Source organism: Lonchura striata, chromosome 2 (assembly GCF_050655825.1).
Source record: "Lonchura striata isolate lonStrDom1 chromosome 2, ASM5065582v1, whole genome shotgun sequence".
In the NCBI taxonomy this organism is placed as follows: domain Eukaryota; kingdom Metazoa; phylum Chordata; class Aves; order Passeriformes; family Estrildidae; genus Lonchura; species Lonchura striata.
In genome coordinates, this window is record NC_140704.1 from 119456705 (window position 1) to 119600883 (window position 144179).

General features: G+C 38.0%; 3 protein-coding genes across 8 annotated transcripts in view; 1 reads left to right on the plus strand and 2 right to left on the minus strand.

Moving 5' to 3' along the window:
• The first annotated feature begins 2881 nt into the window (after nucleotides 1–2881).
• Nucleotides 2882–17782, plus strand: SDCBP (syndecan binding protein). The gene is made up of 9 exons (XM_021555668.4): nucleotides 2882–3011; nucleotides 7342–7423; nucleotides 9740–9818; nucleotides 12377–12486; nucleotides 12809–12967; nucleotides 14011–14186; nucleotides 15389–15560; nucleotides 16111–16202; nucleotides 17065–17782. The coding sequence occupies exons 2-9, from the start codon at nucleotides 7373–7375 to the stop codon at nucleotides 17117–17119; spliced, it is 894 nt and encodes a 297-aa protein (XP_021411343.1). The 5' UTR covers nucleotides 2882–3011; nucleotides 7342–7372; the 3' UTR covers nucleotides 17120–17782.
• Nucleotides 17783–21631: 3849 nt separating this feature from the next.
• NSMAF (neutral sphingomyelinase activation associated factor) lies at nucleotides 21632–59518 on the minus strand. Its single transcript, XM_021555666.3, has 31 exons — nucleotides 59356–59518; nucleotides 49499–49588; nucleotides 49325–49403; nucleotides 49168–49235; nucleotides 49046–49082; nucleotides 46723–46773; nucleotides 44215–44286; nucleotides 43831–43878; nucleotides 43658–43710; nucleotides 43014–43143; nucleotides 41159–41230; nucleotides 40235–40343; nucleotides 38059–38235; nucleotides 36992–37071; nucleotides 35576–35666; nucleotides 35419–35482; nucleotides 35249–35300; nucleotides 34195–34315; nucleotides 33795–33926; nucleotides 32012–32054; nucleotides 31417–31580; nucleotides 29999–30107; nucleotides 28598–28656; nucleotides 28078–28145; nucleotides 26744–26811; nucleotides 26393–26516; nucleotides 25555–25638; nucleotides 24398–24548; nucleotides 23914–24016; nucleotides 22886–22995; nucleotides 21632–22006 (listed from the first exon to the last, which is right to left on the minus strand). The coding sequence occupies exons 1-31, from the start codon at nucleotides 59406–59408 to the stop codon at nucleotides 21912–21914; spliced, it is 2757 nt and encodes a 918-aa protein (XP_021411341.3). The 5' UTR covers nucleotides 59409–59518; the 3' UTR covers nucleotides 21632–21911.
• Nucleotides 59519–102904: 43386 nt separating this feature from the next.
• Nucleotides 102905–144179, minus strand: part of TOX (thymocyte selection associated high mobility group box) — a 218119-nt gene continuing 176844 nt past the window's right edge. For all 6 annotated transcript variants that reach the window (XM_085573843.1, XM_085573842.1, XM_021555662.3 and 3 more), the window contains 5 exons: nucleotides 140041–140271; nucleotides 128372–128452; nucleotides 116058–116444; nucleotides 107075–107226; nucleotides 102905–105178 (listed from right to left, as the gene is read on the minus strand). In XM_085573843.1, the coding sequence (XP_085429969.1) occupies nucleotides 105142–105178; nucleotides 107075–107226; nucleotides 116058–116444; nucleotides 128372–128452; nucleotides 140041–140271 (888 nt within the window). In that variant the 3' untranslated portion in view covers nucleotides 102905–105141. The remainder of the gene's footprint in view (nucleotides 105179–107074; nucleotides 107227–116057; nucleotides 116445–128371; nucleotides 128453–140040; nucleotides 140272–144179) is intronic.

The window sequence follows — 144179 nt, forward strand, 5'->3', positions numbered from 1 at the left end:
AAAATGAGCATCCATTACAGTCTCATGGGTAAGATCAGGGAGGGTGCACTGACAGTGCAAGTCAGATACCCACTGGAAAAAGCTCTGCCCTGGATTACAGCAGGCTATCTTGAAAGACCACAAAGAGATAAAGTAATGCAGAAAACAGCAAATAACAACCTAGCTTTCTAGAGAGAAGAAAGCTCTTTGCAATGAGAGGAGCATTCAACATCAAACTAAAAGAAAACACTATCCTTCAGTTGTCAGCACTGGCACCCAGCAGGATTGCACTGGAAAACTGTCAGTCACACACCTGCAATTTCCATGCTACATGAATACCACAGTGTCTTTGTTCTTCAGGGTGGGTCCAGGCCTTTACTACACTGACCTCATTTCAGGATGAAGAGTGGAACACTTTGAGCACAGTTTTAAAACTTTCACTGCACTTATGTTAAAATCTCCTTTGGCTACATAGAAAATTTAGCACTTCTAAAGACGTAATCATTGGTCATTATTAAACTAGAGGTAGATTCTCTCCCTTCCTCCTGGCCCAGAAGACTTGTAATACAGGATTTTTGTGAACTTATACCCTAAACCTAAGATTTCACTTCACATATATTTAATGACCCATAGCTGCATGACTCAGCAGCCAATGGTTCAGGTAGTGGCATTCAGGAAGGTTCCAGGTCTGGCTGAATATTGGATATAAAAACAGGAGCCTCCTGAGCAGCCAGAGAGTTGCTGTTCCTCTGTATTCAGCACTGCTGCAGTTACTACCCCAGCCCCTGTGGTGCTCACCAAAGATGCTGGCAGCTGGAGAGAATCAAGAACTGGAAAATACACTGCAACAACAACAGAAAAATATACATTGTAACAAAGTTTCTGTTTAGCTTAACTAAGGCTATTATTGTGCTCAAATGATGAAAAAGCCTGTTAGTGCCAGAGTGGATCAAAACAACCTTCCCTCTCATTCCCATTTCTCCTGCTTCCTCCTTTCTCCTGTTTCCAGCACACACTCCCTTGCTCTGGCTCATGCTTGTGCTTGAGAGAGCCTTTTATTGCCAGTATGGCTCACTAACCAGCAGAAAAGCATCCATGTTTTTTGGTGGAGAAATGAGTTAAGCTTTCTCTCAGAAGAGCTCAGCAACTGCTGGAACTGGCTGAGGGCAGGAGAAAGAAACCGTAGGTGGGAGCAGACCTCCTGCCTAGGTGCTGGAAGACTGCTCAATACCTCTACTGAATGCTCTTCCTAGGTGAAGAGAAGCTCTAGGGCACTCAGCACATTTAATTATCTGTGTGATGAACAATATTTGACAACAGGCAAAGAATTGTAATGAAGAAGGGAAGACCAAAAATTGATGCTAGATTAGTTCATACTCTAAATAAGGCAAAGGCAGGTAATTATGGTAATTGATTTATGAAAACCTCTTTCCGAGCTTGTTCTGGGATTTCTCTGTTGCTGGTACACTTTACATCATGGTTTCTGCAGGGAAGCCTCTCCAGGATAAAAGCTCTGCTTCTGATGCCTGCCCGTGGGAGAAGGCTCAGGCAGGTGCTGGACCGTGGGACAGGTGATGTGGTCCACTCTGGCTCTGATGTGTCACAGCTTGCCCATCCATGGCAGACATGCAGAACAAGGCAGACACGAGGCCGTTAGTGGAGTGTGCTTTATTACAGCAGAAAAAAAAAAAAGGAAAATGAACAGAAAATCATACTTTTTCTCCATGAGGACAGCAGCTATCAACTAATAAAGGCACACAAATGAGTCTAAGGCCCTACAAAAACAAAGAAATCTCAGGGGGAGATTGATCACTCTCTACAGTTCCATGATTGGAAGTAACGCTGAAGTGAAGGCCAATCTCTCCTGCTGTCCTTGCAGTGAGGGGACCAGAGCAAATGGCCTTAAACTAAAACAGGGAAGACTCAGACACTTATATATATATATTTTTTTTTTTTTCACTGTACAAGTGGTCAGGCACTGGAATGGGTTTGAGAGGAATAGTGGATTTGTCTTTACAAACAAGCTGTTGGTCTGCTAGTAGATAAAACTAGCACTGAGAGATAAAAAAAAAACAATGGGAAGGATTCCACTGACTGATGAATGGAAAAGGATATTTGCTTTTACCAATAAGCTCTAGGTTTGCTGATAAATGAAATTAGACATTGAAAAATGAAAGAAACAAAGGGGAAAACCCCTAAATCCCGTAAGAATTAAAAATTAAAAGGGAGGGTTATACATTAGAGGGAAATCTTTGGTATCAGGCGTATCGGGAACTCTGTACCTCTCAAGTACCTCAGCCAATGGGGAAAGAGAGAAGGGAAATGTGGCCGGGAAAACAGTATAAAAAAGGAGGCTGCATCCTCCAAAAATTTGAGGTACCCCTGGGGAATGTCCCATGACCTCTCCCTTTATTTGAATAACGTAAATGGACTCCTCTGTCTCCTTTTTGGACATAAAGCTCTGATGTTTGTGGATTAGTTTTCCTGACAAGTTGTTCAGGGAGGTGGTGGAATCAGCATCCCTGGAGGTGGTTAAGAGGCGTCTGGATCTGGCGCTGGGTGATGTGGTCGACTGGTTACAGCGGTAGTGCCAGGTAGACGGATGGTCTGGATGATGTTGAAGATCTCTTCCAACTTTGATGATTCCAAGATTCTTCGTGAAACAAGCGGCCAGAGGGGAGCGGGGCACCGCCGCCCCGCAGCCGCGGGCAGCCAAACCCGGCCCGGGCGGCCGCGACCCCTTCCAACTTTGATGATTCCAAGATTCTTCGTGAAACAAGCGGCCAGAGGGGAGCGGGGCACCGCCGCCCCACAGCCGCGGGCAGCCAAACCCGGCCCGGGCGGCCGCGACCCCTTCCCCGCCGCCGCCCGGGCATGCGCGGGGCCGGGCCAGTTCCGCGCCGCCCCGCTCCCTTCGCAGCGGCGCTGCCGGCATCCGGGGGAGCCGCTGCGGCATCCAGGGGAGCCGCCCCCGCGCCCCTCTCCGTGCTGCGAGCCCCGGCGGACGGCAGCCAGCACCCGCTGGGCCGGAGGTGAGCGAGGGGCCGGGCGGGTCCGCTCCCCGCCGCCCTTTGTGCGCTCCGCGGGCGGGCATGGCGGGGCGGGGAGGGGGCGCCGGCGGCCCGGCCGTGCCGCTGCGAGGGCGGGGTGGGCGCCGCTCCAGCCGCGGGGCCGCCGCTCCCCGCAGCCGGCCGGGGCAAGGCTTCAGCCGGGCGCGGGGCGCTGCCGGCCCCGGACGGGGAGAGCAGGGGGATGAGGCCGCCCTGTGCGACCGTCCGTGCGCGGCCCTCGCCTTTGGAGCGCCTTCTGGGCCCTCGCTGGGGCTCCGCAGCGCCCGCGGGCTCGGGCGTTTGTCTCAATTCTCTTTGACGGGCCGAGAGGTGCTGCGGCGGTGCAGTGACACCACGGGCCTTCTCAGGCAGGCCAGCCCTGCTTCAGGGCTGAAATGGAGGCAGCAGGTTTCGGAGCTGAGCGCATAATGAGGGCACTTGCTCCCAGGCTAATTAGATATGTATCAGAAGGCGAATGCTGAGTTATTAATGGAGAACGTGTCTTACGAAACCGCTCCTCGGTTCGTGATGTCTCAGCCTGACTGACCTTCGGGAAGTGTTGTCCTCGGTCTGCTTTAAACATGAATTTCGGGGCTCATAAGCTTCTAATTTCTGGAAGTGGGAACCAATGTTCCATTATAGTTGCCAACATTGTTACCTGCTGTACTTTTTCCACGGGCTACAGGAGGAAAACATACGGGGAGGGGGGGTGGCGGGGTTTTGTTTTGGTTTGTTTGCCCCCTCCCACAGTTTTGGCTGCTGGTATTTTAAAAAACAGCAGTCACTACATGCTGGCCAGATTGGGGTTTAGCAGGGCCATCCTGTCTTGGCGTTCATACTTTCCGACCTGAAGAATGAGTCGGGAAGCCGTCTCCTCCCAGGAAGGCCACCGAAAGCAGTTCGGGATCACTCCCACCTTCGAGACTTCCTGCTGGCAGGCTCAGGGTGTCACGAGTGACGCCTTTCATGCTTCTCCGATCCGTGCCCCGGTACTTCCCTCTGGCAAACAGGATCTCCTTAGTGGGACGTGCTGGCAGGAGGGCCCGACTTTCCAGCCAAGTGTACTGGAGAGGGGGGCGAGGTCTTTACTGCCAGGTTTTGTGGGTCGCCAGCTGAGTTACAGCCCATGCCCATCCTTTTGTTTTCATTTCTACGTCCCTAAACGCTTGGTCTCCTCACAGTATGTGCAAGTGTGGAAATGACTGGGGAAAGTGATTCTGATGTTGGTGTAGATTTTTAAGAGAGAAGAGGAGGTTGTAGTGACTCATGATTTGTGGTATCCACTCCCTAATGCTTAAAGCCGTTACAGCACCAGCTGAAATTCATGTTTATACTATGAAGAACACTGGACAGAAGTCGTGGACAAGTTCTTCCTGCAATTAATGGTGGTCCCTGATGGTGTCAATTTTTACTTAGAAATCTTTTTTAAACTAAATATAATATTTTTGTGGCTCTCACACTATCTAACATAGGGTATTTGTGTTACCATATGCAAAGTTATGAGCTCACTGAATGCAATTACAGTGGTGACTGCTACTCTAGCTAATTTAGTTGGAAAACCAAAACCAGGAACTGGTGAGTTTATGATGGGGGAGCCACCCCAGCGGAACCTTGGTGACAGACACTTAGGTTTGTTAACCCTTTGCTGGGGAGGGGAGGCTGAGGGGGTTGTCAAGGGGCAGGATAAACTTCTGGAGTGTTCTCTAATGTAATCTGAACAGTAGTATAAGTTTAGCTTTGCTAATGCTTTTCTACAGAAAGCACTGTGCTCCTCTTTATAAACTGGTGGAAGGTTGACTGACGCTGTCTGTGACAAGTTACTGTTTGCAGAGACTGATCTGTGGAGGAGAAATAAAGCTGGCCAGGGTGCTCTATGGAAGTTGGTCACTGGGGCAGGGGACCTGGCAGTCTCTGTGCTGATCTCTGGAGCTCTGTGGATACTAGGATCACCACCTGCAAAGTGCTGCTGTTGCATCCCTCGTCGCCCTGCCATGGGGTGACTCCTTGGGAACACACTGTCCTTGGCCTGCCCTCTTTTGCTGCCCGCTGCCAAGGTTGTGCTGACTTTGAACATGTGCCAGTGCTGGGACCAGCACCTGAATCTACCAGGGCTGCTATAGCACAGAAGGAGATGCCGAGTTTGATGCTGTGTGTACCTTGACTTGTGTGAGTGGCAGAATGGAGCATCCAGGAACCACTTACCTGACCAAGAGCTTTGGCTTATGTTTGCTATTAGCCACTCTGGATGAGCAAAAGCATTTCATAGTTTCAGGTCGATGCTGGATTAAAACAGAACTTCAAACTGACCTTAAATGCATGTGTTTAATTGATAGCTTTCAAGCTTTAACTATGCTTGGTAGACTTGCAACAATTAATCAAAAAAGTTAAGGCAATTAATTATTGTAATATAACAGACAATGTGTTTACAGTTTAGATCTCTGGCACATTTAGAGCATGCTTTTTTTAAGTTTTAATTGCAGTTTGACATGATGCTGGAGCTATTGGGCACTGCTGAACAAACATAAAAGCTGTTAATGAATTTAGTGTAATATGAAGAGATATCTATTGTGTTACTGCAGTATCACATTATGCATCTCTGTGTGTGGTGTTCATTTAGAAATGGACTTTGTATCTGCACTTAAAGAAGCAATAGCTCAGGGATTTATGTGATGGTCACTTTCAGTCTCAAATTTTTGCTAAATTGCTACTTTAAGAAGAACCTCTTTTCTTTCAATGAGAAAATGAATCCCCAAACCAAAAACTTTAATAAAACTTATGTATTAACAATGTTCTCAATACCTTCTGTGACTTGAAAAACTGTATCACATTTTATTGTCTTCTGGTTATGTCCCTCTCCATCCCTCTCACTAAATGTTCCCATATACTGATGTGGAATGTTTTTTTGTGGGTTTCAAAAGTTCAGCTGATCTCAGTGAGAGTGTGAGTTAAGGAGCTCTGGAAAAATGGGATTTCCAGAAGTCTCAGGTGACTGGTTCTAGGAGAGCTGGATGTTGGCATGGTGCCTTAGAATATCATGTGAAGAGGTTTTTTTTTTTTTTGTTTTGTTTTGTTTTTTTTTTTTTTTTTTTTGCTTAGGGTTTGGGGGTTTTTTTTTCCCCTTTTTTTTTTTTTTTTTTTTTTTTATTACTTCCTGATAAACTGTCACAGGGGCTCTCTGAACATCACATGACAGCCAGCCTGGAATCTCTGTGTTTTGAAACTCACCACTGACTGAATCATCTTAGTTTATACAGGTCTCTTGCTGCAATTAATGTGTTGCAAATGGAGATGGGAAGCCAGGTCTCTCTAGTGGCTTCTTGTCAGATGTCATTACTTAGTTCCAGCTGAAAACTGAGCACCACAAAATTGCTTGCTGATTCCCCCTGCCCTAGCAGGATGGGAGGAGAGAATCAGAAGAGTAAAGTGAGAAGTCATGGGTTGATGTAATTAGATGGTTTAATGTGACAGAAAAGGAAGAAAAGAATTTAAATATTTGGTACATATAAAATGAGTGATGCACATTGCCACTGTTCACCACATGCTGACCAATGCCCGTGCCTTTGGCCAGGTTTCCCCCCAGTTTATATACTGAGCATGATGCCACATGGTATCCCTTTGGCCAGTTTGGGTCAGCTCTCCTGGCTGTGTCCCATCTCAGCTCTTTGTGCCTCTCCAGCCTTCTCACTGGCAGGGCATGAGAAACTGAAAAGCCCTTGACTTAATTGTTGCTAAAAGGAGTTTATACTAAAACAATTAGTGTGTTATTAATATTCTCATTCTAAATCCAAAACATGGCATTGGGAAGAACATTAGCTCTATCCCAGCCAAAAGCAGGTCAGTGGAATATTAGGAGTATTGAAAGTGTTTAAATATTTTAGACAATAGAGTGGAAGCTTCCACAGTTGAATGTAAAATACAATCCCTGTTGGGACAAGAGTGATTAGGTTTTCCCTTTTAACCCTTATCCTAATTGCATCTTGGCCTCCTAAAGTCTTTCTTTACTTCCTGTGAAGTGTTTTTCTCTGTGTAAGTTTTCTCTTCATTGAGACCTAAACTTTGACAGTGCTAAGTATGTTAAATAAAGCCTATTAGCCAAAGGCTGCTATTGATAACAGATTAAATGGGTAGTCTTAATGGAATTCATCTGTAGTGCCAGATATCTTTACTGCTGACTGGCAGGTCACAGAATACTTGTTTAACACTTAGTCTGGTTAATTGATTTAAAAGAAAAAAATTGAAGGGGTTAAACTCAGTAACTATCTGAAAGCTAATCCTGTTGTTTGTTTGCTCTTCCTTTTGATTTTTTTTCTAGTCTGCCCTCTGCCCAGTAGGACTTCATCAAAATGTCTCTCTATCCTTCCCTAGAAGATCTGAAGGTGGACAAAGTTATTCAGGTATGGTGGACTTAAAAAAAGATGAGTTTTGATGACAATAATGTATCTGATATTTAATCCAGGAAAGGGGAGACGTATTGTAGTTGAGAACTTGTTTTACCATCTCACTCTGAAAGGGAAAAGACAACCTGTTTACTTTGTAGCTTGATCTAATATGATTAATGCTTATTTTACCACCTGGATATATTTATTTTGCTTTATCTATTCATCGTGTTAATTTGTCTTTAATGTGTTTGGGTTTTTTGAAGTATAGATACATGGTCTTAAGTAGACAAATATAGTCAGTCTTTTCACATACTTCAGCTCTGACTTGATGACTAAATTAATAATTCTGCTGCATCTCATTCTCAGTATCCAAATCTGTGGCAGAAAGATTTGTGGTCAATTGAGCACAAAAAAAAAAAAAAAAAAGGCAAAGCACTGGCTGTGTCAATGCCATTTGGAATCAGATTTGTCCTCTGGCTATTTCATGGTAGTGACCAGTTCTCACAGTACATCCATGATTATCACCTTTGTGATAATTTTATGTGTGAGAATATTGGTAGTTTTATTATGTGTGAGAATATTGGTAGTTTTATTAGCTGTGGTGGGGACTAAAAGATGTCTGTGAAACAAAATAATGAAAACCACTTTAATGGATTAAAAAGTCTATGAGAAGTTTGACGTGGATGTATTTCACAAGGAGTTTCCTTATTTTCTTCAACATTTTACCTTTTCCTGAACTTAACCTGCATTCCTTCCTGGTTTAAACAACAGCAAGACGTTATAGTGTGTTTTAAGGTGTCTGATACTTCTGTCCTTGCTGTTTTCATTGGGAAACAATCAAGCAAACTACAAGAACAGCTTTTTAACTCCCCTGTGATATCCCAAAAAGCAGTACCCTGTCTCATCTGTGTTTATATGTGTGGGGTGGGGCTTTTGAAGTTGTGGGTGCTATGCTTCTTTTTATGTGGGTGCTATGGGATTTCTCCTTGTTGTGTCCTCCCACTCCATTCTTCTTATGTAACCACAGTCCTTTATCTACAGTCTGGTAGTGCTCAACTAAAAATTGAGTAGCCTGGAGCCATGAACATGCTCCTTTGGCTTTTTATTGACCAACTGCTAGAGTTTATATATTACAGTTGAAAATTGTCATAACTGTAATGCATTATAAAAATGCTGTCTCTTTAAATAAGTCTGAGAGCATTCTTAGGACAAGAGGGGGCCGAGTGCTGAAAGACGTCTGTATCTGCAGTGAGTGACTAAGATTCAAATGACTGCTGGCTAAAACAAACAGACTTGTTACATTAAATATTATTCTAACCTGCTCTTTTTGTCCATAGTTTGAGTTGGAGCCTGTGCTTCTAAATACACGTGATATTGCTAAATAATGACTCATTCTTGCTGTGAAACCTTTTTTTTAAAGACAGCTTCCTGGAGTGAACAGGATTGAGAAGTTTTCTATTTTTAAGCGTTTCCTTGACATCATGAAGTAATTTGACTGTCATGTTGTGTTAGAAAATGTATGTGTCCTGTTCAGCATAATGTTTCAGTATGCATTGAGTACTCCCTCCCCCTGCGCCCCCCACACCCTTTGACATTCAACCTCAGCAAAGTTACTGGAATAGCTATTTCCCTCATGCTTTAGAGGCCTCTCTAAAGGCTGTATTTTTCACTGGTCCTGAGCACATAAGGCCAAAAAACAGAGCTAAGGTATTGGGAAGGAAGGAAACTGACTCATGAATATAAAAGAGAACTTAATAAAGTAAGGCAGTCAGCAATACAGAAATAAAGCTTAAAAGAGTTCACTGTAGTGGCTGTAGGAAAATCATCTTGGAAGATCTGATTCTTTCAGAAGATATACTAGTAGCACTGGATTGTGTAGAACTTGACACCTGAAAACAACTAGGGATCTCACTAGCAATTTCTGTAAATGGTGTGAAGAAATGAAACTGCTGCTATCTATCTGAAAAAAGTAATTGTGAAACACTCCACTGAAGGTCACATCTTATAACTTAGAAATAATCTTTTTTGGACAGAGGTAATGTTTCCTTGATGACATAAATAGAACAGGTTGACAGGAAAGCCTTTCTGCATTATCATTGTAGCTTTGTCTCTGAGGAAGATACGAGTTAATCTGCCAAAGTAGTTTTGATACTATTACAGCATGTTGTATTAAAGCTATTTATTTCACATAAAAAGTTTGACTTCATTACTTCAAGATGAATAGCAATTTAGCATGTACAAGAAAAAAGAAAATACTGAGTCTCCTGCCTGCATAATTAAGATATATTTTTTCTTATACAAGATAACATAAGGGAGTTTCTTTGTTTTTAGGCTCAGACTGCCTTTTCTTCAAATCCAGCTAATCCAGCAATCTTGTCTGAAGCTTCTGCTCCAATTCCTTGTGATGGAGGTAAGTTTATGTACGGCATAGTATCCTATGGATAATGTTGTGGAGAGCAGTTATTAAATCCTAAATTATTTAGTAACACTACAGTCAAAAATAGCTATAAATACGTTACCCTATTTACAAAGGGTAACAGATGTTATCCTGTTTACATTTCCATTTTGGAAATACTAACACCCACCTTGCTAAGGTGCTATAGGAGTCAAAAAACAGAGTTTGCTTATAAAAGGAAGTTGTGGCAAGCAGTCACCCTTCTCATTTTGCAACCTTTTCCAAGTAAGCCTAGCACAACAAGATTTGATGTTGGTACCTTTGGGCTCTGTTAGCTTTTACCTCAGACACTTACTTACTTTATCACATATGTATTTGCAAGCTTTAGAGGACAATGTGAGTAGCTTTAGAGGACAATGTGAGTCAGGGTCTTGCCTCTACACGTGAGTTTGCTTTGGGATACAGTCAGATCTCTGTCAACAAGTGCCCAGGAAACTGGCACTTAGTCTTGTGCAATCAACATAAAGCTTGCAGGAGATTTTGGAATCAGATGTGTGGTGGGAAATCCATCAGATCTAAAGCTGAGTGATTTGTACTTGTACTTTCTCCTTCTTTTCTCCCATGGACATGTACATCCACAAAGGTGCACAGGTATGTTTGAGTTTAGAGTTTTGCTTTAGTAAATTACTCCTAAAAGGAGATCTAAAAGGCATAAAGCCTCATAACCAGCAAAACCAGCAGCAGTGCTGGAGCACTGGTGACCAGCAGTGCTGGTCAGGAATGCTGGTTGATCAGATTTTAAAGGTTGGTAGATGGAACTTTGTCTCCAGTTCTCCTCTGGGTGCTTCTGTGTCTAAGATGACTGTAAGGCAGATGTCTGCACAGCTCGCCAGAGTTGCCTCTGGTAGATGCTATCTGGATTAGGTGCTTATCTGACCTAACCTCACCAGACCAGATTTCAGTTTGCTTCAGCAGTCTTGGTAGCATTTTTACTGCTGTCCATAGTTTGAATTCTCTTGCATGTATTTGGCAAGCAGGAACCAAAACATAATTCTGACATGAGTTTGTGTGTGAATTTGTGGCTGAAGAGTGATTAATCATTGAATATATCCCAAACGAAAGAAGGCCATCACCCATAGGATGTGCCACACCTACTGGAAATGCTTTTGTCCTGACAAAAACAGGAGACTATTCAACATCAAGAGTTTTGTGTTTTGCTATGTGTTCCATTATTTGGAGCACTTTCTGTTTTAAATGCAAATTTAATTCAGCCAGCAAAGATGCATCTGGTGTAGTAAAGAACAAAACAGAAGAATTGGGTAGCTGCAGAAATCTTCTGTTGTGTATAATTCTAGGGGCTTGGAAAAGCAAGCAAAAATAGAAAATTTATTCATCAAAAGCTTTTTAAACAATATTGATGAAGCTACAAGCTTCTGGATTAGTCCAGAAATATGATCAGACTGTTCTCATTCAAAGCAGCATATTAAAGACCAAAAAAATCTCTTGTTTATACTGGCATTCGCCTTGCATTGACCTTTGCTTCTTCCCAGAAAAGGGAATATTCTGTTGCTGTTAAGACATGGTTTCTTATAATAGCTGTTTTTATGCATTTATACCCATAAATGAGCACTAGAAACCTAAGCCTTGTGTACTGGGGAGTCTGGTTTCTTCTGAAGCCCTTCTTTCTACTGCCTCTCTCTCCAAGCACCTTTTCCTGCCCTCACTCGTTTAGTGAGAATGTCAGGGGGACTCTTAAGAGTGCTCATAACTGGCACTTGTTAGATGGCACCAGTTAATGATCTGTGGAATGTCAAGAGCGGTATCAAGTTTATTTCCAGAGTTGTTCAGCTCAAGGTCTGACAAGTCTGTCAGTTCCACTTAATTTCCTCCCACTCCTTGTGCCTCCCTCTGCTTGAGTATAGAGGGATGTTTTAAAGGCTGTGTATGTTTTGTCTTTTTGAGAGGCATGTATAAAGCCCCTTCAGTTTGAAGCTGTGACAAAATGACAGCTACTTTCTCATGAAGACTCACAGCAGACTGTAGTGTGAACCTTAGAATCAAGAGGCTTCTGCAGAAACCTTCCCATGCCTCGTAATTGGAATATCCTTGGCATGAATGCTTCTTGCTGTTTTGAACTTGGTAGAAGGTCTCTGTGTGTGTTCTTCAGCACACCTGGTTTGGGGGTGGGGAAGAGAGCAGTTCTCCACTAATTACCCAGAAGTTCTAGAGTTTAAGGGCATGTCCTTATGCAATGCAGCACAGTGTTGGTTTTGGAACATGTCCCCACTACCATGTGTCTATTGTTGTTTGTATTGTAAAGGGTGAACAGAGTAACTGAAACTGAAAGTTATCCTGTAAGTTCTTTATCTCAGAAGTGCTGCTTGTCTGGTTACTCTTCTGAACCAGGCCAGAATAACAATTCTGATTCAAGTGCGTCTTCTGCCATAATTTTCCAATTAAATAATTGCAAAAGCACAAGAATTATTGAAGTAATCGTGCATGTGAAAGCAGTTAACTGCTCCTTCTTTTAAACCAACTGTTGTATTGATTTTTGTTTTGTTTTTCTCCTGTAGGCTTGTACCCCAGATTGTATCCAGAACTTTCTCAGTATATGGGCCTGAGCCTCAATGAGGAAGAGGTGCAGAGAAACTTAGCAGTGGCAGCAGCTGCTGAGCCACAGGGTGTAGGTACCACTTAAGCATATTCTAGAGAACAAAAGTGTTAAGACTAAATGTGTATCTAGCATTCTAGAGAGCAGATTATTATTTGCCTTAAATACCATACTTGATTGAGAGGCAAATTATTTAAGTTGCAGTGCCTATTTTAGTCTGTTCTGAAACTGAGCAGTCCATTTCCAGTGTTGGGTGGGGGTGGGGGAGACTTGGTGTTGTGGCTTATTTTGTGTTTTTTTTTTTTTTTTTTTTTTTTAATATCACTTCATACAAACTGACTAAGCTATTCTTAAAAGTTGAAACTAAGTTGTCTGGCTGTTTTGTTTTAATCAGCAACTGGTAACACGACCTTCTACTAATTACATGGTAGCTCCAGTGACTGGAAATGATATTGGAATTCGCAGAGCAGAAATTAAGCAAGGCATCCGTGAAGCAATTCTGTGTAAAGATCAAGATGGCAGAATTGGACTTCGCCTTAAGTCTGTTGATAATGTAAGTGTAGAAGTTGTTTTTGCCTAAAGAGATTTTACTGTTGGACTATATTAGTAGTGAAGTTAGGATGTGGTCACAAAATAGTCTTCTGTAAAATGGTTTCTTATCTGTTACCAGAATTTTGAAGTCCTTCATTAGACTTGTAACTAGATTTCCAGCTCTCTGGACTAGGATCTGAATTTACAGCCGCAGTTTAATGCCATGTGTTTTATAAGACCTGAAAAATACATACAATATTTTTTGTTTCACTTTAGAGTGTGAACTGGTCTTTGCATAGTTGCTGCGATACTTTTTATCAGTTCAGGACTGCTTGTCTTTACCTTTGTGGAAATACTCGCAGTACTTAATGTTCAGCAGTATGTAATAACTGCTGAACATACTTCTAAACTGTATCTCCTTTTAGAAGTATCTCCTTTAGTTTAGACGTTTAGAAGTATCTCCTTTTTTTGTAAAAGGTGCTTAAACCATTTAAGCCATTTAATCTGAATGTTTTAAAAAATTGTACTGAAGGTAGCATATAGGGTTAAATTACTTTTCTGTAATTATTTTAATGCAGAAAATGGGATTTTCTTAGAGTAGCATGGTGTGGTGGTGGTTTTTTTTGTAACACCCCTCTCTCCCAAAGGTATTATTTATAATTTGCTTTGATATGCTTTAATTTTTTTTCAGGGGTAGTTTCACTAGAAATAATTCTGTAACACCTGTTAAAACAGACAAGTATTTACCCCTTTGCTTAAGAGTTTAATGTTATGCTCATATTTTTTTAATATTAAAAATACTTAGAGATCTAGATAGATTTGCTTGCTTTCGACCTTTGTTCTAGCATTAAGTATCTGTCAGAGTTTTAAATACATCTAGAAACAGACTGAAATTTCAAAAGTGCCCCTTAAGACAAGATAATTAGGCAAGTCCTTCTGTCTTGTCTGTTTGGCTGATATTGTGTAGGATGGGAAACTTCAGGGCTGTGTGTTCTGTGACTGGTCTTCATCTTTAAGCAAGAACTTACCCTTCTTTTCCCTTCCTTTCCCCCCCCTCTTTTATAGGGTATATTTGTCCAGTTAGTTCAGGCAAACTCTCCAGCATCCCTTGCTGGTCTGCGGTTTGGGGACCAAGTTCTGCAGATCAATGGTGAAAACTGTGCAGGATGGAGTTCTGATAAAGCACATAAAGTTCTGAAACAGGCTTCTGCAGAAAGGATTTCAATGATCATTCGGGACAGGTAAAGCCAGCTGCAGATACGGATTTGCCATTATCCATCACTGAATATCCAATTCTGAGATGTTTGGGTCTCCCCTTGCTTGAGCAGGTTTCACAAAATCTGCTTGTCCCTTTACTTCATTTGTAAAGATCTTCAGGAATGTTCCCTTTTGAGGGGAGCAATCAAAATGGTTCCTAATTTGTAAACTTCCTGGGCATGATGAGGCCCAAGATAAACTAGTGAGTGAGAGATGGCACAAGTTAAATTTAAACTCTGAATTGAAGAGTTTGGTGCTTTTTTTCAGACTGAGTTTTTTTCATTTAGTATAAGTGAAAGTCAACAATAAAAGATAGTAAAAAAATGTTTGCTGTATTAATACATTTGCATTTTATGTCGCATGATAGCTTTTCATGTGGACTCTGTTGCTTACATAGGAATTAAATGCCAGTTTTACTGAAAGCATGCTTGATGACCCAGTATGTTTTTTAAATAATGGTATTGTAGCTAACTATATGTAGCAACAACAGGTCAGATTCAACATAAGGCCTGTAGGCTGCAAGAAGACAGATGATACTTCATGTGACTAAGTATATGCCTCAAAGTTTTTTTCCATGGTCTTTCCTGCTTTAAACCAAGCCTGACTCAGTGGAAGGCAGCTGCTTTGATCAGGGCAGTTACTTAAAACACTAAATTAAAATACTGTGGCAATAGATTCCCTGCTCTGTCTAGCATTTTTGTGCCCAAAACGGCACCCCCTTCCTATATCTACTGCCTTTTAAGACACAATTTAAAAGGTTTATTGTCCCCAAAGCAGTTGACATGATGTTGGAGAAGCCTTGTACACTCAGAATCCTGTGGTCTACCTACAGCTGTTAAAACTGCCTGTGCTTTTTTATTGACCATGCAATATTTGTAGAGAACTTTAATTTTAATGGATGTTTGTTTTGCTGGTGTGATGGGTGGGTGTTTTATGGGATTTTTGTATTATTATTAATCCATGGTGAAATATCTGTAGAACAGGGAAAACATAAAAGGTTTATAAACAAGTATACTTTAATACAGCAACATTAACAAAATGAAGATAAACCCAACAACTTTTTGTTATAGGAAATATGAGTCCCTTAGAGTACAATTACTTTTTATAAGCTCAAGTTGCTAAAATAGAATGTGTTTTTTTCTGTGGTTTAGTGGACCGAAGATTTTAATTTTAAATGTCTTTTTAGACCTTTTGAACGAATTATTACCATGCATAAGGACAGCACAGGACACGTTGGTTTCATATTCAAGAATGGAAAAATAACCTCAATAGTGAAAGACAGCTCTGCTGCAAGAAATGGACTTCTGACAGAGCACAACATCTGTGAAATTAATGGCCAGAATGTAATTGGGTTGAAGGTAAAATAACTACTATGTGGGGGGTGTGGATAGCTGTGAGCTTTTTATGTTTGTATAGTGTGTTTTGGAGAGAGGAAAAAAAGATTGTAATACATTGTTTGGTGTTCATAAAATAAAAACTTCAGTCATTATGTAACTTGACTGGAGAGAGACAGATGTTTTGGGCCTCTATGCAGTTCTGTGTTGATTGTCAGGGCAGCTCATTCTCATCCTCTCTGCCTTTACCTGGCAAGGCTGGCCCTCTGTTTTTATCTGTAGTCCAACCTTGCTGGCAAAACAAAGGAAAACTTCCTCCTTCCAACCTGCATCAACTTTTAGTAGTAATTGTGTATGGCATCTGTGTCCCTTTTGTAGTCAGTTCATGTAAGATACTCATAACCAAACATCTGTAAAGTGATGTTACAGTTTCAGTTATTTGTCCTGAAGGTTGAGTGCTCCAAACAAGGAATTGGGGGTGGTCTCAAAGCCACATGAAATATGTCTAGAAAATGTTACTGAACTGCTGCTTTCTTGAGTTGTGTTGCTCATATGACTTCTTGTTTACTAACAGGACTCGCAGGTTGCAGACATCTTGGCAACAGCTGGAAATGTAGTGACCATCACTGTCATGCCTTCCAGTATTTATGACTATATAATAAAGAGGTAAGTAATACAAAGCAGCCATGGTGTTAATTATAATCCAGTGGACAGTGACTAGAAAATGTACTTATGATAAGACCTAATTACAAACTTTACTGGAAGACTGGAGGAGGAGTGAGGGTGCCTGAAAATTTGTTTAATCTGATGTTTTGGTCAAATTGCTGTGTGTTGGTACTGTTTTTAACCTGTTCTATCTTTGTGATGATCCTTTGCCTTTTCTTCTCTGGAAAAAACCTTTTCTAAACTTCTTTTGACTAAGCCTGAATTTCTAAGAACTGGATACTATAACTGTTTATTACCTTGTAATTAAAATGTTGTTTGTAGTGCAAGTAATTCCTGTGGCATAAAATTATTTTTGGCAGGATACTTTGGAGTTTCTTCCTAATCCTTTGGCAACAATGGCTTTCTACAACTAAATCTGTCTGCAAAAATATTTTTCAAGTTGCTAGACATTAATAATGCTTCAGGTAGTTGAGGCTTTTTTCCTGGTGGCTTTTTTTGGGTAAAGAAAAAGGAAACCCCATTGGTTTGGTATCCTCTTTCTACAAAGCAATTTTCAGTCCAACAGCCACCTTTCCCTCTGATCCTTGTGCTTGTACTCTGCTTGCACCCATGTCCATACCCTGAAAGATACTAACAATGCAGCTCAGGTGCTAATAAAAGTGTTGAGTATTGTGGGCTTCTCTTCAATCTTGGGGTGCAGTTTGGTGCAGCTGTCTGTAGCAACTTGTCAAAAGTAGTGGAGTGAAGGTCTAGCTTCTGGTTTGTATTGAAGGACTGGCCATGACAAAGCTACTGTGAGCAGAAGCTTGAGTGGTCTTCTGTAGTTGTCTTACAAGCCTGAATGCCTTTTCCTTTTCCTTAGGATGGCAACTAGCATCATGAAGAGCCTGATGGATCACTCTATTCCTGAAGTCTAAACTTGCACCATGGATGTGTGTGTACATAATGATAATTCCACTAAACTTAGGCTGTTATACTCAGTGATCTCTTTCTTCTGCACATGAGCCTTTCTGGAGGCTAAGAGAAGATATGCTGCATCAAGCATTTGCATCTAATAATGGCTGGGAATGTCACTGTTCAACATATCTTGTGTATTCACACACTGTAAAACTTGCAGCCTTACATGCTTGACAATGTGAAATTCCAATTGTGTTATTACTTCTTTTTGTAGGTCTTTTATTTAGCTTACTACTACTATAAGCCATTGCAACTAAAGGAACCAGGTATCACTTGCAAAGCTACATGTTGTTACCCAGAACAATGCTGTGCTTTGTATGTCGAAGAAAAATGAGTATTTTTACTGCTTTTTGTTTGCAAGAGTAGATTTGAAATAGCATACTAGAAATAAGGCTAGTACTAGTTAATTTTTTGTTCTAGTAAATACTGTTTACATAAAAACGCCACCTAGTTGAATATAGCTCAAGGCATCAGTCAGTAAGTAAGCGTTAATTAAAGTAGTGTACAGATACTCAAATCTTTTTATTACTTGTTATATGAATTGTAACTAATTTGCTTCTCTCTCGCCTTAACCATGTTCTTCTAAGGATTTAGACATAACCAAATAAATGACCAAAACTTTACATCCTGTGTGTGTACATACTTAAGCTGAGCTAAAACAGGCTTATTTTATCAAGGTCAGTTTCAGCCAACAACTGCAATAGGAAATGCTGTGTAAAATATTTTAACAAGCTTACTCCTTTTAACATTGATGGAAAAAAAACATTTATTGTGAGGATGGTGAGGCGGTGGAACAGGCTGCCCAGAGAAGCTGTGGATGCCCCATCCCTCAAAATGTTTAAGGTCAGACAGGATGGGACCCCAGCAAACCTGGTCAAGTGGAAGGTGTCCCTCCCCATGGCTGGGAATTGGGAACTAGGTGATCTTTAAATCCCTTTCAACCCAAGCCCTTTTATGATTCTAACTTTCTTTACACCTTAAGCTTAACATATAGAATAGCAGACATCTGTTCTACAAGATGTACTGACTACAGAGTTGCAATTTCAGTGTAAAATGGTCTACAGCTTGCTGGGTGTGCTGAGTCTGGCTGGGTTAATGAAGTAGGAGTTGAAGTTAATTTTCTTGTAGGAGTGGATATGAGGCTCTGTTGGAGGCCTGTGACCAAAGCAGGGCTGATAACACAGCAGGGTGTTTGCTGAGTTGTATGTGCACAGTGTCAAGGCCTCTCCTGCTTCTCACTCTGTCCCCTGTTCCCAGCACAGCTGGGACCACTGACCCAAAGTGGCCAAAGGAAAATCCAACACCATTTGACATTATGCTCAGCAATGATTAGGGGGAACCTTTCTAAGGCAGTTGTTGGTCTGGGCATCAATCTGCTGGGGGAATAGGGGAATGATTACCTTTGCATCACTCTTTTTTCTTCCCCACTTCCTCTTTTCCCTTTGATTAGTTCTCCCATCTATTGCAATCCATAAATTTTCATAGCTTTTGCCCTTTTGAGTCCCTTGCCCTTCTGTGGGGCAGGGTGAGTGAGAAGCTTAGAAGGGCCTCAGCTGATCATTGGGATCAGCCCACCACAACAGGTCATGGGCATGTTCAACTGAGACTTGAAGTTTATTGATTGCTTTTTTACTATTTTCCCCCCCTCTGCTCTGTTCCAGGTTTTAGCTATGAAATCTAGGATTACATTACAGGCTGAACTTCAGTTTTCCTCTTAATTAGCAGCAGCATGAAGTTCAAAGCAAAGAACTTGAGTTCAGTAGAGGTATTATTTTGTAAAGATGTATTTGGGGAATCATTTTAGCTATTCCTTCAGAACTTACTTGGATCAAGAACTGGTCTGGGGGTGGTGGCATCTTAATTCTTTTTTTGCTTGTCCATTTAAGGGACCTATGCAAAGGATTATAAGAGATCACACCAAAAAGAAAAGCAAACACTTCAGAGCTTGGCAGTCTGCAATAAACAGAGTCTCATCTGCCACTTCCTCATTAACATGTGTAGGTTAATTGTAGCTTTTCCTGGGTTGGGAGACCTGCTTTTCCAGGGAGGACTGAGGTTCAGCAGTGAAGAAGTGTCTTGGTATGTAGCTTGCTGTTTCTCAAATGAATTTCTCTGTTATGCTAACCTAGAGAAAACCATTACAGCATTTCAGGCTGGAGAAGTGATCAAATTCATCCTGCAAGCCAATTTAATGGGACTGGTTGGTTACTAAATGATGTGTTTGGAACCACTGTGGCAACCTTACACTGGCACTAATTGGTGGCTTTATGTAGCTTTGGTATAATTCAGCCTCATGGGCCTAGCCCTGTGCCTGCAGTCATCTCTAAGGGCTTTGCTGAGCTCCTTTGCTTAGCTGTGAAATCCCTGGAGCTCAGACACTGATCTCTGCTTCTAACCAGTTTTTACGTCGTAGGATCAGATGAGTCAGCAAGGGCTGATTATAGATCTAATTGGGCTTTAAAACTCTTTGTTTACAGCTTAACAAGTGACATTTGGTTATTTAAGTCTTGTGACTCCCTACTAAACAAATCATGCTAAAGCTGAAACTGAAAAAAAAATGAGTAAACCAAGACAACACCACGTTGAGGGAATGTAAGATGAGAATACTTTTTTTTTTGTTATCAGCCAGATTGCTAGAACTACTGGGGCAATCCGTTGGAAAAAAGAGTGGTAGAATGTCAGTACAACAAATTCCAGCTGTAGCTGAATTTGTTGTACTGACATTATCTGTACTGACATATATCTGCTGTCAGCTATAGCAGATAGCAACCAGAAGTAAAATAACCAAAAAGCTCCTGTTTTAAGGCAAAAATTAGCTAGCATTGAAGAGTAATTTATGATTAAATACATATACATAAATTCACAGAAACTGCAAGGAAGAATCCAGTCAACAGCATTAACTTGACTGGTTTTTTCCCCTTTAAAAAGCTGTGGTTGCTTTAGGCAATGGAGCAGGGTAAGGGCTGTTTTGTGAGCATGCTTTACAGCAGAAGGTAACCTCAGCTGCACTCAAGAGCTATGCATACCATGCATCCATATTTAACCAAAAGGGTATTCTCTGAGGGAGTTTGACCCTGAAGCTTGTGCCTCTTCAATTCAGAGTTATTTTCATCTGCTTTAGCTCAGCAGGAGGCCCCCTAGTGATAAAGGACAATCCAGAATTCACCTAAGCCATTTCCAGGCAAGTGTAGAAAAATCACATTCTATCATCTTTGCCTACACACAGATATGTTTGGGAAATAAATAAATTTAAAGGTGAAGAAACAGGGCGGACACTAAATACTCTCCTGCAAGATTAAGACTGGTACAGCAGGTGTGCGTGGTATGACTTAGTCTTTTACCATGTGTGGCTTCACACACACTCATTGATGACATAAAAATCCAGTTATCTTCTAAGTCAGGAGACTAATGCAGCTGAAATAAATACCACTTTGGTTTAATAGCCTTACCTTACTGAAAAATAAGCTCACACTCCATCATAATAGAAGACTGAGGGAATGAGAGAACAGCCTAACCATAAGCTGATTGTTTTACAAGAGCAAGAAACAGCTGTGCCTTGGAATAGGCATTGGGTGTCAAACCCAAGGCAGAATATCTGACTGAACAGTTTAGTAGAACACTTGCCCTGGACACAGTGCCAAGGCACCTCAACACCAGCAGCAGGGAAATAAATATATCTTCAGCCATACTCAGCATTACAAATGTAAATGCTTATTATGGTAAATAAACAATTTAAAAACTTCATTTAAACTATTTAAATATTTCAAAGTCTTTCACTTCAGAACAGCTTCTCCCAGGAAAAATACCCTGAAGTCCTACAGCAAAAGTAATCCTTGTCCAACTCTGCTTTGTTCCTGCATTAAGACAGCTAGGGGATTGGATAAACCCAGGAATTGTCACTCTGTTTAAATGCCATACTGAAATTCCATCCCATAGGTAATTTGAGTTAAAGAAGGTTGGGAACACTAAACAAAACATGAAAATGTAGATTACTAAGGGAAAAGGATAGTAATATAAATGAAAAAAAAGGAGTTACAGTCCTTTATGCTCCAACTTCCGGCACAGGATTAGGGGAATATTTATCCCAACAAATGTATGTGTAGCTGGTCTGTTAGGAGATTAATTTTATGCTTGTCTTCTTTTCAGACCAGTACATTACTGCTGGTTTTGAGTAGGAAAAAGCAAGAGAGAATTTGTTCTTATTGTGCTCTGTGCCTTTTCACAATAGCCACAGCTAAGGACTATCTAGGAGCCCAGACTAGGGATTGCTCAGAACAGCAGCTGCTGCAGTGTTCAAAGCAGTGTTTACAATCACATGCATCTCTACTAAGAAGAATTGTTGACTGCATATGACATGACAGCATTAAGCTCCACACACCCTAAAAGACTTAAATTAAGAATGCAAATGCTTCTTCTTTCAAAGCAGTTCAAACAGCAAGCTATGGTACATTCCATGTAAATAAAAAAATGACTGCAAGTTAAGAACTCTTTAATTACAGAAAAATAAGTCTTTAATTTCATATCAGATACCATTTTACACAAGCAATTTCAGTATGATAGTCCATGAAAAACAACTGCATACTCTATGAAGTTAAGAGCTCTCAGTGAAGTCAACATAACATAGAAAGTTGTTGTTGAACAAAGCTTCCTATCTGGTTGAACTTCAGCAGCCATCATTGCACACAGTAAAGTTCCTTTAAAAGGTTTGGTTTAAAATTAAGAGTTCATTTAAATGACTGGAGGGAAAGGCACTTAGTATTGCAGTTTCCAGAACATGATTTGTTTGTCTTCCCCTCCTGTAATAACACTGTTGCACTGTTCATTCATCCACATGGACATTACAGCACCTGGGAAACAAAATCACAAACAAGTAAATCCAAATTCAAGTGTGATACTCAAGATGGCACCATATATGCTAAGAGGAATTTTAGTAGGGTTCTAGGTAGCTGCTCTTATTCATAGTAAGGATCTCATGCTCTGTTGTCTCAGCTGACTTTTGGTACTAGAGGGACAACATAATTGCACTGTAGAATCCAGATGGCAACTAAGGAAAGCATTCATGGAGAATGGGCTTTTTCACTCTGCTATTTGGAATTTTCATGTTAAACTGTATTCACATCTTGTAGCATATGCCTCAGAAGCCCACTTCTGAGAAGTCCCCAACTACAGAATGACCTCTCCACAGGTCAAATTCCAGCATAAAACTTACAGTAGGGAAGTTTGAAAAAACTGTTGTTAAATAGCCTTAAAAACTTGATTTAGTAAAACTTAGGTAGTTTTTCCCCACACATCCTGGTTACTGATGTACTGAAACTATATAGATACATTTAATCAGCCTTTAAATGCCCATCCAAAACAAGTTTACTAGAGTACTTGATGTTGTTAGACTCAGTCTGGACAGACTGTGACAAAGGAAACAGTACAGTCTATACTATAGTTGACGGCCAAGAGGTAGAAAAATGTTGACTTTCTCAATGTTGTGTGAATTAGAAAAATTGGAAGTAATTTGCCTTTGGCCAGTCTTGTACAAAGCAATATTCCTCCATTCTTACTTGATTTCCTAGGAGGCTCACATGGACCTACTTTTAATTCTTGTGTTTCAGGTAAAGCTGACATCAGGAACAGCCAGCTGGCTGAGCACATGACTCTCAAAGTTTTCAGTACTAAAAGAGCTGGAAAATAGCAATCTCACATTCAGTTTGAGAATGGGAATAGTTCAGGCATACCTGTATGCCCTTTGATTCTTTCAGTAACTTTTCCTCCAAGAAGGTCCCAAACCAGTAATTCACCAGATTGAGATCCTGATAAGATTGTATTTCCATCCCATTTGAAGCACCTGCAAGTAAATCTGAAATTAGTTCATGTCAAGCTTTTGCATGATGACAGCCAAACATTTCCAAACTAGGTCAAAAAAGAACTGGAAATAGAGATATGAAATCAAAGGAAACAACCTTTCAACACAGTCTTTCTGGAAAGATTATTCCCAAATTATTTTAAAGAGTGACTGCCCTAGACCCAGCCAGGCCTTCCCCTGGCAGACTTCTATGAAACATAATCCCATAACAGAAGAGGGCCCTGTCAGCTGTGCATGTATGTGATTTCCCACTGCTCTCATGAGCCACCACTTCCACTTCTGCCACTTCCTATTCCTGAAACCATCACTTAAAAAGCAAAGATGACTTTCAGGTAAATAACTAGTGAAAATATATATGTGAACATGCATATGTAGTTATGTATACTCACAAAAAATATTAAGTGTATTCCATGTATAGCTGCTATATTTTTATTCCAATAACTGGGTAAGCATTCCATCTGTTTATTTGATAAACCATAAATAACTGTATACTTTTCAGCTGGTGGAAAAAGGTGATTGGTCTTTGATTTTAAAAGCCAATCTTTTTTTAGATTATCAAAAAAAAATTAAAACAAACTCAACAAATCAGTATTAGTGACAGAGATTATTCAAATAAGAAAACTCAACCTGTTAGACATTTCAGGAGCTCAGCTGCTGGAAGAGCTGTCATCATGTTTAAGGGACATGAAAATTGTTGAAAAGTTATTTACTTGGAGAGCTGCTTGATTTTGCCCCAGTTTGGAAAGCTTGATCATAATGCACACAACATGCTAGAATGTCAGTCTTTGCATACTAAAAAGTGATGCAATAAAACCAAGTTCCCAGTATTACTGCCCTTACCACTCTGCTATCACCAACCATCTCTACCCAGCTCCATAACGTGCATGTGCTCAGCATTACCTCTGTGGCTCTTCAGTGGTCACAGAAGATACAAGCATTCCAGTTTGTACATCTATTACTTTAAAACAACAGTCCTCCCCTGTGCTCAGTAGATGTCTGCTGTCTGTACAAAAGACGAAAAAAACAACAGCAAAAAAAAAGCATTTTCAGACATTCAGTTCTAGTTGCCAAAGCACTCTGCGATCTGCATGTTGGATGTGACATTACCTGACCTACCTGTCTATAAATAATTTACTGGAAATTAAGTCTCTAAGCAAGCAAAGATAAACAAGATTTGTTTAGAGTCTAGATCACTGGTGTACAGCCTAGCATGGCCTTGTGTACAATTAAATTCTTTATGGAGGAGATGTGTGACAATCCAAAACATCTCACCATCCCCCTTAAAGCAGTAATTCCAATAAGAAAGATATATGATATGGTATTAAGAATAAGATTCCCTTTGAAACTCCCAACAGTGCATATTAAAAACTGAAATCCAACATACCAGGACTAAAAGCAGCATGAAATACAGTCCCAGAATGATGTGGCAACTGGTGCAACACTGTTGCTGTAGTAACATCCCAAATACTAATGGTACCCTCTTTGGTTCCAGATGCCAGGATGGTATTTGCAGCATTAAGGTCCATTGTATTTACCTAGGAAGTTAAACATCCCGTGACTTCTCCTTTCATGTGAGCCTTCTTGGGACAGGTTTTAAACATACACACAACAAGCCCATTATCCCCAAGAGGATATTTTATTTATGAAAAGCTTTGAATTTAATTCTCGACATCCTTAATTAGTTATAAGTATGAAAAATCCAAACAGTAAGAAGAAAAGATAGGTCACTTTGAAGATATTTTTAAAAGCTTTTGCTTGGCAGTATCAGAAATTGTGACATTTCAGATTGCTTTTAGTACCAATACTCTCCATCTAACTGTTAGACTCTACCCTTAAGGGTAAAATTTTTAACTTTTAAAAAACATCCTACCCATCAGCTGTTTCCAGTTCTCTTGGGTACAGTTCTTAAATGTTATCAGAACCATTTCAGTATTTGCCAATGTTGTGACCTATTAAAAAACTAACTCTTAGGAAGGCTTAGAACACAGTCAATCTAAATATCTTCACATACTGATGTTAGAGGCTATAAAAAAAGTATGCAGTTACACATTTATGATTCATTGCACACAATGTGTTTGTATATTTACAGCGAAATTCATGAAGATATTTACCATGATAGCATGGTAAACAACTCAGGATTTCTTTTTCATTTGCTTGCCTTACATTAAGAGGAAGCTGTAACAATCAAAACACTTGAAAAAAGATTAATCAGTTTTCAAAACCAAAGAAGCAAACAAAAACCACCCAACTCCTTCCTGCCCCCCATAGGAATTCTGTGCATACAAGCTGAGCAACACAAATTAAGAAACCTCTGTTTACACTGGTGCTTCAGTCCCAAGAAATGGACCTTTCAACCCAGGAAGCCCAGAACACTGGTACAGAACCATCAGATGGTGAAAACCCCAAAACAAAACAGCCCTACACACATTTCCTAAAATACATCCCGCAGCCCCTAACCCAATCTTTGTGCTTTACCACTAGATCATGATTTAAATAATCCATTAATTTTCTTATTCTCAGATACTGTATCAACATACTTACACTAACATCATGTTCTAACTGTGCAAGTAGTTCAAAGTGGTGTTTTTTATTGCTCAAGGTCTCTCCAGGAACACAGTGCCACACCTACAACACAGAGTTATGTTTGTTCAAGGAAGCAGTAATATAACCCCAGATGAGTTCCCTGAGTGCTGAACTCTCACATTACAAGGAAGGCTGCTTGTGTTCACTGTGGGCCTTGCCTACGTGGCAGAGTACAGCAATGGCACCTGAACTCCTTTACCCTAAGCAGAACCACATGGTGAACACAACTCTGCTGACTCCAGATAGACTACAGAGCCTACCTAAGAATGGGTATATCACTGCACTAAATGTGTACTTACCAAAAAATCATACACAGCAGGCTTTGGGAAAGTTTTTCCTGTCTCTAGCTTCCAAATTATCTTTCCATCTAACTGTAGGCATGCTCTTTAGATTAGCAAGTTTCTGCTCCTCTTAGCTGAAGAATGTAAAACTACAAAATTATTAAACATTTTAGAAATCTACTCCACCCAAGAAAGAGAATCACCAAAGTCAAAAAACATTCCAGTTTCTCCAACAACTACACTTTGTCTTCAGAATTCTCATTTTTTAAAGTGAGTTATAATGAATGAAATTTCCTGAAAAATAACACTTTAGCTTTGAAACAATTAGATTTAGCTTTTATTTTTTGAGCTAAATCTAACTGAAGAACGAATTCAGGAAATAAACTTACTGTGATACTAGCTAGATTATTACTCTAGTACAACAGGTACATTCATCTCAAAGCATTTGGCTGGTTGGATATTACAAAGTGCTGGCTATAAATAGTCATGCAACTGTAACAATCCCATTTACAAACCTTCACAGTGGAATCCCAAGATGCAGAAAATAAGCGCCCATCACGCCAACAGATCTTGCTGACTGCATCATCATGGCCCAATAGAACATCTTGCTGTCTTCCAAATGCAATTGAATAAAAATATCTAACAGAGAAAGGTTATAAAAGCATTACATCTTATAAAACTTAAAGGTTTTTCTTCTAAATAAAGTAACTTTGTTTCTGTAGTTTCTAACAGAAATCTAGTGGGAAAAAATAGAAATACAGACACTGTTTTAAAAATTATTTTCTGTATCACTATCCAAAACCATAAACATAGCAACCAAGGCACTTCATGCAATTCAATAAAGTCAATAGGAAGTAAATACACACATGTGATTGTCCCATGAAGAACTTATGACAGTAGTATCTCCTGGTAAGATCAGACAAGATGACAAAGCCTGTAATAATAATAAAAAAAAGTAATACTCAATTTATTACCCCAAATCCAATTCAAGTACATTAACATACTTTTGAAGAATAAGAAGCATTTTAGTCTTCTATAAATATAACATGCAGATGTTATATGAACACTGATCAAAAAAACCTTAGAGACTGGACAGTGAAAATCAAGAGTACCTAATCTCTATTAAATAAAGGTAGCAGAAACATTCAGAAATACATGCAGAACTGATAAATCTTTCCAAAGAAACTAGTATTTCAAGCACATGTTATGCAATTCCTCACTCAGAATTAAGTGGGTCAGCTCTTCATCTTGTAAGCTGCTCTAAATTCTAGACACAAATAGCTAACAGAAACTAAAACTAAACATGCAGATTCTTTTGACGTTTGTTCTCCATCACAGTACTTATCATCTCAAGTCTTTCACTGCCAAGAAGCAATGTTCCCAAGTTTCCCTTTGCTGAAGATTAGGAATTAATGTATCAAGATTCACCTGCTAGTGTGTCCCATGGCAGACCACAGGGTCTTGATCCCGCAATTTACTTGGGGACCAGTCAGAGCATGCTATGGCGTCTGTCTGGGCTAGAGATGGTGGTAGAGAGAAAACTGATATATCTTGGTGTCTTGCACCAATAGAAGACCGAATATGGCAACTGGGAGTGTATCTTTAAAACCCAGGTCTGGCCACAGTGCTCAAGGACAGAAAATCAAATTCAGAATCCTTTTTCCAGCTCTTTTGGGAGCAGGGGTAAAGTGTTGTTCACAAGTTGCTGAGATCATTGCTATTGGAAGGAGGATGGCTCATTTTCATCCAGCACAGATTCCACTCCCTGTGCTTGGTTTTCCTCTGCTGGCTGACTCACAGGCTTCAAACACTTGGGTGAAGTATGGCAATGCTGGATGCAAGCACGTGGGTGGAATTTAAGCTTTGTAATTCTGGTCCAAATGACTTCAAGGTTGCTCAGGAAAAAAACCCCTGCTCATACCAGACTATCTGTCTACCACAAGCTCTTCCCTGGATAGCAGGGCAACTCAGAACAGAGCCAGTGTAACCATTTAATACTTGTTCCCCATGTCTGCAGAACATGCTCTGTCTCTCTGGTGGCCTGAGAGAGTCTCAATTCACTCTTCTAAATTATTCAAATATAATACAACTGAGTAGGCAGGGGAAAGAAAAGAGGCATTGATGGATGCTAAGAGCCATCTCACTGAGCAGCTTTCAGAAGATTCCCAGTCATCTCATTCTTATTTTGACAGCAGCCTACCATGTTTGAAAAGGACACACTTCTCTGGATGGTTTTTGAGTCTTTGGAAAACATCTTCAAAGTTGAATCTGGGAATAAGGGACAAAATAGAAAATAAACAGACTATTTTACATTCTAGAAGCTAATAATTTTGCTTCTGCTTGAATATCTTAGTATGAAAAGCAGGCACAGGTTTCTCATAGTCTCTGAGAACTTCATAAGGCTTGTGACTTGGGCCTGGAACTACCCTATTTTGTACCAGTTACAGATGGACTACCCCATGCTTAAACTCTAAAAGAACTCTGGTATCTATATGGATAAATTTCCATTACTATCCATTCTTATCACTGAAATTATCTTCCAAGCCTAGATAATATTGAAATGCTTGAGTCAAAACAATCTAAAACTGAACAAATTCATAGAGTTAAGCTATTTAATTACATCAGATATATATTTCAGTTTCATGCTATTTTGTTAAAAAAACCCCACATTAACCTGCATTTACACTGCAGGTTGTGGTAAATATTTGTGCAATACTTACCCTGGGATGTAGTGAAAACAGAAGACCCATTGCAAGTGACTGCTATTCCAGTAATTGCCCTGTTTAATACAAGTAAGCCTGTGGGTGACTTCATAGGTTTTGAAACTTAATCACCATACTGTAAATAGACTACAGAAATCTGTTATTTGAGCTCTGTAGGAGCTAAGACATTCAAGGAGATTAAAAACACTACAGCGGTGTGTGATCTGCCTAGAGACAAAAATATACCTTGACATAATATGTGAAACACCAGGACAAGATCCCTATAGTGCTCTGTAAGAACTCCATCTTCACCAGAAGGGACTTGCCCGTGTGAGAAGATAAATGGTTTCCCATTTCTTTTTTACAATTCTGGATTAGCTACAAATAGTCAGGAAGCTGCTGACAAGCAGATACTGAATACCTCAAGTGTCAGGAATTGGAACTTGCACAGTTTTTCTCCTTTAATTGGACACTGGCAAAGTCACTATAGATAGAAATTTAGACAAAGTTTATGTCAGGGAATTTGGAAGCACAGAGCATTCTGCACAGCCAAAGTTTTGTTACACAGCTCTGTGTCTCATTATTTCTCAGCAGCCTTAAGAAAAAAAAAAATAAAAATCAGAAGCTGAAATTTGATTCTCTTCAGGATCAGGATTTCTCTAATGCTAACAATCTAGTAACAGATTTCTGACTACAAATATTACCTTGTTTTAGGGACATGATAATGTTTTCCTTGATTCGATTACAGTCACCAAGAGAGTAGTTGGACTCAAGTTAGTAAGAAATCCTCCTAATCAGCCCAGTCATTATGACAAGAGATGAGGGCAAAGGAAAACCTATTCTTTAAAATATAGCTGATGTTGTTCATTATTAGGTATTTTCAAAGTTCACCTGAAAAGTGCCCCTACTGACTCATGAATCCCTAGGAATCCACCAGAACAGCAGTTTGGTACCTGGATTAACTGAAAATCTATAGCTGGAGACTTGGCAAACTGCTCATGCAGCAGCAGCTTGAGGTGTACAGTGGAACAACTTAAGCGTTTAACCTTTCAAATCTGATGGTATGAAGTTGTATCCTCCTGGTGTTATAAAAAAAAATATAAATGGAAGTCTTTATCTGGCTGCTGTTATCAGTTTTAGAGAAGAGTAATCAATATCTGCTTCAGGTACTAAAATGATAATGAACTTATACAGATCTAGAGCTAAGGAAAAACAATAGCAAAAATCAAGCTGACAAATACCTTCTCTGGATTCATAACCCATCATACACTCAAGTTCATCTTGCATAATCAAATCACTAAGTCATCTCCCAAAGAAAAGTATTTACCTTAAACCCTAAGCCATCATTCAGACTGACACATAGATCCTCCCCCCCACCAATTCAGTGGAAGAATTTTGACTGGAAAGAGTAGTACCTACTCTTTGTGAATTTTACACTGTGTATCTAATTTTAGTTTGGCAATATTGTTCCAGGCAAGTGTTATACTTTCTTCTGTCAAATCTTCAAATGATTCTTCATTTGGAGAAACTGCAATAAAATACCACAATAAAGTTCCATCACAAATAGAAAATAAAAAGACATATTTCAAATACCTAGGTAGCTGATATAAATATAAAAGTACAGAAATCATGCAGAGTTTCAGGAATAAGATCCTTAGACTAATGCAAAGAGTGACAAGATCACTAACTTTTCTTCCCTAATCTCTTGCTGGATTTACATAGGCTTACACAGTCAAAAATAGTATTTTTCTCAACAAATTAGTGCTTTTAAACAGCAGACTTTACGGAATGCAATTCCAAAATGGGAAACAAAAAAACAAAAAAAGAAAACCTAAAAACAACTTCATTTCACTGTTGCAAAAGTTAAAGGACTAAAAACGCAACAAAACTTAGATAATTAGATGTCAATTAAAAAAGGTTAAACCCAAGAGAAACTGTTGATGTGTGAATTAATGACTCAGGCAGCAAATCTACTCAATATACAACCATTACTATCACCACATACAATTCTCAAAGCCCCTCTTGCCATTGGATGCGACAGGTTGCCATGATAAGTAGCACTTATTGTCACTCCTCTGCTTAAAAGTGAAGGCCATCAAATGGTAAGTGAATTGAAGACAACAAATGAGAAAAATCTTTCCAAGTGATACCTGGGCTCAATCTTCAGCCCAATTTATAGTTAAATCACTAGATACATGATGAAGACAATAGCATCTTAGTTTCAGAGAAGTGGTTTAAGTCCTGCCCTGAATAGAAGCCTGTGAGGGCATTACAATCCTTTTCTAGAAGAAAATTATTCAATCAACTCTGCCCCAACAGTATGTAGCAGTATAGGGGGAAAAGAATTCCTTTCAGATTTTCATTCAAGTCATGGAAAATGAGAAAAAATTCATATGCTTAATTTAAGTTCTTAGGGTTTACTTTGATCAAGCTAATTAATTGATTACCCCTAAGACATTCCTGTTAAAACCCCAAACAAATATTTGCATCATTTAGAATGCCTGCAGATATGGTCATTGAAACTGCTGTCACATCAGCTTGAATTTAAAGTGTTAGGAAAGGCCAGGGATGATCACCCTCCCACAGCTTCAGAAGCAGAGGTTGAACAGTCCCAGAGAAGACCACTGGAACAGAAGGCAAAATACAGGGCAACACCAGTATTTTGAAATCTGAAACTGGTCTAGTTTTGTTTTTCTTTAAGATTTAGTTCATGGATTTATCTTGAGTTGGCTTCAGGGAAAGTAGCCAAGAGAGTTGTATAATGAGATCCTGTGGGAGAAAGAACTACTCAAAATTACAAATCCTTCACATTGTTAGTTGATCTATTAAACATTTACCTGGAGACTCAGCTATGGAAATGCTGTGACTAGATGTTCGAGACAAGCTTTTCAATTTCTGAATTTTCCTTTGAGGATGAGGGGTTGTAAACAACTGTTTTGGTGTCTGTCCAAACTCCAGGATTTGTGTCAGCAGAGCTACTTTTTCATTGGGGTCCATAATACTTAACAAAGCAAGATATATAATTAAACCAAGGAAGTAAGTACATTTTTCCCCTCCTTCCCCAAAATCATGGAACTGCATGTGCAGTTACTACAGCACTACAGGCCATCACACATTCTTATAGATCTGATTTACTGCAGGTTTACAATCATATAACAGCTTCATAACTTTGCTTATGTAAAATAACAATAGTCTCAATGAGACTGAAGCACTTGCACAAAAGCCAGACTGAAGAAATTCTTAAGAAATAGTTTTTCAATGCACGCTAAAACTGAGAATATGATGTTGGTTCTCTGCATATTTGGTAGTATAAAATGGAAGAGCAACACCATTCATGTACAGAGCCCTTTTACAGCTGGCAGAGAACTTGGAGAGATACTGAGAAACTTAGCTAACTGCTTTAACAAAAACATCCAGATTCTTGTTAGTTACCTGTTTAAATCCACTCCTCCTTCATAAGTTAATGGGTGAAACACTGGGAAAAAAAAAGTTTATTTGTACAATATAGATACATAAGGCTAATTTTGTTTGTCTTCCTACAAACAAAGCTGCATTTTTACTCACAAATAACCTATTTTAGCAGGCATTAGAGTTTGAGGTCTTACATTTTAATACTGTTTTTTACCTGAAAAAAACTTAGGATTTCCAAGAGATTTTCAGAAAGTTTCAGATGGAATCAGTACTTTCATAGAGGAAGGGTCGCTTATTTAAGCTTCATTAAATACCTACCCCAAATAAACAAATAAATAAGCAAGCAAGCACAGTTGCATAACTGGATCTTTGGTTAATTTTCAGACAGAAAGTAATAAAGAATTATCAGAAAGATCTGTGTATTCACCTTTCCAATTGAAGTGCCATGACGCAAATGACTTTGAGACCTCTGCTTAAGAATATTTACTTTGAGCTAAGTTCATTCATACACAGATCCCTTCTGACTCTCTTATCTACTTAAATGTCTGCAATTATGCTAATAAAAATCCATACTGCAGCAGAAGCATCATGTTATGCATAAAAAGTGCTCTCATTAGCACTGTCCTTTAAGAGGTAAAAATATAGGTGCCATAATTTATATGCTGATTTACTGTATTTGAAGTCTCTTGTACATTGTAATTGACACTTATGCTCCCAGTATCACTGGATGCCAAACCCTACAGTTCTAAAATATAGCCAATCATTTCTTAAGGACATGTAGAGAAAGTACACTGGAAAGGAATGAACAGTAGAAAACAACCCAACCCGCTCCCAGCCACTCAGTGAAAAAACACAAAACCAAACAAACTCCAGCAAAACAATCCTTGCTATCTCAACTATTTTATCCTGAAACTAAAAAGTAATGAGTACCAAAATGAGGAATTGTTTCTTCCTACCTTCACCACTGTTGTAGGAAGATTTTCCTTCTACACTTATACTATCTTTTTAAGTGCAATCTCAACATTTTCTGTTACTTGTGGTCCTTCAAAAGGATCAGGACTTCAGGAATAAACACCCTAAAAATCTGATCTGATACTCTTTTTTGAAAGAAGGTACTTCCTTATTGGGTGGTAACATAACAGCTAAAATATCAAACTGATGAATAAGTTAATCACTGGTAAAGGATTAACTTATTCATCAGGCATAAATAAACCCATCTACACAGCAGTAACATAAAAACACCCCCCTTTGTAAGGGCCCACAGTGGCTAGATACATATCCAGAGTGAGGTTGCAAACAGTGAAATGTCTCACATGCAGCCATGTGTAGGTATACAAGGATGAACCAACACACTTCTTCCTTTATTCTCACTTCTAGAGACCTGGAGCCCATTAGCCCATTCTTTCCCTTACCAATGCTCTCAGGAGGAGGGGGAAATTGTGTTCAAATTCTCTCACTGAAATTACAGTGGAGGAGGTTAAATACATGTTTACTTAGAGACCCTGCAGGCTCCCATTTTTATTTGGGAAACACTAATTCCTACCATATTGCCACACTGTGATGTGCAAGCAATTCCCAGCAATGCTACAGAATCATCTTGTCCACTCTCTGAAGCACATCTTCAAAGATGCAAATCAGCATCAGAGCAATACTACCAGATAAATCACTATTTCCAGTAAGGATCAAGCATTCAAAGCACAGTTATGAACACTCAAAACAAAGTACGTGTTTGTTACAATTTACTGTTCTTGCCTAATTGAAGCATCCCCATTTTTTTCTGCTAGTTCTATAAAAGTGTATTTACCATTGTGAGCTGCAACTGCTTCACTTCCTTTCTGCTTGTAACCAAATATGATGTCAATCCATTCATGAAGATGTTCTGATACATATGGACTTTCTAAAGCCTCTTGGCTCTTCTGAAGAAAGTCATCAGGACCTGACAAGAGAAAGGTTTAATTAAAGGAGAAAATATCCTGTTCAGTATTGGTATCCATCTCTCTTCCTCCTCATTCTTGAAAAACCAACAAAACATCCCACACTAAAGGTCAATTTTCTTATAAAAATTAAAAGCCCCTGTTAATTTATGTCAGTGCTTTAAAGAAAGAGATCATTTAGAAGAAACCAGAATGGACATTTTTTAGGAAGAACCACGATTCCAGCAATCTTGAATTAATTAATAATACAAGGAGTTTGACTATTATTACCTGATGCCCAAGGTGGAAGCTCTACATCTTCAACCGTCTTTCCACCTTGCCTTTTTCCCAAGTCCAATTTCAAACTATTTACTAGAAAACTAGAATCATTTTCATAAAATTCTGGAATCAACTGGAAATTAAAACAAACAAAAAAACCCCAAGTTTTGATATTAGTTTGAACGCTTAAACAGATCATTCAGTGGAAAGAAAGTTATTGAAGTTCATATGTCAAGCCCTGAAGTTGGGCAGGCTTTCCAGTTTTTTGTACAAGTCAGTTCTCTGAGCTAAACTGCTAAATTCAGAGTGGCACACATTTTTAAACAAGTAATGTGTGACATATGAATCCACAACATCTATGAGTATCTTCAGAACTCTCATTGCATAGCTACCTTCTCATTTTTAAGCCATCAAGTAAGAGTCAAGACTAAAATCTAGAATAAAACTAAAACTATGACAAATTTCAGAAGTTAAATAAAATATTTAAATACCACCATGACTGTAGATTATTTTTTTAAAGCATCACTGTATTAAATAACATTACTTTGACAAAGGAGTTTAACAGTATTTACTAAGTGACAGTTTATTATTCTTAACACATTCTACAAGTTAGAGTTTCTAAAGGCTCAAAAACCCAAGATACTACTTCTACAGTTTAATTCTCAGAATGTATCATTGCAATACAGCCAAATCCTTATAAGATTCCAGCAGACAATACATAAAATTGTCTTTTCAGCCTTAATCCACACTCTAGTAATTCCCATCTATTTCCAGTAACATTCACAATGATACTTCTGTTAAAGTAAAAGGCAGAAAGCAGGCACAGATGAGCAAACATGGAGCTGATATAGGATTCATATACAGTTAATAAAGGATTCATAAAATGCAGTCATCAGCTGCACAAAAAAAACAAAAAACCCAAAAACCAAACCCACACAACTGAAAAGCACAAACTACAAAAAACAACCTAACACACTCCAACCAAACACTCTGAAATCAACAGTAAATGAGAAAGCTTCTTCTCACAGATGAGAAAATTTAAATAATTTTCTAGCCATTTATTTACCTCTTTGAAATCTGTTGCACCATCCAAACAGTTTTTCCAGGTTTCTGCAATGCTAGATAAGATAGATCAATCACACATTTACTAAAAAAGTATTTTTAAGGCTTTGCACTCCCCATTGATGCATATTTGAAAACAAAACCAGCCCAGTTATAGACAAAATGTAAACAAACCTGTTGAACATTCTGTCAGCATGATCAAACTTTCCATTCTGCAGACAGAGCATGTATTCTGGAGCTAAGAGGAAAGAAAAACACCATCAGCTTGCTCCAAATATTGTCTGCTTTGGAGGTAACTGTCTGCTCAGAAAGCATATAAAAGGTGTCTTACCAACTCTAACAAGATAAAACAAAACATAACCCGGAGAAGAATAATGGCTTCCATACATGAACTTGGGCTCTGGCATTTCCTGGTAACGTGTCTGCAGCACAGGAAAAAATAAGAAACGTCTGTTTCAGATCAGCACTGCTGCTTTCCCTCAACGCTGAACACATACACACTGTTTCTTTTTAAAGACACAGATTAGGACCACCCACCCTCAATTTTTCTTCTAATGATAAAACAAACTCTTAAGTTCTAATATCCATGCAAATTCAATCACAGCAGTAAATTAATATGGCAAAATAGTTGCCATAACTGATCATCCAGAACTATCAAGTTTTCAGTGGTTTTTTCCTCTCTCACTTTAGCCCATAACTGCAGTTGCTCAAAATCAAAGAAGTGCAAACAAATGCTTCCATTTTGACTTTCACACAAAGTTTCATGAGAGTATGGAAGAACATACTGACTTCCATCTACCTGGAAGGCTCCTTCCTGTCTGAAACTCCTATGCATTACTCTAAAACGTACCGTAATAAAACAGAATGACTTTTACTGCAGTAAGCATGAAGCCAATAACTGTTTGAGGAAAGTCACATCTTTGAAAGAAGTCTTTATTTAATGTTACTGTAAACACAATATTGTTTATATTCTCTTGTCTTTCACAATCTTAGGAAGCTGTATGATTTTTAAACATTTTAATCTTTTTCATCAATATAATGGAGTTATTTTGTCCATATTTCTTTCTAATAATTCTGTAAATTATTTTGGAATAATTAGCTTTCCATAGAAGACAATTTTACACAAATAATTAAAAGCCAAGTAACTGAGGACCTTCTAAGTCTCTTAAGTATGTGTTTGACAGCTTATGAAAAGAAAGCTTGCCTACCTTGAGAAATAGAAAAATTTGGTGCACTATTATAAGTGCAAGTTAGGGCTCTGACCTCCATGGATGCAAATTTCCTCCCTTTAAAGTACTCTCTCTCAAATTCAGTATTTTTCTTAAATGGAAATACAAGATTTCTACTACTTTTTCTTATTTCTTTCAAATGTGTGTTTTACATTATGCACTTAAATCCATGGGTTTTGAAGTTTCAAAAATCCATGTATGTTTATAGCATCTCAACGCCACCATATATGCATTAAATGGATTTCAGAATATTATTTTCGAAGTAATGCAAAACTTTTAAAAGTATATAGGTATGAAAAGGTAGTAAGAGAGGAAATGGATTCAAATAATTTTAAATTAGTACTGATAAAAACAGTTATGATGAAATTAAGCTGCAAAATAAATGTGGAATGGTTAGGTATGCTTCTGATAAAGTTTATAGCTAACTTTTGATAGAATAGCTTGCTAGACAAAGCTCCTTTCATTGCCAATATGTATAAGGCATAAAACGTTCAGCATATAAATGCCAAGATACATACCACAAGTCTATCCAGCCTTTCCTTATTCAGGGCACCAACTGGTTTACTAAGGTCACGAAATGTTTCAGGCTTTGTCAGATCTTAAAAAAAACAAAACAAAAAAACAACAAAACAAATGCTTGGTTATAGACTCCAAGCATTCTACTAGACTTTAATGTACTCTAATCAACATTTAAAAACAAACGAAAAAACCCCTGAACCTATCCAAGCAGCAACCAAGAAAACAAAAACCAACAAAGAAACCCTCCAGTAATTTTCTCCCTCCCTACTAACTGCAATCCCATAAAGTCTTACTGTAAATGCTTACTCATCTTGTTTCCACATATGTATAATCTCAAACCTCTTGCTTAAGAACTAATAGGTAACCTATAGGGCAGTTATTACAAGTATTATGATGTAATCAAAGTACTGCTACCAAAGTCACAAAAGCAGCTGGTATCCTCATCTTCCTACTCATTAACTATTCTGTGAGGCTACAGTTAAGTCCCACCATACAATCAGATTGAAGTGTTTGAGCAGGTGCTGATGAATACCATGAAATTCCCCCTACTCTGCTTATTGCAGAGAGACACAATCCTCAAAAGGACAAAATCCCAACACAAACTGCACTAAGACCCTTAATCAAGTAACCTATTTAGGCATGAGCCTTGTCACCCTCTTTTCAATCTGCAATGCTAAGAATTATAAAAAAAACACCTGGATTGTGCACATTTCATTTTGTCTAACTTGTTCCAAAAAAAAAAAAAAAAAAAAAAAGCCATTTTACTGCTTCTTTTCCATTTATAATAATCACAGAAAGTCTTTGAATGCTCAGTACTGATGATCTGCAAAGCAACCAAACAGATGTTTGGCACATACTCTGTATTTGAGGATTGCAATACTTAAGAGAAAAAGGTAAAGAATTTTGTCCCCTAAGCTAAAGGAGAGGGGTAAGTCCACAGGAAAACACCAAAGACCACTAATGCCAGTTTCATTTTGATGTACCATGAAGTTTATGCAGTGTAAAAGCCCTTCCCACATTTCAGGTTAGTCATGATGCACTAACATGCTTTTTTATATACACATACCTAACACTGGACTAGAGTAGTCTGCTATGACCCAAGGAAATACAGGATATTGGGAGAGATCGTTGCAGCTTCTATCAGCCAGATTGTTGAGATGGAGAAGATACTGGTAATTTGATATAAGTCCTCGCTGCCACTGCAACACATAACTTTCAGCTGTGTGCTCTGCAATATGATTTTCTAAAACAAAATAAAACATTAAGAGTTGTGAGGTTTGAATTTTGGCCCCCAAATTATAATGTGATTAACATTATGCAAGATACTTTAAAATAATTAAGGGCACAGTTTCTTTATAGAACAAGTCAGAATTAACTGGAAACTTCATGGTGCCATAGCTACCATACTACACCATTTTTTAATATCTCTGCACATAGGTCTCAACTGCATTTGGCCAAAAAAAAAAATCGTTAAGAAGGAGTGCTGCAACCAAACACAGTAAGAATGGATGAATATTTACATAGGGATGGAAAAATATTTGCAGACCATGAACAGCTCTCAGCAACGATAATCTTAAGAATTTCAAATTTCTAGAAGCAGTTCTGCTTCAGTCAAGAAAAAAATGAAATATATTTTCCTACTGCAACCATGAATGTCGACAATCAGTAAAAAGAAGTCACGTATGTACGTGAACAGGATTTAATTTCAGATCCACTGAAACAAAGTAGAAGAAAACTTGGCTCACACTCAAAAAACCAGGAATTATGCACCTGGAGTTCTCTTTGAAGTATAGGCAAGAGCTCAGTATATTCAAACTTGACTACCCTGCTTATTAGCAGTAATGTCAAGGTATGTTGCTGGAAAACTGGGTTATTTATTTATTTTTAAACTTTCTTCCATTGATTCCATATACAGCACCTGAGCAAGTGCCTGAAACAGTAGAATTGAAGGACTGCAACCATGGCATGATGGCAAGAAAGAAACTTGGATTAGATTATGGCAGGCCTCTATTTTAGCTCAGCATAGGGTGGAAAGACATTCCAATCTTTCCTTCACTTCAGTACTTTAAATTCTACAAGTAAAAAGCATTAGCACCTTCAAAGAGAGGCTCTTCTGCTGCCAGAGAGATACCGAGGTGCTACAAGCACTTTTAGGGAAAGGGCTCACCATTTTTTATTTCTAAGCTCCAACATCATCAGCATTTTCATCTACACCTTGGAATTTCACCATAGAAAATTATCCAGAAAAAGTCTGAAGCACAGTAACAGCATGCAGTTATTTTAACAACAGAGAAAATGATGTCAGAATCTATTTCCTTTCCGAAGAAACATATAAAATCTACTAAAACAATTGTAAAAGAAAGTTATTCCTTTGTGGTTTTTCCATTTTTCTTTGTGTAGCAGGAGGGAAATGTCAACTGATACTTAGGTGAAATAACTGAAACAGAACTAAAGTCCTGGTACAATAACAAAATAGCATAAAATTTACATAAATATTTTCAATATCAGCAGTAAATATGAGTTTCAATGTTTCAAACTACAGAAAAACCTCAGTCTTTTTCTCCCTTTTTTCCCCAGGACACATTTTAGGAAGTTTGTGTTTAAAATCCGCAAAAAAAAAAAAAAAAATAGCCATCACTTTCTAGGAATTAATGCACAAAAGATGTAATAGAAATGAGAATTCAACTGTTTCAGAATGGTAATTTTCATCAATCACTCCTAAGACTGAGGAAAGTTCAGGTACTTATGTGTACACTGGAAATCCACCTATTGCAGGAAGTTTCTCAGTAGGGTCTTAACTAAAGACTTGGGGGATCTACACACAATCTAGTCTATATTGTTTCAGCAAAGTACAATTTATCTGAGTGGATCTTAGTTATCCGTTATCCCTTGCTTTGAAGATAGTGTTTTGTGGCTTTGTTAGTTTCATTTGTTTGATTTTTGTTTTGTTGTTTTTTTTTTGAAGGGGGAAGGGGACTGTTAAATCACAGTGCATATCAAGTTGCAAATCAAAAAAAAATAGTTTTGCCTCAATAATGCCTCCTCAACTTTCACACTCGGTTCTTCAAACACAACCAAACTGGTGCCATTTCACAACATTTATTCTGATATTTGCTTGTTTCTATTAAAAATTGTTACAGCTTATATATCTGTTTATTTTTCTCATTCTTCCCACACATCAACAGAGCAAATTTCCCTTCCCAAGGTACTACACACTACATTAGTAAATAAATACTCCAAACCTATATATTTTGCAATAAGGTGATAGACCTCATCTCGATCCTGACAATTGTAGAATTTCAAGTAGATGTCAGAACATAGATCATTTTCTGTGCAAAATACTTCAAGTCCCTGAAATGTTAAAAGGGGGAAAAAAAAATGAGAGCAATTATTAACAAGCTGTAGTACTTGTGGGTTTTAACAGAATGTTCCAATTTACCAATATCTAAGACTTATGACTCTATACTGGGTAGCAGTTTTGCCCAAAAAATCTAACATACTAAACTTTCTATTTCCAATCACAACAGCATTCAGTTTACACCGAGCCAATAGATTGGCTTTGTCTGGATTGATTAAGCCAAGGTAACAGACATTTAATTCTTTGCATTACTCCATTCACTTCAGCAAAAAAAAGTATATTTGGTTTAAAAGTGTTTTGAGACAAAAAGATTTTTACAAGATTGAAATTTCAGTGCTAACACTGAAAGCACTCAACTGAGGTTTCACTGCAGAGCTCTTGACATTCCTCAGTGATGTGCAGCAGGAATCATCACTCCACATTAGTCTCAATAAGAAGCAGTGACCAAACTTCCTCCATGAATCAATCCAGAGAAAATATACCAAAAGAAAGAAATTCATTCTATCCTCTGATAGGTGCTTGAGATAAATGGAATTAATTGCTCCCTAATGGCACTCCTTTCTCCTACGCTGACTGCTTATGAAAGAAGTTTTTCATCCTTGTCAGAATTCACTCTGTTTCCATCTTCTTGGCAACACAGGAAAAGAAAACACTTAAAAAACTGGAAAGGATCATTGAGTACTGTTTACTATTTAATACAGAGGTTTTAAGAACACACGGCTTTTACCTAATGACTCAGGCTGTTTCATCTGGTCACTTTAAGAGACCATATATACAGCAAGACAATAAAATAAATATTTGAGCTTACCAGTGGCATCAGCCCATGTCTTCTTTTATAGATGCGACGCACGTTTTGCAGTGTTATTTGTACTACTGGTTTCTGTGGGGTATGAGGGAGGGGGAAGAAAAGATGGAGACATTCTAGTAGGTTTATATTGTTCTACTTTACCCTCCTCAGAAAATCTGAAGTTTTTCTTGACTACAGATACTAGCAATATGAAAATAATATCCATCCATGTAATTTTAGCAGTGGAATAGTGATGCTAAGCAGTTATGTTAGAAAGAGGAAGCTTTATTTGCTGTTGGTTTTTGCCTGAGAGCAGTTGAGGAGTAAGTAGGCAGCAGTGTATGACCCCCGAGCCTGTCGCCAGCCGCAGCGCTCACGCACCAGAGAAGCGGAACACAAAGGGTGTTACAGGGAAGCCACTGGGCAGCTGGGCAAGCTGCGCCACCTGGCGGGCGGAACCAGGACGGCACCGTTATCCTCCCGAAACTCCCTCGCTTCGCCTTAACTTCCAGCACGTCCAAATCATAGAGTAATCCAGGTAGGAACGCACCTTTAAAGGCATTCTTGTCCAACCCCACTGCAGTGAGCAGGGATATGTTTAACTAGACCAGGTTACTCTGAGTGTGGTCCCAGCTAACCTTGCATATTTCCCGGGATGGGGCATCCACCACCATTGTCTCTGGACAACCTGTGCCAGTGTTTTACCACCCCCATTGTAAAAATAATTTTTTCCTCTATCTAGTTTGAATCTATCTCGTTCTAGTTTAAAACTATTACCTTTGGCATATAGCAAAAGGCCCTGCTATGAAGTCTGTCCCCCAAATTCCTCCTCCTTTGTCAAACACACTTTCTCCAATTCCCTTTTCCATTCTCTGTACTAGCTTTTCTGTACAAACATTCCTTCCTCTTGTCACAGACATGATCTCCCTAATGTAATGTTCCTTTCAGAGCACTCCAGAGCTCTCCCTTATTTTCCGTGTCTGAGTCTTCAGACTCTGCTGAATCTTCTGCTTGTCTTTTCCTTGTCCTTAGGGCACTCAAATTAGGCAGATTCCTTTCTTTCCCCACAGGGTACCAGTGGATGAGAGCACTAGAAGTATGCTCCAGTCCTCAGCCCTGTGAGGGAACTGGCATTTCAGCACTGGGATTAGAGCATCGGTCTAGCTTGGTACTTCATCCCTGGCCAGACTGTGCTCCACTAGCCTGTAGGACCAGTCATACCCAGCTGAAGCAGCACCAGGGCTGCTGATGCAATCTCACAAGCAAATTGGAAAAAAGAATTTAATCTGAGAATTTAAGTTTTCTGGTGATAGTACTACTCCCATGTCCATACTAAAGGTATTTCACAGAATCATAGCTAAGTCAATGGCCTGCTGAGACAATCACTTCTGTTTCTATGATAAAGTTCCAAAGCAATAATCCATCTGCACCATGCACTCAGTTTTCCTCCAGAGAAAGAAATGGTCAGTTTAGTAGAAAATCCAGCTAAGAGCTCCCAAAGTAAACTACATGGACAGAGCTTAGAGTAAAGCTCTCACTAAATTGGAACATTATCAGACTAAGATTGAGAAATGTATCTTAAATGAAATGTAACAAATAGTGATCTTCAAATATTAATAGACAATGAGGAAAGGACATTTTGTGCTTTGTCAGTAGGAGGTAAACTAAGCAAGATAGCACAGAATGAAGCCTCAGAGAAAGAGATACACTGAATGCAGCAGAGATCAAAGAAAAACTAATGACCTTCTAAATATAACTGAAAAGAGTCTTCTTGGACTCTGCGTGCATTTCAGAGAAAAAGTACAGAAAATTAAAACTGTCCACTAGCAGGGCAGCGTGCTCATGTTGTAAGCAAGACCATCTACGAGGCACTTACAGGATATCCATTAAGAGGCTGGAAGTACAAGTTAGCATCACTAACGCACACATGCCCTGGATTAGTCACCAGTGGCGTCACCATTTCTGCTTTACATTCCATATGCAGCGTTTCAGAAATGCTTTGAAATCTACAAGTGAAGAAAAGGAGTAAGTTTACCTCCAGTTCTTACTTTGGCAGAGGCACCCTTAAATTACTTAGAAAGGTTTTAGTTAGCTTACAGCCTTGGGACATCAGAATGAGGACTTCAGTAAGCCTATTTTATACAGGAAGGAATAAAGTTCTTTTTTGGGACCACCACTTCAACAGACACTCCAGAAAGGAACACTGCTACACTCTGCTCCAGTCTCAGGGCAGTAAGCCAGCTGACTTCTCTAGAATTATAGTTTTATTTGGCATATACTCATATCCAATTGCAATAAATTCACATAGAAATGAAATGTTTTGGAGAAAAAGTAACACATTAATCTTCTCAACACAGAATTTCTCACTCTACATTCCGGATACTTCAGAATACTAAGAAGCTAACTCTCTGAATTAGAGAGTTTACACTAACTCAACCAGCCATCTAACTATGAGTGCAGTAGACTACTCAAGCAACAAGATGAAAGTGATTTCCAAGTAGAAAGTGATTACAAAAGTACCTGTTTTTATCAAATGAAGTTCTAGCCAAGCGTGATTGTAATATAGCAGTTATCTAGTGTGGAAGAAAAGAAAAATTAATATGGTATCTGATGCAAATGCAATGAGAATTATTAAACAGTAATATCACAATTTTATTATTAGGCAGGGATATTAGAAATAATCAGATACTCACCATGGCAGCTTGATCTCCCATCCTATCTAGACAAGAAGCCCTGTAAAGCTAAACAATGAACTTTAAGTGAAATAGCACAGAAATGTCCTACACAGCTCAGAAGTCAACAGAAACAGGAGGGGCTGTACCATCCTTGGTGATGGCATACTAAAAGATCTATTATGATTTCTTTTTAAAGTAGGACATATTTATTCACTTCTACTGCCATGTTACTACTTTGTACCACACTGCATGCTGAAAGCTAATATGGGTCACTTACAACAGCTGTCAGAATTAGATGCTGTGTTCAAATCCACATTTTAAAAACAGATATTCCAAGGTTTTCACCTTGAGCATAAATAAACCTTTACACTAAAAATCAAAAGATGCTTTGATGAACTATACCTGATGTAGAGTTTGCACAACATCTCCTACTTTCCCAGCAACATCCAGTTGGAATAAGTGTTCTGTTCTACCCTAAAATTAAAAGTACATTTACTGTGAATTAGAATTCATTTACTATGAATTAAACAGAACTCTGTGGAAAAAAAAATTAAACAAAACTAAAAACCCCTAAATAATAAAACTCCAAAAGCCAGTGAAATTATGCTGTTAAAGATTGTGTTATATGTCAAAGATCTCAAAAGCAGATGTTGATCTTTTTTCTTTACAAACGTATCTTGCCTGGTGAAAGCTCTCTGTGCAGTGTTGTTTAATACAATGCAGCACAATAGCTCCGAAGTGAATAAGTTAATATAGTGCAAACATCAATAAAAGTAGTACCTGTTCTGCCTATTTTAATATCTATTTTAAACACATGCAAATATGGAACTAGCAAATGATATGTTACATTTTTAACAGCTATTGTATTTCTTATGGATGAAAGACACCAGCCCATCAAATCTTTAACAACTAGGCTAAAAAAGTTAGTCATTCCCATCTACATAAGTACTTTTGAGCTGAAAAGATCCCAAACCAATCACAGTCTATTTTGACTAGTCATTCACAAAAGCCTCACTAACACATCAACCAGCTTATGTGGCACACTCATTTTTCTCCTATGAAGGTTTCCCAGATTTCTTAAGTGTCATATTATAGTAGACATTCCTACTTTTACTTAAGTATATTAAAAGTATGTGTATGGATCAATTGGCACTAACTTTACTCATGACTCATATTTAGCAAAGGTAGTTGAATACTTTCATGACTCCTGAATGTAGTATAAAACTATATCAACAAGTTTCTGTGGCATTTTGTGATTTCTCAGGCTAGACTTTAAAAAAAAAAGCAATGACGTGATCAATAAGATTAAAGCAAGACACTGGTCAGTAGATACAGCTGGATTAAACTGAAGAAGAAAAGTATGAAAATGTAGATGATCTTCATTGTAATTTATGTGATCTGAGCTGAACTGACAGCAATGCAAGAGGAAATCATGCTTCGAAAAGCAAATGGAACTGGATTATGGGAGACATTAAATTCAGTAGCAATTTAGATAAAAGCCTTGCAACTTTTCACCCAGAGCATCATTTTCCTTCAGCAGGAAAAAAACACAGCTCTCAGAAATCTTAGTGAATGGTCTACAAGTATTGCTTACAGCCAACAATGTGACAGTTTTTGTGAGCAGTTGTCTATAGCTCTCCAGTCATATTCAAAGACAAGAGCTAAGTATTTTGTAATTGATCTGAAACAATCAAAGAAAGACATGGGAGATAAAATGTATTACTCAATTCCAGCACTCAGTGGCATATGGAACTGGCAACAACTGAAGAAGAAGATATTTAGCAGCAACAGAAAAAAAAATCAGAAAAGATAGAAAGTGAACTAGATTTCGTGTTTTAAAATGCAGGGAAAAAGCCGCACTTCAGCAAAGTAAATCAGGATGGTTAACTGTCAGAAATGTTTTAGCTGCGGATAAATCATAACTTAGCAGAAAATTAAGTGAAAAGCTTTCTAAACAATCCTTCTGATTCTTTCCTTTTCCACTGTGTTGGCAATGGGATAAGGTATTTGTCTGATAATTAATAAATCTTGCACATGGCTGCAAAGCAAATCGTAGAAGGACTAGAAGGCAAAATAGGTTCAACACATGAAGAATTATCAGAATAAAAAAAAAAAGAAAAAAACCCTTTAAAGTCCTAGTTCAGAGGCAGATCTAATCACAAAACCAACCCAAAGCACGTGTTGAGAAAACAGAGATCCTCTCTTGTCTCTCTGCTCTTCACTACAGTAATACAGATTTATAGACTCCATCATTCTTGAAATTTCTTATTTAAACAAAAACACTGAGAAATATAATTCTGTCTTTTTCAACTCTTGGGCAAAATATGAATTAACTCTGAAAAATAAGTTTTGTGTTTGTCTTAACTAATCTCATAATTTAAGCAAAGAACCTATACTTGTATGGCTTGAAGCCTCCAGGCTCGGAATCAGAGCAGACCGACCCCATCAGCAGAAAGTAGCCAGGAGCAAGCTCCAATTTCTGCTGTGAGCAGCCTTATTTACCATTTATTTGAACTGAGAAACACTCAGCTGGGAAATATGAATTAGCAATCTCTGATCTGAGCAGAATCTCAGCAATCTCAGTCTGAGCAGAACTGAGGAGAAGCCACTTAGCCAGGATGCAGTGTCCACTGTACATGAGCTGGCAGCTGGCAGCTCTGACTGTTGAGCCCATGGAGCTACACATAAAGGTAAATGGCAAGTGTCAAGTCTGCAGCATGTCCTCCAAGAAGTATCAGAAAGCCATCACAAAAGAATTCAGACATGTTTTTTTCAATATGCAATTACTTTTTTTTAAAGCTTCATTATCATATTTCTCAAATGATAATTATCTCACTCTTTCAGAAATGAGAACATAAATCCTCACAAAACTCCAGTTTCTAAAAGCAGTGAAAAAAAATATATACTTACTCTTACTGTTTTATAGGGTGCAATAACATTTCTTTCTTTAATGAGAAAAACCTGAAAGAGTAAGACACTACAGATTTACACCTTAAAAATAATAAAATTAATCAGAAGTACTGGTAAATACAAAGCTAAGAACGCTGTTTAAGCAAGCAAAATACTGGGTTGTAATATCCTGCTTTAACTACCCCAGATAAACTGCAGAAAAACAATGAGCTTTTATATCAGCTAACTGCAAGGAAGGCAAGAGTCCAATTTCGTTCAGAGGCTTACTTATAGAGTTGATTAGTGGGCTTTTATCCTAATCATATGATCTTCAAGGAGCTACATTCAGTGGGGCAGATCCTCCCCCTCTTTTAGTGGCTCAAGGTTCTGCCCAAACAGGAATTACCCCAGACTGGCAACACGCAACATACACTGTGCAAACTTTCTCAAATGAATGCCTTTCTTCTATTGCTAAATGTTTCTCTTCCAGCTCCAACCACAATGAACACTAGATTTCCTCCCTCATCCAATACCATGCTTTTGAACAGTTTTATTTCTCTGGTGTTAGCCTCATCTCTGAGAACATCTTTCCTCTCCAAAACCCACATAAAACTACTCTCCTTCTTCAGAACATTCTCAAAACTCCTATGAAAAGACCTGACTGGTAGCACACTAATTTGTATGCTGTGCCTTACTATCCACCATCTAAAAGGCAACAAGCCAGAAACAAGTTACCGTTTTGCTGTCTGTAGGGAAGGCTTAATTTTGCTAAGTCTCAGGCCTAAGCTCAGGACTGGTTCTGAACTAAACAAAATATAATGGGACTGCTGTCCTGGGGTGACAGCTGCATAACCTACAGTGTTCTACTCCTGGGCCAAGAAACTTGGTTGATCCCAGGTCCTTTCCCAGTGCCTCAGTTTCCTTCTTATAGGTAGCACACCTGCAGTTCTACACTCACAGATTCATTCAGAATCCTTCTGGCTGCTACATACAGCCTTCCCATTCCCAATGAGAAAGATGACAACAGAAACAATCTTAGCCCTGTGACTACTCCAAGAAACATCCAGCTAGAAACAAAGCAAGTGGCAAGCTGGGAAGCCCATATGCTCAGCATGCCTCTAAGTGCTACATTAAAAACCAATGGTAATTAGTGTCTTTCATCTGACATCATCATGTACAGACCCGAATCAGGCCATAGGAGAATCAGAATGAGAAACCTGCTTCACATTCATTGCTCTTCTGCAGGATAACTATACTGAGCACTCTACATTACATAAGAAGTAGACATAATGGTTTGGTTTCTAAATTGTTACTTCTAAATTGTATAAAGAAAAGCTGCTTATCCAGCTATGTACTAACATTTTTTCTGATTCTAAAAAGCAAAGATGTTTAAGATGTTCCAAGTATTCCCTACATGTGGCTTCCCACAAGGCCAAAATTCTACTTAAAAAAACCCATATTTTTAATTAGATAATGATCTGTCATAATTACAACTGGTGACTACTTGACACTTGAAGTCCATATGACTTTTATACAAAATACCAGCACTTATGATGCCACCCAAGCATTTCAGAACATTTCCTCAGAGATAGGAACATGACTGGCAAGCTACAAATGGGAGGAGTGGGGGGTGCTAACCACACTTGCCATCTTAAAACTTAATTCCTCTTCCTTATACGACATTTCTTATAGTCCCTTGTTCTTCAGAATACAGAGTAATGATGTACAGTGGAAGCACTGCCTGGAGGAGTTAGAAGTACTTTTTTAAAAATCACTCAGTACACAGAAAACCTGCAGACTCAAGAAATAGATTACACTGTATTTTTTAGAGAAGCAGTGTCAAAATGAAATTAAATATACTGGTTACTACAAAACAAATCACAAACTTCTCTGGCATAGACAGTGTTAAATGCTCAAGTTTGTTTTTGACTGCAGCAGCATGTAGCTTAGCAAGGCTATCAATTTTGGGCATTGGTAAAGACAGATTTTAGAAACTGCACAAGAATATTTAAAATTGTATTTCCTGCCTCATCTCTGTTCTATCCTGAAAGGAACACAGACTTTTTTTTTTTTTTTTTTTAACTTTTACAGCTTTGGAACACCTATCAACTCAAATTTATTAAAATTTAAAGTGTATCCCCTTGGTTAACTCTTGGTTAACTCTAGAATGAATATATCCACAATCATAACTCTAAGTTTTTGATACTAATTAATTTTGTTTTCAGTTAGCTTCCCACTCTTGGATTACAGCTTTGAGGAAAAATATGATTAAGGAATATAAGCTTGCTCATTTATATAACCTCACCTATTTATACATCAAGAATCTATTATATGCATGTCTTACCTGGTTACATACAACAGAAATCCCTCCAGATGTATTCCTAAAATGTAAATAAGATATTTGAAATTATGAGAATTTGGGCTTTAAAGGAAGTTAAATACATACAGTATCCCAAATTTACCTACCGTGTGAAAGGGTTATTTGCTTCATTATCTTCTGGGGCTTTTATACTAATGCAATCCCGCAATGGTATCTGCAGCAAGTTATAAAAATACACATCTTTATAAAAGCTTTTTCAAGAGAATCTTTAGTTACCAAGAAATTTAAGTTTGCACTGCTTACCTTGATAATGGGCTGGATACTGTCATCTGGTTCAAAGATAATTGACTTTGAACAGATTTTTAGGGAGCCTCTGAATTTTCTAAAAGGAACAACAAACAAAAAAGTTGTGCATGCATTCAAAATACATGAGCCTAGAATGACTCCAGTAAATTAAGGTATGTAAGAGTTTTGTACCTTTCATCTTTGCAATCTCTATTTATAATGTGATTAGCTGTGTGTTGTTCAAAGTAATATTCTTCCAGGTTCAGAAGAAGCAGTGAAAACCTACAAATTAAAAATAAAAATATTTTATTCTAAGAGAAAATACTGTAACAGTTAGTACTCTTAATAAAACATATTGGTGTTTGGAAAGTTTTCACTGATCTCTTTGCTGCACCCCAAACCCCAATACTTAATTAATTTAACTCTTCAGAATAACAACCTATATGGAAAATCTATGTGTCTGTGAAGATCAACTGATGCTCTTCCAACACATATAAGGTTAGATATTTGAGTCTGATGTCTTTGGTGGAAACTATTCTAATATAACCAGGCTTTCTGCTTCAGCCCTGATCAATATATACCAGGCAAAATATGCAATGACACAAAAAGAAAGGGCAGGAACTAATCACTTAGAAGGGATAGAATTAGATTGTTTTGAAGCTGAGCCAAATTAAACTGGTCTAAAATGTTAAGTGAAAACACTGACACAGACTTTACAACATGACTGAGTTGCTCAATGGATGCCCTCAGAGGAAGCATTACCTTCCTCACCAACCACATTTTGTACTTCCTCCACACCTGTGTTCAGCCCCCAGGAAGCCTGTTCATGAACTAATGTGATTAACAACAAACCTCAATAACAACAAAACAAAAATAGGAAACTGAAGTCTTCTAATGTATTTAATTGCAGGATTTTAGTAATGCCAGTGCCGGTACCAAGTAAATGCAAATAGGTCAGATTAGGGGGAACATAAAAATATTTTCTCTACCAGCTTAACTAAAACTGCTGCAAGTGATCAAAACTCAACAACTTTGTAACAGGGTGAACACTAACACTCACTCACTAAGTGTTTCAGCTGTAGAGAATGCCAGTGGATACTGGCACAGCAGGAGAAGCAAAAACAACCTCAGTTGGAAGTACAATTTGTGTGCAGCACTCATCTGATCTGCACGAGTAAGTAGTATTTATTTACACCCACATTTTGAGCTTTTTGTACTTCACACATGAAGCGCTTCACTAGAAATGCCTGTGAAAACACTAATAAACACCAAGTGTCCCCAGAGCATTATTCAAACAGCAGTAAATATGTCAAGAGTCCACAAAATGAACCAAGTGAATTGAACAGCCTGTTCATTAAAAAGCATATTTCACAATGGAAAAAACAGTGTTACTGAAAATACATCTTGTGCACTTAAAGATTGTGTTGTGGTTGTTATCTTTAACAGAACATAACGATACAGGTTTTACTGCAACTACAAGTAACAGTAGGTCTATATACTCAAAACTGTTTGTGTTTCCAAGATACTTTGTCTTACTGCTCTGTTGCTTTTTTAAAATGGTCTTATCTCTACTTTCCTTTCTTGACAACAGATTTTTTATGATCCTAGTTTTGGTGCTTTTCTTTGCAGTATCTACTATGGGCCTTTTTTTTTTTTATTTGTGCTGAAAACTGTTGATAATTCAAAGATTTAAGCACTGAGTGTGTTTAAACAGAGTCAAGGCCTTTTCAGCTTCACCCCACCCCACCAGCGAGGAGGCTGGAGGTGAACAAGGAGTTGGGAGTGGACACAGCCAGGACAGCTGACCCCAGCTGACCAAGGGTTATTCTGTGCCATATAGAATTATACTCAGTAACTGTTGCGAAGCTACTATTTTTCATATCCTATTACATGCCATTTTTCAAAATATCATACAGTTGAAATCATCCAGGACAAACTTAAAATTTCTGATTTTGCAAACTCAGATCTTGTAAGTTCTATCACATTTTTTTTAAAGCTTTCTAATAAAGCTATGTTAGGATGTATAAAGAGCAATTTGCCAGTAAAATGGTCTTCTTTCTAGTATGTATAAGCATACTATATATATGTATATTATATGTATAATTATTATTATTTAAGTAATAAAAAGTCAAGAATAAAGGTAGCATCCAGGTTTGTTTGAAAAAAAAAAATCTATTCTCTTTCATCAGGAAACAGACACTATTGACATAAGGAACATAAGCTTCAGAGAAATGGCATTCATGGTCCCACAAATATTTTTTTCCAAGAAAACTACAATGACTGTTCAATAGAATTAATTTCTGAAATTCTTCACTCTTGGGCTCTTTCCTTTGTCTCCACCTATTCTTTTAACAAACTCCTCACATTTTTATATTCTTTCCAAATTCACCTGTTGACAGCACTGGTATTTACTAGATTTTTAAGTTTTTGGTAAATGCAGTCATCCCTCACATATTGAAGACAAGCTGTGTTTTTATATCAAAACATTGGCGTTATTCACAGTACCTACAATATGCTCAACATAAGGCAAAATACACAAACCAAGAGAGTTCTCTTTGAAATATTTCATTATCTCTATGAAAATATTGTATCTTTGTATACTTGTTACTTTATAAATAAATTCACCTTCCCAAAACCAGAAGTTGTAGGCAAGAATTTAACAATTTGAGGTTTTCTTTTCCCAGCATAACACTCACTGCTGCTGAACCACATGGTGTCATGAAGAGAAAAAAAAAAAAAAAAGCAAAGATATGCACAAAAACTCAAGATAAGATAAACTCTTTACATAGGCTAAATAAGTACTGTGGGAAAACTGCAGGTTTACTCCTTTTTAAATACCATGCTTGTAGCAGCATCCAGTTCATTCTTTTGCTATTCTCTCTGTGTCTCTTCCACATGAGTACTCATTCTCCAGGCCTACAGAGACAGTTTTGTTGTAAAGCTTCTTGTTGGAGACCTGCAACCTCCTGCTCACTGACCTCAGCTTTGCTGCCTGGAAAATGGGTTGCAATGCTGTGCTGGAAATTGTTAAAGCATTTTTCCTCAAACACCGTCCATCATATAGGCTAAGTTCATTTTGCATATTTATCTTCCCCTCCCACTCTCTGCAGAGCCTTCCATGTAGTTCTGAAGCCTCTTCCTAGCATTTCTATGCTTACTGCTACTCTACTTGCAAGTCCACTTACTCTAACTACATTTTCCTATATTTTCAGGCTGCAACAAGTAATTTCTGCAGGCAGACAGAGCCCAGATATCAAATCTCCACAAATGAAATCACAAGTCTCTACTACTCTCAAGCACCCACTGCAACTGGAACAAACTTACTGCCTGTCCCAAGACTATGCCACAACAACTGCCCCTTTTAAAATTAGTATGATACCATAAGTGAAAGCAAAATTTTCAGACCTGCATCTCACTACTGGCTAACAAATCTAGACCAGTTCAAGTTATTGTTAATAATGAACTCTGAAGATTTTGATGTGTGATCCCTGGACTAACCTTCTGGAATTTCTCAACTCATCTCAGTCTTTGCTGCTCTAAGTATTTAAATTTCATTTGCCTGTGTTAATGAACCATAGAACTGTCAAAGAAAAGTCAAGTTTCATCACATGTTACTGGAGTACAGTCAGAGCTTTGTATCTTCACAGAAGAAATATCTTTCACATAAATAAACAGAGCCATTGATAGTTACTGTATCAACAGGGTCCCTCTTGAGAACCATCACTGCACATAATGATACTTCAGGCTTGCCAGGAGGTTTAACAAGTATCTACAGATAGCAAGGGTACAGATCAGTCTCTGGCATGTTGCATAAATAGGCAAACAGTGTTGTGAAGGCCTGAAAAAAATAGGACATCAATCATAATAGCTGTAAAATTACAGCAATGGGGATCTTCAACATGCAACTAAGCAGTTGGGCTTTGGGCTGACTGCCTTCCAAAGAGCTAAAGGAAGTAGACACTTGTGATATCAACATGACCGGCATACCAAATTTATATACTATCAACTGCTATGTGGTCCTACAACAAGAATTTGTATGCATGTATAGCATACATTTAAAATAGTAATTTAATTCTGCACATGACAGGGAGACTTAAAAAAAAAAAAAATCAACAATTAACAGTAGGCAGAGAATGCATAAGATACCCTGTATAAGAAACTGGTTAAACCTGTAAGAGTTGAAAACTATATTTTGGTTTTCCGCCACTGAGCAGGCGTACTGTTCCCAGTGCTGTGTAATTAACAGCACGCACTGTAAGCCCATGACTTTATCACAGTGACCTGGAATAACAACCTGGATCGAAAAAAAATCAATGTCAAGACAAGCAACAGTAAGTTAATCTGTCCCCAGTCCGCCCTTCCTTGCCTTCAAGTCTGATCGAAGACATTAAAACCCCTCAATCCAAGCAGTTAGTCAGGCAAAAGTTTTAACTGGGTAATGTACAAAAATCCTTTGGTATCTAACATGAAAAAGGGTTTTGATTTTTTTTTTTCACTTTTAAATTATCAGGAAGAACCAGCATCTAAAAAAAAAACAAAAAAAACAACACAAACCAACAAAGAAACAAAGCCCAGTTCTTGTTCCTACATATTTGTAGCAGATCCCTTCAGTTTCTATTAAACACCTTTGCCTGGTGCTCTAGATCTTTGTAATCTTGTTTTACAGTAATAAACAAATATCACAAAGTTATTTTTCAGGCAAACAGAAAAGGATCAAGTTTGAGACATTTTTCTTATTACCAGCAAATGGTAATTTTGATCCATTTTCAAAATTAATAGTCCAATTGTTACTTGAAACTTCCCAAGTATAAATCATTAATGAGTTTTTATTAAAAATCTACTTAGAGAATGGTAATGCTATAGCTTGGAAAGCAATCTGAGTATCTGTTGATACAAAATCCTTTGAAATCCAGCAATAAAACTCATAGCTTAAAGCTTATTACAGGATGTTATTATGCTTGTGCCCTAATAAAGACAGGTTTATGCCCACAAATGTTGTGGTCACTATGCTATTTAATGGATTGCAACACACTGATCATGCTAGTAAGCCACAGGCCTGTCTTCAGGGATCATCGACCAATTTTTTTTCTTCTACAGTGAACTTGACATACTAGACTATAAAAAAACCCAAACAAAACAAATCAACAAACCAACATATTATTCTGAAAATGACACAGACACAAATTAGACAAGATTTTCAAAAAAAATTAAATTCCTTGGAAGGAGCTATAAGGGTTGAGAGACTGCAAGATGTTCAATGCCTTATACTATAGCCTCTTAACAGTCCTACCTTTATCCTCAATGTCTCAATAACAGCAAACAAACCTTCAGAGGGCTGTATTTTCTTACTATGTGTAGTATTTGAAAAATGGAAATTGAAGGGAAAAAAAAAAAGCAGCTTCAGTAACTTTGCTGGTCACACACACTTGTAGTGTCTCAAAAATTACTTTCAGTTGTGGAGACCAGCCAATTTTGACTCAAAAAGTTATCACATTAGCAGACAAACCATAATGCAAGCTTCTATTCAGAGTGGTGGAGTTTTCCCAGGATAGTTTTGCACATGGAATGATACATGGAATACCAGAAACAGTACCATGAGAAGGAGTCAGGCACAAGAACAAGGTGGCCAGGAACAAGACTTTACCCTTTGGAATGCAGCAAACCCACACAGCAGCTCTGCTATCAAGAGATGCTAGGAAAGAGGCAGTTTCACTTTCCAGGGTAAAATAAATCAGTAGCCACCACTGCCACTATGGCAAAGCCTTGAGCTTTAGAGTCAGTGGAAAGGCACTTACATTGTTACACCTCACATGTAATGCAAGTTCTGCATCCAAAAATCAACAGCAGCGTGAAGAGGGAAGAAGGAAGAACATGCAAGATAAGGGAATATCTTTTATCATAAAAACTCACACAGCTGGAAAAACCAACACCACCAACTTAAATAACACAAGGAGTCTCCCAGATCCAAAATGAAAAGAAGATTTTCAGCCATAGTTGTGCCTGACTGTCTGAGGGTATATGTTGGGGGGGTGAGAGCTACAGCAATGGATGATTGGTACAGTGTAGACACCACATCTTTACATCCCCCCAGATAACTTTAATGGAGGCTTTAAGAGCTTTTGTGCTGGAACATCTTCAATCCTCACAGTGTTTAAAGTATACAGAATCTGGTAAAGAGTTAATCTTTTAACAATCTATGAAAAGTTAAGCACCTACACTTAAGGGGAGAGGTAAATTAAAGCATGCCAACATAATTTTGCTTGAAGACCTAGTTCAAATTCCTGTCTTCATATAGTCCCAGAAAGATTGTATTAAGAATAACTGAAAAATTCATATGCCAGTCAGTTGGAAGGTATTTTCTTGTGAAGGGAATCAGTATTCATTTGAGAAGCAGCTCCAGGTAGAAAAAAGAAAAAGGTAACCATCTTGCCAAGAAAAACAGAACTCACTTCCTTTTTGAAAGAGCCACCATATAATTGCCATTCATAAAAGGCCTGAGGACTATGAGTCAAGAACACACCCAAGACACATAAGAAAACTCGGCACTAAGTAGAAAGAAAATACTTGCAAAACTTCAGCTTGTATGAGGTCATTCCCAATACACAAAGTTTGGGAACCCAAAGGCACCCAAACATTCCTAGCATTGTTCTGAGTATGCAGCCAAGAAGACAATCGCCCTTTATAAACAACAACCTGGGGTTTATAACGCCTACCAAGGTGCTACAAAATATTCTCCAAACAGAAGTGAGCTGCATCAGGCTTAGTCTACTTGAGAATTTCACTGTTACTTTGTTTGATGTGCATGTCCCTCTATACTACACTTTGAAAAAACTCAGACACTCAACATCTGAGGGGAAAACAAAACAAGTCCACAATTTATTTTATATATCAAAATATCACCTACCAACTGAAACACTGGACTTATTCAAACTGGACACAGGAACTGACCATGCAGGGACCAGTGCCTTGGCAAAATCCTGTTTAAACCATCCAGGAAAGGTACCCATTGATCTTGGTTTAAATTAACAATCTGTGATTGAAGCCTTACTATTTTTGTCCTTTTGTCAGAAAAGCACATGCTAGAAATCTGCTTGGACACAAGGGTTTCAAGTGGCTGATCCAACACACCTTGCACAACCATTTGACCTGAAAATGGAAGTACAGTCCTAATAGCAGAAGGAAACAGTCAGGGATGAAACAGCAGGGCAGCCCAATCTAGCAGCAGCACACAGCTATGCAAATCCAACTCTAAAATTAAACCTCCTCCTCCCAAAAATAACAAATTATGTATAGGCCAGCTGTAGGACTCATTTGATGATCTTGGGATAAAAGCCTTCACTATGCATATTTTGTCTCAAGAGAGTAAAATAAGGCTACTGATAAAATAAATAAATAAAAATCCAATGCCCAAGCAACCATCACACCAAAAATCCATCTGCAGCACCTACATGCTGCCAGTAGGCTGCTTCATGTGAGTGGTGTATCCAGCAGAAGAGACGAACCCCTCACACAGGCAGGTGGGCAGGGTGCAAGACAAACCAGCAGCACTGTATAGAGAGACCCTCCTCACCAAGTGTTTACACTTGTCTGCATTTGGGCATACTGCCAGCAGAAGTGAGAAATCAATTTATAAAGAAGGCAATGACCTGAGCCAAACACCACATCATCTAATATGACGGTTTGTAACTAAAATTGTTTGTAAGAAAGGATTGCTGCTCATGAAGGATGAATATTTTAGGGATTAAATAAACTGTCCTGGACATAGGACATTTCAGCATTTTCTTGTTTTCTTTTAGAAAATGGCATATAGTCAGAAAAGAAGGTTTATGTAACTAGATATTAAAGTGGACTAATTAGTTAAGAAGAAATATTTTTTCAGATCACTTAAAACTAATCTGATCTTCCTTCCCTCCAAAGCAACTGCATAAGAAAATTAACTTCTTACTTACCAAGTTTCTCACTACTCTTATAGCTTAAAGTTTTGTAGAAAGCAATGTATAAGTAACAAAAAAACAAAAAATAACAATAAACCCCAAACCAAAACACACATCAAATGCAGCTGCCACAAAATTGTAAGCAGTCCTGTTTATTTCACTAGGAAATATGTACTCCAAGGATAAAAAGATCAAGCAAAGCTTTCAAGCAGAAGTTGGTGTCTCTAACAGCTACCCAGCACCTAGGTAAAAAAATTCCCAGAATGTGTCCCTTCAATTAAGTCATAGCAAGCTGCTTTTTTGCTGTTTTAAGGTAGAACTATAAGGACAAAATGAACAAAAATGCAAAAATGTTTCTGATCTGATATTTCTAAACTCAAAATATTTTAAATTACTTAAATGCTTTTAATATTTCCTAACTGAGAAAAGCACAGGAAAAAGGGAGAGGAAAGGACCTGATATAGGGTACAAAACATAAAAATTTACTTAGATTTTATATTAATATCAATTGTTAGGCAAGGAGAAGAAAAAGAGAAACAGGTTTGCAGATATAGGAAAAGCTGCCAGTGCAAATGAGAAAGAGCTTGATCTTTCATGAAGTGCTCAAATTACAAGCTCAAATAATAAGATCCTGATATGCTTTCAAGTAGGAGCAAAGAAAAAAGTTCTCATCAACAACTGTAGCTCAATAATGTTGACACTGATATGCTGAGTTTGTTCTCAGGGCTTTTTAGAAGAGGGGTCTCATTTGGGTTCTTTGGGACAAGTCTGATTTTTTGCCTTGTTTTCTGAGCTTCGCTCCCCGCCCCCCCCCCCCCCCCAAAAAAAAAGGGCTATTTACATTAAATCCATAACACAGCTAACACAGTAATTTTCCTTGCTTTTCCTACAATTAAGATTCCTTCTTTACAATTCAAAATATTTCTCTTTTCCTTCTACACCAGAAGTTTGTCCTTTCTGCCTGCAACCCCTTACAAACAACTAAAATCACAGCAGCCCCCCCAAAGCAACAATATATACAAGAAGACAAAACGTGACGCTGAACACATCTGTACTTCAAAAAAAAAAAAACAAAAAACAAAAAAACAACAACAAAAAAAAAACAAAAACAAAAACAAAAACAAAAAACCACTTCAGAGGATGTGGTAGCTTCATAGGCTGCGCAGCTATGAATCAGAATTTACACGGATAGAGTGAGTCCAGCTCTTCATCATGTGGTTTTCTCATCAACAATAAACAGTGCTGTGTAACCAGCAGAGACCTGCACCAGGAATTTGCGCAGGGCTCGCAAAGGACCAGCCTGCTGTTTCCCTGGTTCCCGCTGCAGGAAACAACTGGGAATCCCTGATCCCCCCCCAAGAGAAGGTGGTGTCCTGCTGTGTGACCCATGCCGACCTACTGCTCTCACAGAGATTTCCTATGTGGAAATATTAGGCTTGCAAAAGATTTTGAAACTTTCTGAAAGACAGATCCAGGTAAACCAGGCAAAAGAAAGTGGGACACTACCTAAAAAGAAGGGAGTAAATTCAGGATACACTCAAGCATGTGTGATAAGCCTCCGTTGTACGTTCAGAAACAAAACAAAGACTACAGTCAACAAACAGGAGCGCGCAAATTGAATTAAATGCTTTAAAGAGACAACACAGAGTCTGTAATTCAAGGGCTGACAGTACACTGACTACAGTGTTCAGGGGGAAAAAAAGGAAAAAATATCACAGCAAACTACAACAAACTACAGAGAAACACAGCTCCATGCCACAAGCACAACTAATATACAAAAATCCACAAGACGCTATTTTTCATGCAGTTTATGCAAGGCAAGCAGCGCTCCTATTTCCCCAGGTCCTTTTTACACCCTTTTCAGCCTTAGCTCGGGGGAACCCTCAGCCACCGGATCCGAGCAGTTACAACAACGAGGGCAGCGCAGCACCCGGCTCTCCCGGCGCTGCGCCGCGGCCTCCCCGGAGCCCCGCGGCTCCGCCGGGCCCTGCGAGGGGCCGGGGCCGAGCGGGGCCGAGCGGGGCCGAGCGGGGCCGAGCGGGGCCGAGCGGGGCCGAGCGGGGCCGAGCGGGGCCGAGCGGGGCCGAGCGGGGCCGGCCGGGCAGTGCCGCTCACCTCTCCTTGGAGTACAGCTCCCGCTCCAGCCGCCGCCTGCGGATGAAAGCCATGGAGCCGCCCGGCCGAGGCGCCGGTGCCGCCGCCACAGCAGGCCGGGCCGGGCCAGGCCGCGCCTCGGGGAGGCGGGGAGAGCGGCCGGCCGCGGCCGCAGCCGGGCTGGGAGCCCGGCCCGCCCCGTCCGTAGCGCCGGAGAGGCGGGGGAGGCGGCTCGGAGAACAGGCCGGGGAGCGGCGTGTCGGCGCCCGCGGTTCTGCGCCCTCGCCGGGCTGCGCGGTCTCTGCCCTTCGGGGCCTCCGCGGCGCACACGGAGAGAAGCTCACGCTGTGTTACACGGTGAAACAGCTTCATTACGTGGACTAAAATACAAGTTTTAAATGCAGTGCCACTGCAGTGAGGTCATTGTGCCCGTAATGCGTGTGACAGAAGCTGTCCGGGCAGGAGGTGTGTTCAAAGCCTAGAATCACAGAATACGCGGAGTAGGAAGGGATCCAAGTGCCCGCCCTGCACAGGGCATCCCCGAGAGTCGCAGCACACACTGAAAGCGCTGCCCAAACGCTTCCTGAGCTCCGTCAGGCTCTGTGGGGCTGTGACCGCTTCCTTGGGGAAGCCTGCTCCAATGCTCAATCACCCCTTGCTTGAAAAACCTTTTCCTCATACTCAGCCTAAAACTCCCCTGACTCAGCTTCATGCCGTTTGTTCAAGTCCTGTCATTGCCTAGAAAGACCTCTATGGAAAGAGGAGTTAAGTAAAATCTCTTACTTTTTTGTGAAAAATTCAATTCTTTGAACTGCCACTGTATCACAGAATCACAGAATAGTGAGGTTGGAAGAGACCTCGAAGATCATCAAGTCCGACCTATGCCCTAACACCACAACTAGACTATAGCACCAAGTGCCAAGTCCAGTCTTTTTTTAAACATATCCAGAGATGGTGATTCCACCACCTCCCTAGGAAGTCAATTCCAGTACTTTATTATTCTTTTAGTGAAAAATTTTATGCGTTTACAGACACAATCTCTTGTGCAGTAGAAAAATTTTGCTTTTTGCCTAATAAATAGGCAAATAGGTTTGAAAAATGGATTCATGGAGAGGATATAATTTTTACATAGAAATTAAAATAATTACTGGCTTCTAGACCTCGAGAGATTGTCTGATGTACTCTGCACTCAGATGGATTCAGGTATGTGTTGATCAGTGTTACTCAAATATTTTCAATTTGTGGACATAAATATAAGAACTGTTGTATTTGCAGAAGGCAGGTTTACTTTGTCTTTCAGAGCTCTCTTCAGGAGTACTTGACAGAATTTAAGGAGGCAACAGATCACAGTTTGAAAACCACTTCTATCATCTGCATGAACTACATCTCTAACCAATTTGTAAAAGCACCTGTTCGGAGAAAATCTGCAACATTTGTGTATAGCTTGTGCAAACTTCTAACAGCATCTGTGGATATATATTTATCCAATAGCCAACCTGATTTTTCTTTGCTGCATTCCTTGTCATATTTCTAGTGGGGCTTGGGTTGAAAGGGACCTTAAAAACCATGTAGTTCCACCCCTCTGCCCCCACCATGGGCATGAACACCTTCCTCTAGACCAGATGGCTCAGGGCCCCATGCAGTCTGGCCTCGAACATTTCCAGGGATGGGGTATCCACCACTTCTCTGGGAAACCTGCTCCAATGCCTCACTACCCTCACAGTAAAGAATTTCTTACATCTAATCTAAACTTTCTCTCTTTTAGTTTGATGCCATTACCCCTTGTCCTTGTCACTATATGCTCTTGTAAATAGTCTCTCTCTGTCTTTCTTGTAGGCTCCATTTAGGTACTGGAAGGACACAGTTAGGTCACTCTGAAAGCCTTCTCTTCTCCAGGCTGAAGAATCCCAATTGTCTCATCCTTTCCCCAGGGCAGAGGTTCTCCATTCCTCCAATAATCTTGGTGGCTTCCTCTGGACTTGTTCCAGCAGGTTGATATCCTTCCTGTGTTGAGGACCCCGCAGCTGAATGCAGTACTTGAAGGTGAAAAGTATTTATGTGCCTCACATGTTTTAATAAATATTTTGTATAAATATATACTTATTCATATAGCTGTTTATATGTGAGGATATGTATCTCATCCTCTCATAGACTAAACATTTTTTCACTTTTCTTATAGACTACACTCATAAATGATTTATTCTTCCAGCTTTATTCTGCCTTCTTTCCAGTATGACTTTTGCCTTTTTCTTAGGATAGGAGGCATCAACACCAACTAGAGTGCAGTAATTATGCCCCATGGGTTACATATGAGAGGAACATTCATCAACACATTCCAGTAAGCACTTGCTTGTCTTATTGTGACAGAAATGTCTACTCAGAACTGATTCTAACATAATGCCATCTAGTTCTCTACTTTTTCTCTTATATATGTAAGTTAAGTTCTTCTCAGGTATAATATTTTGCCTCAGCTGGGAGGATTTAATCTTGCTAATTTTGAACATTTATCCCAGTTAAGAAAATAGTTTTGAAATTTGATACTGTCTTCCAGCTCTCACAGTGGTGAGACTGAGATTTCTAATCTATCTATAGTCTGTTGCATCTTGCAAATGACTAATGCAAATAGAACTGAATAGAACTGAAATGACAACAGATCTTAACGGGTTCTTAGTGCAGGTTCTCTCCAAGTTTGATTTTTGTAAGCAGCATACCAATTCTTTGGTGCTTTCATGAAAATTATGTTGCTTTTGCTTTTTTTTTTTAATGGAACTGTAATGGGGCAATGTCTAAATGATACTAAACTCAAGACCTATGATACTTATTGTTCCTCTTTTTATACCAAATCAGTGAAATTGAGTGTAAAAAAAGGGCATTAGGGTAGTGTGAGAGCATCTGTTCCTGGCAACCTAATGGTAACTTCTTAATTGTGAAATTTATTCTAGATTATTCTTTGACATCAAAATAAATATGGATTGCTTTAGACCAGCTTTCCTTAGATAGATGAATTTTATCCTTTTCTTGTCTCTTTAAACCTATATAGCCTTTTAGCAATTCAGAGATTTTTTTTGATATATTATTAAGTAAATTTCTTTAGGCCCTATTAACTTGATTACATAAAATTTACATAGGTTTTAGCTCATTCCTTCTTTAAGCTCTATGGTAAGATAAATTTAATTAAGTATCTGGGCACTTCTAATGTATTTCCAGAATATTTTCTTGTTGCATTTTATACTCTTTCTTACCTGTCACTCATTTTGTACTGTAGGCTTTGTAATTTTATTCTTTTATTCATATTCTTTTATGTTACCCTTCAGTTATGTCCCCTTATTATGACTTCTTTCTTCAAATCTTTGAAGAGCTTTTAATGTGATGTTAATACAGTCTACTTAAGCTTCCTTTCCTTCCTTTTGTTCACATCAAGATAGCTTGCTATTGTATGTTTAATTAAAAATGAGCCTATTGTTCTCTGCAGAAAATCTAGGTTAGCTTTAAATGACTGAGCTCAGGCCTAGACTCTACAGAAAGGAGGTTAATTAACTCATATAGAATGGCATGCTGTTATGATGAGCCTGCTTTTAGTACCTAGACTAGCTTGATTAAAGCTAGCTTAACTATTTCTACATAACAATGCAGTCCTTAGTTGGCAGTGCTGACATGCTTTTTCTTCCTCTTTTGTGCAGAGTAGGGAAGTCTATTTTGGTCAAATGTGTCATGATCACTTTCACTCGGTTTGTTTTCTGCCTTTAAAATCGGAATGAGCTCCTTTCTACTTGCCATGCAGTTCCAGTTGGTAAGGCCTCTTGTAACTTCCTCTGTACTGTGAAGCAAAAGTTTATCCCTAAAATACTACAATAACTTGATGAACATTTTGTGTCCTGCCATATTGTTCTTCAAACTGGTATTCAAATGATTGAAATCCATTGTTATCTCATGGGCAAGTGTGTTGAATACCTTCATTAGTTGCTCAGAATACATCAGAAAAAACACCAACTTCCTCCTTTTGAGTACAGCTGTAGTCTACTATGAAAAATAGACCTGAATCACAATGTCATTTTGCTTCCTCCTTTTAATTTTGACCAGGAACAGTATCTTTTCTCTCTTCCTGAATTCAATATGCATTGAATCATCATCCTCTGATTTACTGTGCCCATTTTCCCTTGCATTCTTATATACAGCTATCACTCATGATATGCTACCATATCTCTGGGGTACTCATAAAACTGTATTTTTTCCATAGGCTCACTGGATCCCTGGCATTTGACTTCAAATATTCCAAGTTGTTTTTAATTTTTTTTCATTTTTTGTTTCTGGCAGATATTCCCCATGGTATTTAACCACTAAAGCTTTGTCTTTCAGATATCTAAAAAGCTTCATTAAATAGAATGCTGAAGTGTTTCTTATCAATCCATTCAATTCTATTGGGCATTTTTAAACATGTTCAGAGTAGGCTTAACCTCAATTGTTGAAGTCAATGGTGAAGTTCCTGTTGGGAGTATAAAAGACTCCCGAGTGTAGTTCAAGGATTCATCTAATAATATATTTATTCTGAATGGTATGTCAATAGCCAACCTATGACACATTAACCAAAGGCAAAACTACTAAAGAGTACTTTAGCTTATTGTTAGTAGAACTAGTCAGAAAACAGAAACATTTTTAATGGGGAAAAAAAACAACATTCTTATCTCTTGTTACAGTGACATTTAAAATATTTAATAAGTTTGCATTTTTGTAAAGAAAGCATTTTTTGAAAGAAATGAAGGAATAGTTTTGCTTTCAGGAGAAGTTTAGGATAGACTAACTTTCTGCAAGGTAAACACTGGCCCTAGTTTTCTGTCACACACACAGTCTTTTCACTATGTGCATACTTAGAGCCTAGAATAATAAATAAATCCTTAACTGGTACATCTTGCTTCCACCACAGTAACAATAACAAAATCAACAACAATTAGATGTGCACTGGCTTACTTGTTGCCCTGATCTGAGTGAAAACCTGGAGATAACATGCAGAAACTCCACTAGATTAAAAACAATCATGTAAAGTTTACCCTCATGATAGAATGGCCAGCTCCATTCTGAACATATTTAAACTAGTTTGCAATCATCTTTCTTGTACTAAATTCTGCTAAGATTTTTTGAGCTAGTTGTAAAGTCAATTTTTAAGTGTACACAGTGTGTGTTTGATTTAAAATCAATTTTAATTAAACCAATTTTTATCAATGAACAAATGTGTAATTCACCATTTTCCATGGAGAAAAAAAATAATCCTAGAGGGAAATTTAAAGTGTCAACGTTTAAAGATGTTCTGTAAGTCAAATTGTAAAGGCAATGATAACAGAAAATTGTACAATTATTTTACATGTCAATAGTGAAATCCTTCTAAACCACACCCATTCTGAAATACAGTACTTGATTATAAATTGGTTTGATTTTACTATTCCTTGAAGGATTGCATCTCCTTCAGGTCTCTGTACTCCTTTGCTAATATTATTAAGCTGATTTTCATAGGTTAATGTTTCTAGAATTTGAGGGATGGATTTTCAGCCATTGGTTTGGTGCACACTGCATATACAGATCCCTGCACTTCATTTTGGAAGCATCCTGAAGAGGACTCATAAAATAGGGCAAAGTGCATGGTAATCCAGAAATAGTTTGGTACACTTTTATATTTCAGCAGTACTGAGAAAGAAAACAATACTGATTTAGTCTCTTTAAAGACATGTAAATTTTAAAGATCAGAGACAAATTTGTAACAGAAAAGAATATATTTACTTTATTAAAACAGAATTGGAACACACGTGAACTATATGGAAAAATATAACTGCCCAATGTGTTCATCGAGTAAGATACTCCCACACCCCTTCAGTGTTCCAGCTACTTTATGGAGCTGATGACTTGGCTTCCCTCCAACACCCATACATACTTCATGCCATTAGATGCATGAGTCACTCTGCTCTGCTGTAGAGCTGCTAAATGTGATGCCACAAATGTTCATTTGGATGAGCCCTTGAGTCATATTTCAGTATAGCTGGTGTTTGAAGGAAAGACCTTTTAGTAAGCTTGTTACATATAGTCCACAGGACAATGAAGCTGTAATTTATATCACAGTAATGAAAATAAGCATGGATAGTGGTGGTGAGAGAAAACCTGAAAAGTCCTACGGTAGGAGAGAGCATCTATTAAGGATAGATATTCTATGCAAAAGCAGTATTTAATAAACTTTACAGACTAAATACCAGTTTCCATTTTATCCACCACCATAACATATCACTTAAATGTAAATTTAAAATTTAAAAGGTAACTTGTATTGTCATTGGGTTTTCCCTCATTTTGAATGGGCACAGTTAAGTTGTTGGCAGAATATTATTTAGCTGAAGAATACATTGTTTTATTCCCTTGCTCATGAGCAAGTTCATGTGACTTGATGTCGAAGAATATATGTGTATAAAACACAAAGGGATGTTTAAATCCCACTTTGTAAATGGTAAAAATCACAAGTCTCCCTTTTTTGGGCTATGGGTTCAGTGTTCTGGCAGAGGGTGTTTTTCTGAGATGTAGGAGAGTGAAAATAAAGCAGAAGGATTGAGATGCAGAACTAAACTGTTTAATTTGCTTACATAGTTGGCCTTTAAAACTCTTAAAATGTTTCAGCGAAGACTATTTTAAATACCTATATTTTTTTTGCATAGGTAATAGTCCCAGATGTGTTAGGCTATTTATGTTGAAGCTGCTTCAACTCATTGTCCAACAGCATTCTTGCTGCAAAGAAGAACAGAAGAATGATATTCATGCTTCCATTTTAATCAGTAAAACAAATGCATAATTCAGATTAATTTTCAGACATGTATATGAGTGAATTATTTCTTTGACATATATTCTTGTGCATTGGTTGACTTTATTCCACTTTCCCTAAGCCAGAAAAGATAAAGAGCAAACCTATGTTATCATAAGTCCTATCTAAAAGCTAAGACTTGTGATCAACTGAGGAGATACAAGATGGACACAGCTAAGGCCTGCATAAACAAATTAGACTGTTTTCATATACTGAAGAACATACAAAAATATATAAAGGCCTTTCCTTCTTCTTTCCCAACTAGAAAACTTGGCATGCTTTGTATGAGGTATAATAGAGAAGTCCTATGACTATATTTCTGAATGTAACATTTAGATTTTTTTTCTAAAGTGGAAAATGCTTTATCCTCTGTCACCAGAAATAGAGTTATGTGTATTTTTTATAGTAGCTGGAGAAATGACGAATATAAAGAACACTTCTATTCAGAGCAGTTGTTTAGAACAGAACTTCTTCAGGAAATAATTGCACTTGAAGCACTAATGATGAATTTTTCTCATCTAAATTTAGCCAATATGCAAGTTAAGCCTTTAGTCTAAGGTAGTGTCCCATGTTTCTACTGTGCATCATGGAGAGAGATGGGTGATTCACTGTTCTTACCTTGGACATCGCACCTGGGGGGAATGGATTGCTTCCTGTAGGATCTCTGCTCACTCTGGGGAGCACCCAGATGACTGTTGTAGATTAGACATTCAATTTTAAGGTACAGCTACTACAGCTGAGTAAAATGAGCCATGTCTGCATTATTTGTTAACAGCAACCCCAAATCTGCCCTGTAGATTAAACTTACCCATTGCCATATTCACACATATGCAGGAGTAACTTTTGCACATTTTCAGCATTTCAAAATCTCTGTGACCATGGTAATCAGACATGCCTGTATAGGCTGAACACCAGGCAGCATTGTGGAAGGAAAGTTCCCTGGACATGAAGGACACTGCTCATATAGCTGTTTTGTAAGTTGTGCTTTTAATTGTGGTGGAAACATATCTGCTATCAGCTGACTGGTTCGAAGGAGAGAGAAAAAGCAGTCTTTTGCATTTATAAGGAGCAGAGGTGAAATTCTGGGGTTTTGTGTTTTCTGAAAAATTTCCAAAACCAAGCTAGAGCTTCTGCTCAGTACTCATAAGCATATGGTAGTTTTTACAGGATCACATTTAGAATTCCCACTTGGTATGATATGAAAAAGAAAAATGCAATATTTGATATTGCTGCCTCATTATAATAGCTTGACTTCAATAGCCTTCTGTTCAAAGAATTGGAACAGAATAGGCTGTGAGAAACTGCTTAGGACTACATCACTCAGCAGTATGCAGAAAATAAATTGAACAGCTCTTCATGCTGTATGCCTTCCGATACTTAAGTTTTTTTGAAATTCCTAAAGTGAAAGACCATTAATGGAAGAAGTTCAAGTTACCTGATCTCTTCTTTTAAAAGGGTATTGGAAAGATGTTTTAGACAATGAAGGAGTATTTGGCTTGTCGCTCTTGATGGTAAACATTAAAGACTTCACATGCTGCAAAGACATACTTCATGTACCCAAGAATTTTTAGAAGTCTAAAGCAAAAGGCACCTATTCTTCCTCTGAGATTTTGAACCTGAAATCCATGCTTCAAAGGAAGCATGTATGCTCAGCATCTGAAATGGTCAGGCATTAAAGGATACAGCACTCTGGTTGATAACTTAAGCAATGAGCTGTGGTGGTTTCAGAAGAAAGGAACAGAAGAAAAAAGACAGGAGTATGGTTTTTCATCACGATATGGATCACCGTATCTATGTCCTACAAGTGGCTGCATTCTTTTAGCCAGTTGTACCTGTGTGTTGGGTGGTTTTGACGCTGGTAATTTTCCTTCATCTGACTGTAATGATTTGTTACCTCTTTATGTAAGAAGAAAGTTATTTCTCTGGGAGAAGGACCATCTCTTGTTTGTTATTTGTATAATATGTGACAGGATATTGTGGCCCATGACATTAAAACAATTACAGCAGTTGACTATATTAGTCACTGGTGATGGCACCTTGATGATAAGAAAGTCAAGGAAACCAGCAAGACTCCAGAAGTCTAAATTAAGTGATGAGAGCATAAGCAAATGGCATTACTAAAAGGAAACGTTGTGATGGACAGGGTAAGATTCTACTAGTCAATTACTGACAGAATTTGACTGACATTCAAGTTTTCTTCTACTCTGACCAGTGTTTCTCAATCAATCACAGTACCAAAGCCTTTCCACAATTTGAAAGCTTATAATTTAGGAGAGATGTTTAAAGGAATTGTATTTTTAAAAAATGTATTTCAATTTTTTTTGTCAGAAAATGCATATATCTTTGCAACAGGCATTTCTCTGGTCTGTGCTATTATTTGTGCTCTTGTCACTGTCATGTATCTCCAGATATTGAAAATTTTTTTCTTCCCACCTTTTTTCAAGATATTTAGGAAGTTTTAACTTATAATTTAGTTTAGTTATAACTTAGTTTTTAACTTATAAATTTTTATAATTTCATAGGAAAGTCAGAAACAAACCATGAGGAAGTACAATGAATAGACAGGAAGTTATCGCACATTTAAATATGCTGCAGTGTCTAAATATATGAATACTGATTACACAGTTCTCCTGCACTGAGGACACTGCCACCCAACACAAGAAAATACTCTAACAACTAGGAGATCTAAGCAGAACTTTCAATTTTTGCAGGGTTTTTCTAATTGTAAACCACAAGCTCTTGTGAAATAACAGCACCACAAAGGTTTGTTATTGCTTATATTTCACCAGAAGCTGTAACCACAAGTGCCAACTGTCAACAGAAGACACAGGAATTAATTTGTAAAGGAGGAGATGCAACTAACTATCAAGAAAATACTTTTACAAAATCGCCAGTGGTGCTATTTCTGCTACTTGGACTACCAGGTAACAAATATGATTTGTAGTGATATTTTGCTCTGCTCTCAACCACAGCAAGCCCTGACAGACCAGTAACCTTGAAGCTTGTTTATTGCACACCAAGGCATGAGCAGGGACTTTTAAAACATTTCTATTTATTGTCCTGTCTGTGGAAGCTCTGCCAACTTCTCCCTTCACTCTCTAGTGTGTTTAGTAAAGTGTTTGCATTGCTTTTCTTCCAGTTCTAGGCCTTAAGTTTACCTGGTGGCTGATACACATGTCTGTCTTCTGCTGGGAAATCAATGTGATATAGCTAGGACAAAACAAACTCACTCCACCTAAGATTGATGCTTCTGAGATTGTTTCCATCCTAATAAATCAGAAACCTACTATCTATTCATCTTCTACATTAATGAGCATTTGAAATGTATTTACGTTTATTTGAGATGGACAAAATATGGAAAGATAATTTCCAGAAATATTTTTTTAGAAATTTACATTACCTATGTTTGTATGTGCAAAGTTTGATCATACAATAAGTGGACATATTAAAACATAAACATTTTTCTTGGCTCATTCATTTCAATCCATTTAAGATTCTTGTGTCTGACAGAGATAGCAACTGCATTTTAAAAAACAAAATAAAAATTGATACACACAATTTATGATGTCCTTCATTAAAAAACCCTCTATCCAAGCCTTTGGATACCACCACACAATAAAAAATGTTATGAGTTTTCACCCTGGAGACATCTCCTATTGAGTTCTACACAGCAAAGATTTCAGCCAGAGGTGAGTGAAGTGCTTCAGACCTTATAAACTGTGAAAACAGAGGAGACCTTGAAGTATCAATGTGTGGAGGAAATTTTGAAACTAACTTTGGAATTTTTACTTAAAAAATTCACTCTTGAAATGCCCTAAATGTAGATGATAAACTGCTTGTGAATCTATTTGCCTGTGCTTATATTGAAAGGAAAACATATTAGCTTTCTTTAGGAAAAAAAAAAAAAACAAAACAGAAAAAAACCTGGAAAAAAATAGGAGTGCTGTTTCATATTTTTGGTCACTTGATGGCACTAAACTAACACTGTATACATATTAATCACCAATAACGTACAAATATTCTTGTGCTAGTGTTGTGTTTTCTTTTTTTAAGACTTGGCCTGATCAAAGTTCTTTGTTTGGTTGAGGGCAGATTTCAGACACAATGAAGATTAAAATAAACAAACATAAACCCAAGAAGCAGTAGTGAAATCTGGCTGACTGTGTTCCATCTGTCTTGTTAAAGTTCATGACATACTACAAATACCACAGTAGAATGGAATATGTAGCATTTCCAAGAAAAAAAAAAAAAAAAAAAAAAAAGGTCAGTTTTTCAATATAATACACCAAGGACCAAACCAAGACTTCCAGTGTAAAATCTGAGAGAAGTATCTGCAAACTTTGGACACTAAAGTCTGTGTCTATCAGGTGGCCAGCCACATGAGGCAGAACATGTGGATGTCCTGGACTTTTCTCAATGTCTTTGGGAAATTGTGAATATTTCAAGGCTAAATGTTGGGTTTGTTGTGTGAATTGGAAGTGAAGCAGGGACAACTTTGCTTGGATGGTCTCAGTCATATAATAAGAAGCCTCTGCTGTGATACATGTGTGAAGAAAGGATTGCAGGGGCACTGTGTCTCCTAATAAAGGCATCTCCTCACAGACAATCCAGCAAAATGTCTGTATTGTATTTAATTGTACTGAAATCTGAGAAATCCTCAGTTAAATTGACCTTTTTGGGGGGGCTTTTCAGGATCTAAGAGAGTAGCAAGGGAGCATTTTTATTTAATTGTTGGAAGATTTGATCTTTCAACATATTTTCCTCTTCTATGAGGGAAACAAAACCACATGTTTTTAACAATCTTCACAGATCAGTAACCAGAAATGCTTTTTTTTTTGGATCAAGGAACATATTTTCTCCTGATAGTGCTTTTTCTCTGGATTTTTCAACACAAAGTTACTTGCATTTCAAGATCCAGTTTCAGTCCTACCTGTACTTTGGTTCTTCTAATTTCCTCTGTGCAGAACCTCATAACATCCTTGTGGTCCTCCTGAGTTGCTTTCCCCTTCTTCCAAAGGTCATGAAGTCTAATTTTTTTCCTCAGTTCCAGCCAAAGCTCTCTGTCCAGTTAGGCTGGTCTTCTTCCCCACCATCTTGTCTTTTGGTCCATGGGGACAGCCTGCTCTTTAGCCTTTAAGATTTCCTTCTTGAAGAAGGAAAGTAGCTCAGTCCAGCCTTCCTGAGCTGCTTCTTCAGGACTGCCCTTCAACCCATCTTTTATACAGGCCAATATCTGCCTGCTGAAAGTCCAAGGTGTCAGTTCTGCTGGCCACTTTCCTAATTTTGGGAACTGAAAACTTAATCATTTTGTGGTAGCTGTGCCCCAGATGGCCTCCAACCATCACATCAGCCAGCAGTCCTATGTTCACAAACCATAGGTCCAGCTGTGCATTCCCTAGTTGGCTCCCTCACCAGCTCTGCCAGGAAATTTTCTTTCACACACTCCAGGACATTCTGGACTATTTCATTTCCAGCAGACATCTGGTAAGCTGAATTTCCCTATGAGAACAAGGCCTAGCGATTGTGAGACTTCTGCCAGCTGTTTATAGTATATTTCTTTTGCCTCTTCATCCTGATTAGCTTGTCTGTAGCAGAGTCTCACGAGGATATCTGCCTTGTTGGCCTTCCCTCTGATTCTTTCCCACAAACACTCAACCCTATCAGCACCATCATTAAGCTCTAGACAATCAAAACCTGTGCTATGTGTTTCCATTCTTACTGCTGATTACTTTTTCATCTATGTGCAGTATGAGAAACTTGGATGGTACCCATCCTGAAAGGGCAAATATCCATTATTTCACCACTTCTGGAAGGATTTATGTGAAGGATTTATGTGCAGGCTTTTTTCACTGTGTTGTGGTTTGACCACTGAAGAGATAAGGCCATGACAGACTTCACTTTCTCATGTACTCATAAGCTCCTATCTTCAATTATTCTGCAACTACTGAGAAATAGATCACAAATAACAGAATATTCTGAGTTGAAAGGGCATTCACAGGAACCATCAAGGCCAACTCTGAAGGGGCTGAACCAACAAGCTTTGTGTTATTAGCACACTGCTCTAACTAACTGAGCTAAATAAATTTAGTATTTTCTGTGAGTTTTTTTCCTTACAAAGAGTTCAGTTAAATGGAAGATTTTCAGCTTTCTAGCCAAAGAATCCATTGCCAAAATTTTGGTTGCATTTGTCATCTCATATGGTCTTAACCATGATAAGCTTAAGGAAAGGAGTTGCAGAGCACTGAAGCAATTTCCACACTATGCAAAACCAATTTCAGCTCTCCTTTCTATTCATGAAAGTTAATGGCTTTCCACAGGAGGTAAATGAGGACAGATTTGGCTATCTTGGTTTAAAAAATACCTTGTTTTCATGGCTATCTGCACTAAATTTAATCCAACTACAACAAATGAATCTGTTCACAAAGTTGGATAAATGTGAGCTAAGCTAATATAAGTGGTGTGAAATGTCACCCTGTTCTATGCAGTACTGGTCAAATAGTATTTGAACTTCATATGAAAGTATAGAAATACATATTAAAATCTTCTAAAAAATAGTAGATGAAAGTGTAGTTTTAGATGCATGTCTTCTTTACATGATAAATAAAATCATAGGATCTCAAATTTGAATTTGCAAGCTTGCTGCCAGAGAAGCAAAGAAGAAAAATGAGGAAAAGCTCAAGAAAATGTCCTTTCAATATCGCACACTGTCATATAAATTTTTTATTATTACATTTCTTAGTCTCTTGTGCTTCGTATACATATGCTGGAATCACATAGCACAAATCCTAATTTTTTATAGACCTGGTAAAACATCATCATAATTTTAATTGCATGTGAAGGTTTGATTATAGTTGTAGCATGCAGCTCAGAAACTGGCCTCTCCTTATGTTGCTGTTTTTCAAATGATCTTTTGTTCATGCAGAATAGAGTTGGTTTTACTTCTATAAATTTCTAAAGGGTTTTAAAAACATTGCAAACTTAATCAGTCTGTAAAAATTTAAATCAAAAATCTAGCATTCAATGACAGAGCTGCTAGAGGGAAACTTAGACAGAAACTTAGTAGCTCTGTCTGGTGGAGGGGTGAGTGCACCACCTGAATGGCATGGGCACTGCTGCCTTCCTTGTCTCTGTCTCTATGGAACCTTATAACCCCTGCTCAAACAATTTGGATACCATTTCTACCTGAATAAAAAGGAATAAAATGCAGAAATGGAAGCTCCTAGGAAGACTTCCCATGTCCACTCACTTCAGTGCTTATCCCTTTTAGCCCTGATCAGCCTTTAGCTACCTAACAGGGCAGACTCACAGCTCTGTTGCATTCAGTTCTGTCTTCTGTCTATAATTATGTACACACAGTTAGAGTAAGATGTATGCATTTGACAAATCTAAAGCCTAACTAAGTCTTTAGGTATAGGCCATTCTGTTTGGACAATATGCAAATGAAAAGATGAACCTTCCCTTCACAGAGCCTACTAATTTTCAAAAATTCACGAGTTATATTTTTAATTACAATAGCTTTTTAAAAAGGCATTGAGTTACTACAGACAAATTATTAGTTCATGAGTCTTGAAGGCTGAGTTGAATACAAAGAGAAAAAAATGTTGTGAAGCCAGATACTAAGCTAATGCAACATGATATAATTCTCTTAACATTAGTGGAGTTCTTCTGATTTACAAAAACAGAGAATCTGGCCCATTAAAATATAAAAATAAATCTACAAGTACCTACTAAATTTGACCTTTGTACTTTGAAATATAAAGCAGACTTTTTAACCACAGGTCTGTGCAGTCCTTGGTTAAAATCCACTGGGATTAAGACATATTATTTTTGGGCACGGAAAAGTGCTAATATTGTTCATTGAAATAAACAGAAACATGTTGTGAATTCAAAAGAAAAATTAATAGAATTTAAAAAAAATAAAATAAAAAAGCCTGTGGAGTTCAAATAAATCACATTCTTTCAACCCAAATTAATATCTGTGTGCATGAAGATCTGCTCAAGAAATCAGATTAATTTCTCTGGCTTCCCTTATCACTTAAGTGTGGTAAAAAGAGCAAAGTTTTCTTTCCATTCATTGGTAACAGCTCATGCTCCTCTGAATCTCTCAATTCCAGTCCTGAATAATGAGTGAAATTTTGGAAAGATTTAGTCTTTAACAAGAACTGTGACTACAGTTGTGTTCATTGCTGGTGCAGTATCTTGATGATGACCACCCTCTCTCCAAAGGAAGCCTTCGCAGCTTCTGTGCCTCTTGAGAACCCCTGTGCCCTGCAGCCTCTTGTACAAACTGCCTGGGAGGCTGTGGGTTCCCAGAGGAGACCATGGCAGAGGGCAGACAGGCACAAAGCCTCTCTAAAGATTATGGAATCAGAATCAATTAGGTTGGAATAGACTCTTCAGACTGTTGAGTGCAATCATGTAACGTGCTACTGCCAAGCCCACCACCACTAAACAATGACTTTGAGAGTCCTACCTTGAGTGTCATATCTATGTACAAGTTTTTTATATAACTCCAGGGATGGAAACACAAGCGTATCCTAGCAAATGTTATACAGGCAAAACAAACTGACTTCCCAGATCGTTAATCACAGACTGGGCATGTTTATGAGACCAAGAGAGCTCCAGAATTCAGAGCTGAAAATAGGTCTGGCTTTCCAATTATCATGGGTTAAAATTGAAAAAATAGAAGTTTTGACTTTCAGTCACCAGTGGAAATTGAGAATAATTAGATCAAAATTAATGGCCTCATTTGGAAAACTGACCAGAGGATGTTCTCACACAAATAAATGCACACACCCAAATGCTGCACTCTTGAACCACTGGAAGCCAGGAAAGTGTGTAACACCCACCTACCCAGCTACATAGCAAGAGTCATAGAGAAACTCACACTCTGCTCAGCCAGTAATCTGTATGAATACTCAGTAGCCTGCTGGCATGATTTTGTCCTGTGCATGCTCTGCCATAAGATCAGAGTCAGATTTGGGGTTTGGAGGCATTAAAGACCCATCCCAAAAGGGCAGTGTCAACAAGCGTGACAAAACTTGGTTCCCTCCATCCTCACCCTCCTCCCTCCACAGTTCTCCCAAACTGTGCTAGCAGCTTTTTAACTTCAAACATATCAGCAGATCAAATCCAAATTGTGTAACCCTTATTTTATTTTCATGCAGCAAAAGCACTGTTTTGATAAGTTGCAGTGCCTTCTGTATTACAGTGAACAGTGTGAGAATTCACAAATATGATGATAATTGGATGTTAGAGCCTCAGACATACCACACTGGCCTGAAGGAGACCTGAAGGACAGGACATACCTGGTCTAGAGAGGATCAAGCCAGGCCACCTCACTTCAGAGCTAGAGAATGGTCCCTGAACAGGTGTTGTTTGGCAGTTCAGCCACAGTAACAACCACTGCAGTATCAGGAACAAATAATGGATGTTGGTGTTGCCAAGTAACATTTCTGTGAACTGAAATGCCACCTGACAGAATACAGCACGTACAAACATAGGAAAAGCCTTTATCCTGGTTTAGGCAATCACATCATGTAAAGACATAAAAATAAGCCATGATATCAAAGTATAAATCTGGCATGCACTTTTCATTACAGTAATTCTTTAAAAAAATATCTCTCTTAAAATAAAGTCCTAAATATTTAACAAGCACATCTCATTGATATGCTGTATTATGCCTAGCAAACCAGAACCCAACAATAATAAAACCCAGTGTTTTATTGGACAGAATGCATAATGCAAACTTTTCCATCTAGAAAGGTTCCTTTTTTTCTCACTGGGATGAAGTAAGTATATGAATAATAAACTAGGTGGTATCTGTAAGAGACCAGTGCTCTTTCTTTCTTATGTAAGTTAGAAAGGCAGAAAAAACAAACAAACAAACAAACAAAAAAAAACCCAACAAAAACCCCCCCAAACAAACAGGAAAAGCATCTTCTAAGTGAGAGATGGCTGTTTTTGAAAACATTAGGTAGGAGTACATTTAAGTCCAGGTAGTCATTACTCAGCTATGCTCACACAATTCTTATTGCCTTAAATGTGTATTTAGTGGTGATCTGTGCACTACAACATCTAAATATTCATGTTCTGTTATTGAGAGTAAATATTCTTGAGACAGAAATCTCAAGGCCCACTATAGAAAATCCTCTTCAAGCATAGCTGGAAAAACATTACAAATCCTGGGCCTAGAGAGATCGATAACATCCCAGCAATGAGAAATATATATTCAGAATGGCCTTTAGATTGGTTTCCATTGTTTTCTAGTCTAAAAGGGTCAGATTTCCTTAGGAATTTGGAATAAATCTGACCATGGGCTTGATCCTCATGGAACAATTTAGATGAAATGGTGTTGACATCAATACAGAGTGAAAGTCACATTTTGTCAGTGTAAGGACCAAAGCAAAGGCTCACTAAATCTATTAGATGACTGATTTGGGCAATAGTTTGGCTACTTGCCAAGTGTATATGTGTAAATGTGCTTAGAAAATGATGAAATTCTGTTTGACATTTTATTTAAGATCTTCTGCCACATTGCACAAAAACTTTCTTAGGACTGCTATCTGCTCTCTCCATCTGCAACCTGCAAACAGCATGGAATGTACACAGAAAAGTGCACAGGGAAATTAAACTTCCTGATACACTTTCTCCTCTCAGGGATAGATAAATATGTCAATTTAAAAAAAGTATATTAGCTCCTAAAGTTAAGCACCTGAGTTAGTGTAATTTTAAGATTCTTAGTCCTGGTTCCCCCAGTGAATTTGAGAAGAATCGGTGGTACTCTCTAAGGATTAGGTGACTGGTCCTTTATTCACTGGATTTTTAAAAATACAAACATGCTTCTCCACTGCAAGATGGCTCACTCTTTTGCAGATTAAGTATTCATAGCAGATTGTGCATTCCTAGCAGATTGCATTTGGCCTTCAGTTATCGATTACAAAAGCATGAAAGCAAGTGAGTTTACATACATAGGTTTAGCTAAAATAACAACAACAAAAAAAATCTTTCTTAATCTGGTATAAGGCAGTAAATGTTAACTTAAATAATTTCCATTTGCCATATGGTCTTCAGGTGATTTGATGTAATTCAAAACAGGCATTCAGTAGCCTAATGGTTTTAGTATACCACAGATGTGTCATTCCCCTGAAATATATTTTTAGTTTGCTTCTGAGGCCTTGATTCTGCTGGCATTAGAAGTCCAATTACAGAAGCAAAGCAAATTCCAAATTCAGTCCACAAGGCTACATTATCAAAACCCTCTCCACTGGAAAAATATTCATGTCAGGCTTGAAATACCTTAATCATATTTCTCTTCATCACCCAACACAGTATATGAGGATATGATGTAGAAGAGCTAGAAGCTACTGAGGAAAAACTCTTGCCTGTTTTGTCCAAGTAATTTCAGAGAACTGTGAGTTGAGCTTCGGCTCATGGGGTCGCAGTTTTAACATGATTATGTACATGCATGACTAGCACCCATACTCGAGTGCACATACTGCAGATTTTAAGTCAGTGGTTCCAAACACATCTTAGTTTGTTTTGTTGCTGTGTCTAAAGCTGTAATGATAGCTCTGTGAGAGGCTTTAGGGAAGAGGTTTTTTTTTTGTTTGTTTGTTTGCTGCTTTGATTTCTTACAACAACAGAAATATTAGAAATATTTAAGTTCAGATGGGAAAATTCTTAAACTGAACGACTGAATGACTATGTATTCATATTCTGATGAAGTTTAGATACCTGTGAAATATGTACATAAAACCTTGGGTGAGCAAGTCTACTTTACTTTGTTCTCATTCAACCATATGGATCAAAGGTTAGTGTAGCAGGCATCATAGATGGCAATCCCCTTAGCAATCCCCTTAGAAAGCATGTCTTTTCATTCAGTTGCTTTTCTCAGCATTGTATCTATTACATCTAGTGTATACTTCAGATGACTTTGTTTTAAATTACTGGGATTACTTCAAATGACTGGAACAATGACAGAGTCACTAGTTCTTGAAAGGATTTTCAGCCTCCTTCTCAAAAAGCTTCCAGAACCACCATTAGCAAAGTGGGACTTCAGACATATGTCTCACCAGGGGCAGCAGTATATACTAAAGTAACTGCAATGAAACTGAACACTGTTTCTAACCTTTCATAAACGAGATCACAGTTCCTAGTTCAAAACAGGTGAAACAATAAATATGGAGTTTGAACAGAGAAAGTTAAATTGTATACAGAACTACTTATTACATAAAGAGCAAAAAATTGTATCGCAGACATGTTGCTTCTTGCCAAGCTCCTGTTGGTGTTCCAAGAAAATTAATAACTGATCTACTATTAAATGCTATTATTTTATTACTTTCTTGAAGCTTTGATCAAAAATAGATATCTTGAGTGTCTTGAATATTTCTGGTTCTTTTGAGGATTTGCTGTAATGTTAATCTCCACAGTGCAGTTGTGTTAACACCTTCCTGCTGCTAAACCAAATTTCACCTTCAGACACAGGGGGACTGAATTTTTAGACAGGGATAATCCAGGACTCAGCAGCAGTGGATTTTGGAAAAGTGAGTGAAATATAACCCAAGCTGGGCTGACTCGGTTGGCAGGCTGAAGCTGAGACAGCTTAACAAGAAATGAGTCTTTAAAGATCCTGTGTGTTGATACTTCAGGAGTATGTTACTTTTTCTGAAGCTTCCAAGGGGCTTTATGAAGACTAGAAAATGTTATTTCATAGCTGCAGAGTAACAGACTTTTTTCCTTACAAAAAAAAAAGGACATCCATCTCAATCAATTCTCCCTCATCAGCTACTTTGACAGGAATAATCATTGGACCTATTAAAATGTCTGCAGATTCCTCTTTCTTCATGAGTACATAGAAATTAGAGTTGAATGTTTGCTCATGTATTACAAGTTACAGACACTACAGTGCTATGCACTGTATAGGACTGATAGATCAATAGGCAGGCAGATAAACATGGAAATGTTTTCAAAAGTTGATGCCATCAGTATGTGTATGACATCAATTAGATGTGGGTGAACTTCTCCTCAGGCTGCAGGTAAGGGATTGCTTGGATGAGGCTCGACTATCAGAACTGCAGATTGTTCACTAGATAAGAGCAATTCCTGAAGGACACAATGGAGGTGAAATCAGAATTCAGGTATTTCTATAGCTATTGCAGATGAGGAGGGAATTTTGTCCAGTTAGTGGTACCTCAGCTCTAGTTACAGGAAAAAACTGCTATGGTGGTCCATTGGCATGGGAGTGTAACTTTTCCATTCAGCTCTTAGAACAGTTCATTATGCTCATACACAAAATAACATAATCACAAAATCTCAGAATAACCTGAGTTGAAAGGTACCCACAAGGATCATCAAGTCCAACTCCTGGCCCTGCACAGGACCATATATATGCACATATATACATATACACAATACATAACAATGTGTTCTGTGCCATCCTCTGCTTGGCAAAAAAAGTCTTAGCAGAAATTCCAACTACCAAGTTTATTTTGTGTACATTGTTTGTGCAAAAAGAGTTCTTCCATTTATTTAGTTTTTGAAATAACAGATTGTCATTTAACTTGAAAAGCTCTTTGGCTATGCCTACCTTAGCAAATATGCAGATGAATCCAGGAGTGGCTCTGCAGACATTTTAATTATATACATTTCAGAAGCTGTTACTTTGGGTTTATTCTATTCTGATCATATAGGCTGAATGCCTGTCAGTAACTGAAGAGCACTAGGTGTGCTGCAGGAGGGAGTTTATTTGGTTTTTCATTTGTTTGTTTTGGGTTTTTGTTTGCTTTTTCTTTTTAAATAAATTCTAGAAGTATCCACAGTTCTCAGTATCTAACCATTACCCTTTGATGGGTAATGATGGGTGGATCTCAAGGAGCTTTGTAAATCTTTGCAGCTTCAGAGTGGTTGAAATAAGTGCTGTTATCACATTACAGCCAGGCAAAGCAACATACTGAAGTATTGCATAACTTGCCAACACAGAAAGTCTTTGTTTGAACCAGGTGTATATGCTATGTCTGTTGACTACCAGCTAATTTTTAAACTTCTCTTCAGTAGTTTAAGTACAGCATCTTTCAGAGCAACAAGCCACTATAGCTTTGTACTTCAGCCTGTGCAAAACAGTACTGCTCATCACCTAATGAACAAAATGGGCAAGAAATAGCTAGGCTGTATATCAGATTTGTTCTTTGTGGTGATATGATGTGAAAGCAAATGCCAAACACAGCTAAAATAGAATGGTATTTCAGTCAAACCACATTTACCTTGTGTACTCTGAATATCTATGCAATGTGCAGGGTTATATAAATCAGGCATGCAACTTGAAAGCAAAGATATTCACCAGCAAAGTGTAGCAACTGTCATATTTAAAATGAATGAATAAAAAGAACCAGACTGGGCAATAAAATAACACAGATTTTCAACCTCAAAACCAGCAGTGACATACCTCTGATTTGCACTTTTTTCATAAAAAAAAAACAAAACCCTTTTAAATCTTGTTGATGTTAAAACTATACATGCAGTAACTTTTTTGTCTTCTGCCAAAAGCCTGCCCTCTATTAGATCAATGACATTTCCTTTGTAAAGCACCTGGCTTCTGAGACTACAACGTCCATCAATGAAATTCCTGGTTGTGAAAAAGCAACAAGGAGGTGATAAAGCAGGTAAGGTTACAGACACATCTCCAAATAGGATTTCTTCTGTGGCAATTCTGAATAGTCAATTTTGAACATTTATAAAGAGTTTCACAAATAGACAGTGAAACTTCATTATCTTCAACTGGTGAGGAGATAGAGTATTCTAGAGTAAAATAGATGGCTACTTCATTCAATCTATCATTCTGCCTGCATGTGTTCATTGTCTGATTGTAAAAGTGTAGAAAAAAGGTCTGCACAACAAAACCAAAATATACATGGTCACTTGTGAAATGCTGATTTCCTAAAACATATTCCTTCCTGACTTATATGTGTTTATATCAAGAGCATGATATTTCATTACACTTAATTATCTTAGCATAATTATAAATGCTAATGGTCACATAATTATCTAGATATTTTTAAAATCCAAGCACTCAACTCACTATTTCACTCAAAAAGTCTCTTGGGGCTGTAAATCCCATGCTTTGCATGAAATAATATTTCCCTTAATTCGTTCTTCATTTAACTGCCATTAATTACACCATATAACATCTTCTCATACTTTGGAATTGAGAAAGACTGGGTTGCTTATCATAGTTTTATATTAATAACTCTACATTTCAGTGCTTGTTTTATAAGTTAAAACCATAAAAGAATACATAAAACCTAGTGAATAAGATGATGACAATAACAGAAAATAACAAACTTTATGAGCTCTGTTACAGCCACTGCCTTAAATCATCATACAAGCATTCCTATTCCAAAATATGTCAGGTCTGCAATCAGCCCAAAGTTGAAGTATGTAGGTGAGTGCTGAAGAGTCCAGACTTTAAGACTGTGTGACAAGCATGTTCTGCAAAAGGCACTATAGAGACATCCTGAATAGTCTGAAACTGTCAGGTGGTCTCACAGACCTCAAGACTCCAGACTATCACAATCACAAGGTAATGGGACATTTTTATGCACTCCTTCATTTTAATGTCTCAGTTCTGGACAGTCCTCCTCTTGCACCATTGCATATAACAGCGGTGCCCTTCCTTCTCCCCCATGGCTCCATTGACACCACTGCTGTCTCCACACAAATCTGGCTCATCCCCACAGGTCATTGAAATAATGACATTTTTTCACTTCAGAAATCTGACCCTTACCATAAAGCCCACTATAGAGTCTGTTTAATTAACAGTACAGGAACGTGCACTAAGCAGAGCAGAGAAGTTTACATGCTGTCCTGAGATCATTGTTTTTGCAGCCTGTGAGTGCTATCCCTGCTCTCCACTCGCAATAACTACACTGCCTTGCCTCCTCTTTCCTGTATTTCTATATGTCAGCAAGCAGAATCCTTGTCATCTCATCCTTCAGTGAGCCAGGGTTCTGAGTGCACTTCTGAAGACTGTCTAGGCTAAACTCTCATGTTCAAGTAGTGTGGACTAGAACAGGCTGCCTAAGACCATGCCCAGATGGGTTTTAAATGTCTTCTCTCTGCCTGGCTCTCCTATCTTCTAGAAAGAGAGATCCTATTAATTAATTGATAGTCTATGAGGCATCTGGATGCAAAATCTAAACATCAGTGCAACAGACAAAATATGCTAACACAGATTTCATTTATGATGGTTTATTGTTGTTTTTAATATGATAAAATATTTGTAAAAGGTTTTGGAATCCATGGTGTCAGCTGTACATCTTGAAGCTTCTGTTTGAAGCTATCTTATTTTTTCTTTGTTTTGATGTAAAGTTGTAACAGAGGAATAAGGATTGCATATGTATGTGTATATGTGTTTATATATGTATACACATATCCATATCCATATACACACATATATACACATATATGAATATAAAAGGGATTTGCTTTGTATACATGTGAAAAATACTGTCAAAACCAATTTTGCTGCTTTCTCCCTTTCATCAGAAAAAATTCAAATTGTTGCCCTGTACACAAAAAGCACAGAAAAAACCTCAAACATCTGCCCAAGCGGCAAATGTTGAACCAGATAAACTTTGAAATAAATTTCATTGCTGTTCTTCAAATAGCACAAAGAAAAAAAGTAACTTTTCTTCTCCTGATGTCAAGCAGATTGCAGAAAAGGTATGTAAGCTAAAAATGCAGGTTATGTGGTTAAAATGAGACTAAACAAAATCTTATAAACCACTTGAGAAGAGCTAATAAACATGTTGGTGGTACAATGTCAATATCGTCTCACTCATTAGTACTTCCTTTTGCATTTCTATATTCTGGGGTTGATCACTGCAAATGTTGATAATCTGAATGCCTTCTCTACACTGAGCAAATTTTTGACATTAATGATGTGATCATGTATTGTCTCTTCCCAGAGACAATCTTGGTACTGAGTTGTAAGTTATTTTGAAGAGTTTTGCTGAAGATCATTTTCAGTTCTGAAGAAGCATTCAGCTTTATTCAGAAGTTATGTTACTGAAGCTAATTCTGATTAAGAAATATCTAGTCAGAATGCAAAAATTTTTTTCAGATTTATATTCTTTCAAATATACTCACCTCTCACATATTATTTTCACATATATCTCACATATGTGTTTTAGAGGTTTTTGACAGAGTTCAGAGCAACATTAGGGGTGAAAGCTGGGATGTTAGAAAGTAACATGGCATATATAACTGAATAGAAAATTTCCTAACTAGTCCTTGCATATGTGGGGAACATGTTGGGCAGAGTTACTTCTTCCCACTGGGAGCAGATCTGGAACCTTTCCTGTGTTTGTAATTGCTGATTGGGTTTGCAGAAGTAAGAGACACTGTGGGAAAAGGTGAGTGATGAAGAGAAAGGGGTGAGCTGCTAATTGTAAACAAATCTTATTTTTTAGATTGTCACATATAATGTCTCTCAAGTTAGCCCTCTTTGTGCAAATGAAATCACCAAGTAATGAAGAAATAGGTCAGCTCAACAGAAGTGCTTATTGTATGGCAATGGGCTGCAGTGTTGAAGTGATCCTTGGACTGTAAACAGAGTGATCTTAAGAGATGGAATAATATATTCCCTCTTCTTTTGGCATGAATCTGACTGTTACTGCAATCCTTTGTTAATGTTTTCTCTGCAGCCCGAGGAAAATGTTTGCAATTTGGAGAGCATTCAGGGAACAGTCATGACAGATACAGAGGGACAAGTAAACATACCTTAGAGAGAGAAAGAGGGAATGCAAAAGCTCTGTCTATTTAACTCAACAAGGAGAGGTTAGGAGGATGCCTTTGGTCACAGTCTACAGCTGACTGCAGGAGGAAAATAGGTGAGAATAGAGGGTTCTTTGGTTTGGATGTAGATGCATGAAAATATCCAGCTTTGAGAAGGTGAGGACACAAACACTCCATGGTAGTTGAAGACTTTAATTGTTTACCAAAATCCATGGTGAAGTAATTTAGCAATATCTAAGCTGAGATCACATGCTCTTTAAAGTGTTTTTCATTACAGGCAGGAACCAGCATTGTGAAGCCCGATGGTCAATATCTGAATGCTGATCTCTGAGTCAAATCCTACCCCAAGACTTCTCCAATCAAGTGTATTTGTTTCACTGTTTGGTAGGAGAGGAGCACCAGCCATTTCAGTTCCTTCCCCTGCACAATGAGAGCCTCTCAGAGCCAGGAGCTGTTATATTTGCATGGGATAAGCAATTAGTCCTGGAGTTATCTCCTGTGCCATCTGCTCATGGCTCGGCACTCAGGACTGTGCTTGCACTGGAGCATACAAACAGGCTTGTACCACTCAGGTGGGAAAGCAGGTTAAGTGCTCATAGTGGTGTCTTCTCCCTACATAATCTTTCAGTCTGGTTAAATGAGACTGTGTGGCTTTCTTTAGTATAACCCTTTAGCAGGACTGTGGATAGCAAGTTAAGGTCCATTAGGTCAGTAGCACCAGAGGCAGCCTTATTTGGACAGTCTAACAGCAAAATAACCTTATACACAACAAAATGCTTAATATTTATCTGAGTGCACCAGTGGGTCTTAGGTGGCCTTGCTAGACTTAGTGACTGAAAAATATTTTTCCTGATAATTTTTCCCTAACCTAATATCTTGGGAGATGATTTAGTGTCAGATTTTTTTCTTGGAGAAAAAATACCCCACATATTTTAAATCTTCTTCACTTTTATCATTATACTTCCATTGGTGGTTTTGTTTATTTTTTCTTGTTTGTTTTCTTTTGGGGTTTATTTTGTGTTTTTTGTTTGTTTTTTTTCATTTACTAGTTCTGTTTCGTGTGAGTTTTCCTCTTTCAGAGTCTGGATCCAGTTATAACCACATACAATCTTTGTACAGCACATGTGTAATAGTGTTTTTGGCATTTAGATTAAGAATTGCTGCTAATTATCTAATTCATCAAATATGAATTTCAGGGAAGCACTTAGCTGTTGGAATAAAAGGAGATTAAAAAAAAAAATCTATTCTCTGAATACTGAGTTCATAGTATTATAAAAGCCTGAATTGTCCTCAACTATTTGTCTGTACTGTTTAAAGCCCAGCTGCTCAAAAGACACTAGACAATAACATAATGTTGTTTCTATAAATCAGTCAGATACAGCTACAAAGGATGGCAAACACACCTCATTGCTTTAGCAAAGGCTTTAATCTCAGAAGGTTGGAAAGGGATCTCTTGAAAAGTTCTGCTCTTTGGCCAAAACTGTAAAAAGCATTCAGACTGAAAATCAAAAGGGAAGACTACACTGAATTTTACACAGTTTGGGAAGGAAGATTAGAGGTAGATAGAAAATTACACTAGATTCACAGTCCAGCCTAATTTCCAGATTAAATGCAGCTGTCAGTTATTGTGATAATGCTGCCTAAACCCAAAGGTACCTGCACACCTTACTACAAATATTTCTTAGAGCTTTCCTTCAGTGTCATCATCTCCACTGAATGAAATCTTTCTGTCCTGTGTTTGGGACATTATGCAACAATGGGTTGGTGGCCTCTTTGGAAACAACAGGAAACAAACTTAGGTTTTCTGCTCTCTGGACAGAAGGTTGTTGCTGCTGCTGTCACCTGAGAAGAGGAATTGATCCCTCCTGAATGCTTTTAGAAAACTGGAGAAAACCCAGGGAAGTCAGTGAGTGTCTCCTGGCAGCACAGAACCGTATGCCATGGGGCAGGAGATGGGAAGATGCACCTCTGTCCTCAGCCTCTCCCAGTAACTGCCTGAACTCCCTCAGGTTACTGACTGCTGTGGAAGCTGTTCTGAGACACAAAACTTAACCTGTGATCGCACTGAGTGCTTACTGCTAACTCCACATGAAGACTTTCATTTCAGGAGTCTAGACACATAAAAAGTAGGAACCTACTTTGGCAAACTGCTGAGCTTTGTATTCTCAGTCCTCTTTATCTCATTAAAAGCACTGTAGCAGAAATTGTGCTTGCTTGATATATCAGTGTGTAGTTTTTGTACTATTCAGGTGAATAAAGTGAAGCCTGTAATCCGGACATTTGTTCATATTCTTCAAAGGAATGACCATAGCACTAAAATAAATGGCCATGACATTTCCTCAAATATATGGAAGTGTGTGAAATCCTTAGAGCTCTTGTAGAACACAAACCAGCAAGCCTACTTCACGACATGGAAAAAAGTTCAGGCCTTCCCTTTCTCCACTGTTTTCCAGCTGGGTAGATTCTTTACTCCAATTCTGCTTTTTTGTTCCAGCAGTTTTCTAAAGCTTCCTAAGTTCTTCAACCTCCATGCTCTCTTCCTTTTTATGGACAAAATGTAGGTGTCCACATGACATCTCACCTGCTACTCATGTTGCCCCTTTTTATGTTGCTAGCAAATTGCCACATCATAGTACAAATATGTAATGAAGCCTGTTCTGGGTGATTTTTTTCTACACTGTTGGTGGGATACTCAGTGTGAGAAATTTCCTTACTGTAACCTTTCAGGACTATATAGATGTCCTTCAAGAAGGCCATAGAATAGATTATGACCAGCTCTGTCAGCTCACACTTTTTAGACTCCTGTCTATCTACTAAGATTAGGTTTTAAGTCCTATGATAACTAACTAATGACTCACAAACACACAATTTTTTACATAAATTCTTTACCCTTGCTGCAGCACCAAACCCTGTGCTGTGTGACAGACCCTTGAGCACAGACATGGTGCAGCCCTGTCTCTCAGTAACAAAGCCATTAGTGCATGTGGTGATGTTCCCACTGCACAGTCAGGGAGTTAATTTTTCATTGAAAACTACAAATCTCTTTATTTGGATCAGGCTTGGATTAATTTGTCAAACTAGACTCGCAGGGCTGCTATTATCCTTTCCAGAGGATGGTGATTAGATCTGTACATACGTTGGGGGTCTAATCACTGTCTTATACAGTAATAATAAATATTATAACCTTCTTTGCTTTATGTTTTTTCTGGCTGTGCAATGTGTCAACCAGTTTATCTTCTTCACTAATTAGGCTGGGGGCTTTGGGGGAATTATACTGTAACTCCTAAATCTCCTTTCTGATTAGCTCCATGTTTACCTTTATGATTTGATTCGATAATTCTTTCTATTATTTTAATACAGAGGAGTATAATTATAAATATCTTAGGAGGGAGGGCATTGGTAACTTGACTGTGTAACAGTGGTGCAAATAGCTAAACCCCTGCTGTGCTTTCCTAGTGCTGAAAGTGGCTTTAAATGTCAATAGGAGAACAGCTTCCCTGTGCTTCCAGTGTTCATAAGTAGCTGTTGGAGATGGGGATTGGTTTTTCACTTGCATTACATTTTGGAAGAGCGTAAAGAAAGAGATCTGTGTGGTAGATCTGTGGATATTTCCTCCAAGGCATTAGCAATGGGGAGTGAAAGTCTTTACTCTGCCAGGAGACAAGTTTTCAGAGGGAGTGAAGGCACTGCCCACCAGACTGCACGGTCCCTGATATAAATGACATCCATCATTTAGCTGACCAGAAGTTGGTGATAATGGGAATTTGCCATTTGAAGGGAAGTACAGGAAAAGTTTCCCCAGCATAACTTTTGGCCTCTTTCTTTGGGAACTGAGGACGGTAAACAAGGGACCACATTAGTCAATGTTCAAGAAAAAGTAGAAGGTAGAAAAAGCACTCTGAAAAATGCATTCTAAGTTTAAATTCTGGGTCTATGCCTGAAAATGTCAGATGATGCATAAAAAACTTGAAAGAAAGTGCTTTCTGTTTTTCTAGGGCAGTGTTTAAATGAGGTAAGGAAAGTATGGGCACCACAAAAATGCCCCTCAACATAGGAGTTCATGTCCAAAGAATCAATAATTTTCTGAAATCAAATTACTCCACTTTTTTTTTTTTTTAATTTTAAAAAAATCCAGCCCAAGCAAGGAAATAAAATACAAACCTACAAAATCTGCATAGGAAAAACTTAAAAACTTGAAAGGAGCAAAAATTACGCTTCTTACAGAAAAAATGCCTTGGCTGTAGAAGACGTATAAAAGCTCTCTTCTGTGCACTCTTTTTCCAGTGGTGTCTTGATATTCTGTACTATTTTTGTGTGGTCAACAACTATAGGAAACATAATTCAATTATATTTGAAAATGAATGTTGGAAAGCTACCACAATATTACTAAAACTGCTTGGATTTAATAAAGATCTGAAATGACACAGAATCAGATGAGTTATGACAAAGCCCTCTGAGTGGTGCTGATCTAGTTTACAGAAAAAGGAAATGCGAAGAAGTTGGGGAGCACAGGATCTGAAAATCCTAATTTTGGGGAACTTAGATTAATTGTGAGCTCAAAAGTGCCACTGGGGGCAGGGCCACCAGGTGAATGAAGGGCTTTCTCTATTCTAATGGATACTTTGCTAGTTCCAGCAGCAAGTAATTTTCATTGGCAGCCTGGGAGGGGAGGGGGCAGAGCTGCAGTCAGGGGCTCTATGGTAGAGCCAGAGTCAGTATATGCTGGACACTTAATGCTGCTTTACTCAAAGGACAGAGGAAAAAGAAAAAGAAAGGCAGCACCTCAACAAGAAAGTGTTGAGTACAGTGGATGCTCAGTAGATTTTAGAGAATGTCTTCCCTGGGTTCAAATTCTAAAGGATTTGCAGTAATTTCAGTCAGGGCAGCTTAAAAAGTGATCAAGAGAAAAAGCTTGCTCTGTTGGTGGGTGCAAGAAGGGGTGCAAGCCAAAAGGAGCTGAACATTCAAAACCCTCTGTTTTACTGCCTTGACCTCAGACAAATCTAGGGATTTCCAGTTAAAATTTTAAAAAATTGAAAAAAAAGGAGAAAAAAAAGGAGAAATTGAAGAACCTATATCTCAGTGTCTGTGATAACAAGGTTTTGGATAAACAAATAATTTTGGGAACTTAAGCTTGGAGCCTTAGGGAGTAGAAATCCTCAGATTTCATCATAATTTGTTTGCTTTTTTTTTTTTTTTAATATAACATGTCATGTAATTGCAGTGGATGGCTACTCCTGAATGTTGTTCAATAGACTGGCATGCTGAGATGGCTGTATGTGGGGAAATAAACATCTTGGTAAACTCCTTGGCATGTGACCAGTATTGAGTATAAATCTACAGAACAAGGAAAGGCAGCCCTTTGTGCGACAAGATTATTTTCAACTTGAGCTTTCAAGTAGCTATCAGAGATTACCTCTCATCTTTCACAGTGTGAGTTCTATGTTCATATTGTTGGAGAATACAGAACAATATGGAAAGCAAGAAGGAAGAAAGGAGGAATTAAAGAACCTAAATCAGCTGAGTCATGGCTGAAATACAAAAAGGATTTCTGAAGGGTTGAGATTGAAACAGTAATGAAAAAAATCCCTCATCTATAGCTATGGGGCTACTTACTACAGTGTTTTTGATGGGCATTATGATTTGATTCCTGGGGACTATCTTGCTTCAATTAATTAAACTCACACTGAGAGGACTATTTCAGCCCTACAATGATTATTTCTTTTTTCATGGGAAAGTAGGAAAAGTGATTTGAAAATAATTTGGTGACCCTTTTTTTTCATTTTCTGATGTTGGAGGCTTTGAGTGGAAACTAGAACTGGAAGCACAGACCTCAGTCTGGGAGCAGAGTATGAGGGGAGAGGTGACAAGCATTGAGGGCCATCACTGCAAGAAGACATAGACAAAATCTCTCTAATAACATCACCTGTCATGTCAATTTGTTCCTCTTTCATGTTCCTTTTCTGTATTCCTACTGCTTTTTGCCCCACCCTGAATTCCTTTTTGTTTCTAAACTCCAAGTTGCTTTTTCAAAAAAAAAAAAAAAAAAAGAAAATTGTTTTGTTTCATTTATTTATTTTGAAGTTAGGGGAAAGGGTAAGTCTTCCACTCTGGGGATAAAGGAATCACACTAGCTCCAGAGACTGCTAGTCAGAGTAATAGCTAACTCATTGGAACTGGATGGTCTTTCAAAACACTGTTTTTCTCCAAGGTATCAGTTTAACTGCTATAGGAGACACCACTGCCCAAATTTTGCCCCTTTCCTTTTTCTCAGAAGAAAAACAGGTTATTTGGAACTATCTTCCATTTTGAAACAAGCCACCCATCACTGCAATGTTCTCTCTTATTCAAGTTGGACATACAGTAGTGCTGTGGTAAGTATGAAAATACCACTGGGTGATAAGAACCCTACAATTAAACCCATGAGTGATAATGAACAGATGCTTCCCTCCCACAGATGTTTTCTCATATCAAATGAAGTGTGGCTGCAAGATTTTATCAGTATGAGGTGTTTACTCAACTTGAGAGAAAAATGTGACCTACCTCGATAATCCCCCCATATGGTTATCTTTTGCCCCAGGGCTTTTTTACCCTTCTGGGTAAGTTTTATTGCTTCTGTTAAACTGATTTTTCTGATCTTAGCAAAATTAACACCAAAAAGGCATGTGATTCCATGTGGGTTTACAATAGACAAAGCCAGTGCACACGTACTATCTGATGGTGGGTCTTTCTCTGCACTCTTACTAACCACTCTCAAAATATTTTCCCCCTAATGGGAATGGACAAAGATAAAATCTATCCATTTGTATCAGTAACATAGCAAGCAGTTGCTGGAAAAACTTATTTGTCATCACTTTTAATCCAAAGGTGGCCAGGATAGGATGATTTCCAGTAACAATCTGTCATTAACATGTTGAAACTTCACTTTTCCCTCTGGCATTGCCACACTAGTATTTACTATGGCACAGCAGGAGTAATCCCAGCACATGCCTAGGAAGTGACTGGGAGCTTTTGCACTGGAGGCTGTGCAGGTCTCAAGCAGGACTGGAAGTTGTGAGCTCCTGCAGGAGTGGGGTGGTCAGTGTGGCCAGGAGGGCAGCACAGTACCCACCAGCTCTTCGGGTCTGCCACTGCACTGCTTAGAACTGCTGGTCCACCATTAACTTCTCTGTGCACCTGCTTCTTTATTCTTTTTTGTCTGTCCTGATGTTTTAGATGGGAACCTCTGTAGGTGAAGGATGCATTTTATCATGTGTCTCTCAAGTGCCAATTTTGGCTGGGAAATCTCAGCACTCCTGTGATATGAATGGTAATTCCAATAATAAAGGCAAAGCCTGGCCATCTGGCTGCTATTATGGTAATGTGTTGCTCTGTGACAGTGGGACAATCTGTGCAGCTGCTTCTCTGTCTCATTCAGTATTGGAAAAGACTGCTCTTAGGCTTTGGGCTAAAACTTCATGGCTTGGAGATAGAAAAGGCCAAGAACCCCACCATCTGGAGAGTATACTCAGGATTGTATGTCCTATGGTCCTCATCTATGCCACTGGTTTTACCCCCAAAGTGAGCAACAGTCACTGGTCACAAGTGATCATCTTCTCAGACCGTTCCATCCATGCCTACCTAGGCAGATAACTTTCTTGATTTCCAAAGATAAGAACTCTCCTGCTTTTATTCAAACATCTATGGATAGTGACAGGAATCTTACTTAGCAGCAAACCTCTTCACCTCCCAGTCAGCTCCAGATCTGACTGTGCACTCTGCCCACCTCACTTCATTTGCTGCTTGTAGAATTGATGCATTTCTGGTTGGCATATAGTGGACTCTTCGGTACTTTGGGATTACGGTATCACTACAGCCATGAATCACAGAACAAAACAAAACATAAATTTGAAATTGCTTATAATTTATTGCATAATTTATGCTGATCAGAGTTTTCAGACATGGCCTTTTTCATATTATAAGATGAAGCATGACTCAGGTTAATAATTCACATGGCTAAATATAGTGCTACTGGTTATAATAGTAGAGAAAACTATCAAGTAAAACTATTAAATACTATCAGATAAAACTATCAAATACTTATCCTTGCTATTGTATATTATGTTCTCCCATTACCTGTTTTATTTTATTCCAACTGGACTTTCCTTCAACTTGCATGCTATGTTTGTCACAACCTACATTAAAAAATGATATTGCATTTACAAAATTATTTTTACTATCTCAGAGAGATAGCTTGCAAACTCAAAATAGAAACTAAAACTCTTCTGCCTTTATGTCTGCATACAACTCCAGAAGAGGCAAAGACGTAAGCATAGCTGGTGAGAAAAAATAGTTTTAGCAGTCTCTTTTCTGTGTGGTGTGCAAAGCCCTGCTGTGCAAAGCACTGCAGCGAGGCTGATGCCTTGCTCGTGGTGCTGGCCAGTGTCTTTGCTGGGCCATTTAGTCCCACTGAGTCCCTGTGTTGGGCACAGGAAGGGTGCAAGTGATGGATGTGTCTATTTACCTGGCTGGAGGCACACAGCACATGGAGCCACCCTGGACCTAAGATTGGTGTGGTCCAGCCCCTTCCCACCCAGTCCAGCCCCCTCTCACCACCCTCAGGCAGTCTGGTTCCTCACAGCCCTAGTGCCAGGGACACCAGTGCTCCCATCCTATCCCAGTTCCACAACACACAGATCTGTTTGTATGAAGAGATGAGGATTTTGTAGCCTGTTGGAATATATGGCAGGAAAGATAGGCTGTGTGTGGGAATGGGAACAGGCTCCTTAGGGGTGATGGTCATTGTACAGATAGTGCTGGGGTTGGTGCAGTCTTGATCATCCTCAATGACAAAACTAAGGGGTTTCTGTAGGGAAATGGGCTTAAAACAACACTGAGGCCTGGAGTGAAGAGAAACTTCTGGACTTCATCAAGGACATGTCCCACTTGATCAACCTAATGGCCTTCTATATTGAAGTGACTACAGCAGTGGACAAGGGAAGGCCTACAGATGTCGTCTACCTGGACTTCTGTAAGGACTTTGAAGGAGTCCCCCACAACATCCTTCTCTCTAAATTGGAGAGATATAGATTTGATTTATGGACTGTTAGATGCATAAGGAATTTGTTGGACATCCCATTCCTAGAAACATTCAAGGTCAGGCTTGATGGGGCCCCAAGAAGGACTAGGTCAGGATGGGGCCTGGAGCAACTTGATCTAAAAAAATTGTCCCTGCCCACTGCAGGGGAGTTGGACTAGATGACATTTAAAATGCATGCTATACAAAGATTCTATGATTCCAAGAAAGAACCCTCAAGTGAGGGTTAAGGAGAAAGTTAACCACTTAAGAAACACAGATATCAGGGTCCAAGACTGAACTGGTAAGATAAGTTATTTGGCACTGTTGCTATATCTTTTAAATCCCAAAGATGTGCTGAAGTGTAATACAGATTTTTTTACTTGAGTTTTTTTATCACTGTTCAGGCCAAACTTGCTCATATCCAGAAATCATCACAGGCTGTAAATTTTTAAATCTCCATGGAGATCTTGCTGCAGCAGTGTCCTCTCGAAGGAGGAAGGTTCTCTGCATGGCCCAAAGCAGGTGAAGCATTCATATGTCATATTGCAAATTGGATGCTTAGTCCTTTGGGAGCTCTTCCTTTGTGTAAGGTAAATTAAATCTCTGGCTTGTCTGAGGACAAGGAAGGAAGACTCTATTTTGAGGACAATAGGAAATTTTGTCTCTCTCTTGAAACACAGTTTCATTCATTTTAAGCATTTGCTTCTGTGCCTTTACCTATTTTATCTGTTTCTCTTTTAGAAAAACAGCATACTGTGGAATTAAGGTATTCATTCAACACCATTCAGTGCTTGGTTTCACTCATATATTTCTGCAGCCTAAAATGGTTTTCTACTTTTTTATTCAGTTGTACTCAAAACAATGGTAAAAGTCCCTTTAATTTTGATGATAGAGAATGAGATCTTACTTGAGGAACACCTTCTTAGGCTTCTTCACTTGCATGTGTCTCTCAAGAGGACACCTTCTGATTTATTTTGGAAAGGGCATGAAAGTCTCAAGATCAATTTCTTTTCCAAACAAGATAAGAGGAACCATTTGGAAGGTAACCAATGCAGGCAAATCAATTGCAACAGATTGTCCATAAGATGAGTTACATTGTTTTTCTGTTTGCAAATATGTACCATAAGCCTGGTGTTAAAGAGATGGACTGTCTGTTTCTGGATATGCAGCCCATTCCTGAATGATTCATTGTAATTCAACTCATAGCTCTTCTGAGGGCACACTGGTCATAGTTTTCTCTGGCCGGACACACATTATTCTTTTGGAATCTGTTTCCCTGGTATAAACATTCATCATGACAGAATCACTGTAATGATTATTTGCTGCTGTGATGGGAGTTCCAATAGAGAACAAGGGAGGAAGGGAAGTTCAGCTCACCCAAAGGAATGTGCTGAAAATGTTCTGTATAATTGGAATAAAATTCCATAAAATACCAGCCCTGGGGATGGTGCTTAGCCTACCTCAGTTTTACATGGCACATAATAGCTAATTTTTCAGGTGTGACTGAAAGAGTTGGTAATGGCTGATGACCCAATTCCCAAAGGCTGATATACTTGACTTCAAAGCACAGAGAGAGGAGTAGAGATAAGATCAGAAAAATGCTGGAGGAGAATGATAAAAGAAGATGAAACTCAGTAGCTTTGCCCATCCACCTGCTGCTGCATTGGTGTGTTGATGCAGCATTTTAGGTGTGGAAATCCCCCAAAATGAACTTATTAGACTCCTTACCAGCCTATGAGAGATGTCTCCTGTGGTCTAGGTGTCTGCTGTACTCCTGGGCTTGTGTCTGGGAGGGCAGGCAGTGGGACCAAGGCATTATGGTGGAGCAGGGATGCCAAGGAAGGGAGAGACTGACTCAAAAAAACCCCAAAACAAACAAACAAACAAAACCCAACAACAACAACAACAACAAAAACCAAACAAACCTGAAATCTTTACCTGCTGTCAAATGGGAAGCTGACAGTCATCAATGACAAAAGGAATTCACTAACTTTTAACCTTGGCAAATGGTCCATTAAGGAGCATCATATGGGACAGTAACCTATTCCTGCTGTAAAAATCTCTGTGGGGTGGAGGTGTCTCATCCAGACCTCAGTATAAGAGATGTGCTTATATATGTTTGGATTATTTTGTGAGGAAATAAACACCACAACATTCCCATTTGCCATTTTCCTATCTAGCTTTTTATCTTGATTCAGGAGGCACACCATAAAATCAGTTTTGGATCAGCCGCTATTTCTGATCCATGGATTATTTCATTTGCTTTTGTTTCATATCACAGGGGCTTGTGGCTGTCTTGGTCTGGCTTAGATTTTCCTGGTGCTGTTCATTGAAATGTTTTATTTTCTACCATTGCCTGTAGGCACTGACATGGATTAATCTTGGCAACACCATGCAAGGGGCTTACACACCCTGGTGCTCACTAATTACAACCTCCTGAGCATCCAATGAGCTATAATAATACAGTGATGTATATATGAAGTCACGGCCTGTCAATGTATTGCTCCTGTGGTGTAAACCCTGCAAGCAATATACTCATGGCTGGAAATCCCTTTATTGCATGGAGAGTTTTGTTCTTCTGAGTGGTTTCTATTTTCATATGCTCAGGTTCTCTGAATGTCCAACAGAATGTGATACTTCACCAACCCACATCTTGAAGACAGATGGGGATTTTATTTCCTTTCTTTTACGCCTTTTTTTAAAATTGCTTTTGACTCCCTTACCTTCATCTTCCCACAGCTACCTGTCAACATTTTTTCTAGCACAGTACCTGAAGTGCCCAATCCAGGAAAACACATGGAAGGTTTATTTGTTTGTTTTAAATCACTGAGTTAACAGTTAAAGCATTTAGCTTGTTAAATATCTAAATACCTATCAGGTAAATACCTGTCAGGGTCTAAATGTGAGTTCATCCACATAATTGCTGGTGTGTGGATTGCTGAGTTACAGGTGATGAGGTGCAGTGCAGGGGAAGACAGCAAATGTAGTCCTATGTGAAACACCTGGACTTCATGCAGAGTAGCTGTCAGAGCTTTGGTCTCCTACATTTCTCCAACCAGCTGATGAACTCCTACTCAGCAGAATTATTTCCCAGTGTAGATATAGATATTTAGGGTTTCCATGTGTTTTAGAGAATTAGGCAAAGGAAAGAGAATTTATTTTCAACATAATATGGCCCTTTGGGGTACTGATCCTCCTCCTCAGGTATGATCAGGTTCCTAAGAGTGTGCCTCCATCAGATGTTACTGTTAGGTTCTGTTGTTCTGCAGGAACAATAGGCTGGGTTGTGGACACCCCTAAGCACCTGGAGAGCCCTGCTGAAATGAGAGAGCATGGAGTGTCTTGTCTGGACCAACCATGATGACTATGAAGAGACTCTGGTGTTTCCCATGTTCTGCTTCATTCAGTTCCAAAAGATTTCTTTGAATGGTATAGGAAGACCTCACACACTTAAAATTGCTCAGGTGCACTCTCCTAACCTCCTCTCAGCAAGTGTAAAGAAGAGCCACATTAATTTAAATGCTGCGGGTAATTTCCTATCCCCAGAAACTGGAAAGGATTTGTGTGTAATGGCAATTAGAGTTTCCAGTAGTGAATCCTCTGGTTTTCACACACTGAATGTATTCTCCAAAGTAATGACACCAAGACAAACAAAAGAAAAGAAAAAAAAAAAAAAAAAAAAAAAAAAAAAAAAGAAAGATTAAGGGTTTGCATCATTATGTTTGACAGAACATATACACTGCTTTTGCAGAGATTGAAATAATCATAACTAAGCTCATGGAAAATTGCAAACACATAAAGGTTGTATGAACAGATGCATAAATCAAATTGTGAAGTAATTTTAATGCACTTTTTTGGACATAAATTCTTTTAGAGGACTCATCAACCACTTTCTGATATGAATTTTATGTAATGGTAAGAATGATGTTGATTAAAATGTTAGACACCAGTGAAAATGTCTCCACTTCTAAAAAAAATTTATATTTAAGCCTTGAGACAAAAATGTTAAAAATAGATATTTCTTGTATGAAACTATTTGCACAAATGAAACTAATAGGTTTTTATCTAAACCATCTGGTGGAGGAAAAGTATTAAAATGTTAAGTCACATATTGAAGCCCACAGAGATTTATTCTGAATGCTATGTGTTCAAAACATATAAAAAAGGAAAACTGTATATTTTCCTTCATTTATCTGAGGCCTTGCTCTGCAGAGTCCAAGCTTTAACCAGTTCATTTTGCTTTGGCAAAACCAATGCACTCCTGGTCTTTGCTGAAAAGTGCTCCCAATAATACAATCTGAATTAATTTCAAAAAAGTGATTAGTGGATTAGCATTTATGATTTTCTTGTGAGGTTTTTTTTCCCCCTTAAATAAACCTCTACAGGAAATTCAGATACAAATGACTTTTGTTTTTCCTGTACATGCAAAACCACACTGCGAAACTTCAGTTTAAAATAGCACAATTTTCTGTAGCATGAGATGTGTAACAGGAAGCAACCAACTCTCACCCCCTTCCACAATTTGAGGCCAAAACACCGTGTTCTGCTGGGCTTTCTTTCTATCCCACGTGTAGAGGATTTTGTGTGAAAATGAATCACAGATTAGATTGGAAAGGTTCTCTGGAGGTCTTCTGGTCTGTCCTATGCCCAGAGGAAAAGCTGGTGCAACTTTGAAAGGGGTCTTCAGGCCTATGCTGTTGACTTTTGAATATTCTAAAGTATGGAAATCCCACAGTCTCTTTGGACTCCTATTTCAGTGCTTTCAAACTTCTCCTGGTGATTATTTTTACTATAATATGCAATCAGGACTTCCCTTATTTCAGCTTCTGTCTGTTGTTTCTTGCCCTTCATGTATGCCTCCAGAAAGATTTGGGCTTTATCTTCTCTGTAAAGATCCACGGTGCAGTTACAGACTGAAGAAGGATTTTGTCTCCTTAAGACTAACCAGATTCAGCATTCTCAGCCCTCCACCTCAGCCCTGTCTTCCAGTTCCTGACCATCATAATGGTCTCCTCTGGATTCACTCCAGAATGTCAATGTTTTCCTTGCACTGGGGCCACTTCTGGAAAGGTTCCCGTGTCATGTTCCTTAGTTTGAAGGTGGCAACAGCACAAGAAGATAGGATAGCCTATTTATGACATTTTTTTCAAATTATCCTCAAAAAAATTCTCCCTTGAGAGATACTCAGCCTTGAAAATCTATCAGCCATGTACTGCAGCAGCACAATCTTCCTGCCAGGAGCTCATACTGTGTCTGCTTCCAGCCTGCTGGCAGAAGGCAGATTCTGCTGTGGATGCAGATGCAGGACAGTCCCATTCAGCTGTCATGGCTCTCTCCTGGTGTGTATAAATAGTTTTCATGGTGGCAGATATATGTTTGTGTACGGTGCTCTGCTAGGTCTGATGTAGAAAGGTAAGTAAAAATCTTCATTGACTTCTAGACAGAAATTCTGGAAAAAAAAAAAGACAGAGAAATAAATCTGTTTGAGGGATATGAATGATATAGTCAAAATTCCAGTCTCATAAGCTTTGCTATTTTAATCAAAGATTCCAGGAACCTAGAACCAGAGATTACTCAGATATCTCTCTCTTTTTATTTTGCTTTTAAAATATTAATCTAGAGGAGTTAAGTTTGAAAATAGCACTCAGCTGTCCACATATGACTTAAAAGTAGAGAACTGCTGAAGACAAAACCGGGCAACTTTCTCCTATTTATTATTTGTAAAATCTCACTTAAGTTAAAACTGCTCCCATGGATCTGAGAACCACTTCACAGATTTTGAACTTTAGTAATGACTAAAGCAGAAGACTGTTTTTCAAAACTCTCAGATCTCAGCTACCTTTCCTCTAAATTACTCCGTGTCCTTGGGCACATCACTTACTTCCTTTCATTTTCATTTTTTTAACAAAACCATGTAGCACATGATTGTATGCCAGAGGAGAGGAGAGGCTCTGCTCATTATTTTGAACTCTGAGCAAAACATGAAGGCTTCCTCTGCTAATTAGGTATCAGCCTTATTTATTCAAGTGGTGACATGTTTTTGAATGAACTTTGGATCTTCATGTTGCTATCTAAGCAGTGCTACATAGACAGCAGAAAAAATATTTCCTGCATCTTCAGTTTTTAACAATATGACTTCACTGATGACACAAACATGGATCCAGCTGTTTCACTGAAGAAAGGTGGAATGACAAAAGCAGTCTGCAGGCTTTGTGTTTGCAGAGGGTCTATGCTGCCATAGGTATTGTGCTAGCACCCTGTGTGCCCTCACCCCCAGCCCATATTGAAAAAGGTTTTGGATTTTTTTTACTTTCCACTGAAACTTGGCACTATGGGAACACCAAGGTCAGCATATATGCTGTGCATAAAGCTGGGAAATTTTTGACTCTGGGTATCAAAGTATGAGAGACTTAAATGTTCAGTGGAAATTTTCTTCATCTTCCATTTTTTTTTTTTTTTTTTGAGGTATTGGAGCTGAGCAGATTGTAAGGCAGAGCTTCCTAGAAAGCAGTTTAGAGCAGCATCTGAAATGTGTGATTCTTGGAGCCTTCAGAGACTTCTGCATTACAAAATGTGTGCCCAGCCTTCCTGCATAGAAGATCACCTACCTGTATGTTTGATTGAGCTAAAGAACATGGTTTATAAAGATTACAGAGACATCCATCCTTGATGTAATTTAATACTTTTTTTCCCCAGGCAGTTTCATATACACCTTGCTGTTTGGTAAATGCAAAGTTAAAAGGAAAAGTATTTTGGTTTGAGTTTGAATTAAACATCCAGCCTCTGGACATGGCTCTGACTTCTCTGGTTCTGCCTGCTGTGTGTGCCCAGTGTCTGCCATCCACATCCTCACTGCTCAGCTGGCCGGCAGTCTGGAAAATGCTGATGTTCCAAGGGTTACTGGATTACAATTGTTCTCTGCAAACAAAATTCACATCTGTTCTGACAACTTATTTCAGCCTGATGCAACTTGAAAAGGTCGAGATTAATCCCAGAAAATCAGACTTCTATTTGAAAGGCCAAATCAACTTTAATTGTAACACATGGCTATTTGTATTGGCATTTAGCTGTAGCCGTTTATCCTTCTTTCCACTGGTATTATTTGTTTCTGAGCTTGCTACTAAAACCTACAATGCCAGCTAAAATGTTTTAAGTAATGTAACAAAAATAACAGCTGACATATTTCCTTTTACAGGTTTCCACTGACCCAGGGTATTTTGTGTGCATGGCTTTTATGACTTTTATCAACAGTCTGGGTGAAAAAGTCATAGAAGAAAATGTTGGTTCATTTTATAAAGATTAATGGTGGCTACTATACCCTCCTATCCTGTTGGCTTTATCTCTCAGAGCCTGAGGGGATGAACCACATGCTCTAGAGTTCTGTGTCCTACCCAATTTGGATCCCAGGCGTTAAGAGGTTTAAAGGCCCTTCAGCTGACACCAGTTGCAAGCTGTGCTTTTCCCTGTCGGTGAGGTGAGTAAGAGCAGCAGCCCTCCCTGGGCACGGTGTAACACCTCACTAACTACCCCGCTTCTCCTGGCAGCTGCTATCAGCTCCGCCGCTCAGCCATCAACTGATAGCTGAGCTCTCAGATCCCCCGAAAAGTGACAGGATGAAAGAGACTGATTTGGCAATACTTTGCTTTTGCTGTTTGGCCTGCAGAAAGATACTCTAAGTGGTGAGATTGTTTAGCAACAGCTGGCAAGCACCCGGGTGTGAGCCTGATTTTCAGACATGACAAGCACTTATAGGAATGTTGCCAGATACAGCTGTTTAAAAGCCTTAATAAACAGCAAGTCAATACTAATCTTTGCCAAATTAATCTTTTCCTTGACAGCCCATCAGAGCAATTATACTCAGACTCGTTGTAAACACACAATTGTCAGAGGGTAAGGATCTTCTCTGCAGTATACTGTGAATTTTTGCACACAGATTGTTTTCCAAATAGGTAGGCTTCCTTTTCTTTTCCTATTCTTTTCTCTTTTTTTCCCTTTTTTCCCCCTCTCTCATTTTATTTTCAGGCCGATTATATGATTGCCATCTTGGTGTTAGCCCGAACAAAATTTCTTTGTAAAGTGTCTGTCACAGCAAGTCCTTAATAGAATGTGAAATGATGACAGTCACAGGATCCATGCAGATGCACATTTGCTAGTGGCTTTCTCTAATTAGGCAGTAACTGTGACAGACTCTGAAATGTTACAAGTCATTGTTCTCACTTGTCCTCTTGTTGGTGAAGTAAGAGCTACATTTGAGATATGATTTAATGTGCTGCTGGGTAATAATAAAATATATGGGTTTGCAAAGGAAAGCAAATGGTGTCTGTGAGACCTGACACAAAGCACCTCGTGTTCTCCAAGGTGCTCAGCACCTCCTGCAGCACTGCCAGCACACTGCTATACCCACAAAATAATATTTTATTTCAATGCAAAAGGGCTTGAAAACACCAGAAAAAATAATTAACAGGGTAATGGCAGTTTATCTGTCTGCCTGTCTATCTATCTAATCTTTTTGACTCTATCTATACCTCTGTCTGTAACTATATCTGCCTCTATACTTACCTATCAATGGGAGTCCAGAAGAGTAACTCCTGTATGAGCTACATAACATCTCTTTAGCTACTTCTTAGGGTATGTGCAAAATACAGATTTTTACCTACTCCATTTCCCCAGACTACAGAAACATATCTCTGTGGATCTGCCATGTTTACAGGACTGGGGAGAAAGGCAAACACAAACTTGAAGATGGTAGTTCAGGGTGGGATAATGTCTCAAAAGGCTAAAGAAGGTGGTAAGAGTGTGTTTTACCTTCCAGTAATGAGCTCCTTTTTTTTTGTTGGGTTTACTGTTTACAGCGGAGCCTCACAGGGAATATTTGGCAGACGCCACTGGAATCAGGAGCTGGTATTTGGTGAGAGAGAGAGAAGTGGGCATGAATACATTACATTTCCCTGTGAATGGCTGGGGCCCTCTATGAATATATTACTTACTTAGTGCCTGTGGATGAGTGTGAGGGGAAAATCCTATGGCAGGCCCATTTGAATTAGAATTTGGCTTCTTTGGTCAGAGGCAGCAGCTGGATGAGATTTCTGCTTGGAACACATGTGAGTCTGGGGATAGAGAGACCAGGATATCTCCTGTCACCAGAACATGGCACACTGAGAGTGGCAGTAAAATCAAAGAGCTTTTCCTTTTTAAAACCTCTGCTTACCTTGTGCAAGCAGAGGGGATTTACAATGTGCTGTGTGTATATGTCGCCAACTTTGCATTCTGTACACCATGTTTTAAAAATAATTTAAAAGTGTATTATTTTCAATGAATGGCAGACAATTTCCTTTGGTTTCTATCACTCTGACAGATGTTTTTATTATGTTTTTTTGTTGTTTCTGTGTTGCTTCCATGTGCAGGTTGTTTAGTTCCTGTGCTCTTTCTCATTATCATGGTTAGGCCAGATGGTGACTTAGAACTAGAGACTGACTGTCTGTGTTACTGTGGTGCCTAAGGCACAGTGCTGCAGTGAAGTATGGGGCACATCTTCCCTTCAGTTCCAGTGGAGTTTCACCTGCTTACAGAAGGATCCCAACCATTGATTGGCAATTTATATCTGTCAATACACAGCTGAAAACAAACAGCAGACTGCCCACGGCTGGCAACCATTTATTTTCTCGTCAGACACGAAGAATTGACATCTATGGATTGAAGTTGGATCTTTCTTTTGGGAAAAAATGGTTTAATTTCACCCATGGACAAAAACTGCTGTTCTTCCAGCACAGTTGTCTCATATGAGCAGAGACTGGACACAGAACCACACTCAGAGCACTGGATGGGTGAAGTGCTGGACAGCAAACACACCACAGGTTCCCATGCTGACAGAGACACCAACTAGCCAGAGGTTCATACAGAATAAGTATTTTATTCATGATGTATTTTTTTATTTACATTAAAGTTTTCTTGTATTTTGAACTCTGCTTGGATACCGAAATTAACAACTTTGTGTGACTGTGCACCTGCTCTAAAAGAAATGAAGATAACACAGTTCTTTTCCATAAAAGAAAAAAGAAAACTGCCTGTCAAAATCAAAGTTGATTTTTCTCATTCCTAGCAATTATCTTTTCTCTTTAGAATTAATATGAGTGGAAAATGTAGTTTACTGTAATATAATAAATAGAAGACATTGGGTAATTAGTAGTGCTGGTATATTTCTAAAGTACTAAACAGACTAACAATAAACTGTGAATTTAATAACAAGTTCTCATAGAGTTTCAAGACAGGAAAATTAGAGCTCTCAGCTACAGTTATTTGAGTAATCACATCTGATCTGCATTATTTATTAGTTATTACATGCCAAGTGATTCCAATTGTACATTGCCTGAAATCATTCAGAAGCAAGCACGCCTTTGTTTCTGTTTTGTTTTATAAAGAAAAACCAATGGCATTGCCAAATGTGTATTCTATCTGAATTGTTTCCTTTATTTCACACAGAAAATACAAATCAGTGGTAGTGTCCATTAATGGGACAGGCATCTGGGACAAAATAATCCAGAAATATATTTTCAGACCTATCCCTGATCCCAAACATTGACAAAATACCTTATTTTGGATATTTTTATCCCTTTCCCTGTGGCTCTTGAACTTACCTTTCATTTTAGGGTTTATTTCTGATATACTCCCTAAAATTCTGTAGGATTTTGCATATATAATAAAATGGCTGAAGCATATTTGGTAATATTTTTTTTTTGGTAATATGTTTATTCCACTTGACAAATTAACAAAACATGATGAAGTTTCAAGAAGCAGTGTTATGCAGTTTTATTCAGTTAGTTCTGTTGGTTCAAATCTTAGTTTTGGGCAGCTTCCTGCTACAATGCTTTAAAAAGGGAGTACTTAAAATACCTTTCTTTATTTTCCATAACAACCAAAGAAATAGAGAAATAGTTCTTGGTTACCTTCATTTTCTGCCATTAAAGCAGGTTTGTTGTTATATTTGTCACTGTAAAAACTAAATAAAGTATTCACATCATCAGTTGTGAACAATTTGTGCCAGCAAAAGTTAAAGCGTCAAAGAAACCTCTTTAAAATGCTAACAAATTTACTTACAAACACCTATATTTATTATTTCATAAATAGGCGCAACAGGTTCCATAAAAAAGATTAAATACAGACACAGTATGAAGAAACAATAATACATAGCCATATGTAGAGGTTATAATTTAGCTGTCTCCAATCTGTTTCTGCATCTAATAAAATATCAGGTAAGCATTTGGCAGTTTTATACATAAAAGGACTTAAATGACGTTTACTAACCAGTACACATAAAGTGATTTTCTTTAAAAAAAAAGCATTTTTTTAGGCAGTACAAAATAAATGTGTTTGCTCTTTATCAACATTAGTTTTTTCTCCTAAGTTTTTTGCATTTATTTCATGAGACAAAGCCAATATTTTTAATTAATATAATTTGGGACTACTTTACTTTTTTTCTCCAAATACTTTGAAAATATAGACTATCAGTCAGTTGTTTAAAAATGAAGTAAAAATATGAATGTTTGCCAATTTTACCCTTATTGTGAAATCAATAAACTGGAATGAGCCAGTTTCAATTACAATTAGCTACAAAAACATTCACATTTTATACTCTAGGAGAGTGTAACATAGATGCTATTTACAAACTTGCTATGACTGCTACATCAAGCCATTTAAAAAGTCTTTAGTAGTTTCATATAAACACCCATTATGAAAAACCAATGGAAAATCCAGGACTTTTATCCGAGACATCTACAGTTGCTAAGGCAGTTAACTACCGCAGCACTTCACAGCAAAAACCAACATAAAATCTGAATGGTCCAAGTTTCCTTCAGGGAAGAAGAAAAGCAATGTCCGTTATAGGATCTCAGGGAAGGGGTGGAAAGGAGAAGGAAAAAAGAGAAAAAATGGGGAAAAAAAACAAAGAAAAGTAAAGAAGCAAGACTATTTTTTCCAGAGTGGGTGACCCACAAGCTCAAATAGTCCTAAGTGCTTAGCAACTTGTATTTTCTAATAAAATGCAGAACTGCCCTGACTGCATAAAGCAATCCATGATGAAAAGACTTCCCTGCATTCCTCAGTGAAAGGAAAGGAGAGGTGTTTCAGATTTTCAGGTAAGGTAGAGTGCTTTGTCCCTCTGCATGCCCCTGTTCAAAGACAAAAAGAACAAATGTGACTTTTTTTTTAATATTTGAAAAATTTTTAGTTCTATTCTTCAAGGAAAAAAAAAAAAAAAGATCAGCCACACAACCCCACTGCATGTCATTAATTCCAAGCATATCACTGAAGTACAGCTGCATTGCCATGGTAATCATAAGAAAAAGTCAAAGTGACTTATAGCAACCTGGAGACCACATCTGTCTTGAAAACTGCATAGGACAGGGACATGGGTTTGAGCACTGGTTTGGGGTAACCTGCAGTAGTGGGTTGGTACCACTGACTATCAAAAACTGCTTGGAGCTCCGGATTTAGCACAGGCCTTGGAATGATGCTCCATAAGTGCCCTTAAGAAGCAGCCACTTTTCCTTAGAGGCAGGAGAGCTTCGTTGCATGAACATGGGTGTCAGCCACTTACTGAGCCTCTGGCATATTTGATTTACTAGGACAGATATAGCCAAAACATGTTGGATTGGCAGGTTCAGGTAAGCACTGCAAGGGGACAGCAGAAGCTTAGCAAAGGTAGTTTAAGGTCATGCACATGGATTTCCATACTTTGAAAATATAGCCCACTCTACACAGAGTGGGCTATCTACAGGCATATCTGCCCAGAGAAAGATGCTGGGCATGGAATGCTATACCCACTGCACATCTGGAGAGCACTTCTGGGAACAATGGCACACTGCTTTGTTCCAGAAGAGACCAGGAATCAAATCCACAGGTGGCTGTGGCTCATTTGACAGAGGACAGTCTATTCAGACCTCAGTGTAAGTGGTTGTAAAAGTCTGTGGGCTGCATAGACTTCAACAAGGCCTGTAGCACATGCCAAAGCACGGTGGTAGAGCACAGAAGTGAAACTGTTCTGCTGAAAAGAGGGCAAGTCATGGGGCAGCAGTGATAGGTATGGGAAAGAGTGATGCTGCTGTTCAGGCTAGTTAAAATCTGCCTCGGTGTCAGCAGAGTGCAGCAAAGGAGTTATTCTGAACTAGTAGCCAGAAAAGAAATTTTATTCAGTTCTAGTTTGAGTTCCAGAAACACTTTAAAACAATAAGGCAAGTGCAATTCTAGGTTTAAGTAAATGTAATGGATGAATCTGGTCTTTAGTTCTGCTATCTGTTCATTTGTCTGGGCTAGATTTGGCACTTTGGGAGCAACCAAGTGCTTTTATCTGCCACTGCCTTGGGGATTCAGACTAAGTCAAGGGGAGGTCAGGCTGGTGGGCATGTTCACAGGGCACAATATCGATAATTTAAAACAGAAATAATACCTTCTGTTCAGTCTTAACTGTTTCCAGGAAGTTCCTGGCACAGTAACATGGCTCCACAAAAACCATGCTGCCAGAAGTTGAAGGTTCGAAGGGGTTACTTAACCTTATATTGAGGACATAGGGCTCCTACAGGTATGGTGTTTTGTTTCTGATTACAATCATGTGGTCTTCATGCCATTCTCTTCCATGTATCTTGTATCCTGTGTATCAGTCCTGCTTCTCACTGATGTGGTTTTTTATGACCCAAGCTAGTTATTTTCATGACCCAGACTAGAAAATAGTTCATGTCATTTGCCTCTCATTGAGACATAGTGATCTTAAAATTTCGTTCTTACTCTTTCTCCCTAAGATTTCAGTTCTGATCTTCTGTGGAATGCAAGCTCTCTAAGACCTAGAAAATGTATGTGCTGTGATAAGGTGACAACAATGTCTAATAAATACATGCATTGAACAATTATTCTCCCACAACAGACTAACTGCTGAATAAGTACAGGGCCATCACACATACACTTCAGAAACACTGTAAGGAAATGGGCAACAATGCTGTTCCCAAATTATCAATCATATACTTGTGTCATGAATGTTGCTCAACACAAGGTGGCATTCACTGGCTGCTTACCCATTACTGCAGTAGTCATTATTCCAGTCCACAGTCTGTGCTGGAGGATTTCTGCACCCTGAACGAACGTACTCCATTGCTTGGGTAACAACTTGTGCAGCTGTTGATGTTGGATTGATGATATTTTGATAATCAGGCTGAAGAGTAAATCCCTAGAGGAGAAAACAAGTGCATTACAAAGTATGGAAAAAGAGTAACAGGTTGGGTGCATTAAGAAAAGTAAAAATGCAGACTGTACTGTGCAATGCTAGAGAATACTTCTTTTCCAGGTGTGATTTTGATTATAAAACCTAAAATAGGCAAAAATGTGTAGATGCTCCCTAAGTTTTAAAATCATTCTTTGGTTTGAGAAATGAAACAATGCCAAAGTGTTGTTCACTGTAACACAGTCACAGGATGGAACTAAAGGAGACAGAGCAGAAACAATTCAAAACCAAGAGAACAACTCAATCAGCACTGGGACAAAAAAGTCTGTTTGTTCCTTAGAGCTTCCATTTAGATTAAACGTAAGCATACACACTAGTCACTAATTCCCAGAATATGCAACAGAATCTTTTTGAAGGATGTAGGCAGCAGGTGGCTGACTGTTTTATTAGACTACACCTATTCACGTATTGTTCTCAAAACCCTTTTTCTTCATTCAGTCACAAAGGGACCATCTGCTGCTTCTTTTATTTGCACTTCTCTCTCAACTAAACGGAAATTCAACCAAAGCTTTTTAACAGTTGTTGGACTAATGTAGTAAAAGTAGCACAGAATAACTTGCTTTTGAAACCAAGGAGGTGAGAAAAAAAAGTGGAAGTTACAAAGAGACATCTAACCTGCTCCCTGAATTTTCTATCATATGAAAAGCCATAATAATTTTTAGCTCTTTTGATATATTCTGATGTTTAAATATTGTGTTTCAAACCCAGGAGAACAATTGAAATTTCAAGGCTAGTGTATCTGGTTCACCCTGTATGTTGTGTTCCTGTAAAGTAGGAAGAGCTATCTATACTGAGTAAAATCGTGGGAACGTTGGATGAAAGCAATCGATGTCTACTGAAAAAAATCCAGACCAAACTCCTTCTGGGGCAAGGGCATACAATTCCCACTGAAGTTATCTGGATCAATAGCTACTAAATCAGAAATGGATGCCTAGTTTGGAAACCCACTCCTTCCAGCCAAAGACCATATACAGAATAGATAGAAGTAACTCTCAAAGTTTTTGGTTAATTCATTGTTAGTGCATTGTGTATGATTGCTTTTCTTATGCAGCCTTAATTAGGACAGGAATTTTGTGGACAGATTTTTTTTCTGCGTGTTTAAGAAGGCAGCCATGCTACCTTTTGTCAAGATAAATGTGTATTTTCAGCTTTCACTTGTCCCCCTTCATCCACAGAAATTACCTTTATTCAAACCTTCTTCTCATCTCTCTTCCTTGCAGTTCCCTGAGGTCCTGCAGGTGTTTTGCCCCACCTCTCATGCACACTGCCACCTCACTCCACTCACCCTGATCACAGGTTTTAGTCTAGGCATTAAATGACTGCAACTTTATTTCTTAATTTTTTCCGTATGGAGAATACCCTGAGTAACACTTCAGTACCTTAAACACTCTTGGAAACCTCACTTTATCCCTGTTGACTCCAAGAAACAGACTATTCGTAGTGAGCAAGTTCACAGCTGAATTCTGCAACTCGTTGCCATGTTATTTATATACTGCCCCAATAAAGAGATTAAATAAAGCTTTCCCTTGGTTGGTTTTACACCCATGGGAATGGTAACCCCCATGCTCTGTACACTGCCTTTTCACCAGGCTCTAAACATGTTCAGCAAGCTGCAGAGACAACCCCCATACCTGCAACAGATCCAAAGGAAACATTAACTAAGCAGATTTCCCAATGACTTTAATTGGAGTTTTGTGTAATTAGAAGGCAGAAAATTTGAGTTTGTATACCATTGACATAATTTTTATACAAAACATCAACCATAAGGCCTTTTTAATTTAGCTGTAAGAGGAAACCAACCATAGAAACAGATCCCACCCCCAGGTACTCAGATTTAAGTTTGGTAGCAAATCCCCTGATTTATCATATATAAAAGAAAAACACTATATAGGGACAGTAGCCAGTATCAAAGCATGCAAGTGAGCAGGCACAGAGACTCAAGTACTTGTAAAGTCACAGAATGGTTTGGGTTGGAAGGGACCTTAAAATCATCTGGTGGGCAGAGACACCTTCCACTAAACCAGTTGCTCATAGCTCCATCCAACCTAGCCTTGAACACTTCCAGGGAGAGGGAGCATCCACAAATTCTCTGGACAAAAGTCATGCAGCAAGGAAGCAAGGAGACAGTTCCTCCAAATCCGAGGAAAAGACCACCAGTACACTATCCGTTCCATTTCTTTTGGACTTAGGATAAATAAATAGCTTATGTGTCAGAAAACAGTTCTAGGTTTTAACTCAAGAACTAGGTGAGGATGCATTCTCATATTTTTTTCAGGTTTTCTGTGTGACCACAGCCAAATTGGTTTGGCTCTCTTCCAGCAAAACCCATGTGCATGTGTGCTTGGACTGAACTGGTACCTCTAATGTTAAGGTTGGGGTTGCAGAGCCATATTTAATTCTCCTACCTGCAAAATAATGTTTTCATCTTGTACCTGACAAGTCTATTTGGTTTATGGCTGCCTGGGACTGGGGTCTGTTTCTTAGGGCACACTCAGGTGATAATGCTAACCTGGTTCAGGGGCATCTGAGCCAGGCTCCAGTCCCAGAAGGGTCTCAATGGTCCCTCTGGGGTTTGAGGGATACGAGAATACTTTCACTGTGGGTGATGGAAAGTATGCTTGCTAAAGTAAAGTCATTTAAGCAACCTCAATTCAGTATGAAGGACTGATAAAGTATGGTACTGTTTAAGATACAAGCAAAAATTCAGCTTTTTCATCAACAGAAAAAGCTCTGAAAATAAAGATCTGTACAACAGAGGGAAACAGCCTTGTACAAGGCTTGTGGTAAATATTTGGGTATTATTTATGTAAGCCCTTAACAAACAATGATGAAATAAAAAGTGCTCAGAAAATGAGTGCTTCGAGGTCTAATTAAACAATGCTGAATGTTTTTGCATTGTAATGCTCAAGAGAAAATCACCAACTGTTTTGCAACATGCCTAGAATTTTAAATTTAATTTTCTTGTTCCAGATTGAAATAAAAATAGGGAACTTGATAAAGATTAATTTGATGTCAGGAGGGACATTTGCTCTTTAATTAGATTTCTGTAGCCCTAGCATTTTCGTTGTGCCACTGTAGCAAGTCCTAAAAAGCCTGCAGCAGAACTAAAGAGTGATCCTCATCTCCACACTTTACTAGGAACTAATTTCATTTCCTGCCTGTCTGGAGAGGTATTTTCAACAGGCATCAATGTTTTTGTCTTCACAACTGATTTATTCATCAATCTCAATGTGATATTTTAAACCTTTAAATTACATCCAAATCCTAAAGCATCTGTTTATTACACAAGGAAATTGAAAATCTGTCTGTGTGATATCATACAAAGATTTTTCCTTAAGGTTATAAAGGAAGTTGACAGATATTAATGATTTTTTTTTTCTCTTGACCTCATTCGAAGACAAAGCTTAACAAAAAAGAAGAAGAAATCTGGACAAATACAGCAGGTTCCTGAGTTTGCTGTATATAAAATATATACCAGAAAAAATGAGGTTATTATTTTTGGCAGGCTATGCAATCATCTTGCTGTATACATTTATTTTCTAAAAGTAGAAATTTTTATTTTTACTTTTAGGTAGAATTTTTAGGTAGAATTTTTCTACATAAAAGTAGACTGAAATGAGTTATTATTAAAAAAAAAATTGACATACATTAATCTTCTGGTGCTTCATTATGCATAGGTACTTGCAGCCATGGCTACTAGGCATGAAGAATCTAGTTTTGCTTCCTCTACCTGTGAACTGAAATGACAGAGTTGGACATGGGATTCGCCATCCCATGCAATGCGTGGGGGAAGGATTTTGAGCAGGAAAGGTGATGCTTCCAGTTGGGCTGCTTAAAAGGGCTCCTTAACAAGATCTGGGTGTATTAAGGAGGGAGTGAATTCTCAGTCTCATCACTCTTCACACCAAAGAGCACAGTGAACAGGCTGGATAGAGATGTATGCTCAGAAAGAGGCACAAATGACTGTGTGAGTAGAGGAAGGAAAGAATGACTTTGCAAGTGAAAACAGGCTGCAGCTTTAGTTGCTCTTTCAGCCTGAAATTTGGAGAAATTGTGCTGATTTGAATGACAAGGGTTAATAATCAGATCATCTAAGGCCAACCGAGTAAAAATTAAACATCATGTCAAACCTAAGAAACAGACTGGAGAGAAACAACTCTGTATCAGTCATAAAATTATACAGTGATAAGCTGCTCACATGAACATTTAATGAAAGAAAAATCACTCTACTGTGAGTCTACCTATGCGTCAAAGGAGGATAAAATAAAAACTTCGATTTTGACTTTTCAAAGGAAAACTTTAATACAGTTCCTGTTAATGATATTTAAGAAAAATATAATGAATTTCTGAATTACAAGTTAAAGAAAATAAAAATCAGGATTTAATTTTAATTTAAGTATGAGAATAGAATGAATGTTTGTTTTTTTTAATAGTTTAATTGATTATCACTGTAAACAAATACCCCAAAGATCTACAGTAGTGACCCTTTAAAAATGTATTCATTAATTGTTGGAACAGAAGAGGAAAAAGACAAAATAATTTACTTCCAATAAGTTACAATTTAGATAATTCAGAGAAGATTGTTTAAAAGAAATTAAAAAATAATTACTAATGCTAGGCATGTGACCAAAATGCTAATACCAAAATTTTTTCATTGCATTTCAGAACACTTTGGATGCATTGCATCAGCTGCATACTCCACAGAATTAATTGATTTTAAAAAAAACAGAAATTGTGCAGTCACTGAGGACTTTTGGCTACCAACACTTCTAATTTTTTTGATGTTCTGTAGTTTTTGTGGATTCCCAAAGGAGACTGCCCTTCTCCAGCTGGCAGTCACTCTTGATTTGGCAGCTGCACACGTGCAGGCAAGGAGTGCTGGATATGGAGAAGGACATGTTATTCCCCATAGAGCTGATGAAAATCAGCTCATTGTCCTGGAAGCAGTGGGAGCAGAACTCTCTCCCCAGGTCAGCACTTCTTTTCAGTCCCTCCTCAAAGTTTGCATAGAGGAGTTTCTGAATTTCACACGCAATGTTTCTTGGAGAACTGTGTTTCTGCCTGCCAGGACTGAAATCTGGATCTCTTTGAGGTTTTTCTTGGAATTGGCAGTTCTTCAGACATTCTACAAGATGTGTGATATAAAGCTTTTCCTGGAGAAAATGACTGACCAAATGTCACAGATCCAGAGTTTAAGTGGGGGATATGTTGAGAGGAGGGATTCATAGAGCCTGCTACTGTTGAGTGTCACACTAGTGAGCCATGAACTACTTTAAAGAGGGATGTTTGGAAAAAAAAACCAACAAAAAAAAAAGGACAAAAAAGGACAAAAAAGAAATATAAAGGAAAAAAAAAAAAAACCGAGAACCCACAATTCCACAACTGATGATTTCTACTTTTAACATGCCTCCAGCACAGTCTGCAATGAAGGTACCCAGCCAGGTGAGCCAACACCTGCAGCAAAATACTGCTCTGCTGGGAAGCTGTTGGCAGACTTACTCTTCTCTTGCCTATTAAGATCCATGCTGCTGTGTGACATGGCGAAATTTGCCTCTTTTTTTTCTTATAGTGTATTAGTCTATTTAGTATGAATAGTGCTGAGGCTTCCAAAGAGGAAAATTACTCCTGTTGCAAGTCACTCCCTAGGGAGTGGTATGTTAACTAGCTTCTGTTCTTGCTGCCTTCATGGAGTCTTTGGAAAGGTTTATGGTGGCCATACCTAAGCATGGAGGAAATAAAACAACTTGATAGAGGAAGTGAAAAAGTTGGTTTAAAAGCAACTATTCCTCTGCTTTCTCAGAATTCATATTCTTCCATTATTCTTGGCTTATTATTCATGAGGGTGCTCTACACAGTGCTGTTTGGGACTGAACATCACATCCAGACCTCCCCTTCCCTCCTCACCACAGGCCAGACACACAGCGTCGTGCCTCCTCTTTCTCCTTCCTGCTGTTGATTCTGAGCTGCTGGGAGAGCTCCATTTTTCTCCCACTACATCTTTTCCTCTTTAACAAGCTCTGTGATCAAACAATAGAGTGTTTGCTCTATTTGAGCCAGAAGGGAGAGCAGAGTACTTTGACAACTGAGTCAGAAAGGCCCTTACTTTTAGGTTGTAGTCTCTTGACTTTTTGCAATTTGCCTCCTGGTAACCAACCAGTCTTCTATGTTCTAACACAGTATGAAATCCTGGTGTTTTGTTTTCTATCATTTCTTGACTAAAAAGGGTCATACCTAGGAAACTGAGCAGGATACCACTGTTCTGTTCTGTCATGGCAAATCATGGTATTGTTAGTACACCTCTAACCCTATAATGTAATTTACATTTTGCTATATTTAAATTCAATTCACAAGCTCTATAAGCTGTTGTGTGTTAAAAAAACCCCAAACAAATATTCCAAAGTGAAATGACATAGGTTTTCCAGACTGTAAAACAAAAGCAGGAGTGCAAGAAATATAAATTGGCTTGTAGATATTACACAGTAATTAAAGAGACATGTAGGTGAAGCTTGGTAGTGAAGCATTTCAACAAGCACCTTGAGTGAAACAGAAATATCTCACCACAGTATCTTAATTAAAAGGACCAGCATTTCTGCTAAGGAATATGAGAAAGCATTTGACCTAAAATTTTGTGAGTTTAACAGGAACACAGAGGTACAGCATTTTTACATAACTATAATTGTCCTTAGTTAAAAAAAGACTCATCATGATAAAGATCTGACTTCTAGAGATCTGTTTTCTACAACCAAGTGTCCTGTATTTTTTCTTAAGCTAGAAACAAGTAATCTGTGCGCCATATACATCACAGATGACTGAAAGTAGTTTCAAATAATGGATGCACATGCCTTATGCTTCAAGCTTGCAACTTGACAAAATAAAACATTAGCAGATTCATACTACATTACCTTTTCTTTGGCAGAGAGTTTAGAGTAATGCCTAAGTGTTCATTCATACAAAAATGATGGTTTATGTATAAATATGTAAGTATCTAATGTCTGCATTACATCTTTTGCTAGCCCCAACTGTAGTATTAATTCACTAAATACAGACAGATTTTCAAATCTATTCAGTAAATTATGCCTAACAATTCTGAAAAGACATAAGGAATTTTGCATTGGACAACTGAAATACAAGTGACACTGAAGCTGGCAAACAATCTGAACTTGGAAGACCAAATCACTGTGCAATAAAACCTTGTTGAAATATAGCTCTAGGATCTCAACAGGTGGCCGTCACAGATGTAATTTCTCATGTTTGGTAAATGAACCAGAGCATTGCTTTGTGTCTCACTGCTCTGAGCCTTCAGATTCAGGATCCTAAGCCCAGGATTCCTCTGGGCTTAGGCTCTCCAGACTAAGACTCTCTCTTCCTGGCTCACTTGCCTAGGACTTCCTCTAGCTAATTCCAGCTGCCCAGGCTTGGGGTCAGCTCCTGAGTTTGTCTGAGACTTGAGCATGGCTCTCCTGGAACACTCACACTAACTGCAAGAAAACTTCCTTGAATACATGACTCCACATATGTGTGGTCATAAGTCTGTTGAGTCTGTTTTCTCTGGCAGGGAAAAATTTACTGAACTAGGAAGAAGTTGTGAACATTTTACAAGTTTTCTTTCTTGATTACTCCAAATTACTCCTGAGACTAAGATCAAAATCTCTGAATAAATCCAAATCATCCTGAGCATATCTTGATTTAACTCCTGAACAACTAAGTTTATCAGTCCAAAGTGCTTTCAACACTTTTGGGGTTTTTTCTGCTTTGGAAAATTTCTTCCCCTGTTAAATTGTTCTCCCAGCAAGAAGCTATGGTTTGTGTTCAAGTATTCCCAACTTTAAAGACCAACCTTGAGATGAAATGTTTCTGGCTTGGAAAGGAAATGCCAATGCCTTGTTAGCAAAAGTGAATTTTTAGAAAAATATAAAACATGGAGCATGTTTATGACTGTGTATTATCATCCAGTACCGCCAAGTTTTGTGTATACAAATTTTGTAGATTCTTGCAATTTCATTCAAAAATTTTTCATTTTAATGCTACTTTGCAAAGCAAGATATTATTCTTGATAGTCAGATCTCATACAATACAAAATAAAATTTTCTCTCATGCAATCAACAGTTTATCTTCTCTCTTTATATTCCTCTGTAAGCCTGGAAGGCACAATACCATGGATGCTCTGCATTAACTCAGAACTCGTAGGAAATATTTCAAGAATCAACTATCTAAAACACTCAGAGAAAGTAAAAAAAACAAACAAAAAAACACATATTGGAATGATGGACACAGCCCATTTATTTCCAGTAAAAAGGAGGTATATCTATTTAGCAAAATGAAGTTATGAATGTGGAGTAATCTAACACACTCATGTTCACTTAATCTAGCATGTTCAGTGCAACCTGGGTTGTTTTATGTTTCCTCTGACCGTTCCACATCACAGTCAGCACAAGGATAAGTGCATAAGCTACAATCATATTTTTTCTAGACATGCCTGCCTTTTGTTTGTGAAGTGTGGCTTCTGAAAGCTTTGCATTTCACTGTTTCAGGGTAGTCACAGATTTGTAGAGGATCTGTGGACAGTGATGGACATTTTCGCTAGAACAAACACTTCTACTGCAGTTTTCCATCATGTAGTTCATTTGTTCTTGCCCTTGAAAGAATAAGCCTATACTACTACGGTTTTGGAACCTGCAAAATTAAAGCTAATCTAAATCTCACTATGACAACTTCTGGATGACTCCCCTCCCCAAAAATAAAATAATTTCCCAGAGAACTGAAAAGCTCCAACTTACTTGCTGCATTGTAGGCGAGTGTAAAGCAGACTGGACCTGCATTGGTAGCTGGTTTCCAATGGACTGCTGCATTGGGATCGGCTGGTGCTGCTGGATGTTGAGATGCTGGTGCAGAGGAGGACTAATCTGAAGCGGTGGAGGAGGGGACACAGCCATGTTTGCTATGGAAACAGTCACTGGCATTTGGTTGTTGGGCTTGGGTGCTATGTTCCTGGGGATATTGGCATGCATGGCGGTGATGTGAGGATTCATTCCTGGTTGTTGGTGGTAGTGGGAACTGAGGTACAGTGCAGAGTGAGCCTGGGCAGGCCCGTGAAACACTGACTGCTTTGAATTCATCATCTGAGGTTGTGGGGAGGCTTTAACATCAACAGGTTCGCTGTAGCTCTGTTGGGGAAAAGAAATATCAGAAAATACTTAGAAGCTACCAAATACGGCTGTTCTACCCCCTGAAGTCTGTTTAAGAGACACACCGTAGGCCAACATTTATCCATTTCCTTGAAATGGAGTTTGGTTATTACTCTAGAAAAATAATTAATCCCTTTCATCTTACACTTTTGCCTTCAACATTGTAAAAAAAAAGTAAATTAGGTCCTTCATTTCCTGGTCTAGCCTGGCATTTTCTTTTTCCAAACTTGGAACTGCCATCACTGATCTAATAACTTACACAACCAAGGCAATGAAGCCTGACACATGTTTTCACATAAGCAGCCACTATTATTGTCCTCAGATTTCATGGCCTAGTTGAAAGGAAAACTAGGAGTGTGGGTTACAGCAAAACTCTGTAGTGAGTTTTGACATGTCTTATTTTCCCATCTGCAAAGCATGGATAAGATTTTCCATGTCCTTTTACCATATACATTGGTATTGCTCATAGTTATTTATCAGTTAGTTAACGTGATGAAGAGGCTAAACCCCATCCTCAGCTGTTCCGCTGCATGGAACAAATACACTAGCTGCTGTGACAATGCCTTTACTTTGATATATTTTGTGTTGGAATGCTATCCATGCCATCAAACATACTATTTAGGCCATGCATTAAGACAAATAGGAATACTCTGAATAATTTCTCTTTTAGCGAAACATGCTTTATTAATTGAATTCATAAGGGTCTGAAAATTCTGTTTAAAACCTATAGCCATATAAATGTTAGCCTGCACCCGATATAGGGAAGTTATCTTTAGTCTAAAGCTAAAATACAACATAGAATATGAGAAACTGCAGTTTTCAGAAATATTATGGTCTGGCCAGATCTCCTAAAGTTACTAATAATAAAACTTATCCATTAATGAATATGAATTTTAATAATAAATTTGCTCTAATATTTATAATTTGCTCAATAGTTTTCATACCTTTATTTTCTTAGGTATCTGGAGTGCTAACTGTGTGCTCGAACAAATGATGAAAAAAAATTAAGAATTAACTCACATCTGCTTATAGGTGGGAATTATAATTTGAAATTAAGACATACTGGGATTAATAGTCAGTGAAAGGTGAAACATGCTGGAAAAAAAATGGCATAACTGTCCCTCTGGAGAAAGTCACTTTGTCAAAACAAGGCAGAAAGATGAATACACGCTCTTATTCTGTGATCTCTGTGTCATGTTTGCTCAGTTTACAAGTCAGAGTAAGTTTCATGTTACTCTCAGCACTCCAGGGTCAGTGAAGTCTATTTGTATTCCTTCTGAAGGATGCACCATCACCAACAATCTGTTGACATGAGCGTTACTGAAATTGCTTCATTATATGCAATGATGAAGATGAGAATGATAACTTCCTTTTCCCTATGTGTGACTGCAGTTCCATTAGCAAAAAACCCCTTGTTTTCTCCAGTAAATGAAGGAAAATTAAATGAATATGAAAAAATTAATGCAAATCTCTGTCTCTGTGGATCTGCCTAGCTCTGCTTGCATGAGGGTGTACACATGTGCAATATATATTATGTTCACATTTGCAGGATTCAGATGCAGATATAAAAGCCAGAAAGTAGCTGAAAAATCTGTCATTATTTGGATATTATTTTTTAAACACTGAATTAATGTTTATGAAAACATGGGAAGAATTTCGTCCCCCTCTTCCCAGTTGCATTTCTAGAACACTCCTGAGTGTAGAAGCAATGACTGGCAGGTTTGCTGAAATTTGAGCAATTCAGAAGGTTTGTTAATTAGCAGCATAGTCAGGAGACTCCTCTTGGGTGTCCCATGCTTATTACACATTACAGGAGGTGCAGGCTGTGTTCTTTCTTGAGAGACTTGGAAGTTTTATTGAGAGCATAGTCCCCTCATGGTCCAAGCAGGGATAATTGCTCCTGAAGTGTGTAAGGGCAGATTGGCTAAACTAATCCTCCTGGTGAGGTGAGTGCTGCAAAAAGCCTTTGCTGACATACTGATATACACTTCTATTTCTATACACTTCTATTAACTACAAAGACGATGACATACACCCCTTTAACAAAGATACAGGGAACCAATTAATTACTGGACAACTCTGAGTTCACACATAAGTGGTGGATGCATGGCTAACACTGATAAAATTACAGACATATAGATAGTATAATTTGATATTTTAAATGCTGAATTATGTTAAGAGGAATTGCAGAGTCTGTGGTCAGAGATTAATGTAACACTTATTACACCTCTGAGAAGAGCTCTGCAAAGTGATCAAAAGGGACAGTTTCAGTTGTCTTAAGCTATGAATCAGCTTTCCATGTTTCACCACCTCTTGATCCAGTAAAAAGCACAAAACCTCAGTTTAAGACCAAGTATTTTGCTGCAACTTAGGATGCTATAAGTCATATGTGATGTGATATGTGATATGTGATCAGAAACCAAATTGTCCAAAATCAGTGTAAAACATACCAATATTATCAGTTACTGGAATCCTGATAAATGAATCCATTAAAAAATGCCATTCTCCAGCATACTGCACTTTCAGCATTTTCCCTGCAGCTGGGTCAGAAACACAGATTTTATAAGTATTGCTGGAGTTAATAAAATAGGTGATGTCAAGTATTTCGGCTTTGTGATGTCACTTTGCCATGAAATAAAACAAGAAGCATGTATGACACACAGGTCACACTATGATTTTGGGCCCAGTTACTGCTTTTGGTGACTAGAATGGGCATTGCACTGGTCCAGTGCAGCATCAGACAGTCTTAGACAAGGACTTTTATTATGGGTAAAAATTGGAATTAAGAAAGAATGGATTTGACTGTCCAACAAGGGCTTCAAATGTACAGTTACATTCCCTACTTTGCAGGTTGTATTTCAGCTAATTTTCTCTTGACTTATCCAAGGAGAAGTGCACACAAATAATTTAAAATGCTCCCCCAAACCTCTAATTAATCTGCCCCAAACCAACACAGACAATATACGTCACTAATATATATTGTGATATAGAATGAATTTCTAGGATTCAGATATATGCAGTGGAGACCAAAATTACAAATCCATACACGCAGGCCACCAAACACCGGGGCCTAGTAAATTCTTAAATGCTGGAAAGTCTTCTACTAGGCATGTAGTGAGAACATCTTCCATCACAACTAGCTAGGGAATGGTGGTGTACACCCACCACTAGAGGGTGACAGAATATTACATTTAGTTAATGGCAGGTGGTGGTATTTTACACATACATTAGTGAACATACTCTAGGGCGGCAAATCAGCTTTTCATAACAGCCCTTTATGCTCTTTGAGTGGCTTATGCTTGTTCTGGAGAACAAGTTGAAACCTTACTGTAAATCTTAACATTCTTCACAGTCTAGGAGAATGATTGGAGCTGTGTCTCCTTCTAACATCATCACCTAATACTAAAAAAAACAAAAATTCAGAAGGTGAAGACAAGGTAGGTAGGCCAAGACAATGGAATGGTACAGAGAAAGTGTTGCCCCTTAAGGTACAATACAAATCCCATTCCCTCCACCCAAAAAATCTGTTCTTTTACTGAAACAAGAGAAAACAGAAGAATATTTTGAAATCCCAACAGAAAGATGACAGTAGAAGAGAAATAGGAAAAAGGGAGGAATAAAATAAATACTACTGTAATTCTGATGATAACAAGTATAATTATATTAACTAAAATTACTGGTGCTGCATGACCCTTGGTCCACAAAATTATTTTATTTGTATAATATTTTCAAGGAAGTGTGTGATTATGCAGATGAGTGCTCTTCTTAACAGAAAGAGTTCAGGGTGGATATTTTTGCACAAAATTCAGAAAGTGCTGAATCAAGTTCTTCCACATGATTTTCACCAAACTCATGACGTTCTTTCCAATTTTAGTGCAAAGAGAGATATCCCATGCACCTCTATTCCCCTACTGTGCACCAAAACTCCCTATGCTTTGTTGCCAAATTAAAGAATTAAACTAGGAATAAGGGGTAAGCATTGCTCACTTATTTGTGCTAGTCTTTTCTGAAGGGACTAGCCCTGGCACCAGTGGTCATTCTTATCACACTCAGGGAGTGTGTTTGTTCCTTAGAGGAAAGTGACACTGGGATTTCCCTCATCCCATTTGACTCACTCCTGTGGTTAAGAAATTATTTTTGGTAAAGTTATCCAGCTTAATTTAGCTGTGTTGTAGAAAAAAAAAAAAAAAGGCTTAGATGACGCTATATTGACATCTCCATATCTTTGGATAAAATTTTAAAACTTTGAAACATTTGAAAACTCTCACGTATGTATTTGTGTAACCAAAAAGCTCTTGAAACCTACACATGGGTATTGATTCTCTTTCTAAATTGTGTCTGCCTTCTGGTTACTGTTGGAGATTGTAATATCATTTCTGTTGAAACATAAACATCAGTGTGGTTGAAAGCAAATCAAGGACATGTTTTAACAAGGCAGTACTCTAAGGGCCTGATCCTTAGACTATTGAATTTAAAAGAAAATCTATTATTAATTCAAACAGAATTTGGATCACAGCCCAACACTGTTATTGTTACTTAAGTATTAATGTCTGGATGTCCATTTCATTTTTCATGAAAACCAGGTAGGATCTGACTAATAGAGGCTGAGAATCATTCCCAGTTGATGATCACTACTTTTGACCTCTGATCCATAAGAAGCATGCCTAGAATCTACAAGTGCCTGTACTTATTTCCATTGTTAACATGATAATGCAGTTTTTGTTAGAAATGTTGTCAAGTAGGACTGCATAGATATAGTCACACATGATGTATATAGACATCCTCAAGTTACAAAATTTATACATGCTTCATATTCAGAATTCTTATCTGGCATAGAATAATACGTGGGAATTAAATAGATTTTTACAATAATTTCACTCTAGTATGCAGTGCTCAACTAATATTGCTTCTTGCAATGTGAAACTAAAAAGTCAGTATTTCCCAAAGAAACCAGAGATGTTCTATTTCTGGTTTCTTTGGGACAAAGAGGAAAAAAGGATTTTTTTCTTGTTCTATTGATTTCAGAAAATTAACGATTAAAGCCTTTCAGCTGGAGCAATATAATTTCAGTTGTTTACAGAGGAGATAATATCAAAATGCTTCTTTATTAATAACACCAATTAAGCTCTGCTTTGTAGTAAAATACTCAGTAAATACATTCAGAACATTCAGTAAATGTTCTTGGTACTACTGAATGCTTATGTGTCCCTTAAATATATGCTGAGAGACCTCCTCAAGGGCAAAGTGAGCCTTATGGCCAATATGCAAACAACAAACTGCAAGCAGCTTTACTTATGGGCAAACACAATATATTCCAAATTCAGAATTATTTTTTTTTTTACAAAGCCATAATGGTGTGACATAGCTCTATTTTAAATGAGAAACAGGTGTTTCTCTTTAAATAAGAAATGGAGGTCTGGCATCCTCTCTCTACAGACCAGAACATGCACTGTGTGAGGATTTCAAAGCCTGGAAAATAGCTAAACCTAATTCAGGTTTTACATGAATTATAAACCTCTGTGGTTGCTGCACTGTCCCTTTCCCTGATGGTGCCGTGCTCACAGCTGGTGAATGGTGTCTGTCCTTCAGCCATGCTGAGGAATTCAACAATCTTTGGACTCTGTGACCACAATGAAGGTTACGTTCAGGAAACAGGAGTGATTATGTCAGCTGGTACCAGGATGGTCCAGGCTGTGCAGGCTGGGATAAAACTTAGGCAGGCCTGACTCAGCTTAAAAATGAGTTATCTTCAGTACTGTGACATTAAAGAGGCAGATAGAAGGAAATTGGCTGCATAGTTATGCAGCTCCTACAAAGCTTACCTAAGCTTAAGTTCACATCTGCTCTCTTTGCTGTCTCTTTGGTGGAAAGAGCATCTTGAATTGTTTATTCCTTCTCTCAGCTTTTCTGTGTTCACATAATCCTGTCTGTTTGTAACATTTTTGACATTTTAGGTGATTTCCAGCCCCAAGTTTGTCCTTGAGAAAAGTCTCTTTTTCTAGCCTGCATGGGCTCAGCCATTTTATTAATACCCCTGTGAAGATGTTTATGAGAGAACGACTTCTCTCTAGCACTGCTTTCTCCTCCTGCTTAACTCTCTAACTCCAACAGAGATCCCTTTGATTTAACTCTATCCACTCCAGTAGACAACTCACATGCATATTTGCAGTGCAGCTGCATTCCTACCTAAGTCATAAGAGAATCTTAGCAAATGACATTTTCTATTTTGTTAATTCCAGTCACCTATTGCAATAACAACATCTGGGACCCCAGAGAGTTCAAAAAGCTTTTTGACACATTCTTGATGTTTCAAAAACAAAGGAGTAAGCCATGGGTTGTCATCTATAATTAGTCAAGGTGGCTCAGAAGAACATCTTCAAATCTAAATATACATTTTGTCATCATCAACAGGGGATTGCCATAGATTCATTTAGGATATGGAAGCAAAAATTGATGTTTTATGAATGTAACCTGGGTACATGTGATAAAAGATATGCAACTTTAATTTTATACAAGTGTTTTAATTCCCCAAATGGAAGCACTAGACTAATAGTGAAATCTAGTTTTATTAACTCACTTCAAAAACAAACACAGTTCCTCTTCAAATCAAAATCTGGCCTCTGCCAAGATCAAGACATTTCTTCCACTTTTTGGCAGAAATTATGGGAGAGCATCTCTCAGTTTTTGCACTGCTGAATGTAAAGTGTTGCATGATTTAGCCTCAAATCAAATTCATGGCACAAACCTAAATATAGTTTGCTCTTTATTTTCAGCTGCAGTAGATCATTGGTTTTCTTGCTAGACAAAAAAATGTTTGGACTTGTGTTATGATGAGTTGAGGCAATTGTTTTATAAATACACATTTACTTAGCAGATACTCTGATGCATCACATATTTGCAATATCAAATATTTAATTTAATATTTAATTTATTTTACAATTCTATGAAAATTTCTGACTACATCATAACAATTCCAGAAATAATCGAGGTATCACGGAAGCATGAATTACCTGCTTTGGAAGCTTTTAATTACAGTTTTTCTATTTATCAATTCTAATGCAAAAAGGTAAAACTTGTATGTGTATGTCACCACTCTGGGACTGATTTGGTTTTGCTTTAAGAGAAATATTGCCATATGCCTTGTAGCACTTTAATAGCTACCAAAAAAAAAAAAAAATCATGCATCAAACATAACTATACTTTTTATTTATTCTTTCTCTTATGTCTTCACTGAGTACAGTTTAGTTGGTTTATGAAATTCCAAAAACATCTGCATGGACTAGGGTGAGATATAACGTAGGAAAAGCTGTTCTCAGAAGCAGGTGCCTTTTTGCCAGCAGCAGAAGGAATGCTGCTCTCCTTGCATGTGACAGCCAACTTGTTAAAGCACTGACCAGGAGATGAGACAGTTCAGCACTAACTCTTGTCAAGAGATATTAAGAATTTTATTCCCAAAAGAAATGTTCTAAACCCCAGCAGCTGCTTATTTCAGGAAGGAGTGAGCCAGGATACAGTGGCCCCCTACATCTGAAGCTTGGCCACTGTGAAGCTATGCAGTTACAGAAAACAAATTGTGGAGAGAGCACACCTGCATACACACATTTATTTAGGAGTTGGGAAATAAATGATCAGGGAGACCTAATATATTTTATTACTTTTTCATATGTTTGTGCTCTCACATATGAAATTGGAAACTAAGACAAATTTTATCATTTTAGTTTTGGGTTATATTTGGGTTTTGATTTTGTTTTGGTTTTGTTTGCTTGTTTTGTTGATTTTTGTATTTTTTTTTTTCTAATCATGGTCTCCATATTGCTTTTTACAAGTAGGTAAAATGTTTTCATTTATCTCCACTGCATTTTTAAGAGACTTGAATTCCTTAGGCTGATCATTTTTATTACAACATGGGCAATGTAACAGATACTTTGGGTCCCTGGAACTCTCTGGTTACAAATTGCTGGGCTAATGGCATTAAGGCAATGTCAGTCTTACAGATATGACCTTTAGTTTTCTTATGAACCACAATTGCAAGATGATGGACTAGGAAATGCTAAGTCTGCCATATGTTTCAAGAAGCAATTTTACATGTCCAAAGGGTTTGCACTGTCCACAAAACTGAAAAATGTCAAATGTGTTCATTTCAAAGTCAAGCGAGGACACCACTTTGACTTAGATACAGCATCAGAGTTTTGAAATATGCCTGAACATTTTGAATTTGAATAATATCCACTTGCTGAGAGGTTTTAGCTTCAGTCATAGACACTAATATGAAGTGTTTATGTTCTAATAGACACTTCATGAAACTTGAAATTGTGTCACTACACAGAAAGAATTAAAGATCCATCTAGTCAAAAGGAATAAAGGGATAAGAAATGTTTTTTGTACTACTGAAACAGATACAGTTGTACTGTTATAATTAACACAGATATATGTATCACTTATGTGCACATAAATATGTTATGCATGTTGAATATATAACATGTATATATTGTTTTATAAATATTCATAGTGGAACCTATGTAATATATGGAAGTACTTAACATTTACTCATATACATCTGTATTAAATATATATATATTTGAAAGATGCAGCAAAAACTCTAATGTCAGCCAGAAAAAAAGGCTGGTTAAGCTAGAAAAAGTGCTTGTTTTATGAAAAAAAGTAAAATTGCAATTCACAGCATTTTATGTAATGCTGTACAAATTACCAGATACCAGAGACTGCATTTCTGGACCTGAATAGTACTAAAAGTTGCAACTAAGGGCAAATATAAAGACACTTGTTTACAATGCAAAGGCTTAGTCAGTACTATAAGCAATGTGGCAATCTGCATAGCAGAAGATATAATGCTTTGTTATGTGTTTTTACTTTGTCTATCAATTCCTACACACATGAACAAACTCAACAATACACCCATTTATTCCAACCAGTATAAAAAAGGGGAAAATACAGGAAATATAAATGAATGGGAATTAATGCATAATGGGAGGGGCGAAAAAAAGTAAAGGGGCAAGGAGCTGAGTGTCATGGAGAAGGCCACTCTCTCCACCTGATGCTCCACTTCCACCCCAGATCTTGGTATGAACACCAGTGGGTCTGAATTTCATTATTCTGCTGTCAGGCAGAGGCTAGGAAGTGTCCTGGAAGTTGGAGTTCTACCCTCTTTCACTATAATCTTTGACTATTCTGGAATCTCAAATGGCCAAGATTGGTGCCATGAATTCAGTTCCAAGTCTGGACCACTGAGGTAGAACATGACATATGTCCAGTCCTTGCTTTTCGTAAAAGAGAAGACTTGCAAATAAATGCAGAAAAACATGCACAGCCTCTCATGTGCTCGCTAGTTTAAAAACTAGTAATACTTAATGAAAAAAGAAGCAGAATCAGATAAAATAGATAGGAAATAGGAAAAGCAGCTGCTCTGGGAGGTGTAAGGCACTCTGTCCCCCCCTGGAGAGAGGGGACCTGAGCAGAAGCCTTGTGCCTGCTTCTTCCTGCAGACACAGACCTCTAGGAGGGGATACGAAAGAAAGTTTGATAATTGGATAACATTTGGGTAGCCAAAGCATACCCTGATGGGATGTGAAGTATAATTGAGCATCTCACAGCTGCCACCCCAAAGTCACTGGATCTCTGCTATGAACATGAAAGGCTTAATATTGTTCAAATACTTTGAAAAAAGATGTTCCAAGGAGAATACACAAAATTACTGAGAACCTAATTTCACAATTGTGTTGAAAATATGGACAATATAAACTTCTGCTTCTAAATATTAGTGAGAATTTCTTTACAACAAAGCACTGTTTGGGAGAGCAGTGCAGAAAATTCTATAAAACAGTAAGGTTAAACAACATCCAGTAAATATAACTCAGGAGGATCCAGGGTGAACACCTGATTATAAGTGTGAGGTACCATAGAGTGAGGTACAAAGTATAAAATATATTTGTGAGCAAATCATTAATATGGTAATAAAGAATTTTTGGAAAAATGTGTTACTTTTGGCATGCCTATACTTTTGAAAATGAGGTCTTGTAATCTTAATAATACCACCTAAAAATAGTTTTTATGGATGGTAATGTAACAACATGGACATAAAAGACCACATTGACTCCAAGTAATCTTAATTATGTATTATATATATTTTTTTCATGCTTACAGGCTTGTCTAAAAACCTACAACTCTTCTGGTGCCATATAAATATTTAATAATGATAATGTAGAATATACTGATAGTATATTACAAATTGTTATTTTACATGCTTATTCCAAAATGGACTTGCTTTAGTTATATGCCAGCTCTGTTAGATTCATTGAGTGTGTTCATGGGAATAAGCAATCAGTACTCAGCTTCATTAGGTTTATATTTTTATACTTTCCACACTAGAGGAAAACATTACATTATGGGTAGAATTTAAATAATTGCTTAAAAGTTAAGAATATGCTTCAGTGCTTTTCTGAGTAACAACAAATTTGAATGTTTGCACTAATGGATTCATGCACTGAACTGATCAAGAGTCTTCCAAATTTTTTCTAGAAAACAAATTTCAGAAAATGCCGTAATATACTCTTTTATTGTTTTAAAAAACAATTTTTTTATTGTACATTTCAAAATTAAGCCACACAGAGTGTTACATAAATAGTCCATGATGTGCTGAATAATGATAGCCAAGTTATCTTCTCAAGAGAAAAGCTGGGTTAAAACTTGGAATATTTTGAGCTTTCTAGACCTATCTTTTGCCAATAAGACAGCTGTTTCAAAAAGATCTGCTTGTGTTTACATGGTACTCTTTCTGAAGGCAATGATTATTTCTGGAACCAAATAGTCCTAATACAGAAAATAAAGGTATACTGTAAATTACTTTAACTAAATGCAGGAGTATTTATAACAGCAGCTAAAAAATGGAAATTTATAGGACACAACCCCCAAAAATTAATTAGGTAGCAGCCATATTTCAGACTTTTAAATTCAGAACAAACACTGATCAAATACAGAGATCATGCAGAAGCATGCATTAAAAGTCCTTGCATGGCTAATCATATAGCAAACCCCCTGAAAAATTAATATAGTATGCAGAGTAGTATTGTGTGCAGGACCCCAAAAATATTTTGAAACTAACCAAGTTCTTCTCATGTCCTATATGCCAGTCCTTCATACTGTGCTCTTTACCTCCAAAAATGATTTATTTAAGTAAGAACAAAATAGATCTAAATTTATTTTGATAGACCCCAAACAAGTAGTTCTAACTGGTATGATTCTGAAGTTGCTCAATGGGTTTTTCACATTGACACAGTACAGTAATTTCACATTCTCCTGCATATTTAAAAGTCTATTACAAATTCTAAAGAGTCTACTGCAAAATTATTGGCACTGAGAATGTTTGAATAAATCTATTTAGAAAATTGCTACTGGCTGTATATTTTTTGTGTTTCAGTAAAGAATGTTCCACCATTGCCTTAGTGGTGAGCTACACTGTGCTTACAATGGCTTGCTGGACATAAAATGGAAATTCACCTTTCATATGAAAATCTGCAATATCATCTGAGCTTGACTATTTCTGTTTTGTGATTGCAAGGTAAAAAGCAGTACTAATAAAACCCCACATGTGTGATATATATATATATTTTTTCCCTTATTGGTAGCACAGTGGTTGCCTGGCATGTTTGTTACCTCTTTCCCCTGTTGAACTGGCATGTTACTCCCAAACTGAAGTGCTTTCTTGGTGACCAGGAGGGAAAGGATGCCTTTATGTGGACAGATGACTGCGTTTATTGAGCATTGACAACTTAAACACAAGTTTAAGGTGATAATAAACAAGGCTATCTGTACTAAATACTGTAGTGCTCAGCTGAAAATGGTTGCAATATGTCACTATATATATGTGTGTATGTATATACATCATGTGTTACCTTGGATACAAGGCTTGCTCTGTAGGCAGCTAACTGCTTCAGATACTCCTTCTTGGCAGCTTCGGTTTTCTTTTTGTATACCTAAAAACAAAGAGTGGCACATTGGTAAATTAATCTGGTTCTGTTTTTATATATCACTGGTGTGTGTCTATGTCTTTCTAAGTAAACAGCCTTTCCTCCTCCTATTGCTTAAAGAGTGAAATAATAAACATCAACTATTTTAAAGAAAATATTATTCCAACTGTGAAACACCATTTAACTAACCAGCAGTACTGCAAAAACAATATCCGTCATAGCATCTCAGGTTTAATTGCTCAAAGTGAAGTGTGAGGTGTACTTTCAAATGGGACCTTTGGGGATAGGGGAAGGTGGGTGTGACCCTCTCCACTGGCTTCCACCTGTGAGACCAATTAAAACCCTCTGGGGAAGATGAGAATTTGCAGAAAGACATTTGAGCTAAATGGAGGACAAGATGACAGCACCACAGATTAGCTAAGAGAATTCCTCTCTTCCCTGGGTGAACTGTTGGGGGCAGTAAAAGAAGCTCATGGAGCTGCTAAGGATAATAAATGTTAGTCATTATTCCAGTCTTGATCCCATATCGGTCTAATTAACTTCTCAGAAGCATGGATCTATTTCTGTACATTTCTCTCAACTCACCAAATTATTTTAAATGTGCCATGTGCACAATCTCATAATAGATTAAAGACCTTGGAGAATCATTTCGATTTTGCCCAAATTTGAAGACCAAAGACTATCTGCAGGGTTAAGCAGGACCTCATAGCACTACAATAACATGATGTTACAAAAGAATGTGTAGATATTTAGGGTTGAAAGCCATTAGGAGGAGAACCAAGTTCTGACCCATGGAGCCTAGCTAATGACTTGCTGTTAGCCATGTCAGTGATAGATTTAGGAACAGCTCAACATTTCTGTTTGCAAATATTGTCATGAGTTTCTCATTACTTAATGGTTTGTTTTTTTTCCTGAAGGGGTAGATTTAGGAGTCATGCATGCATCTGGGCTTCATGTAACTAAGAAGGACTGACTCCTCATCTTTCTTGTTGAAGGGAGAAATTTAGAAAACATCTAAAGGTTTAAAAGTGAGAGAGAAAAATAAAGGGAAAGAAAATTTAGTTTTTTATTGATTTTATATTTAATGATTTTTAAGTCACATGCCAAAAAGTCAATCCACATGTGGACAGACACTTGGGGTTCATAATATGGCACAAAATGAAACTGCAGCTTTGTGTATCTGTTGGCCACTTCTCCAGCCAAATGCACAACCTGGGCACATGTGGAAAGCCTCCATGAGGAGTTTCCTCATGTGCCCACCTTCCACCTCCCTCACTGCCTGGTTAACTGTGCTATTGATTCAAAGCTAAAAGAGAGGCAAAGCTATTTAGGAGGACAATTTTGGGGTGTTCTCCTGAATTCCACAGCTGAAAGCACACATGAACATCTCCTCCCTAAAAAGATAAACTTTATTGAACTTTAAAGTGTTCTCTTTTGATCTTCCAATGCTTCAGTAAAACCAGCAGTACTGTAATGGAGAGAACCTGGCAGCACAGAGTGTACACACAGAGGACAATACAGTTGCAGACAACAAAGGGAGAGTGGTAATGTCAGGATGGAAGGATCCAGTACAAAACCATTTTTATAAAGAATGTACTCGTGAAACAATTTTTTGTTTCACTAAAGCTTTACTTTCAGACACAGAACAAAATTCAGATACAGGCTGGCAAAACTCAGAGCCTGCCTAAAAGGATTAAAGATTTTGCTTCCCAGGGAAGCAAAAGATCATAATGGAAACAGAGAAGTCTTAGGCTTCTAAAATTGTAAATATAAAGACAGAGAGGGAAAAAGATTGGTTTTAGCTGTGCAACTGTATCTTTGCACCCTTGTAATTTCTCCAGATTAAGATAAATATGTAGTGTTTGTTGATCTCCTATTGTTCTGCAAAAAAAAAAAAAAAGTAGCAATTTGCTTCTTAAGTTATAATAATTTGTGATTATTAGGGGAATTACTATTTGTTTTGAAAACAAATAAGAAATTAGTCAGCAGTCTGTTCCTAGCTGCTAAAATTAATTCAGCTTGACCTAGAGAACAAAGACTAAGTTATACTACTTTGTATTTGCAATGCCTCAGCATCACCCTGATAGCCAACTTAAAAAACAGAGCTGTACAACAAATTTTACACAGAACAATGTTCTTCAAAAGACCATGTATCTACTGCTTCCACATTGGGTTTTATTTTGCATTACACAAATATGAAAAAATAGACACTCCTGCTGTGCTCCTACAGTCACAGCATAATTGAAAGAGTCCTCTGGGACCTGACTTTTCCCGCAAATAGTCATATTGCACAAGGTTAACTCAATAATATGAAGCTAACAACAATTCTGCAAATCTCCATCTAAAACATCACTACTTCATAGAAACATCATCAGACCGCTGTTATTTAATTATGTCTTACCTATGCATCTACCATGTTCAGTGTACACACTGCCTTACCCTCTTCACTTGAATCTTTTGGTGAGTGAATAATAATCACATGAGCACCACATCTTCCCTGGCACAATAAAATTTAACAGGAAGTCATTATAGTACAAAATTCCTTACTGGGTGAAAAAGTTTTAGATTACCCCAGCCTGCTTTGACTTTTGCATTGGCAAGAATCGCCCCTGCAGGCTGTCTGGTCTGGAAGGTCATCGCTCACCCACTTTGTCACTGGAAAAGCAGGAGGACAAGAGGTTGAGCTGTCACTATGTCCTTCTGAAGGTGCCCACTGCTTAGCTTAGCATGAAAGTAGGCTGATGATCTTCATCCTGCTTTTGGAAATTGATTGCTCATGGCCTAGACTAAAAATAAGGGTAAATTCTGCCTGTCTGGGGAGTAAACACTTGGTAACATAAATAGCAACAAGGTCTGGTCTGGCCATCAGTATTTTTCTCTGAAGGCAAATGAACGTGGCCATGGCAGTGGTGTCAATTCACTGGCTCTGTGCTGGACTGGCCTTTCACTGGGAGCTTACGAAGGGAAGGCAAGCGGGGAGTGTCTTCAGCATTTGCAGCAGTACCTCAAGCAGGTATGAACAAGTCAGCTGCTTCCCTCAAACTCTTTTAAATTTTTTTTTCTGCAGCTGTAAGAATTTTTTAGCCCTCAGGCTTAAATAGTTTTGTGTTGTTGTAAGTATAAGACTTGTATCCTTTCAGCGCTTTTTGGGAGGAAAAAGGCTTGTGTCATCATTCAAGTGTGCTCTAGAAAACAGCTGAAGGTCTTTTGAGCTTCATGCTTAAGACAGTGACAAATTATCAAACATATCATATGCAATAATACAATTAACATTTTTCCTGTATCATAAAGTAGGGTTCTGTTCCCTTATCTATACTGTACAGTGGGAATATTTAATTTTATTTATAGCATCTTAGAAATCTCCTATAAGGTCATTTTCTTGACCTCTGTCAAGGAAGTAACAATTGTTAAATAAGTAACTTGACAGGAACATATAGTTATGGAATTAAGTAATTTCCATTTTGCTTTAATTCAATTAACATGATAATTGAACGTCAACTGATTGTCACTCAGGCAGCAAAGGCCCATTCTGATTCAGCAACATATTTGTGTCCTTACGCAGGATTTTATTTTCTATATTGTTCCAGCAGTGGAAAAAAAAAAGAATGTTGGCAGAAAAAGACATAATTTTGTATATGTAGGGTGGGTCACTTTAATTTATTCTTTTTCTCTTCAGCATATTATAGAAACCCCAAAACACCAAGACTGCATATACTTATTTATAAATGGGACTTGCTGGCAATATTTTCCTTATATATTCTATATTCTATATTCTATATTCTATATTCTATATTCTATATTCTATATTATCATATATAATTTGAATTAGGCCACCAGGGAAAATGAATGCTCTGGGCTCTCATAGGTTGTTACCAGTCCCCAGGTTATTGCACCAGCAACCTTTAGCTCAGGTTTCCAGGGCTAACCATGCATGTGGGCCACCAGAGGTACTGCAGCCTACAGCAAGGACAATGACTGAACTCCTCTTATTAACAGTGATACACACCCCTAAACTGAATGCACAAAAATTCCACTTGGAGATACAGGGGTGGCAAGTTATAGGACAACCACTCACAGATACTAGATTCACAAAATTAAAACCACAGTAGAACTTAAGCACTTTTGCTTTATTCTTCCGGATTCTGGTCATGTTTTATTTTATAATCTTTAACTGCTGTTTAGTTCTTGTCTTTTCGGATCATAAATCCTTTGAGAGAGGTTTTATGTCTCCTGTGCTTTTCTATGTGTTCTATAATATGAAGTTCATTACTGATATATGTATATATATAGTTGAAATATACCTGTAATGTCTTAAGCCAGGAGTTTGTTCTGGCTAGCCTTTTTTTTCACAATGAACTTCCTCCCAACTTGCTTGTGGAGGAACACAGTAAACAGCAGGATTACTACCCTGTCACTTGTGGCTTGCACCCTTATTGCCGGAGGTGAACAGATCTCCTTTTCCTTAGTCATCACAAGAGCTGAAACAGGCACTCAAATGTCTGCAACCATATCCTCAGTTTTGACTATCCGATGATAATGGAAAATTATTGCTTGTGACTTCAGTTCCCTTTAATACTAGAGATGATACTAGACTTGGAGACAGTGAACTAAACTGACTCATAATTTTAGGAGAAAAAGAGACTTTCAGAATTTGTGTTTTATGAAAGTCTGCAAAAGCTCTGTGTCTCCTAGATGACAAAGCAAATTACAAAGAACCATGCTACTTCCCTGGCTTTGCCTAAATAGATGGTACGAGGATGACGAAGAAAAGGAAATTTTCTGTTCATCTTGTGGATATATCCTTAGAGCTGAGACTTGCAAAAAAGTTATATTTGTCTTTCTAAAATCATGTAAAGGTGCCCACATTTGTTTTGGTGGAAGTGTTCTAGGAACCCCACAAAACAGTATATGCAAAAATAGTAAATCAAAAAGCAACATGACTGATGCTGTATTCTTGGTCTCTACAGTGTTATATCCCATGGGAGTGTCTTTTTCACGGACTACAGTTACAGGAATGTCATCTGATAAAATACAGTAGGCTCCAATCCAGAATTAAATTCCACATTCAGATTGTCATTCCTGTCCCTAAATACGTTGGCTCATAGAGAAAACTTGTATTTTTTTCCAAGTGGGAGACATATCTCTAGTTTTAATCTCCTGGTTTTGCAGCAAAGGCACCTACAGCTGTGCACGCTCATCTAAAATATGGAGAAAGATATTCCCACAGCAGTCAGAAAAAAAATCCTCAGAATTGCTTAATGGACATTGAAATATATTACCATTTGATTTTCAATCTAAGGATGTACAGTAACAAAGAGGCCCAGGGCTAGCTATATGGCTCAGTAGTCTGACTGTAGAGCACAGAAAAGACGCTGATGACGTATTAGAGGCTTAGGGGAGAAAATTCCGTCTTTCTGGCATGTGGGGGAAAGATCACAGGCCAAATTCAGCTCTAGCACAAACAATGAAGACTCCTGGAGAACACTGGAAATTGCAGCTATTTGTGCCAGGCCTAAATTTGACCTTATAGTTTTGATGCTTTCAGCTTACAGGACCAGGACTGCACACTTTATCAGAAGCACGCTGGATGAAAGTTGAGTACAAAACAAGTGACATTAAACACGTGATAAACATTTATAAACACATTCATCTGGTGATTATTTCCACCTGGTGGTATTCTTTTTTTAAAAAAATAGGATGTGAGCCTGGATGGAGGTATAATAATTGGGCCTAAATCCATACTTGTATGCAAATGATATAAAAGTCATGCTCCTATTGAAGCCAAAAAAGAAAAGCTAAAAGCTGTGAAGAAGAATAAGTTGAGAATTAAGGGTACATGTTGATACATACATAAACAGTATTTGAAACCCAGTGTCCTTTTGGCCTAGTTGCTTCCAAGTACAATAAGAAAGTGGAGTTAAAGTCAACATTTCATAACTCAGAGCCTTGTGCAATATTTCTCTAGGAGCCAAGTTTGTTGCGTGCTGCAAATGGATGTTAGAGATCCACCCAGGGCAGGGGGTATCTGATGCTCCCTGTGACGTTACAGAGGGCCTGATACTTCTCCCCTCTGAAGTCAATGGAAGTTAAGGGGCTCAAGGTGTGGCCATGTAGAAGCCAGGGCTATAGAAAAACCTGAAGATATAAATTTACTTATATGTAAATAGACATGAGTTGTATCTGTGCATAGAATGTGACTATTATTGGCCCATTTGTATTCCAGCTCATTAAGCCCAGACGCTTTCATTGGAAGGGAGAAGGAGAATACACCAAGATGAGGATCAGTTGTTTTGAAATCTTGACACCCCAGTCTAGAACCTTCAAAGGGTAGAGATGCAATTTCAATATAGGAATTTGTAAAGAAAAACAGTGCATCTCCAAAACATTCCTAAGATGCAACACTGGTGAAAGCACATGGGTGCAAGTAGCTGGGAGGAGAGATGTAAGGTTGCTGTCTGTTGTGCCTATTCTAGAATCCATTTTGCTTATAATTCACTTTGGCAGTGTATACACACAGATGTGCCTTCTCTTCCTATTCTCATTTACAAAAATAAAACAAAGCTAAACCTTGTGTGGCTGTGTATCTACTAAATTGGATGTACATTCTCATCCTCTTACAATTGTGTTAGCTATTCCTTAGAGATTGCTTCATTAGCATGGAACAAGTAAGGGTTTTTAAAGGGAGAATAAGAGATAGATAAACAAATATCTGTGTGAGTACATCAGCATGTATAAGGGAAGAAATTGAAAATTTGTTTTAAAAATGTTACTAGCTACTTTGACCTCATGGTCTGCACATCTTCTGATGCTATTTCAGCAGCCATTCCCCTGCACTGTCTGACATCCTGACACTGGGTACTCCACCTACACAGCAATGCAATGGGGACACAATGGCTCTTCCAGCCATGGGGTGGATGATCTCATCTGTCATGTCAAGGGATGAGATGCCATCACACCCTGGGAGGGAGGATGTAGGTTGCATGTTCCCAAAGGACAGGCAGAGTCAAGACTTCTTGAAACACTGATCTTGGATCCACTTTGATCTGATTTGTGGTGATCTGATTTTGTCACACCATGACAGAAGCTGTGGAAATATGAGGTGTTTGCCAGCATGACTTGTAAATCCCCTCCTGATCTACCTGGTCATCTCAACAGTGAATAATGTGCTGCTATGTCTAAAACATCCCTGTGGTCAAAAGAGAAACTTATAAAACATGCTTTGTTATTTTTCATGCCAAAATCAGTCTGAGTTCTTTTAAAGACAAAATAAAAGCCCCTGAAAGCTTGGGGGTTATAGTAAAAATGGTAAGAACATCAAAAATATCGACACTAATGCACAGGGACTTAGTTTTACATAAGTATTGGTAACGTACAATCCAAATTCCATCATATATTAAAGAATAAACTGCAGCTTTTATCTAGTGGGTCTTTGAGCACCAATGAGGAGTAAATTATTTGATTTTGTGAGCTTGGAGGATTTGTCAGCTGCCTCATATGTATAATTCTGGCTCTTCATATTCCTGCTGCTTCTAATTTAGCAGGACAGGCTCATAATTGAAGCAAATTAACTATTTACACTTGCCACTTCTACCAGGGGAAGAGGACACAGCAGCAGGAAAGAATGAGTGGGAAATTAAATTCTTCTCACTTGTGTCAGATCTGCCCTTATATAAACACATTAACAGTAATTTCATGAGGCGTCAACCATAGGAATAAATACTGAGGGATAAAATAATGAGGTGTTGCTATTGAGCTGAACTGTTGCAGCTAATATTACTGTCTATGAATTATGCAGCCTGAAAGAAAGCATCTGTCACAGCACTCAGTCACTTCACCTGCTCCTTCTGATTGCTAGTTTTGGGTGCCCGAGGTGAATCCCTCCTTCTCCCAGCTGTAGGACCAGTGCAACATTGAAGCAAACACACAGGAACACATACACACACACAAATATGCACACTGAGCTGTTCATAGGAGGCCAAATTAATTCGTACTAGAATTCCAGTTAAGTCACTGAAGTAACACCAGAGATTAATTTTGTTGAATGTTGAATAGACATTCAATTCCATTTATAGAATAACAGAACATTTATTAAGGTCTTTGGCTGAAGTTTTAAAGTTATACTAATGTAAACAAGAACATTTTGTTTGTAATTTGCCACATCTATTACAGCTTTACTAGGACACCAATTAGAAACTTAAGGTTCATTTAGTACATGCACATCTGGTACTGATTTAAAATTACTTTCCTTTTTCATCTAAGGACAGAAAATGACCTAAATAGCCTTTTTACCCAGTTTAAACCAGTGTTCTGTCTGAAAGCCAGTGACTCAGCCATTTAGCATGCTGATCCTTCTTTCCTAAGGGCTGTTTATCAAAGATGCAAAGATGTACATAGATAAGCTATAGAAATGGGATGCACAGAAATATAGTACTAAAGAGAAAACAGTGTTTGTGATCATAAGAGAGGCACTGGAAGTCACTGAAAAGAAAATATCCTAGTGCTATGGCTACAGCACTGAGGAGAATGTACCTCAGCATACTACTGCTACAGATACCTAATGCCTGCTGTTCACAGATTTATTAATCTGAACAATTTTAGAAAGCATTTGCAGTGAAAAATGAAGGAAAATGCACAGTGCCTGCTTCTGATCATGTATAATTATTGTACTCTATCCAGAATTTAAGAAGTCCATGACAAAGTCAACCATGACCACTAAACTCCCTTTAACTTATAGACTCTGTGTAGATAGATTTGGACAAACAGAATGCAGGCACACACTAGCATTGTTTGCAAATGGCCTTTTTTATGCATAGAAATTAATAGGAATATATGATTCAAAAATTCAAATATCTTCATATGATAAAATAAGAGAGAAGTACACTGGTATCTATCTGCTTTAGTCTAATAAATTGCATTATTCTCATGGTAAGAGTATCAGAGTGCAATCCATTTTAAGCATAACCCTCTCCTACCTTCAGTAAGGCACCCACTATCAGCTAGTTTGTAACAGCATTTCCTTTTTTGTCATTCAAATCTTATTTTCTTAAATAACACACACAAAGCACAAAGCGTTTCAATATGCCAGGTTATCAAAATTCTGTTTCAAAGTCTTGGGCATACATATATTACCCTTAGGTCATTATTGTACTGAGTTTCTATACTTTTATTTATTCTGTGGTCAATCTTCAGGAATAAACAAGAAGAATTCTATGCATTTCAGAAAAAAAATGGCTCAGATCACAGGAACAAAGAAGATTTCATTTTAGCATGAAAACATGAGACTATTCTTCTTTCTCAATAGCTGCATTATGTTCTACTTTCTGATTCATTTATATTTACTATTTAAATAGGAAAAGAAGTTCCAATTCAGGATACATAATTTGGAAATATATTTCTGTTTAAATTCCAGAATAAGCATTAGGTTCCAAAACATAAGCCAGAAGCTTTATGATAATTGAATCCTTTTCAGCAAGTATAATTAATCAATAAAGTTGTCCTCTAATGATGTTATTGTTTCTTTATTTAACTATTTTTGAATTTCTGAGGCTTTTTCAATTCCAAATACCAAATGCTACATTAATCATTTGTATTTTTAGAGTCCAATTTTCCTACCAGAGACATAGATTTCATAGCAGTTACTAATGCTCTTGATCTGAAAAATTAGGCCTTTAAAATACAGACTATCTAGTCAGTTACGATGTCTTCTAATCATTACTTTGTACTATTAGATCCCTAATGGAAAAAAAAATTGTTTAAATTTATTGTAGAAAATAGGTTTGACAACTTTATTTTTTAAAATGAGGAGTATATTTTATTATTTTTACACAGTGCTAGATTAGAAAGGGCTTGGGCATGTAATTAAAAAAAATGTGCTTAATAAATAGTAACGAATAGGCAAAATGAGTCAAAAAGCAATGAAGATATGCTAACCCAAACTCTTTAAAGAACTGGCTTAAAAAACATAGTTGCAGCCATTTTTACATGCATGTGTCATGTGGATTCCATAATGTATCATTAATCTGTGTTTCAACTCAATAACAACAGAGACGGCGAAAATAAATTTTGTTTTGTTCTTACAGCATAGGACTTATTCAAATTTTGCTCTCAACCATGAATAGGAAATTGAAGGTGAGTTGGAAATTTAGGGTTTCATGCACTTTTCTTACACATTTTTACGGATGAGATTTAATATTTTGGAGGTAGTACTCACATGACAAGCTTGAAGGAAATGTGCATTTTACAGTCTTTTACATTGGTCTTTGCTGGGCATATTAAAAAAAGAAAGACACAACAACACAAGAAAATAATGCTAATGGCCAGTCAAAGCGACTTTTCTCATGCCGGTGTTCAGAAAGTTACCTTTCCTCCAGCTAAACCTTCCATATGCTGGTGGAATTAATTGGTGGATACTAGACAACAATAGTTGTTTGTTTTTTTTTTTCCCCCAGTAATTCAGTGAGTGCCAAATCTTGATTATTTTTACACTGGTATATTTAGCAAGGATCTAAATGTACCTAACCATTCAGTTATTAGCAAAGTAACCCTTCTTTTTTTTTTTTTTTTTACCCCAAGCCCAAATAATTTTACATACCAATAAATCATTAAAAAGTTTTCATTAATTCTTAGTTTTTTAACTGTGATTTTGTAATAAAAGTGTATGAATGAAGGAGATTCAGTTCATTCCCAGTACTTTTCCACTCTCTGTGCTAACATCAACCCCAGTCTGTGTCTCCTGTAGCCAACATAACTCTCACCCAGCACATCCTTTCCTTCCATATCTTTTGCCTTCTTAAAGCTCTCATTCCTTTATCAATCCAATCCATTTTGTTGGCAGCTAGTAAAAATGCAACCAAGAAGAGCAGTGGTATGCTACTGTGAGGATCTGTGGTATTTGCCAGCTGTCACCTCTTCAATGTAGTGATCTTCCAGTGTTGCCCACTTTTACACAGCTTTGAATGACTTGGAAGGATTTCTGCAAAGTTTCTGGTTCAGCTCTGCTGGCCTCGCTGCAGAACCAAGGCCTTCCATGCAAGATGGGAATAACCTTGGGAAGTGATTTCCACATCCCACATATAGGATGCCCCTTGCCAGCATGCACCCTAGGTGTCTTTGGGTCAACACATCACTAACTTCTTTCATAAAAGCCAGGATGTTTGGGAGCAAATGTGAGCCCAGCTTCACTCCTGGAGTCATGGGATCATGGTGAAGGAAAATATCTGCAAGTGGGAGCTCAGATATATGTCAGCTCCCACTGCACAAATCTAAGCTTTGGCAGCAAGGTCCCCTTACAGTGCAGTTTCACATACAGGCAATGACATTATAAAATCCTAGGCCCACAGATTTCAGCATAAAACATTCCTAAATATAATCCTAAAACTTGTGCCATATCCCAAAACAAGATAAACTCTTTTAGTTGTTTCATATAGATAAAATGAAACAATACTCTCCTTATCTCAGACTCTTTAAATCATATTCCTGAGATGGCCCATATTCAAGTTTCATCCTGGCTAACAAAAGAAGTTGCCTACAGTGCTCAGATGACCCTGATAATGTTTTCCTGAAAAAAAGTCCCTGAGCTACAGCACATATTGTACCTGTTTTTGTTCTTCTCCTAAGCCGTCCCACATTGAAGCTACAATTTTAGAGACTTCACCAAAAGTAGCATTGGGGTTTTGGCCCTTGATGGCTGCTTGAGTGTCTCGAAAGAATAATGCATAGGCAGAAACAGGCTTCTGTGGCTCATTTGGGTCCTTCTTCTTCTTCTTTTTGGGAGTTTTAGGTTTCTTTCCTATATCTGAAGCAGGTCTCTTCTCACCACCATTGACCTGTAACATAAAATTAGGAAAGTACTATTAAAAAAAGCTAGTTTAATTCACTCTGACCACTGTTACAGACTCTGTGATGCAAAAACTGGATTTTGCATGAAGAAATGGAATTTTTGTTATCTTTGATAATTCAAATGTTGACACTATCTGCATTAGTCACATGTATAAAAGTCACTATAAGTATTTCAGATAATGCTATTTTTTCTCTTAAATACTTTCTATTTCTCTTTCATATAATTGCTATAATCTCTGTCTGGTCATCTTTTCACCTTTTCTAAGTTTTTTTGCTAGTGGCTATAACAAGAAAATAATGAGAAAATTTAAATTTAATTAGTTTCTCTATAGCCTGAGTATCAGTTCAACAACATGAACCATCTGCAGACAGCAGGAACAGTGTGATTTCTACCTTTTGCGTGTTCTCATGCTTTCCCAGAATGACCCCAGACTACTGTTCAAATCAATTTCTTCTGCAGCTGGTGGCACAACTTCCAGGGACTTTGAAGAAAATCTGGTTGTGAACCAAGCAATTTCAGTTACAGACATTCCCCTACACACTTTCTAATTAAAGTCTGAAGAAACAAACCTTTATAAGCATAGACAGTTTAGAGCCCTTTAAAGGATCAGTTTTGACCTACCTGGATTTGGCTGAGTAGTTTTTATATCTGCTTAAGCAAATAGTTTGAGGAAAGGAGTGAAAGAGAAATGGTGTATGGAGGAAAGCTCATGTGCCTTATTTATTCACTACCTGAAAAAAACCCTGCACATGAGGATTTGTGGAAACACCAAAGCACCCTATCCTCCTAGTGAAGCTGGTGAAGGGTCTGGAGCTCAAGCCTTGTGAGGAGAGCTGAGGAAACAGGTTGTTCAGCTTGGAGAAAAGAAGGCTCAGGAGAGATTTTATCATCTCTACAACTGCTTGAAAGAAGGTTGTAGCAAGGTAAGTGTTGGTCTCTTGACCCAGGTTACAAGCCATAGAATGAGAAGAAATGGTCTCAAATTGCCCCTGGGGAAGTTAGATTAGGAAAAAATTCTTCACCAAAAAGATTGTCAAGCATTGTAGCAGTCTGCCCAGGGAAGTGGTGGAGTCACTCTCCCTGGAAGCATCTAGAAGATGTCTAGATGTGGGTTCCAGGGCACATGGTTTAGTGGCGAGCTTGGAAGTATGAGGTTAACAATTGGACTCCACGATCTTAAAGGTCTCTACCAACTTAAATTATTCTAGGATTCTGTGACTTACAAGCACATAAAGGGACAATAACCTGATTCTTTAACACATTGGAGCTCCATGGCAAAGTAGCTTTTCTTGATATGATCATTTAATTTACTGTAACTGTAGAAATGGTGTGTGATCTTACAAGTGGGTTCAAAGGCTTTTTTCTTTTGTCGGCATGACCAAAGCTCTGTGCATCATAAGCTTTTTAAGAGAAGAGAAGAGAAGATCAAGAGCATAAATGGTATGCTCTAGGCTAAGGATCTACTAGGCATGACTTCTTTCACTTCCTTCTATTATTATTTTTTAATAATGCGTATCAAGTGGCACAGGAGGATACAGGTGTTCAAATCATTGGAACTGCATGAGGAAAATGGCTGGAAATCCTCACTTTGAGAAAAAGAACTTTTTAGTTTTCCTATATGCCTCCATATGTGGTGTCCAACAGAACCCAAGTGACTACAGTGAACAATCTGAATCTCTGTGTCTTACTAAAAACAGCAACAAAGTGATGACCACAATTTGAAAATGAAGTTGCTTGTTTTCTGAGCATTATGTTAACATTATTAAAGCTACAACTTTAATACAAAGTTGATAGACATGCCCCCTGTTGTCAGCATTTGGAAAATATGGAAAAACAGAATGGAAAAAAAACCCCTTTATTAAGCTATCCAGGTTTTTGTCTCTTTCTATTTTTTAATCCTACAGGATACACAAAACCAGCAGTTAAAGTATAATTAACTAGGGCTCTGATTTGAGAACATTAGTCTAAACTTTTCAGAAGTCCAGTGCAACTGGAACTCCATGAACAAAAAGACTTTGAAATAATTTTCTCCTTTCAGTTTATTTTTGAACCAAAGTGATTTAAAAGTTCTCTGTATGTTAGGATACCACATTACTTCAGCTACCCTTAAACTAGGTGATATACTACAGAAACTTGTGTAAATGCCTTCTGGTAAGCTGTTCTGTGAACAGCTCTAAAAACTTATTCTCCAACCTTAATGATCAAGAGACTTCAAAAACCCACTGTTAAAAACAGAGTACTCACAGGGGAAATTCAGTTTGTCTTATATGAAAATAACGAAATAAAAAGAATACCAGAATTCCAGTACTAATAACCTTGCAAATGGCTGAGATGATGGCCTACCTTATGCTCCCATCAGTCTATCAGCTTCATAGACTTCTAACCACCAAAGCAGAGACAGATGGAAAATAAAATAAAAACCATATATATTCTGCTAGGCATAGACTTGTGCCTCAAAATCCCTGGAGGTGTAGTTAGCTCATGGTAATCCACCTCCTGTCATGGCTTATTGCTTAATTATGGTGATGTATTTAACTTATTTATCACAAGAAAGCAATAATCTTTCACTTTAAAAAAGTGTATATTAACCATGTTGCACATGTAATAGATCACAAGAATATCTAGTGTAGGTTTTAAAACTATCAAGTAAGGCACATCGTTGATATCTAAATGTCCCTTGAGAACCTGTAAAATGTCTATAAGCATATTTAAAATAAACTGCAATAGTACCAAAGCCTTTAATGGAGCTAGGAGAGCTGTTTTATGCACACTATCTTGCAGTAATCGCTGTAGTTTAAAATAGATTTTAATCAAGCACCATCTGCATAATAGGCTGAACAGACAACACAGAATTCCACTTATAACTCCTATCATATAAAGTAAATATTGTAAAACCCCTGCCACATAAGGAGAATATGCTGCAGCAGTTCTTTAGTAATTGTGTTTCTGTTATTTAATTCTTGCTACTTGCAGACCTCTTGCTATCTTTCCTCTAAAATACATTATTTGAATTTCTCTCATAAGTGATATGCAAATTAACATGGAAGGAGACCCTGTTATCCACCTATGAAGAAATACTTATTTACAAACCAATACTGCTTCCAGCAGCTCAAAATTATGCTTGGCAATAATGAAGTACAAGTTTAACGATTCACCAGTGTGAATTATGGCAAAAATTACACAAATGTAATATTCTAATGTCGAGGTGGTCAGAAAAAGGCATATGCTAAGTGCCCACTTTGTTTAGAATGTTTTTATAGTTACTTACAACTACTAATTTTTAAGTCCTCCTTTTTTTTCTGCTTCTAACGATAGCCTCACATACGAGATTTATAAGAATTAAGAAGCCTTAGTGATGTGCACCCTTTGCAGAGACAATACCTTTAATCTGAGGCCACATTTCACAGTTCCATGGTCTCAGCAGCTCTCGGAATGTATATCCAACCTTACAACTATGCTACAGTTGTCACTGAGCTCATGGTCAAGCAACCTCAGCTGTCCTGCTTTTAGAGTAATAGCATGAAGGGAAATGGAGCCCTCTATAACACAGCTCCTTTCCCTTTCTTTGAGCATGGGAATACAGGACAGTTGAAGTTTGAACAACCTATATGAAAGAGTCTTTATGAGAATGATTATTGCCAAATAACATTTAGCAGCTGCTGCCATTAGTTGTGTATGTTGGATAAAGCTTACAACAATTTGAATATTTATCATGGAATGTACATCTACAAAGCTCAGTACATGAACAATTACATCAGTTTGTAAAGCTTAATACTGGAATTTGGAATATATATATCGAGCTGAAATGGTCATTTCATTCAGGGAGATCAGTGGTGCATAGGGCAACAATTGTACTTTTAGTCCAAATGTGTACATAAAGTATTTATTTTTTTT

Bases quoted from the DNA above. Each gene is read 5' to 3' on its own strand.
- SDCBP (XM_021555668.4), top strand. From the start codon at position 7,373: ATGTCTCTCTATCCTTCCCTAGAAGATCTGAAGGTGGACAAAGTTATT. The intron at 9,819-12,376 runs GTAAGTTTATGT...TTTCTCCTGTAG, and splicing joins TCCAATTCCTTGTGATGGAG to GCTTGTACCCCAGATTGTAT. The intron at 15,561-16,110 runs GTAAAATAACTA...GTTTACTAACAG, and splicing joins AGAATGTAATTGGGTTGAAG to GACTCGCAGGTTGCAGACAT.
- NSMAF (XM_021555666.3), bottom strand. From the start codon at position 59,408: ATGGCTTTCATCCGCAGGCGGCGGCTGGAGCGGGAGCTGTACTCCAAG. The intron at 31,581-32,011 runs GTAACTAACAAG...TGCTTTGTTAAG, and splicing joins GGAGGAGTGGATTTAAACAG to TATTATGGACCCCAATGAAA. The intron at 28,657-29,998 runs GTAGGTACTACT...TGTATTAAACAG, and splicing joins CAGTGTAAAATTCACAAAGA to GGCAATTACTGGAATAGCAG.